The following is a 144,179-nucleotide window of genomic DNA, read 5'->3' on the forward strand; positions in this document are numbered from 1 at the left end:
ATGGTCTTACCTGAACGTATCGCACAGTATGGGCTTAGATACACTGGCTTAGCAGTGATGCGATTTTGTATGCAGAAGAAAATATGCCTCCGCATCTGTTATGCTTCTGTGAGTTGTCTGTAATATAATAATATGGAGGGTGTTATATAGCGGAGTGGCGGCGGAGCTGATCGCAGGCACTTCACCACTAATTGTTTAAGTGCAGTCCCTCCATAAATCATTGCTATTAAGCGCCCTTAGTGTGTTCTTGATAGTTGGAAGCGCTGGGAGAAATCACATGACCTGACGAAGGTCAAGGGTCGGCCATTTAGTGTTGACATTAGTTGGCTTATTATCGTTCCTCTTCAGTAATTAGATAGGGGCCCCTTAACACCTTGTCCTATATCTTCACATAAATGCCATGATGGGCCCACAGTGTTTCCGAGAATTATTGCAATTAGTCAAATGGAGGGGAAATATCTGACGTGGCGATACCAGGCGGGAGGCAGATTCTATGTCATCTGCTTCATGGTGCCTGCCCCTGATATTTCATAATATTGCACCCCATGGGCTTGAGGGAGTAGGGTGTCTCCTTGAGGAGACCACCAAGCTGGCATATGGAGACATATAGGCCATGCAATGCTCCATGGGAAAAAAGTAGCTTTTTTTCAAGGAGTTTGCTGACACATATTATCCCTTTGAGAACAGATAGGTCCAAGATTGTACTAGGTGACTTTCATTGTATTCCTGCAGTAACCACTAGGGGAGCCCACTGCATACAGATCCCTGCAGCTCCCACATCTCAGTAACACATTTGTCTACAGTGAGCTCCCCCTAGTGGCGGATTCCGGTAGTCAGAACTTTTTCTTGTAAGTTCATGTCTATCTATCTATCTATCTATCAGCTTCACTCCCACTGCCTTCTGATGAACCTCTCCCAAATATAGTCACCATTAGAGGTTCCATTACCCAGCTTTTCTAGACTCCAAAATGGTAAATATTAAATTCCTTGTCATGCATTGATGCGTAGTCCAGTCTTCTATCCATTTATATTTGGAGAGATTTCTCTTTCTCTCTTTTATTTTATAATCACAAAGAAGCTGTGATAACAGGCACAGTGTCAATCATCCAACTTTCCCATACTCCAGAATGGCACATTTTCTTCTAGCACCCTGGACAGATCGGCCTTGAAAACCCATGCAGAATATATAACAACAGTAATATGGGGAAACTTGCCTGTCACCCAGCTTTCCCAGGCTTCAGAATGACTAATTTGCCTTAATATACCCTGCTCTATACACATCTGCATACCTAGGCCCTTCAGAACTAAAGGAAAGCCAAGTTATAACCAAGCAGACGCTTTACTAATATGAATAATGCTTATCACCCAGCTTTATTAGACTCCAGAATGGCTTTGTTGTTCGCAGAATTATTGATTTCTGCACATCTAGACCCGATATCGATCAGAACTCGCTGTGAGTTATAATCACGGAGGTGCTGCTACAATAGCATAGTGATTTTCACCCAGCTTTCCCAGGCCCCAGAATAACAAAATTGCTTCTTAAAGGAGAAGTTCGGCAAAAGTATTTTTTAATATGTTATTACATAAGGAAAGTTAGACAAATTCCTAATATACACTTATTATGGGAAATGCACATATACTGCTTTTTTCCTCAATTTAGTAGATCATGCAGAGTTCAATTTCTCTAAAAAAAACGTGACGTCACGAATCAGGGCAGAGCTAGGTGTAATTCCTATGAAGCGTCCAGCAAGGGGCGCAGTATATGGAGAAATTACATTGTAATTTTGGCACAGGTTGCAGTCATCCATAGCAGCTTGTGCACTCACCGGGTAGCAGGAAGAGGGTCCCCGGCACCCGTTCATCCTGCACCGGCTCCCCTAGCCTCCCAAGGACCCCCTGCACCCGTCCATCCCACCAGCCTCTCCCCCCCTGCACCCATTCAGGTGATATAATGGCTGTCACCCAGCTTTCCCAGACTCTGTATAACAAAAAAATCTTTTCTTTAGACAATTTCTGCATAGTCTAATCCAGGGATGGGGAACCTTGGCTCTCTATCTGTTGCAAAACTACAACTCCCATCATGCCTGGACAGCCAAAGCTTTAGCTTTGGCTGTCCAGGCATGATGGGAATTGTAGTTTTGCAACAGCTGAAGAGCCAAGGTTCCCTTCCTTGATCTAATCTGTATATTACTCAAGCAAAGCCGCGTCCTGTCCATCCCGGCGCTATAATAGAAGACATGACAGTTGTCACCCAGCTTTCCAAGAACCTCCTCAAAAAAAAGTGAAGTTCATAAAGACTCAGACAACAAGTCTGTCTCTTGTGTTTCTTTTCTTCCGCCTAATCCCAAGGGTCCCCTTCTCCCTCGGCCCCCGTCGCCTCCGCTCTTACAAAATATTCACACGACGTTGCCTTCAATAAGAGGAAACATTAATGGAACTTGTCCGATCGCCTCCGATCCTGCTCCACGTTTCCCAGACTGACGGCGTCGGCCCCTCCGAACAACTTCCTTTAATGAAATTATGTCTAGTGGAGCATAAAAAAAAAAAATAAAAAAAAAAAGCATCTTTCAGTCCTAACACCAAACATGCGTCAGGTGGAGAGATTTCATTGTGCTTAGAAAAATATTAATAAAAATAAAATGCTGTCTGACGGGAGGGGGAGAGGCGTCGAGGCCTGACATAGCCGATGCCGCCACCGCGCAGCCCCCTTTGCTTCTCTGATTGATACTTTTCAATTATAAAGCCCCTATTTCTTTGACATTTGAAATGCTATTTTGCGGTTGCGATAACTTCAGATGCTCAAGTTCCAACAGTGGCAGTCACCCTGTTTAGCTGTACTAGTAAATTGGTTCCTTGTACTACATAATGGTTGTGACAGCTTTATGCTAAGAAAATGAATTCTCCAATGGGGCATACCTACAGTATGATAAGGCGTCCCGTTCTCAAATTGTATTTCTCTGTATCGGAATTAAATCAGGATTTTATATGTCTCTACTGGCGATGCGCGCGTGCCGGTCCATATAGAGCGCTGACAAATAAGAATAACACAGGATCTCTTTCACTTAAATTGGATTCCAGGCTATTATGTAGCGATTTTTTTTTATTTGCTCAGCCCTATTAAAAAATCCCTTTAAAAAAAAAAAAAAAAAAAAAAGTAAAAGTATTGATATGTTTCCGGAATCAAGATTGATGTTGCGGGAGAAATTTTAATAGCAGCGAAGGGATAGGATCTGATAGTTGAAGCGGAGGGGCAGCGGATAAGGGAAGGTATCAATTGAAAATAACATTATTTAAATCAGGTTTTTAACATATATATAGGGTGACTTTACTTTGTATTTTTTCTATGTTTCCTTAAATAAATATATATATAGTTACAAATTGTAGTTCTCACAATGGCCACTAGAGCACTCACCACATTTTGCCACTTCCTGTTTCTTGCAGCTTTGCTGTATAGTCTGGGAGAGAATCAGCAGAGGGCTTAAAGGGGTATTCCACTCAAACAGAACTTAACAGACCTCCAAGATAAAATACAGATCACAGATCAAACCTCCTAGATCAGGGGTGTCAAACTCCAGCTCTTTAGGTTGCAAAACTACAATTTCCAGCTTTGTCTGTCCAGGCATGGTGGCAATTGTGGTTCAGTAACAGCTGGAGGGCCTGAGTTTTACACCTGTGTCCTAGTTAAATATAGGCCCCCACATTAGACCTCCTAGCAGGGGCATAACTAGACATGGCTGGGCCTAATAGCAAACTTTTGATTGGGGCCCCCCGTTCCCGACTGACCACTAAGCCATCAAGTCTAGTCCTAACTGCAATGGCTCAGCAGGAGTGCTTGCAGTGAAAGGGACATTTGAAGAACATGGGAGGCCCACTTGGACACCTGGTGCTGCAAATGATGACAGCTCAGGGGGCCCAGTGTATTGCAGGAGCAGGCACCAGGGTCCCTTGATGCGGTGGGCCCCATAGCAGGTGCTATGGCTGCTACAGTGGTAGTTACGCCCCTGCCTCCTAGATAATTACAGACCCCAGATCAGACCTCCTTGTTAAATACAGACCCCAGATCAGACCCCCAATATAAAATTCAGACCCCCAATATAAAATACAGACCCCAGATCAGACCCCTAATATAAAATACAGACCCCAGATCAGACCCCCAATATAAAATACAGACCCCAGATCAGACCCCCAATATAAAATACAGACCCCAGATCAGACCCCCAATATAAATGACAGACCCCAGATCAGACCTCCTATATAAATGACAGACCCCAGATCAGACCCCCAATATAAATTACAGACCCCAGATCAGACCTCCTATATAAATTACAGACCCCAGATCAGACCTCCTATATAAATTACAGACCCCAGATCAGACCTTCTAGATAAATAGACCCTAGATCAGACCTTCTAGATAAATACAAACCTCATATCAGACCTCCTAGATGAAATACAAACCCCAGATCAAACCCCCCTGAATAAATACAGACCTCAGACCAGTCTCTGCAGATATTTCCTATAACTTGCAGTCCCCTCCAGTCCCTAGCTCCGTGGCAGATCATGTCCTGACATTGGTCCTACATCAGAATACCGTCGGTGTTAGTGGTCAGGAGTGAGGAGAGGTGAGTACATCTTGAGTCTCTCTTTTTCGCATTCATAAATCACCACATCCCTCTCGCTTGACTGTAAAAACACCCACATAATAGGATACAATAGACCCTGTTAAACCAGGCGACCTCTCAATATAGATATTTATCAAGGCAATTTACTTAGCGCCATCTTAGCACTTCATCAGAAACATTAGAAAGAAAAAAAAAAAGGATCCCCCCCCCGACGACCCTCCCCCATGCACGGACCCTTTACATGTAAGAAAAAAAAAAAAGCTTTGAAAACCCGATTTTGCCACTTTATAATAAAACGGTGTCTCTCTCTCTCTCTGTGTTCTTGAAATGTCATTATCTGTGAAAAATGTTGAATACAGAAGGGCAAGTTAAATCCTGCCACTGAGACTGAAAACAGCTTTAGCCAAACGTATTGGCGGAGGATTAAAAATGCATCAAGCATGTATTTGTCTTCGCAGTGGAAAGCCCTTATTAATAGTTTAAAAAGTGAAAAGCTTAGTCATAGACTATAGGAACGCGAGCATTTTCTAAAGGCGTTTAATGTGTAAAAATTGCAGGACGCCAACGTTCTCATTAAATCTCTTTGGCGGAATAGTTTTCCAGTTATTTTCCCATAAGTGGCCTATAAAAACACTCAGTGATACTAATAAGACTGTAACCCTCAGAGGTGCATCAGTGTAATAAGATTAAGGACCCTATTTTCCGGCGGGGCCTATCCTATGTCTCTTGGAAGCGGCGGGCCCTATAGTATACGCCGCCTCCCTTTGTTTTGAAGGTCAGCTGCTTTTTGGATGCAGGCTGTGTCGGGAACTTAAAACCGAACCCAGTACAAATAATTGACAAAGCGGCAGGAGTGCGCAGTGTTGAGCCGGGAAATGTATGTACACAGCGATATATGCTAATTCCTTCCTATCTCCTCTCACTATCCTAATAGACCAGAGCTTGCAATCACTTAGGATTGCTTTCTATTATGAAAATACAGAAGCAAAATGTAGTTGATTTCTCCTATCAGCGCGGCGGTAATCCCATCCGAGGCCTCGGGATGCACTGGCAAAATTATCCGAGATTAAAAACCGGAGGTTATGATGACTAGGAGGGGAAGAAAAAAAATAAATAAATAAGTCGCACCACCTGGCATCCTTTATTTTATTCTTCTATCAATAGGGAAGGGTTTAGAATACAGTATTAGGAAGCAACTTTTTTTTTTGTTTTTTTGTTAAAGGACTCTCAAGATCTTTTGAAGCTACTTGGAGTAAAGTGCTGCATATCAATTGTCTGGATACGGCGGAGGCAGCCATGTTTAAAGACGGTCCGTCAGCTCCATGTCCTATCTGCACCTCCTTGCATTGTGTTGTTCCTCCTGGAAATAGACGAAATTTTTCCAAAACTGGGTGTTACCATGTCACGACACAGTCTAAGGGCCAGTTCACACTGAGAAATCAGTGCCAAATCAGCGATGAAAGTTCTTGCGGAATTTGCACAGAATTTGCAAGATAAGTGTTCCGCCTGGAATCACCTCTGGCAGAACTTCGCGCAAATTTCCTCATGGAAACGTGGTAGGAGACACAGACAAATAACTCTCTCCTGAATTCATTATTCTTCAAATTCCATGTGGAATCAGCGGCAAATAAATTTGTAAGTGGAAAACCACTGCTCAATTCATTTCAATGGGATTCCACCAGCGGAATCTGTCAGAGAAATTGACATGGGAATTCTGCTGGTGGAAAACGGATCCGCTGGGAAACATTCCGTGTGGAAATTCCGCAGTGTGAACTCCAGAGCGCAAATTCCATTCCATTACGGGATGATCTTCTCTGATACCGGCCATTCCGTGACGTGGCCAGCTGGTGTGAACATGGCCTAGCATTAGAATAGACATTAGATATTGGTGAATCTATGTCAGTAGCGCAGCAGGTGCAGCACAATGTATCAGAGAGATAAATGATTGACAGTGATCCCCACTAGCTCCCCTACACTGCAGCACTCGGGCAGAGACTGCTTCAACAGTGGTGTAGCTACAATAAAGGCAGTATACTTGTGAGGATTGATTGGTGCCAGCAGATTGCTGCAGCCATGGATCTCCAAATGCTGCGGACTATTTTGGCATACAGAAAAGGCAGACCACACTACTGCTACAGGGCCCACGCATCAAGCCCCTGGCCCTTAGTGTAGTAAACGCTCACAGTTAAATACTGTGACTAAGCAAGAAGCCATTGGCTATCCTGCCCTGCCAGTCTCTATTGGGGCCCGAGGCAGCTTTGCACCTCCAGCCACAAGAGGCCCCCCTCCTTATACACATACTCACCTGGCCTGGCGCAGTCTAACAGCGTTCGTTTTTCCAGCTTCCTGGGGCAGTAAAGCTGGAAGAATGATAAAACGCTGGGGGACTATGCCGGACCAGGCGAGTATGTGGGGCGGGGGTTGGAAGGGGCATACAAGATTCATGGGGCCCCATAAGGTTCTTTATGCTATGGGGCCACATGAATCCCCATGGGCACACGTTACCTGCTAATGCTACATTAAAGTCTACCTAGTGATAAAGTTTCTGTAAATTTCTCATCATTTCCGGCCCATATATCTCCTATGATCTGTGCAGTCTGATCCGATGACTCCCGACCATCTCCTCCGCGTACGGGAAAGGTAATAAAATGTAATTTTTGTGCTGACAAATTAAAAACTTTCCTTGTACATTTCACGGAAGGTTTGTTTGTCCGGCGTCACCGCTCTTCTTCTCGGCTCATCTGGATACACAGAGGTTAAAGCGGCTTTTATCTCGGCCTCCCTGTGGCGCGCTCACATTGGGGATCCTGAGGAGTAATCAGCGGAGCTGTTCCGTATAGTCTATTAAAGCGCAGCTGTTCATCAATTACAATGGTAAAACCAATCTTGCAGTGTTGAATGGTCTCGCCTCTTATTGTTGCATTATCAGACTGAACATTTAAATGGTGACGCAATGTCACCGCGTCGTAAAGTCAGAGCCTGATCGCTGCCTCAAAACTTATTCCTATGTGTAAGTAACAGCAGTATTAGGTGCTGTACACGGGGGTCTGTGCTCATATTTTCCCCTATTTGTTATCATTATGGTCAAGGGGTTATTCCAAAATTATAACAGGATAGACAGGACAGGTGATAGGTATCTGACCAATGGTGGTTCAACTGCTGGGACTCCAATAATCACAGGAATGGGGGTCCCTTGTCCAGTGGGTAAACTAAACTTAGTCAACTCAATGATGGACGCCTTGGTACTAGGTGCCCCAACCACATAATACAATTTTATACCAAATAATACTCCAACTCTGTCAGTAGGTTTATGCTGTTCTATCTAAGGGCCCTATTCCACAGGCCGAGCAACGATGTAAACAAGCGCCGATCTCGTTTACTGGGCCTATTCCACGGCCCGATGATCGTTTAGCGAGGGCTGCAGGGACATTGTTACTGATGTCCTTGCAGCCCTTGCAGCATACATCACCTAGCAGGGCTTCTTCTGCGCCGGGTCCCGCTGGCGCAGCTTCGGTGCGGCCTGACTGAGTTGTCAGACCGCGGCAGTCCCGGCCTGTGATTGGCTGAGCGGTCTGACAGCTCAGTCAGGCTGCTCCGGAGTTGATGCTGCGCCGCGGGACCCGGGGAGGAATACGGAGGAGAAGCCCTGCTAGGTAATGTATGCTGCTTTGATCGTCAGTCGCCCGCCGCGCACCGCTATTTCACCGAAGCGATGCGCGGGTGGCGAACGACAATTTTAGGTTTGAACCTAAATGAACGATCAGCCGATGACACGATCATCAGCTGATCGTTCTCTCTATTCTACCGAGCGATAATCGGCCGAATCGGGCCGATTTGGCTGATTATCGCTCCCGTGGAATAGGCCCCTTTGGGTAGCATAAACTAGTGACAGAGAAGCTGAACAGAATGATGTATCACTTACATTGTTCTGTGCAGCTGATCCAGAGATATCGTCCTGAATAACATTGACATTAAGGAGTCCTCTCCATTATGTGCACCTGCTCCGTAGTCCTAGATATTCATGAGCACCAGCACACTCTGGCAGTTGTATATTTATGCTGCCTATAGTTAGTGGCACGGCTTGAAGTCCATTCTCCTGCATATTAGGAGAACGGCTAGGCAGAATGATGTAAGTAATACACCATTCTGTGTATTTCTGTCACTAGTTTCTGCTGCCTTCACATAAACCTAGTGATAGATTCCCTTTAAGAACTTATAATACACGTTGTTAACCTAAAAGTGTATAATATATATCCTATCCGCTCAAGAACCTGTTAATAAAAGGTCTAGAAGTTTTTAGTACACAAGAACTGCATAATACAACCTGTGAACATAAAACCTTACAATAAACACCACAACTGCTCAAGAATCTTATAAGGCAACTTGCCGATTTAGAACCTTGCAATATTCATGTACATTCTCAACTACTCAGGTTCCATAACACAATCCATTGATCTAGAACATGGATGGGGAACTTCGGGCCCTTCATGCCTCGACAGCCACAGCCAGATTTTGGTTTTGAAACAGTTTAAGGGCCCGAAGGTTCCTCATTGGTGATCTAGAACCTTATATTCCTCATACCAACTGCTCAACAACCCTGTAATGCAACTTTTGATCTCATATACATTCTATCTGCACCAAAACCCAACAACATGCTCCACATCTACCAACTGCTCTAGAGCCTCATTATTCATTGTTGCTTTAGAACCTTATAATATTCACCCCATCTGCCCAGGGAACATTAAATACAATATCTCAAAGCTTATAATACACACAGCGGCTGAAAAATGGCATAGGACAAGTCATTGATCTAGAACCTAATGATATAACACCTCAACTGGTTATAAAACAACACATTGATCTAGAACTTTCTAACATGTTCTCAAATCTTCGCTGGTCCCTTTGTCTAAACAGTCTTTTACATATTCATCTTAGTTTGTGGGATGCAAAACTACGACTCCCATCATAGCAATAGCAGAAAGTCTTGGCAACATTGGAGAATGCAAGGGAGCGTGGTTTCAGACTACTGCATGTGGCAATACCCCTCTAACTGCTCAGGAACCTTGTAATCTAGAACCCTATACATTTCCCATCTGCTTTACACCCAACAATATACTGTACATCCACACACCATGCTGGGAGATGTAGTCCTGTATATTACCACACACCATGCTGGGAGATGTAGTCCTGTATATTACCCCACACTCTATGCTGGGAGATGTAGTCCTGTATATTACCACACAGCATGCTGGGAGATGTAGTCCTGTATATTACCACACACACCATGCTGGGAGATGTAGTCCTGTATATTACCCCACACAATGCTGGGAGATGTAGTCCTGTATATTACCACATACACTATGCTGGGAGATGTAGTCCTGTATATTACCACACAGCATGCTGGGAGATGTAGTCCTGTATATTACCACATACACCATGCTGGGAGATGTAGTCCTGTATATTACCACACACCATGCTGGGAGATGTAGTCCTGTATACTACCACACACACCATGCTGGGAGATGTAGTCCTGTATATTACCACACACACCATGCTGGGAGAAGTAGTCCAGTAAATTACCAGACAGCATGCTGGGAGATGTAGTCCTGTACATTACCACACACCATGCTGGGAGATGTAGTCCTGTATATTACCACACACCATGCTGGGAGATGTAGTCCTGTATATTACCACAGACCATGCTGGGAGATGTAGTCCTGTATATTACCCCACACCATGCTGGGAGATGTAGTCCTGTATATTACCACATACACAATGCTGGGAGATGTAGTCCTGTATATTACCACATACACCATGCTAGGAGATGTAGTCCCGTATATTACCACACACCATGCTGGGAGATGTAGTCCTGTATATTACCACACACCATGCTGGGAGTTGTAGTCCTGTATATTACCACACACCATGCTGGGAGATGTAGTCCTGTATATTACCCCCCACCATGCTGGGAGATGTAGTCCTGTATATTACCACACAGCATGCTGGGAGATGTAGTCCTGTATATTACCACATACACCATGCTGGGAGATGTAGTCCTGTATATTACCACACACCATGCTGGGAGATGTAGTCCTGTATACTACCACACACACCATGCTGGGAGATGTAGTCCTGTATATTACCACACACACCATGCTGGGAGATGTAGTCCTGTATATTATCACACACCATGCTGGGAGTTGTAGTCCTGTATATTACCAGTCAGTCAATAATCAGCAGCTAATGGAGTTACAGTGAGTTATAAGACATATATATGTACTATACCATAACAACAATAAAGGGTCAATGTCCACCATTTCATATAGTAACTGATACATTATCTATATATAAAAACGATAAAAACTGGTGAAAGCAGTGTAATATAAGAGACGAGTCCGGTGCCTCATTATAAGACACCAGAAATCCTCTTCCCCCGTCAGGAGCCTCTTCTAAGGTCTCGTTCCAGTGTTTTTCCCTCTGAAGAATAAACCCCATCACATACCATTTATTGCTACAGGGATTTAATATATTTTTGCATCTCATTGAATGTAACGCTCAGATCTATCTATTCCTTTCTCTGGTCACCTGGGTCTCTTCAACACTCGAGGTAAATGATATTACTCATCATTCAATAACATCAGGTAAAAGCAAGGAGCTTAGCACAAGAACCGTGTCAATTATAAGTGATATCTGCAGAAAGTAATAAACTATATCAGCCCGGCCACGGAAATGAAGGCTGAGGAGTCAATCATTGCAAAACATTTTAAATGAAATTTTGGTGCATTCCGCTATTCATTATTGTTCCCTGTCATTAGAATATGGGAGGCCGCTATTACTACAGGGGATATGCATAGTGGTGGCAGCTCATTCCCTATGTCAGGGGGGGCTTACACGCATGTCATACATGGATCTACATCAAATAGGTCAATGGTTGATATATTCATTTCTGCATTATTCAGTGGGAGGGCTGCTCCAAACCTAATAATGGGCCCTTTAAGAACAAGCAGAATCTGTGAAAAGAAGAAATTTTCAGAGAAGGGTGTAGCACGTCACCACCAAAATTGTATTCAGATTCTGTCTATAAGGGTTATAACTCTAGTTTTCTAATACAGACCTCTAAATCTTAACATAACCAGAAAGTGAAGGGATAAATCATGGCTGCTTTCAGCTGCCACTAGGGGGAGCTCACTGCAAACATTGCAGTACAGGGTAAGAAAAGCAAAGAAGGGAAGTGATAAAATTCTGACTTCTTGCAGCTGCCTTTAGGGGGAGCTCACTGTATACATTGCAGCACTGGATTAAAAGTGCAAAGAAGTGAGGTGATAACATTCTGACTGCTTGCAGCTTCCACTAGGGGGAGCTCACTGTATACATTGCAGCTCTGGGTTTGAAGTGCAAAAAAAATGATAAAATTCAGACTGCTTGCAGCTGCCACTAGGGGGAGCTCACTGTATACATTGCAGCACCGGGAGAGAAATGAAATGATACAATTCTGACATCTTTCAGCTGCCACTAGGGGAGCTCACTGTATACATGGCAGCACTGGGTTAGGCCCCATTCACACGTCCGTGTCAGTTTTTACTGTCAGGAAATCCTGATCAGGAGGCCTTAAATGTCATCAGGATAGTATCAAGATTTCCTGACAGTAATCCGTTTTTACCTTCAGGAAACTATCAGGAAAAACCTTCAGGATTTCCTGATCAGAAGAAAAATAGGACACGGTCAGAGATGTATTTCTGCAAACTGGATGGTCACAGCTTGCAGAAGTACAACTCCCATCATGCCCGGCTGACAGGACATGATGGGAGTTGTACTTCTGCAACCTGGATGGCCACAGGCTGAAGAAGTACAACTCCCATCATGGCCTGTCAGCAGGACATGGTGGAAGTTTTAATTCTTGGGGGTGGAGGGGGGATCTCACCTGTCCTGGTCTCCAGATATGTGCTGTGCTTGATCGCAGCGGGATTTGGGTGCCATTGGGGGGGGGGGGGGGTTACGACATGTGCCCCGAGTGCCTGTGGGGGGGAGTGCGGGGGGGGGGGGGGTGCCGCGAGTGTCCGCGGGGCGGGGGGGGGGGCGGGTTAGTGTGTGTGTGGATACGACATCTGCCGCGAGTGCCTGCGGGGGGGGGGGGGGGGGGGGGGGGGGCGGGGGACGGGGATCTGCCGCGAGTGCCTGCGGGTCGGGGAGGTCCAGGGAGTGGAGGAAGAGGTAGCAGGAGGCCGGGGAAGACCTGAGATCAGCGGCGGAAGGTGGACCGGGTGAGTGGAACACCGGACGCATTCCTGATGTGCATCAGGAAAGCGTCCGGGGCACGGGCGCTCCCATAGACTTCTATGGAGGCGTCCGGACGAAAATAGGACTGGTTCTAAAAAATCCGGTCCTATTTTCCGGAACGGACACCCTTCCGGAAAATTCCGGAAGGGTGTCCGTGTCCAATGAAAGTCTATGCATCCGGAAATCCGTCCGGATTTCCTGATAGGTAATCCGGGTGGTTTTTCCGGACGTGTGAAGGGGGCCTTAGAAGGGCATAGAAGTGATTACATTCTGACTGCTTGCAGCTGCCACTAGGGGGAGCTCACTGTTTACATTGCAGCACTAGGTAAGAAGTGCAGAGAAGTGATAAAATTCTGACTGCTTGCAGCTGTCACTAGGGGGAGCTCACTGTGTACATTGCAGCACTGGGAGAGAAGTGAAGTGATAAAATTCTGACAGCTTGCAGCTGCCACTAGGGGGAGCTCACTGTATACATTGCAGCACTGGGATAGAAGTGCAGAGAAGCATTTGTACAGCAATTCTTCACCAGTTCTATGATCTCTGCATGCCTTTATGGAATAGAAACATCCTTGCTTCCTTCAGCTGTAAAACCTTGAAAGTCTGGATAGGCTTCTACTGACATGGAGCATTCCTGATTACGATGCTAGAGTATCATTACCCAACCAACAGTGCTCAAAATTTGTCATGACTACTACTCCCATCATGCACTGACAACCTGGCAGATGTAGTTTTGAAGCAGCTGGAGTTCCCTGATGTTGTGTTCTCTTACCTTTGGTTCTCTAGGTGTTGCAAAATGACAACTCCCATCATGCTCGAACACCTGCAGGCTGTGGGGGCATGATGGGAGTTGTAGTTTAGTAATAACTGGAGAGCCACAGGTCAAGTGATCTACTCTACTGAATGGAGCGATGTTGAGACTGAACTTGCATGTACATAGGAGAATCAGGAGAGACACCTATATAAAGTGCATAGGACGCCTTATAAGGTAATCACCAATAGGTGGCACTGAAGAGACAGCTTTCTTCTTTGTGATCTACAGTTATTTTGCATATTGTTCCCAGGATGCATTGCCTTTTTACTGCATCTCCTCAAGGAGAATGAATATCGTTTATATATATGTGGATATTAAGTTGACTTCACTGAAATGGCCCCAGAAGCCACAGAAACCCAACCCAGAAATAGAAGTAGATAAGTACACACTATACTACACTACCAGAAACTAGCCGGGAGTTTTAATGTGAGAGACTGGGGGCCTTGTCCATCACTGGTGGAGAAACTTGACGTTCCATTGAGGGCAACGTTCTAAAATAGGCCTTTGATAGGTCAGGGCAGTGGGTCGTGACTGGCAATCATATTCTTGCACCAATGAACAACACACAATATACAGTACAATATTCCCGGATAGACATAACATGTACTGGGTTTTCAGCACAGAAATACTTTCTGGCGACATCTTGTGGCCAAAAATGGATAGTGCAGGCCTGAAATAAAATACAGGGAAGCATAGGAACATTTACCAGAAATATCTCAGTGCCGACTGACAATATACAGCTGTCTAGAGCAGTGGCACACCGGTTCCTGTACACTGCAAAGAACCCCAATATAGTAATCTTCTCAGCTGGCAAGGTTATCTAGGGCTCTTCACTCCTGAATATTAACTTGGCCAGAACTCCTGTGTCAGCCATGATACTACTAGAACTATCCAATACTCTGACAAATCCAATAATCCATAGCAGCCCCAAACGTGTATGATTATGGCTTGTTTAATGCGACAGGAAGAGACCGTAGTCTCCGAAGCCCCCCATGCCATATCTCAGTATACGCCTCCCGGGGGGCTTTATATGTAGTTCATTTAGCTTCCAGCAAATTCCATGCGGCTGCAGCGAGATTTTGTGAATAATGCAGATAACCCAGCAGTATTAGCAGATTCCTGTGATTTCTGCTCTGAAGCGTTAATGTGGATGCACACACACAAACACACACACAGGTCATGATTACAAATCAGCTTCCCCCAAGGACCATCATTTAGTCAGTAAAAATTTTAAGTAAGAAAAGTTGAAGAAGGCATGGAGCTCCTGAATATTCATCATATCCAGACTTCTATGTTCTCCCTCTGTTCGGGGACAGAATCCCGGCCCTCGAGCACCTGCAGATGAACTTTCTGCTTTGTATTCTCACAATGAGGGATTGCGCACAGTTTTACAGACAATATAAAGTCAGCCGGCATAGAGGGAAATAACAAACAGACACGTTTATTTCCCACCATAAACAGGGCTGTCCACCTACAGGAGATTGTAATACATTCACTGCCTTTGGGCAAAGAATAATTGTCATCTTTCATCTCTGCTGCCCCCTACTGCCTGTTCCAGGAAAATATTCATCTCTTAAAGGGGTATGGGGACAACTAATTGTTGAGGACGGGCATGCAATGAAACAAGCCCTGTTGTTGCACCATTTCGAAGGCAAAGCACAATGTAGATGGTCGTTCTTCTTCTGACACCTTAGGTAATGCCAAGCCTGCAGGTGCAAAAACACGGCCATCCCACCTTAGCATAAGGCTTTCCTATAGGTAGTAATGGTGTTGCAGAATTTGTACACCACTGGCACATAACCTGATCTGGTCTTTTAGTATCAGCAATCACCACAAACAATTGTATACAAGTCCTCCCTGTCCACCATAGTCTTCGGGTTCAAATCACTGCCTGGTGTTTGGTACAGACCAATGTCATTCAGACAATGAGGCTTAAAGGAGAAGTCTGGTGACATTTTTTATTAAAGTATTGTGTTGTCCCCCAAAAGTTATACAAATCTCCAATATACACTTATTATGGGAAATGCTTATAAAGTGCTTTTTTCCCTGCACTTACCACTGCATCAAGGCTTCACCTCCTGGATAACATAGTGAGGTCACTTCCTGGATAACGTGGTGATGTCACGACCCGACTCCCAGAGCTGTGCGGGCTGTGGCTGCTGGAGAGGATGATGGCAGGGGGACACTGAGGGACACAGGGCACTGGAGGGACACTGAGCACCCCTCTGCCATCATCCTCCCCAGGACTTCTCCTTTAATAAAGTTTTTTTCTACAACAATCTTAGTGGTTACAATCTGCAGAGAGGCACAAAACGCTTAAAGTGAGGGTGTCATCAGAAAATATCCTATTGTTTACATCAAGTTTTCATGTTTAATGGTCACTGTCATTTAATACAACGTCCCTCCATTTGATAGTCTAGGCAATTCCTAACGTAGTTGAAAATCACTTTATTTAACAAAATTCTTGGCCACAGGGTGTCTCACTTCCCTACAATCTGCTGTCCATTGCCTGTTGTTAAGGGAATTCTGTCTCTAGCAACAGAGAGACCAGAACAGAACAAACAGGAAATGGGTCTGTCTGCCTCTTTTAGTCTACGTTGTGCTCCAGAGGGTCCACACTGCACCTAAAAGATAAATCAAGGTTATTTCTGACCATCCATAAATTTCTATACAGCTGCCCTTTGTGTGAATACTTGTTTTCTTACTATGTATACAGTGATGCCCCTTCCTTTTAGCTTGTCATTGTCATCATAGCCATCATTATCAGCAGCAGCAGCAGCAGAAGTATAGTACAGGTCATACAATACAAGGATATCACAGTATTCACCCCATCAACCTACCTTGTTGTCTTCACAGGAGCCTTTATGTGTGTTACTTCACATAGGATCCAAATTTTCAGGCACTTTATACCTGGTGACAACTTCTTTCTTGACCTCGAGAGCATCAACCCATGCATACTTGCCTGCCAATTTCTCACCATTGGCACCACATGAAAATCCATCCCCTTCAGTATCATACACATGAACCTTAAAGTGGATCAATCACATCTCCTGACTCACCTGCAGAAGAAGAAGACACTGCAGTAATGATATCATCATTAGCCCTTGAGCGCTACAGATGTGAATGTCTGGATTCCATCCAAACTCCTGCCCCGATGGTAGGGGAACCATTATACATATTAATGAGGCAACAAGTTGGAGGAATAATATGGATTTCATATCAAATACGCTTCACCTTTTTTCAGCAATGCACACAGCGGCTGAGACATGGACGCGTGAAGAGAAGCTCCACTATTGTTGGGTAGGACTTCTCTTTGACCTGTGCGGCCACTAAAGTCATTGCATGTTCTGGGCTCTGTGTGGTTTTTCTTCTTCTTACTCTTCACGTGCAGCAGGAGACAGTCCCACAGATTCTCTATACCAGTCTATCTCAAACACCAGGGCAGAAATGGGAGAGAATGTGCTTAATGTGCTTCTCCTGTCTATAGTGTTTGTGGGTCTTAACATTGAGACCCCGACGGACTCAAATTTTTGACATGTCTTTATAATGCGTCAAAACTTTTTGAAAAAGATGTTGCGTAATGTGCACATTAAAAAACCCACTCCCTGCACCAGTCTACCAAGACCACCTGCCTTAACCATTGGCACAAGGTGGGCTGGATTCATGCATAGTGCTCAGCGAAGTTGATGAACTGTTCAGGTTTGGCAACAATCTCCAAACCCAAATGCTCAGCATTTGACCCCTGGCATCTGGGAGTCCTGGAAAACATGCTTACGGCCATAGGCCATTTAACATGTCCAGGGCTGACACTAGAACAGGGCTTACCTGGGCAAGTGTCGGCGCCAACAGCGCCTATATGGGCCCAAAGAGGGAGAGGGGTCCAGTGTTCTAATGTTTAGCCTGGTGACGGCAGTGCAGGGTGAATTGGCTGAACGTCAGAAGACACAGGAGACGGAATAGGGCCTACAGAGAGAAATAAAAGTGTGAAGGACCTGATCATATGACCAGAAGGTCCTCAACCTCAGTGTGGAAAGCAGCCCGACAGAGGAAGAGGGAGAAGACTGGGCTGTAAGACGGTCACACAGAGTGTTAGTGGTGTCTCAAGTCATTGTGTATAGTGTATGGATGAGGGGCCCAAGGGCTCACAAAAACCTGGAGTCATCCCCAGACATGTCCATGTTTTGCTAGCAGTCCTAGAGCAGCATCTAACTTCTTCAGATGCCTGGAATCAAATGCCGACCATTCAGGTTTGGAGTAACAATTCGGCAACTCCGCTCAACACTACTCATAGATTAATGTAGGATACATCCAAATCTGACCAAATTACCTTTTACTGACCCTGTTTTGGTCAATTTTACTATAGCAGTCCCAGGTTCCTGTCAAGGGTGGCAAGATTTTCTGCCCATTGTTCTAAGCCTGGATCTAAACACCTTGGTCAATACAATGCAACTTTTTTGTTTCTCATCTTGGGACCCAGTACCTAGGGCACATGCCTCAAGTTATTCCTCTGGACATGGTGCCTGATATCTAGGGGGCAAATAAATGGGGGTCATTTTGCTGCAAAAACTTGAACTTTTTTGCACCCAGAGTTCCAAATGGCAGATTGTGTCCAGTTATAAACTTGTCTATGATGGAGAATTAGGCAAATATGTCATTCCATCTGTATTGGACATCACCCAGCTTTGCCAAACCGACATATAACTAAGCACCAGCTTGAATTCTAATCTGATTTTTTTTCATTTTTGCAGTACCCCATTAATAGTATCAAAGCCCCTGGGTCTGTGCACCCCCTGCGAACCTGTACTAGGCTCCGCCATCTATCCCTTCATTAGTGTATATCCATTTGCAGCCTTTATGTATAAACTGCTTGGGTTCCACCTGACAGCTCCATATCTGGGCCAGTAAGATTAATTTCTCAGCCTCCACTCCTCAGCCTCCGCTCCAGCCACACGGAAGGAGATGCACTTTAATTGTTCAGGGGAAAACTCCCCAAAGAGTCAATGATTAAGATGCCGCCGAGTATTAACGCTTTGCAGGGAAAAATGCAATAAAACAGAAATCCAGGGGATAATTCTGAAATGAAAAAGGAATCTTGGTGTCATTATACAAGCCGGCTACCTCTAAATACCCACTATATATACACCGTGCCCCTCCTCCGCTCCCGCGCATCTATACATGCTGGCAAGAATGTAGCAGAGGGGTCGGAATGAGGCGATCAGGCGGCCTGGCTCGCCCTTATTGTTTGTCTTATATTCCAGGACAATATATATTCCAGCCATGTCTTGTGTGAAGGGTCTCGGTGCGCGCTGACATTGTGAGTGTCAGACCCAGATCACTTTAATCAGAGAGTGGATATGCATGATATCACGGATAAGGGACTTTAATCAAAAAATCCGCTGGTCTGGAAACGTGACGCAGTCTGCCAAACACTTCATCCCCGCTCCTTGTGTCACTGCCAAGATTTTTATTTCATGAATATGCATCGGACATGATATTACATTAAATTGTGACATTGTTGTTTAGTATTAGGGATTTAGAACGAAAGAAGGGGAAAAAAAACACAAAAAAAATAGACTTTGTCAAAGTTTTCATCAATTGAACATTACCGGCACCGCATCAATTTTCACAGCTTAGTTCTCAGACGGGATTGAAGTCGTAAAGCGTAGCGTCCCGATGAAAATGCTAATTGTAATCAGCGGTGGTCTCCTGTATAGAGGGAGCGGGGTCATCGTCCTGCTCGGACAGTTCAGTATATATTACATATCTATCTATCTATCTATCTTTATATCCATCTTTCTTATGCATCTATTATCTATCTGCAGTGTCCCATAATCCTACTTTTGTGCTGTGCATTGTATACAAGTGTAGTTCGACACTATTCTCCTCTTTATTCAGTGTCTAGTGTGGGATGAAGGTTATGTACTGCATTTACTATGGTCTTCTTCTCAGGTGTTCAGTCACTGACAACAAACCCTTAGTCTATAAGTAGGGGTGGAAAGGGCCATGTGCTCAGACAAGTGGAGCTGTATGGACTTCTTTTACGGTTTCAGTGTTTTCCTGACTGCAAAGCTATGCAGTGCTAAACCCACCAGAGGTGCGACTGCTAGGGGAACCTGCTGTGCACATCATCGTCTTCAAGTCAAGTCCTGGGTTCTATAGTGTTTAAGTCTTGTCAGGGGTTGGAGAAGCTGCTTTTCTTGCCGATGTGCCCCCCTGCTTTTGCCGAGTCCTATTGGCCATTGTTGAGGGTCACTCCTACTAGTGAAGCACTAGGGCCAAGTACTGCTGGATGTGCCCCTCAGTGTACATCACAGCAAGACGGACTTTCGACTGGTGTGAGTAATGGTTGTCTCTTGCTCTCTTAGGTCTTATTTTCAAGTCTTGGCAACTGATCCAAGATTGTCAGGACCCTCTCCAGCAGAGTACAGTACTGTATGGACAGTCTCCGTTATAGTAGGTCGCCTTGCTACTCTTCTCTAAAAATAGTCAAGAGACGATCCCAAGTATTTTCAAAACTACAAAACTTTCTACTCCTAGGGCCCTATTCCCCCAGACGATTATCGTTCAGATTATCGTTAAATTGTTCGAATCCAAACGATAATCGTACGTTTGAATAGCAGTTAATGACTAACAACCGAACGAGAAATCGTTGATCGTTTAATAAGACCTGGACCTATTTTTATTGTTGCTCGTTCGCAAATCGTTCGCATTGAATAAGAAGTGGTTCGGTCGTTCGCAGTAGTGACGAAAGCAATAGCGACAACAAGACGACCACAAGAATGATCATAAGTAACGAATATCTTTCCATGTAAATGGGTAAACAATTTCAGGTCTTTTGTGATAGCGTTCGTTTCAAACGTTTATCGTTAACGATTATGCGAACGATAATCGTCCCGTTGAATAGGGCCCTAAGTTTTCTTAAAGGGGAACTAACAGACCTGCCCCCAAGCTATTCTCACCGGTGAACAAAGTGTTATATTTACTGAAGACTTTTACTGTATCCTGGATGTACACCTTAAAGAAATATTCTGTAAAGTTTACAATTCCCAAGTTTCTCCTAAGCTCTCTGTGGTGAACACACTGTGGAAAGAGGTAGTAGGAACATATACAAAGTATGTCACCCCCTAAGGAAAGGCAGAGGGACTGATCCCCAGTAAAGCAAAGATGCTAAGAGGCGAAGCACCTTACACACACCTGTCCACTTGGGTAAATTTTCTGTGGGAGCTTGACCTAGAGATAGAGACCTAGGACATGTACTAAGTGACTTGGCGGTCCCCAATCTAGAGTAGGCAGAAGACGATCAGATATATGAAAATATCTATATGTGAGTTCTTCTTTCAAGTACCCTTCAACACACATCCCAGCAGAGTACTGTTACTAATTAGGCAAGGGCTACTATCCCGCCTCTATACTACCGTGGTGTCCCACAGTTAAGTGCCCTAGGCACCTGTCGTAAAGTTCTCTTTTCAGTTCAGTGGGGATTTTCTTGCACAGCTGAAGTCAACAAAGGGTTACTGTTTTTATTGTACCATGTGGCCTGTGGTGATCTATAGGAGATACTTTTTCCAGGTGCAGGTTAAGTCCTTATGGCTACTTATATGCCAACCAGGAGTGGTGGGAGAAGTAGAAGGAGTAGGTGGTCATCTAACCCTCTACCATATTAGCCAAAAACAGTACTGCAATGATATGCAATGTTTTAGGGTTTTGGCATAGAGTCTAAATAGGGGCCAGGGGTTTCCTGAGATACCTCTTACTACTGGTATTATTCTATTACATTATAATAACTCCTGAAGGTGACCATTCTGCATCTCCTACAGAGAGGACATCACCCCTCTCCTGCAGTCATTCTCTATCCTGGATCACAGACAACTCATTTTCACACTTCAAGTTTTATGAAATTAATGTTTTTTGGCGCCTTGTGTTGTGATAAGCTCCGCAGATTAATTAATGGCACTATATCATCATTGGCTCCGCAGACTGGATCAGAGCTGGCCGGAGGAGACTCTCCCAGAAGCCAGAGGTGGAACAGACAGTCGGGAGCTGTGATTTATAGCCCCCCGGGACCCACTGGCGGATTAACAAAGAGAAGCATCGGGGCCTGATTATTATTATATAGGAAATTGTATAGAGAGATGTATAGGATATAATGGTCTGTACTTTATAACAATCCTCAGAAGAATGGCTGAACTTTCTATTATCTATCTATCTAATATTTATCTCTCTCTATCATCTATCATTATCTATCTATCTCATATCTATCTATTTATCTATCTATCTATCTATCTTCCTATCTATCTATCTCCTATCTATCTATCTATCTATCTATCTATCTATCTCCTATCTATCTATCTCTCTATCTCTCTATCTATCTATCTATCTATCTATCTATCATTATCTATCTCATATCTATCTCTCTATCTATCTATCATTATCTATCTCTTTATCTATCTATCTATCTATCTATCAATTATCTCTCTCTCTCTAATATCTATGTGGTATCTATTCATCTATCATCTATCCATCTATCTATCTATCTATCTATCGATCATCGATCAATCTAATATGTATCTATCATCTCTCACTCTCTCTCATATATATCTTATATTTCTGTCTATAATAATCTCCCTCTCTACATTCTATCATTTATCTGTTATCTATCTATAATTTATCTGTTATCTATCTATCTAATGCTGCATTTACACGGAACGATTATTGTGCGAATTTGCACGATAACAATCGAATTCGAACGATAATCGTACGTGTAAACGCAGCGAACGATCGAAGGACGAGCGAGAAATCGTTCATTTTGATCTTTGAACATGCTCTTAAATCATCGTTCGTAAAAAATTTGACGATCGTTCCGTGTAAACAGCCGTTCACTGATTTTACCGATTTTGCGAGAGGCTTAAGCGATCGCAAAACGAATTTTCTGTACAATATATAGTACCATCTAAACGCTGATCGTTATATAAAATAAATCGTTACTTCAAAATCGTATGATCGGGCGAATTATCGCTCCGTGTAAACGTAGCACAATATGTATCTATCATCTATTTATCTATCACTTATCTATCTATCATCTATCTAACTCTCTCTAATATCTATGTGGTATCTATCTTTTCATCTATCCTCTATCTTCCTATCTCTCTCTCTCATATGTATTTCCTATCATCTATCTATCTATTATCTATCTATCTCCTATCTATCTATCTATCTATCTATCTATCTATCTATCTATCTATCTATCTATCTATCTATCTCCTATCATCTATCTATCTATCTATTATCTATCTATCTCCTATCTATCTATCTATCTATCTATCTATCTATCTATCTATCTATCTATCTATCTCCTATCATCTATCTATTATCTATCTATCTCCTATCTATCTCCTATCTATCTCCTATCTATCTCCTATCTATCTCCTATCTATCTCCTATCTATCTCCTATCTATCTCCTATCTATCTCCTATCTATCTCCTATCTATCTCCTATCTATCTCCTATCTATCTCCTATCTATCTATCTATCTATCTCCTATCTATCTATCTATCTATCTATCTATCTATCTATCTCCTATCTATCTATCTATCTATCTATCTATCTATCTATCTATCTATCTCCTATCTATCTCCTATCTATCTATCTATCTATCTATCTATCTATCTATCTATCTCCTATCTATCTATCTATCTATCTCCTATCTATCTCCTATCTATCTATCTATCTATCTATCTATCTATCTATCTCCTATCTATCTATCTATCTATCTATCTATCTATCTATCTATCTATCTATCTATCTATCTCCTACCTATCTATCTATCTATCTATCTATATATCTATCTATCTATCTATCCATCTATCCATCCATCTATCTTCTCTCTTTCTCTACCATCAATCCCATTTCATATCCTAGATCCTTTCTATTCCGCTCGCTCGCCTGCCGTCCTCTTGATGCAGTGTACAGTATGTATGGGGAAGGTATGTATAATAATGTATACATATTTATTGTTTTTTATTTTACTTGTCCCCGGGGATAGTCTGCGCTACCCACACTAATTGTAGGTTTTTCTGCAAATGCAGCGTGAATCATTTATAAATAAAGAGATTTTAAAGTCCCTAAAAGACTCCCCACCGGGCTCTGTATTCCGGCATAAAATAGCTGTTAAATGGAGTTATTCTGAATTAGCTTTTTACTGGAAAGTGAAGAAAATACAAGGGGGGAAAAATAGAGAGAAAGTTTTTTTTTTTTCTTTTTAGCGTTCAGTAATCTTTTACACAGCCACTCTGTATAAATGACAACCAATTTTCATAATTCAGGTTTTAGCAAAGAAATAACCTGAAGTGGCTAAGGACGGAAGGAGGGGGTTGTTATAAAAGCTTTGCTTTCAGGAACGCCACGTGAGGTGTCAATGCTAAGACCTGTGTTGAGACCGGGAAGTATAATTTCAGCTTTGTAATAAAAACAGAGGCACGAAAGCTCAGTAACAAATTTACACCCACCCTCCCACGCGCGCAGCTTGGCGAGCTATTTTTTCAGCAATTTTACTTTTTCTGATTAGTTTAATGTATAGATAACAAAAATAAAACACGTCGGTCCGGAGAGAAGTGGCGGTGGTGGTGGCGGGAGCAGCGACGACAAAGTGAGTCACCTAGAACGCGTGCGGCCCCCGTAAACAATTAAAGGGGCCCGAGAACAGAAGGGAGAGGAGGATTCCTGAAAATTCGGGCGGTTTGAGTGACAAATTGGCCTGTCAGTCAGCTGCTCCTTCATTGTATCGTAAGCAGTAAATAAAATTATCTGTTCCGTGCATATGTTCCGGGTCTCTCAGCTCTGCCGAGTTATCTTCACAGATAAACGGTTACCTTGATAGACTTGTATCTAATCATCTTCTCGTTGTTGGAAGACAAGTTAAACAGTGTCGGTGCCTGACTCACTCTTCCATCCTACCCCGGAATTCTGGGGTAGCCTGATTTTATAGAGGAGGGGGCTAGCTACAAGGCGTCTTTTTTTTTTTTTTTTTTAGTATGGAGGACTTTACGCTTTGGTGTATTGCAAACTGTAGATAATCCATTGTTTTTTTAAAAGGGATTGTGTAATACTTCTTCCCACCTGTGGCGGCGCTGCAGGGAAATTGAGCACTTGCTGCTAAGATCTTCTATAAATTACAGTATTCAGCTGCATTTCTTATCACATCCTTGTTGAGGGACCCTTCTATTAGACTGTGATCAAAAAGGAGAAACCCTTTAAAGGGACATACTGGGAGGGAGCCTTTTTTAAAATATATATTTACCTGAGAACAGGTTGCTTTAAAATAACAAAGTGTACTTACCTCTCAGGCTCCTGTGGTGCTGTTGGTATTTTACCGATCCATCCCACTCTTTCCGGGTCCTGGGACCGTGGCATTACAGGCCTGCTCAGCCAATCAGCGAGGTGGGACACTGGGGGGCCTGAAATGTCACAATATGAAATGTCCAGGTCCTGGAAGTGGCCAAACAGCGCAACGGATTAGTAAGATACCGGCAACACCACAGAAGCCAGGGAGGTAAGTGCATTTTGCAAATGACCTATGCCCAGGCATATATTAAAAAAGGCTCCTGTTCAAAGCAACCCTTTAGGGGGGAATTAACTATTATGCTTAGCTAGTAGGGGAACAAAAAAAACATACTTCCCTTCCTTGCTCCCTAGCACTTCCATAATTGCGAGGAATTGGCTACTCGGCCAATTCCACTTTTGGGCGGAGTTAATGGAGAATTCTGGTAAGTATGTGTCATGGCCGCTGGTATATAATAGAAACCTATCACCATTCCATAGTGATTTGTGGAGCTTTGACTGCTGTGACCCCCAATGATGATGAGAACAGGATAAGGGGTCCCTATTTGAATGGAGCATTGGTCAAGTGTGGTCACTTTTGTTCCCTTTGATCTCTATGGTTTTTTTTTTTAGAATGTCCAATGCTGTACTCTGGTTTGGAAAACCCCTTAAAAACGCAATGGGGGAGATTTATCAAACATGGTGTAAAGTGAGACTGGCTCAGTTGCCCCTAGCAACCAATCAGATTCCACCTTTCATTCCTCCCAGACTCTTTAGAAAATTAAAGGTGGAATCTGATTGGTTGCTAGGGGCGACTGAGCCAGTTTCACTTTACACCATGTTTGATAAATCTCCGACCAATATTCACTCTACCACCATGGTATACTCTGTAAGGAGCTATATGAGGGAGCTTTAAACCTGTCGTTCCCTATATGTGATCTTGACATGGCGGTAATACTCGTCTCCAGTGATGGTTTTTTTTTTTTCTGACTAATAAGTTCTAGATTCCGTTTCCCCATAGTTCTGCTAGCTATAGAAAAGCAATGTGCACTACACCCTGTTATAATAAAACCAGATACAATTATATAGCATTACCTTTTATATAAATATTTAGTAAGAAATCATCCTTGATCTTCGCCACAACCTTAACCCAACCCCTCTGTCGGTAGTAGATGCATATTTTTGCATATAATAGTCCCTTGTTAAAATGTTTCCCATTGATATTAATGCGTCTATTCTCCCAAGCACAATGTATACCTGAGTGCGTATTTGTTATGTACAAGGATATAGGCAATGAGCCGGAGGTTAAAGGTCAAGTGCTCAGAATCAGCGTGGATTGGCTGTCCTTGATCAGCCTATTGTTATGTACAGCAGCTTAGAAGAAACACATACATATATCTGAATAAACCAAGTACTAGCCAAAATGTCTTAGAAGCTTTTATTCCCCTTCCATGTATAACAAGGCAAGAATAAAGTCAAGATATATAAAAAAATAGTACAAGGAAATAATGGTTATTAAACAATACAGTGTGTAAAGGAAAGTCAGACAGAGAGCTAAGAGCAAGATCTATCTCCAATCATCTACATCTATCTCTCTCTCTCTCCTATCTATCTATCTATCTATCTATCTATCTATCTATCTATCTCTATTGAACTGATTGGACTGAGATCTGGAAAACATGATTCTTTGGATCAGGATGCCTCCTTCCATTGCTCCATGGTTCAGTTCAGCAGTGGATAAGGGCCAGTATGGACGCTCCGACCCAGGGGCGTAGCTAGGATTCACGGGGCCCCCCTCCGTTACGCACAACACAAACCACTGTGTGTGTATATATATATATATATATATATATATATATATATATATATATATATATGCTTTACTGCTGGTGCAATGATAACCCCCGACCTATTTACGTTTTTCTTTCCTACTTGGTTGCCAGCTGGAGAACAGAGGTCAGAGGTTATCAGTGCATTGAAGCAGAGATTTTTTTTTGTGTTGCAGCAAGTAACTAAATATTGGGTCGCTTACACACTGCAGTACATAAGGGGTTAAGCAGAAGGACACACCTCTTACCCTCTCCTCAGGGCCCCCCTCCTGCACAGGCCCCATAGCAACTGCCTACCCTGTCGCCACTGCTCTGACAGGTCTGAGGCTCCATACACAGCATGCCTTTCTATCATAACCAGCAGAAAAGTTTTCAGCAGTTTGCTCTACAGCATTTATTTTGTGAGATCAGACCAGGCGGGTTAACCTTTACCCCCATACACATCAATGAGTATTGGGCTTCCGTGACCTTGTCACCAGTTCTCCTTTCCTGGATAACTTTTGGTCGGTACTAACTACTACATAGCAGGAACACTCAACAATACCGGCCACTCGAGAATCTCTGACACTTTAGTTCTTGGCACATTGGCGTTGTTTGTATGTAGGTTGGCACTGAAGGAAGCCATGTGCTGGGTATTCTGTGGATGCTAGAGTGTGTATTGCATTCTCACCACTAGGTGTCTTACTGTTTTTTTTCTGTTGCAAATCGCAGCTGCAGGTTTACATGTAAGGGTTAATGATCTATGTTTCTAAGCACATGTTGTTTTCCTGTCTGCCACCAGCTGAAAGTCGGCTTGCTAACCTATCCATGTTGAGGTTATCTCACAGAAATTTCTCTTCTATATAAGCACCAGATCATCAGAGGCCAGTCGCCCCAAGATCCTTTCCACCAATAGCAAAGCTCCCTGTAGACTAAATGTAGAGGTGGAGCATGCCTAGACCAGTGTAGTCAGTGTTAGCTGATCCTGTTTTTCAAGTGTTCCTTTGTGCTAGCCATGCTAGGCTATTAAACCTCTGTGAGGCTACCAAGAGACCATCCTAATCCACGCTGAGAGGCTATCCTAAACTAACTTTCTTCTAAAGCCTTCTATTGTTCTTCATGGTCTTCAACCTGTCAGCAGTCTGGAAAGTGCAAGTAAAGCCGACTAAAGGCCTTTTTACACGCAACGATTATCGGCCGTATTCGGAAGATAATTGTCCCATGTAATAGAAGGCAAAGATCAGCCGACATGAACGATGTCTGCTGATCGTTGCTGTTGTTTGTCTTTCAACATGTTGAAAGAAAAATGACTGTGATAGCAGCGATATGCTGCCGTTGCTCCACGGAATAGGAGCGGTGGCAGCAGACTGCCGCTATCCTCTATGGGCTGCCTGGACGATCTAGTGATCACCTGCCGGTGGGGAACAAGGAGCAAACGAGTGCTGACAGCGCTCATTTGCTCCTCTATGTCACCCTGTGTAATAGTCTGCTGGGACTCGCTAGGACTTAAAGAGGAAAACCATTAGCTAGCTCACGCTTAAGTGGGGCTTGTGTTCCTGGATCGTGTCACTCAGTGCCCTTGGCCAGCATTAGGTGGATTATCCATAGTAGTGGATGCTTTTTTTCCCCAAGTTTATCTTCACCAATTTTAAAATGGTTAGAGCCCCATCCTGCTGAGTACAATACTGTATTGGATAGGACCCCCACCTCATGGTAGCCTCCCTAACCTGCAAGTCACAAGTCTACCTTAAAGGGGTTATCCAGTGCTACAGGGCCACTTTCCCCCTACTGTTGTCTCCAGTTTGGGTGGGGTTTTGAAACTCAGTCCCATTAAAGTAAATGGAGCTTAATTGGAAACTGCACCTGAACTGGAGACAAGAGTAGGGGGAAAAGTGGCCATGTTTTCGTAGCGCTGGATAACCCCTTTAACATGTAACCTCCTTAAGAGACTATTTAAAACCTCTAATGCAGCACCTGCTCTTCCAAATTCCACCTAGCTCCCCTGGATCGCCACAATTGTCCCCTAATAATTCACGTTATTCACTTCGCCAGGGACTTTTATGCAGATTGCTGTGCACCTGCTCCACCACCCTCCTTCCCGAATAAAAACAATTGCACCTCCCATCTGAATTTACTTTTCTCCATTTTGAACTGAATTCCTGATGTTTTTACATATCTTTTTCCCCCTTTCAGATAAATATCTTGTAGCCACCATCCGGAGGTTGATCAGTCTTTACACCTCGCCAGTGTTGTGTGATATATGAACTGCAGCTTTAAACATCAACATGCAAAATGGGTAGAGATAAATATTCCAGGTTTATTTCAAGTTTTTTTTTTTGGTATCTGTAAAAATAAAAATAAAAAAAGAATTCCGAAATCGCTACATCTTATTCTCTTTGAAGCCGAAAATATCTAAATTTAAAATAAACCTATTTTTTATTTTTTTTTATTGAAATCAAAGTAGTATCTGCCGTATCTGTTGTGACTGCCGGAAGCACATCTCTCCTCCCCTCCCCTCCTTTTTTTTTTTTTTTTTTTTAAGGTAATCTCTAGAAAGTAGTTTGTACTCGTGTTTTCACAGTGATTAAATATGCAAAGTAATTTTCATGATTATCACCCCGTTCTGAACCAAATCAGATGCGGCCACGCTTCCCTTTTGTGCAAAGCTGGTTATTGCATCAACTTCCTAAGCAAATCCCCTGAATTTGGCAGATCATCGTTTTAAAAGGGGGCTTGTTAAGGTAATGATTAAATTAAACCGCCCCTTTAAGAATATTTAGATCTGGTCTGCCAAGCAAAACAGTCTAATGGTTTTTAAATTAAAGCCTGGGAACACTGGTGCCGTCCCTGTGTGGGTCAAGTAGGTATTAATGAATGCGAAGATTTTTTTTTTTCTTTTTAATTTTATGTCGTCACCTTGACATCTGTAAAAAGACATAGCCAAAAGAATAAGACCCTGTGTTCATCGAAGGAACTGATGTTAATGCTGGTAAAATCTGTAGACATAGGGAGCATAGCTATAGAGGACATAGAAGTAGCAGCTAAACGCAGGTCCCAGTATCCTGAAGATCCCTATACCACATAGGAAGATAAAAGTATTATAACTAACGATGAGCGAACCGGGTTCGGGTTGGAGTAGATCCGAACCCGAACTTTCAGCATTTGATTAGCGGTGGCTGCTGAAGTTGGATAAAGCTCTAAGGGTATGTAGAAAACATGGATATAGTCATTGGTTGTATCCATGTTTTCCACATAGCCTTAGGGCTTTATTCAACTTCAGCAGCCACCGCTAATCATATGCCGAACGATCGGGTCCGATGCTCCAGGTTCGCTCATCTCTAATTATAACTAGTCAGTGGTTGGAGGGGGCTCTTTAGTTATATTGTGTTGGACCCCGGGAAGTTCATCTTATATTCCGTGATGATACTGACTGTGCTTAATCATTGTCTCTCCTAAGAAGGATCTTAAAGTTGTGTCCATAGATAAAGGATGATTCTATCATCCCTTACTGGGCAGTCGTTATGGGCCCCTGGGAGCGATATACTGCATGTGGTGCTAGGGGATAAATAAATGTAAATACTCCTTTCAATCTGTTTTCACCTTTTCTTAAAATTTTTAAATATTTTTGTTAAGAATGTGCAATAGCCTGGTGGGAATTGGGCCTGGTTTTTGCTTTTGTGTGACACACCCGATTGCTTCTCAGCTTCCGGCAATGCAAGAGTTATACTTAGCTCTGCTAGACTTGATTACTGCAGCTGAGCAGGTCTTTTTGATTGATGTTTTCCTCTGCCTGTCTGCAACCTTGAGGATCAGAGCGCCGGTCCAATGTGAATCCGGACCAGGCTCTTGAGCCTCATAAAAGCTATCTATCTATCTATCTATCTATCTTCCACTCTCCTTCCTCCCTCTCCCTCTTCTTTTCCTTTCCTTCCTTCCCTTCATTTCCATTGCTTCTTTTCCTTTCTTCTATTCCTTCCTACTCTTATTTTCTCACCATTTCCTCTTCTGTCTTTCCTTCCTCCCTCCCTTCCCTACCTCCTTCACTTCCTTCATCCCTTCCTCCTTTCCTTCCTTCATCTATCCCTCCCTCCCTCTCACTTTCAACCTTTCCTTCATTCCTTCATTCATTCATTCATTCATTCATCCATCCATCCCTCCCTCCCTCCCTCCCTCCCTCCCTCTTTCAACCCTTCCTTCATTCATCCATCCATCCATCCCTCCCTCCCTTTCACGAATTTTCAGTAGGAACTAACCATAACCTTGTTACTCTACTGGCTTTGAAGTCTGGGTCAATCCAGGTGCAGGGAAAAGCTGGATCCAGTCCTGGGAAACTGGGAGAAGTTGTCCAGGACTGGATCCAGCTGTTTCTGGCACCCGGGGAGGAGCGGCACTAACTTCAAAGCTCGCAAAACAAAAGTGCTTCATTCCTACTGTAAATTTGCTCATCCCTACTTTCTCTTTCTTACGTTCTCTCTTGCTTAGAAAGAAAAACACAGAGAGAAAGATAGAGATAAAGAGAGAGAGATAAAGAGAGAGATAAAGAGAGAGAGAGATAAAGAGAGAGAGAGATAAAGAGAGAGAGAGAGATAGAGAGAGAGAGAGATAAAGAGAGAGAGAGAGATAAAGAGAAAGAGAGATAAAGAGAGAGAGAGAGAGAGAAAGAGAGAGAAAGAGAGAGAGAGAGAAAAAGAAAGAGAACGAGAGAAAGAAATAAAAGAAAGAAAGAGATAGAAAGAAACAGAGAAAGAGAGAGAGAGAAAGAATGAGAGTATGAGAGATAGAAAGAGAGAAACTAAGATAGAGAGAAAGAATGAAAGAAAGAAACCTCTTTCTCTCACTTTCTCTCTCTCTCTTTCTCTCTCTCTTTCTCTCCTTTTTTCCCTCCCTTGTGTGTCTCTTTTCCTCTTTCTATTCCCCCCCTCAGATTTCTCAGTTGCGCCCCCTTCCATAGTTGACAAGGCTTCCGTATATCCATTGTTCTGTATGGAGATAAATCTCTGCTATAGGTACACCTCCTGCTATCCATATACCTGTAGTTTAGGAAGTCAGAGCCGAGAACGGCTGACACTAAGGTGCACTTCATCCTCATCGCCGCCATTAGGGCAACTTTGCCGTAAACCCCTTCAAAACTTTCTAAGTGATCTTGAAGGAAATAACTGCAGCTGCAGAATTATTGTCAAGAGAAATGCACATTGCTTAACACAAAAGGAGCTGAATTATTATTACAAGCGAGGTCCTCCGAAGCCTAAATTACCCGTCCTATTAATACAAGAGCTGACAATGCACTATATGCAAAGTCCACAGCTAATTATAACACTTGTAGTCAGGAAAGTAGAAGTGTCACATTAAACATTTTTCACAAGTCGGGTTCTTTTTGGTCGAATTCCTGATCTAGAATCGTTCAATGCTAAGGAGCCTCAACCCCGCCATTAATCTTCCTCCAAACTCCATTCCCATCTTTTGATGATTTTGTCACAAGTCATTTTCTTAAAGAATTGTTTCCATAAAAATGACTCTCTTGAGCCATAAAACATTATTTTGTAATTGATCATAAGGGGATTAATAGGGCTAAATCTGGCAGAAGCAGGACAAGGACTCTGGCTGGCCACCGCCGGGCCTTGACTACAAGCCAACTGTTCAATTAGCAGAGAAGAGTTACTGATCTCGTCACTAGTCTCATTTATTTTATCTAGAAGAAAAAGACCTTTTTTTTTGCCCATTGAAGATGAATGTTACATTTTTATCATCACAATTCCACAATTTCAAATCAATTTAAACATTTAAAGATTCATTCCTGGTAGATGCAGTCACCGGGCTTCAACTTCATCAATCGTCCTCTATGGAAGCGGTGAAAAGGAGTCGGCTGTGGTTAGGAAAGGTTTGCCGTGGTAGAAGTTTAGTCGTAGAAAAACTTCTGGGGAGATATAATAGAGTATTATTATTGCACATCTTATGTAGCATCGCTTTATCATAGATAGATAGATAGATAGATAAGGGATAGATAGGAAATAGATAGATAGGAGATAGATAGGGGATAGATAGGAAATAAATAGATAGATAGATAGATATGCCGTGGCCTGGGGCTCTGGATGCTGGTGTTGCACCAGATGGTGGGTTCTGGTGTTTTGGGGCAACTTGTCATGGTGGCCAGAAGTGGTAGTACCGACCCCCGGACACCAGACATTGGTAGACCTGGTATGAGGTGCAGGAGCAAGGTCGTAATTGATGACAGAGTCCTGACTTAAACAGTGGTTTAACTTTACTTGGCACACATCAGTGCAATACAAGGTATAATATCAATACTGTTCCCATGTGCTAGTGCAAACACAGTATGAAACTTTAGGTAGACTCTTGTATGCGAGGGTAGTGTAGGAGCCCGAGAGAAGCCCATGTCTAAATATTAACAATACTCTGCTGGAATGTGTGAAGGATAAGACACTTGAACAAAGAATCCTCGTACTCACGTTTAGATATATCTCCTGATATTTGACCTCCTTCTGCCTACACTAGATCCGAGACCGCCAAGTGAGGTATTACGAGTCCCAGGCCTCTGTCTCTGGGTTGAGCTGACTAGTGAAGATTACCCCAACAAGTTAGGCGTAGTGTCAGCAAAGTACTTCGGCTTAACGCATCTTTGCTTTACTGGGGATCAGTCCCTCTTCCTCTCCTTAGGTGGTTACTGTCCTGACTGAAGAAATCCTTGGCGTAGCATAGGCAAGGGTTAGTCCTAGTAGATATGAGATAGATGATAGGTAGAATTAGATCATCAAGGATAGATAGGAAGATGAATCTTTTCATACATAGGTTTGATGATTTCCCCCCCCCCCCCAGGTGCCCTTACACTTTGTCCTCTCTGGGATGCGGCAATCCATTATCATAACCATATTTTAAACAAGAAGAAGAAATTACAGAACCACATTAAACCAGATATAAAAAATCCTCTTTACATGGGATTAAAATATTGAAATATTAATTTAAAAAGCATTAAATGATGAAATATCAACCTGTCCCTGATATATATGATGTCGGCTATACTCACACCGACTCTACCCTCTATAAACTGAAAAAGTTGTGTTTCTTGTATTGTACTGTACATTCTTTTTTTCTTTTCTTTTTTTTTTTTTTTTTTTTATATCTGCGAATTCCACTTTTCTACCTCATGGCCCAGATTGCATTTTATAATCAGAGATGTGATGGAAGAGCAGTCTTTACACTAAAATGCAATCACATTTAATCATATTTAATATGCTTATTTTTCACCTCATCAAACTTTTAACATTTGATTTCCAGCATCTGATTTTCTGGAGATACAGTATCTTGCATTGTAAAATATTACATTTCTTTCAAGTCCACCGCACGGCCGAATATTCTACCTCTATAGATCGGACTTTTTTTTTCTCTTCTGGTTTATCTGTTTAGTCTTTAGATCTTACTGAATTAATGGAAAAAGTTTCAAAAATATCAAAAATTTGGGGGTTTGAATGTTGTTTTGTACTTCATTGACCCCAGAAAGCTATTGGTTGGTAAGGTTTCTGCAATGTGTATCAGTTTGCAGTGTATGATGGTGGAGGCACTGTACTATATAGCAGTATTGCAGTGTATGATGGTAGCACTGTATTATATAGCAGTATTGCAGTGTATGATGGTAGCACTGTATTATATAGCAGTATTGCAGTGTATGGTGGTGGTAGCACTGTATTATATAGCAGTATTGCAGTGTATGATGGTGGAGGCACTGTATTATATAGCAGTATTGCAGTGTATGATGGTGGAGGCACTGTATTATATAGCAGTATTGCAGTGTATGATGGTGGAGGCACTGTATTATATAGCAGTATTGCAGTGTATGATGGTGGAGGCACTGTATTATATAGCAGTATTGCAGTGTATGATGGTGGAGGCACTGTATTATATAGCAGTATTGCAGTGTATGATGGTGGAGGCACTGTATTATATAGCAGTATTGCAGTGTATGATGGTGGTAGCACTGTATTATATAGCAGTATTGCAGTGTATGATGGTGGAGGCACTGTATTATATAGCAGTTTGCAGTGTATGATGGTGGAGGCACTGTATTATATAGCAGTATTGCAGTGTATGATGGTGGAGGCACTGTATTATATAGCAGTATTGCAGTGTATGATGGTGGAGGCACTGTATTATATAGCAGTATTGCAGTGTATGATGGTGGAGGCACTGTATTATATAGCAGTATTGCAGTGTATGATGGTGGAGGCACTGTATTATATAGCAGTATTGCAGTGTATGATGGTGGTAGCACTGTATTATATAGCAGTATTGCAGTGTATGATGGTGGAGGCACTGTATTATATAGCAGTTTGCAGTGTATGATGGTGGAGGCACTGTATTATATAGCAGTTTGCAGTGTATGATGGTGGAGGCACTGTAATATATAGCAGTTTGCAGTGTATGATGGTGGAGGCACTGTACTATATAGCAGTTTGCAGTGTAAGATGGTGGAGGCACTGTATTATATAGCAGTATTGCAGTGTATGATGGTGGAGGCACTGTATTATATAGCAGTATTGCAGTGTATGATGGTGGTAGCACTGTATTATATAGCAGTTTGCAGTGTATGATGGTGGAGGCACTGTATTATATAGCAGTTTGCAGTGTATGATGGTGGTAGCACTGTATTATATAGCAGTATTGCAGTGTATGGTGGTGGAGGCACTGTATTATATAGCAGTATTGCAGTGTATGATGGTGGTAGCACTGTATTATATAGCAGTATTGCAGTGTATGATGGTAGCACTGTATTATATAGCAGTATTGCAGTGTATGATGGTAGCACTGTATTATATAGCAGTTTGCAGTGTATGATGGTGGAGGCACTGTACTATATAGCAGTTTGCAGTGTAAGATGGTGGAGGCACTGTATTATATAGCAGTATTGCAGTGTATGATGGTGGAGGCACTGTAATATATAGCAGTTTGCAGTGTATGATGGTGGAGGCACTGTATTATATAGCAGTACTGCAGTGTATGGTGGTGGTAGCACTGTATTATATAGCAGTATTGCAGTGTATGATGGTAGCACTGTATTATATAGCAGTTTGCAGTGTATGATGGTGGAGGCACTGTATTATATAGCAGTATTGCAGTGTATGGTGGTGGTAGCACTGTATTATATAGCAGTATTGCAGTGTATGGTGGTGGTAGCACTGTATTATATAGCAGTATTGCAGTGTATGATGGTAGCACTGTATTATATAGCAGTATTGCAGTGTATGATGGTGGTAGCACTGTATTATATAGCAGTTTGCAGTGTATGATGGTGGAGGCACTGTATTATATAGCAGTTTGCTGTGTATGATGGTGGTAGCACTGTATTATATAGCAGCATTGCAGTGTATGATGGTGGAGGCACTGTATTATATAGCAGTATTGCAGTGTATGATGGTAGCACTGTATTATATAGCAGTATTGCAGTGTATGATGGTAGCACTGTATTATATAGCAGTATTGCAGTGTATGATGGTAGCACTGTATTATATAGCAGTATTGCAGTGTATGATGGTGGTAGCACTGTATTATATAGCAGTTTGCAGTGTATGATGGTGGAGGCACTGTATTATATAGCAGTTTGCAGTGTAAGATGGTGGAGGCACTGTATTATATAGCAGTATTGCAGTGTATGATGGTGGAGGCACTGTATTATATAGCAGTATTGCAGTGTATGATGGTGGAGGCACTGTATTATATAGCAGTATTGCAGTGTATGATGGTGGAGGCACTGTATTATATAGCAGTTTGCAGTGTATGATGGTGGAGGCACTGTAATATATAGCAGTATTGCAGTGTATGATAGTGGAGGCACTGTATTATATAGCAGTATTGCAGTGTATGATGGTGGAGGCACTGTAATATATAGCAGTTTGCAGTGTATGATGGTGGTAGCACTTTATTATATAGCAGTTTGCAGTGTATGATGGTGGAGGCTCTGTATTATATAGCAGTTTGCAGTGTATGATGGTGGAGGCACTGTAATATATAGCAGTTTGCAGTGTAAGATGGTGGAGGCACTGTATTATATAGCAGTTTGCAGTGTATGATGGTGGAGGCACTGTATTATATGGCAGTTTGCAGTATATTTTAGTGGTAACTAAAAAACTAGAAAATCATGATGCTAATTGGTGAGTGAAGATGGGGGGGGTCTTCAGATTTAGTGCCTAGAGTAGCAGCAGCTGTTCATACGGCCCTGTCGGTACTGCCCCCCACAGAAAGGGGAAATGACTCAAGGATGTGGTGTCTGCTGTGTAGGTGCTCGAACAATAACCACTGAATCCCGTTAGCATAAATAGATCTTTTTCACTGAGGAAATACTTTGTACAATCGCTGATAGCGGACTGTAGACTTGACAAGACAGGATCTGTACTGAGGACCTTTAGAGCAGAATAGTTGTGATTAGTAGAGAGGAGTTTACACTGAGAGCCCAGAACAGTGGAGAGGAGTTTGTGTTTCAAGTTCAGAGTAGTGGAGAGGAGTGTGTGCTGAAAGTCCCAACCCAGGGTAGAAGTGTGCTCTGCCGGAACTTTAGAAGAAGTAGTAGAAGACTTGGAAATAGACTTTTACTTGTGGCTTTGTTTCGACCTTATCTGTCGTGTACCACCTGTTTTCCCACCAGTGTTGGGTGACCCGTTCTATGAGGGTGACACAAGCCCCAGACCTTGTTACCTGAGTTGAGCAAGGTGGCCAATTTACCTGGTTACACCTGCATTGTGAGATAGAGTATTTAGGCTTCTAGCAACTTTGCTCTATCCAGATCAGTTATTTTGCTATAGAATACCGTCCTGCACCTTTAGACTGGTTCTCGGTGTGGGTTAAGGTTTCTCTGACTTTTCCTCCCCCTTGAGTGGTTTAGTACTGCATAGAGTGTAGAAGTGCTGCTTTCAAGAAACTGGTGTCAGTCTCCCATGTGCGTCTGCTCTACACAGGAACCTGACTAAGACCACGACTGACTAGTTCTAGAATGGGGACCTGGCAGAGCCAGGGCCCAGCTGGACTACGGCAGGTATCAACTTGTCTTGTGTCCTCTCTGTACTGTGACCAGACTAAGACTGACTAAAAGTGGGTGTATGCTTCCTCTCCCAATGTGACAAGTTCCTACAGGAGTTGTTATTTCCCCTGTGAGTGGTGGAGAAGAAAACACAGAAAGAAAAGAGCTTAGAGATAGGTAGAGAAGAAGAGAAGGTCCTCATTGGTGTACAGATTACAACAAACAATAACCCTTTGGTTACCTGCAGCTGTGCAAAACATAAGTACAGTTATATACAATAGCGACATCTTGTGTCAAAAATTAGGTACTACTTCACTGCCACAGTTACTTGAAATACAGACTTTTGTGATGATGGTGGAGGCACTGTATTATATAGCAGTTTGCAGTGTATTATGATGGTCACTGTATTATATAGCAGTTTGCAGTATATTGTGGTGATAGCACTGTATTATATAGCAGTTTGCAGTGCATTATGATGGTCACTGTATTATATAGCAGTTTGCAGTATATTGTGGTGATAGCACTGTATTATATAGCAGTTTGCAGTATATTGTGGTGATAGCACTGTATTATAGCAGTTTGCAGTGTATGATGGTGATGTACTGTATTATATAGCAGTTTGCAGTATATTGTGGTGATAGCACTGTATTATATAGCAGTTTGCAGTATATTGTGGTGATAGCACTGTATTATAGCAGTTTGCAGTGTATGATGGTGATGTACTGTATTATATAACAGTTTGCAGTATATTGTGGTGGTAGCACTGTATTATATATCAGTTTGCACTGTATCATGGTGGCGGTGCTGTATCGTTTATCAGATCGGGATTCAGCAATTGCTGGTGAATAGACAACTCGATCATGCATGATTCCTATTGTTCTTTATCAAAATATTATATAGCCTTTGGCTGTATCCATGTTTTCCAGAAATCTCCTAGGGTGGCTTCTTACTTCTCCAGATGCCGGAAGTTTGGGTTCAGAGAGCATTGTCGAACCCAAACACTAGTTGGCACCCTTCCAGGCTATAGGACATGTATGGCTTTAGCATACTATAGGTTTCCCCCTGGGGCCCAGGTACTTCGAGTGACATCTTTGATCTTGGCACCAAACAGGGTCAAACAGTAAAAGTTTAAAAATACCAAATTTTTTTAATAACCACCTTGTATTATTTTTTTTTATCCAGTATGAAAGGTAAGGAAATCAGAATTGCAATTTAGTATCGTGATGAGAATTTTATTAGCCCGCCGCCCATACCGATAACCCAGAATAATGGGCCATAGCTCAGATGCCATTGTCTCCGATAGGGAAGGAGCGCAATACGGGGTGTAATAGGTAACGCAGCCCGAGCCCGTTTCAGTCCGGGGACGGCGCCTCCTGATGAAGTTACAAGTTTATTGAGCCTCTTAAGATGAAATATTTAAACAATTGAAGAGCGTGCGGTTCTGGAGCATTAAGTCGATTCTAGATGTAAATCAAACAGCATCTGAATGGCCTCTGACAAAATCAATTATGTTATGTAAGTTGGAAAGAGATGTAGCGCTATTGTACGGGGATCAGACGCCGCTGATTTCCATGAATATTGAAAATTAATAATGCTTCAACTCTTGCCTTATTAGAAATGTGATACCTTAGTAATGAGAGATGGAACGATGAAGCCGCATCTGTTTTGCTTGCAGATAGCCCGCTCGCTTGTGCTACCCAAACATGTCACCTGCTCCCGAAAAAATTTACCTATATTAGATTATGCAGATAAAATCTATGAAAATGTTTCTAATCTCCTTAGGTTCGGCAGCGTATAAGCATATACTTAGATTTGCATTAGATTTCTGACTTTGAAATCCATTATTATAAGTCACTTGCTGACTTTGATATCCCGTCTTTACATCTTACAGAGAGGTGGAACATTCGGTTATAGATATCGCGCTTTTAGGATAAGGCCATTCAAATCTCTTTTGAAGGTCAATTCGTCTCCTTATGATTTAAAAATAATATTGAGAGAGATAGGAGGCGCGCAGAGTTAAGGCCGATTGAGTTTCTCTTAAGAAAGGAGAAGGAATAACGGGCGAGTCTCGGGGAAGAGCTAATATGCTTGGCGAGTCCAAACTAAATGCCACGTCCTTCAAATGACCCTGACTTTTCTCTATAAAGAACTGAAGAATAGTTTTTAATAGTTTTCTACTCTTTATCTCAGCATTATCTGTATCGCTGCATACAAATGTTATCCGTAGAATATACTCAGGAACACACTGGGAAATACATAGAATGATAGTAGTGGAGCCCCTTGCTGGGCTAGGCTCATGTTGTCATACACCACCATCTGCAGCTGGAAAGAACCGTGCCGTAGATATAGAGATTTAAGGGGGCAGATGATGGCCCGATCAATACTGTAAATGCGTGCCGATCTGCTAGATTGGTGCTCGCTTACTGAGCCTATTACACGGCCCGGTAATCGCTTAGCAAGGGCTGCACAGACATTGTTAGCGATGTCCATGCAGCCTTTGCCCGAACAGTTTACATTACCTGTTCACATTTCCAGTCTCCTCCTCGGTCCCGCACGCTTCAGCTCTCAGCCAATCACTGGCCGGGAACACCGGGAGAATATCAGGAACATGGACTGGTAATGTAAACTTTTGAATCTTCAGCCACGCATCGCTATTACACATAGCAGAACGCGCTCGGCGGCTGGTGATTTTAGGTCCAGGCCTAAAGAAATGATCAGCCGTGTCTTTACTGCACAGAGCAATAATCATCCGAATCAGGCTGATTATCACGTGTAATAGGGTCCTCTAAGGGTTGCAGCTGCAACTGGGCCCATAAATCATAGGGGTTCAGAGGCCCCCACTCCCCTCTTTAAGGTTGACTGCTCCAATATTGTAGGGCCAGTTCACACTGAGTAAATCCCCGCCTGCCTCAGTGTCAAATGGCATCCCTATGGGAGGGCTCATTCTTCTCCGCTCGAAGAGTTGACATGTCAATTTTTTGAGCGGAGAGCTCTCCACCATGGAATTCCGCTAAATTTAATAAATGTGAACTTAACAGTATATGGACATCAATGGAGCAGCACTGACAGGAGCAGAGGTATCACACAGGTTAGAGGTCAGAGGAGTAAAGTAATAAAACATGAGGCTGCACTGACAAGAGAAGAGAAGAACTGAGTGTTAACACCTTCCTCTCAGTTTGGTATCCATCAATGCTGTTCACCAACTAGGGATAAAAATAAATAATTTTAACTTTTTATTATATAATTTAGAAAAGATCATTTAGAAAATTTAAAAAAGATATATAGAAAATGTTTGCCATAAGGTAAATTTTGTGCAGGTTTAAACAGGCTGAATAGAAAAAAAATAGGGGGCAGAATGGGTTAAAATGAAAAAGCAGTACTCACCTCACTGATCCCTCCCCCCGATGCTGTGTCCAGATTATCACTCATCGCCACTTCCTAGTCCCTATTTTGACACAAGGTAATGCTTGTTTAGCCAATAAGTGGCTGAGGTGGGTCTTCAGTGGGGCCAGTGATTGGCTGAGCATGTCTGTGTGTTACAATTGGGATCAGCAGATATAACTCCATTAGATTTTAGGCCTAGCTAGAGCTGGATCTCTCTTCTTATGGGTGTATATGCTGTTGCATTGTTTGTTATTATGGTATATATAACTCTGTGGCTCAGTATAGGGTTAAAGGGCTACTGTTGTCTCAAATAAATTTCCTCCATGTGACAGCCTTTGTGATTCCTAACATACCTGTAAATCACTTTATCTATCAAAGTAATTCTTTACCCCAATAAAAAAAAAGATCTAGTCTTGGCCACTAGGTGTCTCCCTTGCCTGTCATCTGCTGTCCACAGCTTGTTGTCAGTCTCACTTCATCTCTAGCAACAGCTAGACAGAAAAAAATGGGGCGGGGCTTAGCTTCTGCTATGTGCAGAAGAGGGTGGAGAGTGAGCCTGGACTGTGCACCTGCAACTGCCCTGCTCCGCATCATCCAAACTGGTGCACATAGCACCTTGCAAAGCCAGTGCATCAGCAACCCCATCTCCCTCCATAATAGTAAAAAAACAAACCCAGCAAGTTCATTTTAGTGCACTTTCACCAGGATTATGTCATGACATGGGAATATGTGCTTGGCTGGGATTACAAATGTTAATTGGCTCTAGTTTCTATGATATCGCAGAGTTCTCATGTTACTGTTTTGTGAATTGTATAGAATACAGTATAATAGCCGACATTTATTTCTTCTGCAATAATAAGGAAGCAAGTTTACGGTTTATAAACTTTTGAAATATATTTATAGGAAACTTAGTTCTATCTGAAATCAACTACAATTTACAGGCATATCTAAGAATTTTTACAAATTAATCATGTTTATTAAACTCTGGAATTCAATGGCTTCTCGGTGCATTCACACGTCTTTTGTATTTATACATGGGATTGTCTCTGATAACTGTCCAACAGTAATCTGCAAGCATTGATGGGTTCCATGAAGGCTAGGTTCACACTGGGTTTTTGCAATCCGTTTTTTTGCAAAAAACTGATGCATTTGTGTGCATCCTTTTTGATTGGTTTTTCCATTGACTTCCATTATAAAAAAAAAAACGGATCAAAACGGACACAAAAATGTGGCTTACACTACTTTTGTGTCCGTTAAAAAAACGGATCCGTTTTGATCCGGTTCTTTTTTATAATGGAAGTCAATTGAAAAACGGATCAAAACGGATGCACACAAATGCAGTTCAAAACTTGAACTGCAAAAACACAGTGTGAACCTAGCCTTACCCTGATACCTTTTTTTCCATATTGGTCACTCTAAGATGATGCAATATACCAGTTAATGATGCAATACTGATGCAAACTTTTCCCAGTATTGTATAACAGGCTGTGAGAAGTATAGAAAGTATGTCTATATCTTGAAAATTAGAGCCAATTTCAAAACTTGATCATCATTTTCATGTCGGAACCTTTTTGGCCGTTGACCAGTGTTATCCAAGAAAACTAAGGAAAAGGAAATACCGTCAAACAGCCCCTTGAAATTGAGAGTAAAAAACAGTTAAATCACATTCTGATGGGTCAATCTAAAAAAGACATTAAGGTTTTTAAAGTGATAGGTACTCTTTATGCCCTTTGGCTGGAATGTGCTGAGACACCACCATAAAGGCCGAAGTACCACTAGTTCAACAAGTACTGTGAGCCCTATGTGATGGGACGTTATTGATACTCTATCCTAAAGATACTATACTATGGCTTTTCTATGGGATTTTCATGGCTCTAAGATGGTGCATATGCCATGTATATAACATTTTTGTTCTTTATTTTAGCATGGCAGCGGGTCGCGATGAGCAGACACCGAGTGCAGTCGCAGCAGAAGAATCATCATTGTTAGATTCTCTTTAATCCATCTCAAATTCTGCTTGCCTGTCATGTGGTTACAGATGGGGTCCAACACTTTCCTTTCCAGCTGACTATACAGGAGGAGTATATTTCCCCTGCAATACTTCATAGCCAGGAAGTGTCATTTCGAATTTCCACCTTTATTGATCCTGGTCAGCACTTATTGACAGCTGAAAAAGATAATATTTTAATTGGGGATCGGATAGATGTCGCCGAGTATTGAGTGTCAGCTTTGTCTCCCAGTAGACCACGCGAGAGACTCTGCAACCGGAGGACAAAGATTAATGTGTTGTCCTTTTATTGAGGTGACCCACAATAGGAGCGGAGCCGGCTGCTATGACTGAGCAGGGCTCAATGTTACACAGCGTAAAGGTTAACTGAGAAATAATCAATGCTCCTTGTAGAGAAGAGTGACTACAAATAGACCCAAGCTGTGGCTTTAGTGCCTGGTTCTGATGAAATGTAGACTGAACGGAATAGAGTTCACCCAGAACTGGTCATTCATCTCCCTGGAGACTCTTCTGGGCCTCCATGATGTCCGTAAAGAGAAGCTTTTGTAATGCCCCACAACCCAGCTTGTAGATGTATATTCTGTAAGGCAGCACATTCCTATCTTTTATTAAAGGAGAAATCCGGACAAATCGATTTTTTTTTTACAGCTGGGGAGGATGAAAGAAAAAACGTGCCTTTACCTCCTTCACTCCAGTGTTGGTGGTCGCATATTGCCACTCCAGCAGCCTGACCGCTTCCTGGTCTCAGCGGGGTTGTGATGTGTGCAGTCCGCTCAGCTAGTCAGCGGCTGAGGCTGGACTATATAAGGGTGGCCAGTGCAAGCCTATGGGATCTTCTGTGTTCTCCCCAGAGTTTGTTCCAGAGACTGCACCATATGAGAGTTTTGAAGGGTCTGGCTACAGCCCACCGCTACCTAAGCTGTTGTTCCTGTGTTCATAACCATGCACTTCTTAAGAACCAGAGGTAAGACTACTCCTTAGGAAAATTGCCTGTCAGATCAAGTCTTGCGTTCTAGTGACTCAAGTCTTGTCAGGGGTTGGAGAAGCTGCATGTCTTGCCAAAGTGCCCCCCTGCTTTCACAGAGTTCTGTTTAGTTAACACCAAGATCGGCTCCTACCAGTTCTCACGCTGGTGCCAAGTACACCTGAATGTGCTTCTCTAAGTACTCATCACAACAAGGTCAGATCTTTTACCATGAATACTGGTTGTCTCTCTCTACGTCTTCTAAATTAACCTTCTGACTACCTATGTTTAAATTCTTTACAGACACCCCATGCAATGGTTACGGTAAATAGTTCAGGTAGGAGTTTTGGGGGAGCAGTGAAGGGTAGCCCACCCATGAAGACAAAAGTAGTAACAAATGATGGCTGACAGATCTGGGGTGAACACGGCAGGGTAGTGACCCATGAGGACAGAAGCAGTTTTTGGATGATGGCTTTTGGAACTAGAGAAACAGGACTTGACATCTATTAAAACTGAGGCCTCTATGGTAGATATTTAGTTTTGACATTATAATCCCATATAGACAGGAGCAGTTTGAGAAGAAAGCTTCAGATCCTGTGGAAGAACTTGGCTGAATGGCTCCACCCATGAAGACAGACGTAGTTTTCTTATGATCCTAGGAGTACAGGGCAGGAAACTCTGTCAACATCTCTATGGAAAAAAACTTGTAGTTCTGGAGAAAAACAAGACAGAGCTGCTCCACCCATGAAGACAGAAGCAGGTATAGAAGAAAACATCCTATTCAGGGGAGGAACCGGGCAAGGCGGATATACACATCACAGAAGCTGGACCAGTGGTAGTAGGTAATTGAGTGCTATTTGTTGTATGTTTACACCACATTTTACCTGGACAACCCCTTTAAGTGAATTTTGAAATAATAGCCTTGTCAGGGGTCAGAGAAGCTGCATTTCTTGCCGAAGTACCATGCCTGTTTGGTTAGCACCAAGGTCGGCGGTACTGGTGTCAAGTACTCCTGAATGTGCCGTTTCAGGTACTCATCACAGCAAGGTCAGATCTTTTACTGTGAGTACTCATCTCTCTCGCTCTTCTAAAGTAACAACCACCTAACCAAAGTTGTCAGGTTCCTCTCAAAAATTAAGCAAAAGGTTTCTTTCCCTGTAAAGGCCATCACTTGTCAATTCAACTCCATTCTGATAGAAAAAAAAACTGCAATACCAGGTGCAGCCACATGGACAAGAGTGGCAGTGTTTATTGAAAAAACAAAGCCGATACATCTTCTCATCCTATCTAACCCTTACCAAAAACAAATAACGGCAAGTCCTATAGACGGAACTTTTTAACAAAACAATCAAAAGAACTTTTAAAAACTATTTAGACATCGCTTTCGCAGAGGGCCGTGCCCATCTCTAGGTGATCCTTGCTTTAAAAAAAAAAAAAAAAAAAAAAAAAAAAAAGCAGGGATCAGCTAAACGCGGGCCCTTTCTGCTCGCTCGTGTTCCTAACCATTGTCAGCTTTAACCTTAACAAGAGCGGAAGAGAAGGTTCCGGTGTTTTTTCTGCCTTGTTAGGCCTATCATCTTTTTTAATTAATAGTGTTATTTTGAAGCCGTCTGAACTGTGTCATTCCCATTATCAAAAAACCAATGCCATTAATGAATCATTTTCATTTCTGATCCTTGATATCGTTCCAGTTGATCTTCTGTTTCCCAAGCCGACGAGTGATAGCATCATTTTCTGCCTGCGATCAAACTTAATTTGGACTCTGATTATATTATGCTGTTGCGACTGAAGTGTCAATTTTTGTCAGGCAATTAGAAGCTATAACCTGTGAAGTTAAGTTTGATAGGCATTGTACTGTAATTGGATTGTTACAGTAATAGGCTGGAACGTTCCTTTTTTTTTTTTTTTTACCCCTCCCCCTCCCTTCTTTTTTTACGTCTTTGATTGCTAATACTTCGCTTGTGTGAACAAAGGCCTCTTTTTACTATGCAACTTTAGGGCATGTGAGAATATAAAGGGGTCTTGTGGGTTTATTGAGAATTGATCGCTTTTAAAAATTGTAATCTTTAAACTAATTAGGATTTTGATATGTCAACTTTTTTTTTTTTCTTTTTTTAAACTGGTTGTTATGTTAATGTTACATTCTCCGGCGGTGAAGTTTAATCCCGGTGATCTATGGGTGAAAAAAGGAACTGGTAATTTACAGCTACAGAACAATTTAACGTCGACTATATGAGCTAAAGAGGAGTGTGTATATGATGTATACATACGGCTCAGCCATTGATACTTAAAAGGTGCGTATACTGTACTTGATACTTAAAAGTTGTATATACTTAAGTGTATGTACTTAATGTTACTTCAAAGCGTGTAAAAAAAAACAAAAAAACAACTTTTTGATAAAATAATCTCCTACTGTAAAGCTATGTGTACTGTGAGCTGTGCGTTTCCATGGTTACTGACTACAAAACAAACTGTGTGTAGTCAGATCCTGCACCCAAAATGGAAGAGTATAGAGTCTGACTACACAAGGTTGTTTGTAGTCTGTAACCTTAGATACACATACGTCTACACAGAGACTGTATATATATAAAACGACCATGTGTCTCCATGGTTACAGCCTACAAAAAAAGCATTATGTTATATAATCCTGCCATGCAGATGTATGAGAGTAGAACATGAGCTGAGAGTAAACAGGGTTGTTTGTAATCCATAGAGACACATAGATCAGCATTGGAGCTGTATACATAAAACAGCTATGTGTTTCCATGGTTACTGGCTACATAATAACCCCTGTGTACTATGATTCTGCAACCCAGACAGGGTTAAATTAAACAACAGTGCAGAATCAGACTACACAAGATTGTTTGCAGTCTGTCGCCGTAGTTACACATAGGTCTGCATGGGGACTGTATACATAACCTGACCATGTGTCTCTGTGGTTACAGACTACAAGCAAAAACTTGTGTATAACGATCTTGCTACACAGATGGATAAGAGTAGAGGTCCATTTACACAGAAAGATTATCTGACAGATTATCTGCCAAAGATTTGAAGCCAAAGCCAGGAACAGACTATAAACAGAGATCAGGTCATAAAGGAAAGCCTGAGATGTCTTCTCTTTTCTAATCCATTCCTGGCTTTGGCTTCAAATTTTTGGCAGATGATTTGTCAGATAATCTTTCTGTGTAAATGGACCCTAGGACATGATTATAGGATCAGAGACTGTTTGCATTCATAGACACAAACAGATCAGCATGTTAGCTGTATACATAAAACATCTATCTCCATGGTTACAGATTACAAATAAAACCTTTTGGATCATGTCACCCAGAGGGAAACGAGTAAGATAGAAGTTCAGGATCAGACTACACAGGGTTGCTTGTAGTCTGTTACCATAGTTACACATACTTTTTTTTTTAACATGCAAAACACAGCTGCAAAATTATACACATCCCTTCATCTACACCTTGCATGCGGTAATGAATAACAAAGGTGGCCCAGAGGGGGTAGAATTACCTATGTTGTAATTATTGCAGTAATCACTGATTTTTTTATTTTTTATTTTTTTGCAAAAACCACAAAGCGACAATCCTCCAGTATTTTATGTAAATATTTGACTTGTCGAGTGAGTCGCATAATCTCAGTATTTATGTAGTGATTTATGTAGTGAATGAATTTCTGCAGATCTGACATAGTCAGCCAGCCATATGATGTAGCTTAGCATGTACCTATCACTATTGGTCTCATTTTTTGTGCATAAATCAGTTGTTCATGTGAATACAGAAAACTTTATCAGACTTCTCATTAGGGCACAGAGGCTTCTTCCTGACCATGTAAGTTTTCTGTAAATGTTCTGTTAGGTCTAGGGAACTGGATGACAAGAGACAGGTGAAGCCCTAGCGTGGACAGTCCCTAGCCTATGCAAGTGTAACACTGAACATGGACAAGACAAACAAACACAAATAATCGTGGTCAGAGGTCCAGGTCCGCAACTAGCGGTCTGCAAAGAAAAAATACGTAATCCAGAGAGTAGTCACATAGTCAAGCCAGAAAGTCAAAGATACCAGTAAATCAGTCAGAACAATTGCAAGGTCCAGAGGAAACTCAGGGTATGAGGCTCTATCACAGGTAGGGACTAGTAGACAAGGGAGGATATTTATGGGGCCAGGAGTTCCAGCCCCAGGCGTGACTGGGGCTGAGACTCCAGACCCAGAATAAAACCCCAACCTGACTGGCGGTGTCGGCCGCCAGTCAGTGACAGATAATGCTGAACATATGTGCCGCTCGGACAGGGGCGAAGAAGCCTTGGCTGCAGCTATACACTAGGACGCCACACTCTTGGGACACTTTGGAGGAATGGCCGTACCACTGGTTCCATAACTAAATCAATGTAAGTGTACCTGCAATGACTACAGAGGTTGGGAAACTGCCCAATATGCCACCCCACCCCATATTTTTAGGAGAAAGACCAATGTGACGTTTTCTCTTGAAGACTCTTTCAAGCTTTTGGCCATATGGTCTCCAGACCAATTTCTGGCTATCATTGCGCCAAGACAAAACATAACTTTATTGCTAAAGGTATAGACCTCCATTCTAGCCTCCATCTTGCTCTAAACCACGATAGTCTTTGAAAGCAGTAGTGTGAGGTCAATGGACACCTGCAGTAAAGAATGGACCACTATGTACCATTCTTCTAATCTGATAATCCATCCATGTAGAGCTTCACCTCTGCTTTCAATACAGTTTTTTGATGGTCTTCTAACCACTGGGAAATCCAATGCTAACACCTTGGCCTCTCAATTATAGGATTCTGCCCCCCCCCCCCCCTTTATGTAGAGTTTCCACTGGGTCACCAGGAGCTTGGGACCCTCATGGATCCCAGATCATGCTCAATTATTTGAATAAATTTTGGAAATTTCGGACATCTATTGTGTTGGATTAAGTCAGGGATGGGGAACCTTCGGCCCTCCAGCTCTTGCAAAACTACAATTCCCATCAGGCCTGGACAGCCGAAGCTAAAGCATGATGGGAATTGTAATTTTGCAACAGCTGGAGGGCCGAACGTTCCCCATGCTTGATCTAAGTTCACAGAACATTAAATATTGGAATAATTTTTTTCTCCAGTATTATGGAGCAATGATTTACTGACACTACTCTCTTTTTGTCTCCGTTTCATATCCATATGGACAATCTGTGCATCGTAGTCTAATGGGGGTAAAAATATATATATTTATCTATATAAATATACATCTAAACTGATATATAGGCATGTGATTGACAGTCATTTACCGAGACAGATGGTGCCGCTGACGGCTACTGACACATTATGATTTGGACATAGGATATCTTTTTTTGTTGCACAGAGACCCCCTGAGTTCAAACACTTCCCCCCTTCCTCCTCTCCTCGGGGGTATATTTCTGAGGTCTATACAGTTTCCAGCGATTTTTACCTTTATCCTTTTACTAGTTGATGTCTTTTATTCTGGAATATTCCTCGCCGGTGACACGAAGCAGATGGCGACTGCTAATGTTTACGTTTTGACTTGACAAGCTACGTGCACTCTGAACTGCAAGCTCTTTAGACAAGCAAAACATTGCGCTCTATATTCTTTTAATGAGTGTGTGATAATTGCAACTTCTTTTATACTCATCAAGCAAATGGCGGTGGGGAGGGGTAGTGGTTTGATGTATATTCCACAATATAACTAACAAGCTGTCAATGGAGATTCCTCAATATCTCAACTAGCCTGAATGTTGTGGCACCAAACATAATCTCTGTCAAATTTTTCCAGAGTTTTTGTATAATTTACAATCTTACAGGGGCATGGCTATAGGGGGTGCAGAGGTAACTGTGGCACCCATCTATACCCTGGTATTTATAAAAGACCATATGCCCCTGTGGTGTCCCACCACGGGTGTTGCTAGTAGATACACCCTTTGCAAAAGCCTGTACTTCAAGTGTAAGTGATGATGTAGTTGTACTTAAGTTTTGCAACTAGATGTTGCTAGTATGTATATATTGTACCTAGGTGTTGCACAGCTGTAGTACTCAATGCGTTATTATTGTTTGTGACTTGTGCACCAATGAGAGCTCTTTCTTCTTTTCTACCTCTCCATTTTCTCCTTTCTTCTCGTACACTCTCTTCTCACCCACTCACAGCAGGTATTACATACCCTGTAGGAGGTAGTCACATGGGAAGAGTAAGTGTTAGTAGCCAAGTTGGGCACTGGCTTACGCCAGATCCCCTATAGAGGACGAATCCAGTGTAGTCTGAGGTGTGATAGTGAACAGACACACAGGGGAGACCAGGACACTCGTTTCTTGAAAGCAACACTTCCACATATTATGCAGTGTTAAACACACTCAGAGAGGACAAGTCAGGGATCATCCCAGCCCATGCCGTGAACAAGTCTAAAGGTGCAGGACAATATCCTGAAGAAAGAGGAACTGATCCGGATAGAGCAAAGTTGCTACAAGCCTATGTACTCTATCTCGCAGCACGGGTGTAACCAGAAAACTCTGACCACTCTGCTCAACTCGGGTAACAAGGTCTGAGGCTTGTGTAACCCTCTAGGACGGGTCACCTGACACTGGTGGGCAATAGGTAAAGACCAAAGAAATCAAAACATGTGCACAAGTATTCTATCTACTCTCAAGTCTACTTATTCTACTTCTAAAGTTTCGGCAGAGCACATTACTATATTGGGTTGGGATTCTCTCGACATCCTCCTCTCAACTTCTCCACACGCAACCAAGTCAGTACAGCTATTCTACCTCTCAAGCTCTCAGCACAAGTTTTGTCAGTCAAGTCCAGGGTTTATCATCAAGTCAGAAGTCTATTGTATACTACTGTATCAAGTATTCTTGCAGAAAAGAAGAGTTTATTTGTTGTAACAGGACTCTGATTTCTTATCCAAGCACCTACACAGTAACAACTTCTTCCTTGGGTTATCTCCCCTTTCTGTTGGCGGTGGTACCAATTGTCCCCCCCCCCACCTCCGGTTGGGACCCCAACTCTTTGGGCATCAGAGGTGAGCGATGGATCATACTGTAGCAGACCTGGGATATTTCAAAAAATTAATCGATCAGGTGACAGCAACCTAACTTGACTATCTTGGGGATTTTAATTTTACAATAATTTTTGTTGGATGCCCCTATAAAGTGGTGGTCCTCCTTATTGATTGTTACTCCTTACCGCCCAGGGGGTATAGCAAAAGCAGGGTATAGCTCAAACCTATTATGGTAGGTTCACATATGATCACCAAACCGGCATAGTCCCCATCCAGCGTGGTGCAGTCAGATCATAAAACGTTAACACATGCCCACAGAAGTATCATGAAAAGGATTGTGGGTAAGCCTTGGATGGTTCCCTGTTCCCCTGGGTTACAAGGACTGTTAGCTTGGATTAGTCTTCCACTGTCCAAGAATAACTGACTCTTCTTGACAGGATCCCTAATAACTATATTGGCTGCCTCTATGGTATATCCACTAAGGGTTGGATTCCTCCAACTTGCAAAATGGGACAGTGTTGCAGGGGAACTGATGAACTGATGATTTCCACCCCAATGTGAAGGAAAGCATGACTGACTTTCCACCATTTGGTGCAACAATTTTCAAAAAATAACACCAATCCCTTTGCCCCAGAACTAAAGCCTGGTATCAAAACCCTATGGCTAGTTTTATAGGATTCGAAACACTGAACAATATGATTGTCACCCATCTTCTCTAATATGCTTGCTATTTTTCCCCCAGTTCACATAACACTCTTTGAGAATTAATCATGCTGCCATATTATTTCCACCCTTAGGGTATGTTCACACTGCGCAAAAGAAAAGGACTCGAGAAGGACACCTCCGCTCCCCACGCAAAGATTTGACATGTCAATTCTTTGAGTGGAGATTGACGGAAGCAGAGGCACGCGACCCCTTTAATAGAGACACTGCGAGACAGTGAGGCAGGTGGGATTCCGCGGCAGAGAGATCCGTTGCGGAATTCTGCCGCTTTTGCTCAGTGTGAACTGGCCCTTAGGGTATATTTACACTGAGGAATAGGCGAGTATTTAGTAAGTAATGGAAGAGGAAAGTTTTCTGCTTGAAATTCCTTGCCTATTCATCTCTGACAGAATAGTAGCAGAATTCGAGCCTAATTTGAACAGAATGCAAGTGGAATTCAAGCAGAATTCAAGCCCCATTAACTTCTATAGGATTCCTCTAGTGGAATCCGCCCAAAGAATTCACATGTCAATTCTTTAGGCGGAACACGGATCCGCGACAGAATTTTCCTGAAGGAAATTCCACCGTGTGAACGAATGAGCGTTGCAAGCATATTAAACACAATAGAAAAATGTTTTTTACGGGAGAAATTCCGAGCGGATTCCGTATGCATTTGAACGCAGAATGCGCTCGAAATTCCGTGCATATTCCTCGGTGTGAACATACCCTAAAACAATACCTCCATACAGTGCTGAATAATGCCAGGCGATTTTCCCCCCATCCTTGTCCACATCATCCAAAGCCAATGTTATATTTGTGGTGCCTGTCGATGGGGACTTCCTGAAATTTCGCTTACGGCAACGAGTTTCGAGGTTTTCCTCTGGCAACATTGTTATAGATAAAGCGCACATCTTCCGTCTCACTGGTGTCGCTCATGGAATTCATCGAAGAACACAGAGATAGGACGAGGTCTGTTGCAGACATCCACATCTCCAGTTCTCCATACTCTTCAAGGCCAATTAGCCAAAGGAAAAGAGAAACGTGCAGCTGTCCTGTGTTGATAAAACATCAGACATCGCGGTGGTTGTGAGAAGAGGTGAGGTCACCTAACCTCTCCAGACTGCTCATGGCTGATAGAAGCCTCTCCTGGCAGGACGCCATGGAGGAATGAGAAGAACTAATGTAGGCGCCACCTTGGTTTCTTACGAGAGACACCTGGATAGCACCATGTCATCACTGTATGGAAATATCAATGCATAAGAAACCATAATATTTCATGTACCAATACATGAGAGGAAGAAAAACAAAGAATGTATGTGCTGTAGGGGGTTGTGGGTAATTTTTTTTTTTTTTGCACTGATCTCAGTTAATGTGCTATGTGACCATGATCAGGTGATCACATTTCAAGCTGGTATACGGATCGTAAATTTTTTTTCTATTTAAAAATCTCCAGTCTTCAGCTGCTGTATGTCCTGCAGGACGTGGTGTATACTTCCAGTACTCTCTGGTGCCACCTGTGTCCATGTCAGGAACTGTCCACAAAGGAAGTTTTCTATGGGGATTTGCTCCTGCTCTGGACAGTTCCTGACATGAACAGAGGTGGCAGCAGAGAGCACTATATCAGACTGGAAAATAAATAAGACCCAAACACTTAGGAGTCATTCACACACACAGTGATTTACAGACTCTACAGAGCATGACAGCTGTGCGTCAGTGTAAGTGAAGTCCCGTCAAGATTTAAACACTATATTGATACATGATACCGGGAGGTCTGTTATTCCACGACCCAGCATCATGCTTTGTAGGGCTCGTAAATCCGGAAATATGTGAATTACCCCCCTAGTCTACATTCACACCTTCAGTCGTTTTTCAGGAGCGTACGTGATACCTACAATTTACAAAAAAATAAATAAATCCGTAATTCATCAGTATTTCATCCGTAATCCACATTTTTTGCGGATCAGCCAGAAGGGGAAGACTAAGTGGGAATGGTTTACAGTGATCACTCATCCGTATTTTAATGGATTTGCAGACACCAGAGATGTTTCTTGTGGATCCGCAAAAATTACGGACACTTCCATACACTTATACGGACCCTATATTCATCTGTAATTGCAGAATTATCTATATTGTAGTGCTGCTTACACCTCCAGAGTATTTTTATGTTCTTTCCCCCCCCCCCCCCCTTCAGCACATTTCATTGCCATACACAACACCTTCAGGATAAGTAAGGCTATCAACCTGCCAGACAGACAGGCCGGGTATAAATGGATTCACAGGAATAGCTCCTCCCCAAACAATCATAAAGTTACCTCCATTCACATTTAGCGATACTGCTAAGTGGTAACAAAAGCGATCAGGATAGGTCTGTGTCAGCGATCACATGATCCCTGATTGTGTGTGCATCACAATGAGGGATCCCCGCCTCCCTACACAAGGTGAAGGTAATGAGTTATCAGGGGGCGGACCTGGTGAGGAGCATGCTCAGTGAGGCATCAGGGGGCGGACCTGGTGAGGAGCATGCTCAGTGAGTCATCATGGGTGGCATGCTCAATGAGTCATCAGGGGGCGGACCTTGTGAGGAGCATGCTCAGTGTATCATGACCGACACTTAGGCTCCATCTGTGGATGCCGGATGCACTGAGCATGTCAGGACACTCAGCACACAGAAGCCGGAGTCTCATATCATGTATATACCTGGCCATTCATGTCATGACACCTATCCCCACATGGGACTTGGTGCATGGATCCTCTATACTGTGAGACTCTATACTGTAATTTTTTTTATAACTCACTAAGGGGGAGGATCAGGTAAGTATAATAGTTGGTGTGAGATCCCCATCCTGAGAATGTTAACAGTAAATGTATTAAAGGCATACTCAAAAAAAAAAAAAAATCAGGTGTCAGAATATGCCAAAGATTTGGAAATTACTTCCATTAAAAAACTCTCCAGTCTTTCAGCTGCTGTATGTCCTGCAGGAAGTGGTGTATTTTTTCCACTCTGACACAGTGCTCTCTGCTGCCACCTCTGTCCATGTCAGGAACTGTCCAGAGCAGCAGCAAATCCTCATAGAAAACCTCTCCTGCTCTGGGCAGTTCCTGACATGGACAGAGGTGGCAGTAGAGAGCAGACTGGAAAAAAAATACACCACTTCCTGCAGAGCATACAGCAGCTGATAAGTACTGGAAGACTGGAGATTTTTAAATAAAAGTAATTTACAAATCTGTATACCTTTCTGACACCAGTTGATTTATAAACATTTTTTTCCACTGCAATACCCCTTTAATGGAGTCCTCTCCATGTTTGACGCTCTTCTCTATGCTGCCCGGAGTTGTTCGAAGGGACAGCCTCTTTCTGAACTATTATATTTTCTCCAGAGTACCCCTTTAATACAGAACACTATGTAGAAGGAACCCTGAGGTAAAATGCTTCTAGGCTCTGACTTATTATCTCAGCCATCATTTCTCACAGTGATATATCTCAGTATACGGCTCCGTGCTCTGACTAATGTTATATCTCTGAGGCTGCTTCTCTAATATATAATCCTGAATTTTATCTATGGGGCCCAGGAGCTGGACGACACTGCACATAATATGGAGGTGGTACTATAACGCCTGTCATCCAAGTCTCTAATACTAGGTTAGATGGATGAGGGGAGTCTTGGTGCCACTGATCCCCTCACTACACCTGTCCTATGATATGAAAGACAATGAGGGAGATTTATTAAACATGGTGTAAAGTGACACTGGCCCAGTTGCCCCTAGCAACCAATCAGATTCCACCTTTCATTCCTCACAGACTCTTTGGAAAATGAAAGATGGAATCTGATTGGTTGCTAGGGGCAACTGAGCCCGTTTCACTTTACACCATGTTTGATAAATCTCCCCCTTGGTTGGATCTATATATCTGACAGCAGCGATGTCTTGTGCCCCCCCCCATGATGATCTTAGCGCTCTTTTCGATCTTCTCCTCACAGCCATGATATAGGGCTGGGCAGAGCGCTCGTCTATGGAACATTCGTTCTCAATATTATTGTTAGACAGGCGTGAAGTCCCAGAAAAAATTGGGGCAGCAATACGACAGTACAGTTAATAGACGCTGATGCCAAGCTCAGGAAGCGGGCTCTCTGAAGTGCCGCATCAAAGGCTTCCGATTCTGCCTGTAAGCATCTGTGCAAACGGCTGCGGAGAAAGAAAAAAGCTCGATAATCAGGCTGCTAATATATAATGCCGACCCAAGAAGAGGGATCCCGATATGACCGTACCTGGACACCCACAAATAGCACTGGAGGGCGTCTATAGGACATACCGTATACACATGGGGGTGATCTATCAAACATGGTGTAAAGTAAAACTGGCTCAGTTGCCCCTAGCAACCAATCAGATTCCACCTTTCATTTTCCAAAGAGCCTGTGAGGAATAAAAGGTAGAATCTGATTGGTTGCTAGGGGCAACTGAGCCAGTTTCACTTTACACCATGTTTGGTAAATCTCCCTCTATATGTGAATGGCCAACGTGTTTCTGGTGTCTACACACTCTTATTCATGGTGGCCATGAGTAAAAGGGCCTAGATGCCAGAAACCTGTTGGTCCTTCACATTGGGCATGTAGTTTATGTTTTTGAACATGTTCCAATAAAGCATTAAAGTGTTTAATAGCCAATCCACACCCAACCCTGGTTTATTGCTACAAGCTACATGAGAAAGTCAGACACAGGATCCGTCATTGGGAATGGACTTAGGGCCCTATTCCACCGGACGATTATCGTTTGCATAATCGTTAACGATTAACGATCTCAAACGACCACTATTGCAAAAGACCTGAAAACGTTCACTCATTTCCATGGAACGATAATCGTTACTTATGATCGTAATTGCGATCGTTTTTTTTCTTCGCTATTTCTTCGCTATTGCGTTCGTGTCTATTGCGAACGACCGAACGATGTCTTATTCAATGCAAACGATTTGCGACGTTTTGCGAACGAGCAATGATAAAAATAGGTCCACGTCTTAGGGCCCTATTCCACCGGACGATTATCGTTCAGATTATCGTTAAATCGTTCGAATCTAAACGATAATCGTTTGGTTGAAATGCAGTTAACGATTAACGACCGAACGAGAAATCGTTGATCGCTTTATAAAGGACCTATTCCACGGAACGAATATCGTCCGTATTCGGACGATATCGGCCGCTACGAACGATAATCGTCCCGTGGAATAGAGTGCAACGATCAGCCGACATCGTTCATGTTGAACATGCTGAAAAACAAGCGACTGATATAGCAGATCTGCCGCCGTCCCTCCGGAGCATCGGCAGCAGACGCTGCTGTATCCTATGGGCTGCCCGGACGATCAGTGATCATTAATCGTTATGCAAACGATAATCGTCCGGTGGAATAGGGCCCTTATAAAGCGACCAACGATTTCTCGTTTGGTCGTTAATCGTTAACTGCATTTCAACTGAACGATTATTGTTTAGATTCGAACGATTTAATGATAATCTAAACGATAATCGTCCGGTGGAATAGGGCACTTACTCTACAGGTACAAGTAGCAATTTCTGATGACAGAATTAAAGTTCAAGAGGGTCTCCTGACCTGAGAGCGGTTTCAAAGGATGCCTTTTGCCCTGGAGGACTCAGCATGTCCATACATTTCATGCATTTAATTTTAATGTGGATCGTGCAATACTTCATTTCCCCTGTGGGGGCACTGCAGGCAAATTAAACACTTGCTGTTAATAGGATTCTTAACAGAAATGGATTTCCAAAGAGCACATCCTCTGTAAAATAATGGGGATTTTGGCATCATGTTCAATATTTAAAGGGGTGATCCAGCATTAGAAAAACATGGCCCTTTTCTTCCAGAGACAGAACCACTTTCTCTTGTCTCTAGTCTGGGTGCAGGTTTTGCAACTCAGTTCAATTAAAGTGAATGGAGCTTAATTGCAAACCGCGGCTGAACTGGAGACAAGCGTGGTGCTTTCTCTGGAAGAGCATGTCCATGTTTCTCTAAGGCTTTATTCACACGTTGAGTGTTTTTCCTGATCCACATAAAGGTCCGCTCTTCTTACTCCATGATTCATGACATCTGTGAAAAACATGGATCCTATAGACTTCTATTGGCTAATCCGTGCTGTGATCACATCCGAGTTATGATACGTCTTTTTTTTTTTCTGGATCGCTCTGACACGGTGCTCTCTGCTGCCACCTCTGTCCATGTCAGGAACTGTCCAGAGCAGGAAAGGTTTTCTATAGGGATTTGCTGCGGCTCTGGACAGTTCCTGACATGGACAGAGGTTGCAATTAACAGCACTGTGTCAGAATGAAAAGAATACATCATTTCCTGCAGGACATACAGCAGCTAATAAGTACTGGAAGACTGGAGATTTTTAAATAGAAGTAAATTACAAATCGATATAACTGCCTGACACGAGTTGATTTGAAAGAAAAATATTTTCTCTGTGGTACCCCTTTAAATGGCGGCCATCCACTCAATTTAAACAGTGTATGAGTATAGCCTTTCTGTGTTTGAAATCCATTTTTGTTACTAGTCCAAGTATTTAATTTGCCTGCAGTGCCCCCACAGGGGAAATTAAGTATTGCACGATCCACATTAGAATTAAATGCATGAAATGGATGGAAATGCTGGGTTTTGGTTGCAAAATACTGAGCAAAAATATTGTGTGTGAACATGGCCTAACGTTGGATAATCCCTTTAATAAAACAACACAGGCTTCCTATTGTTTGGAACCAAATAGATAAACAGATAAAACTTCTGTATTAGTATTCTCCAACCTGTGACTATCAGGGACTATAAGTGCATGATGGGAGTTGTAGTTTTACAAAAGCTAGAGAGTCACAGGTTGCAGCAATCTGATCTAGATACTGACCAGTATGGGATACCCACCAATCTAATTAGATTTTTTATTTTTCCAGTAATCTGGATTTCCCCTTTAAATCCTCAGTAACGGTTACCTGTCCAGACCAATTCATTTCTCAATTTGTGTTTCATTCTTTTGTTTTACAGCACATAATATTTTATCCTTCCCGGTTACGACGTCCTTTTATTCACTGTTCCATGGTAAAGAATTACTGCCCCTATTTAAATAAATGTCACCAGCGTTGACGTATCGCCCCTGCAGGTGCCCGAAAGGGGCAGATGCTGCAGTGCTCAGCCTCACATTTAACCCCTTAAGGGTTGAATTTTTAAATTTTGCTTCTTGCAATAGAAAAGAAAAATTTGAATTTTTTTAAATTAAATGTACATGTTCCACGTTATTATCGATCCCTTGGTTGGACGTTGCTTTAAAGGGGTACTCTGGTGAAAATCTTTTTCTTTCATACCAACTGGTTTTAGAAAGTTATCTAGATTTGTAACTTACTCCTATTTAAAAATCTCCAGTCTTCCAGTATTTATCAGCTGCTGTATGTCCTGCGGGAAGTGGTGTATTCTTTCCAGTCTGACACAGTGCTCTCTGCTGCCACCTCTGTCCATGTCAAGAACTGTCCTGAGCAGTAGCAAATCCCTATAGAAAACCTCACCTGCACTGGACAGAGATGGCAGCAGAGAGCACTCAGTCAGACTTGAAGGAATACACCACTTCCTGCAGGACATACAGCAGCTGATAAGTACTGGAAGACTGGAAATTTTTAAATTAAAGTAAATTACAAATCTATATAACTTTCTGAAACAAGGTGATTTGAAAGAATATATAATAGAGCCCCATAGCGCTTCATGGTCTTCCTCCAGAGCAGGGATGTCAAAGCCCTCCAGCTTTTGGAAAACTGCAACTCCCATCATGCCCTGGTGGTCTCTGGTGAAGCATAGCTTGGAGAATATCACTTTGCATCAGTGTTCTCCAACCTCTAGGTTTTTAGTGGTTGCATAACTACAACCCCCAGCATGCCTGATAGGAGTTGTGGCCACATACTGGGGGACAGTAATCCCTAGTATGTATATTATTTGGTCACAGAGAAGCCACAGTCCTCCTCTTCTAAACAACCCTCTCAGCTCTGCTACATCTGTGCATTACTGATCGCAGGGCTCCACTAACACTTTAGTTTTTAAAAGGAAACAAGGCGAAATGTGCAAAGTGTCACCCTATGAAATAACAGGCAATTGACTCCATGTTCTTTCCCGCCGCTCCGCGCACATAATAGGAGCGCCATCAGAGTGCGGCGTGCGTTATCAGGTGAAGATCCCGGAGAAGTGTTGAGATTCTCCGCACTTTAGCATATAGTTTTAAAATCACTATTTATGGAAAATTATTCAAAATTTCCCCCTCTAATCCATCTCTAAAACAATTTTCCCTGCTCTTAAAATGTTCTAAAGTAGCACTTACCGCTATCTGGTGTGACACCGGGGACGTGATTTATAATTGGGTAAATGCTCCATTACTTAATAGTCATATTACCATTCCATTTTCTCACGTCAAAAACGTATAATCCCCTTTTACCGGTCTGTATGATATATCTATATAATGTGAGCACTCCCCAGCCCAAACTTCTCCCCTCTCACACGGGGCAGCGACGGCTCTGCTGCAGCCAGATGGGAATTCTATAGATTGCTGGAGCCAAATGCTTTCTTATTTTATGTTGTCCTGATCTCATTGTTTTCATTAATTTTACCTTTTTTACCCCCAATTTTCTCTACCAGGTTGTGAATATGCCGATGTATACTGTATGCACACAAATTAGTTAATTTTTTTCTTCCATATACAATAAGAAAATCCAAATATTGTAAACACAAAGTAGAATTATTCCATTATGTGCAATACAAATCAACACTATTTCCTCCATCCCTCTTTCCTTCTCTATTACTTCCTTTCGACTTCCTTATCACTTCCATCCTCTCTATTACCAACATCTTTCTTTCTTTCTTTCTTTCTTTCTTTCTTTCTTTCTTTCTTTCTTTCTTTCTTTCTTTCTTTCTTTCTTTCTTTCTTTCTTTCTTTCCTCTCTATATCTATCTATCTATCTATCTATCTATCTATCTATCTATCTATCTATCTATCTATCTCCTATCTATCTATCTATCTATCTATCTATCTATCTATCTATCTATCTATCTATCTATCTCCTATCTATCTCTATCTATTTATCTATCTATCTATCTATTTATCTATCTCATATCTATCTATCTCCTATCTATCTATCTATCTCCTATCTATCTATCTATCTATCTATCTATCTATCTATCTATCTATCTATCTCCTATCTATCTCTATCTATTTATCTATATATCTATCTATTTATCTATCTCATATCTATCTATCTCCTATCTATCTATCTATCTCCTATCTATCTATCTCCTATCTATCTATCTATCTATCTATCTATCTATCCATCCATCTATCTATCTCCTATCTATCTATCTATCTATCTATCTATCTAATATCTATCTATCTATCTATCTATCTATCTATCTATCTATCTATCTATCTCCTATCTATCTCTATCTATCTCCTATCTACTATCTATCTATCTATCTATCTATCTATCTCTATCTATCTCCTATCTCCTATCTATCTATCTATCTATCTATCTATCTATCTATCTATCTATCTATCTATCTATCTATCTATCTCCTATCTATCTATCTATCTCCTATCTATCTATCTCCTATCTACTATCTATCTATCTATCTATCTATCTATCTATCTCCTATCTATCTATCTATCTATCTATCTATCTATCTATCTATCTATCTATCTATCTCCTATATCTATCTATCTATCTATCTATCTATCTATCTATCTATCTATCTATCTATCTATCTATCTATCTCCTATCTATCTTCTATCTATCTATCTCCTATCTATCTATCTATCTATCTATCTATCTATCTATCTATCTATCTATCTATCTATCTATCTATCTATCTCCTTCCTTCCATCAGCTAGTCTGTTAATCCAACATGTTTCCAGCCTAGATCTTTCACAGATTAGGCCTGGGTTCACACTACGTATATTTCAGTCAGTATTGTGGTCCTCAGGAGTGGATTGAAAACACAGAAAGGATCTGTTCACACAATGGTGAAACTGAGTGGATGGCCGCCATATAACAGTAAATAACGGCCCTTATTTCAATATAACAGCCGTTGTTTTAAAATAACAGCAAATATTTGCCATTAAATGGCGGCCATCCACTCAATTTCATCAGTGTGTGAACAGATCCTTTCTGTGTTTTTAATCCACTCCTGGTTTTGGTTGCAATGTGAGGACCACAATACTGACTGAAATATACGTAGTGTGAACCCAGGCTATTAAAGACAAAGTAATGCTAGCAGATTTAGTGATCTCTTTTCCCTTCCCTCCCTACTTTTCAATGATACAATTGACATTTTTTACCTATTACACCCATCGCTGTTAGAGCAAAGAAATACCCATCTTTCTTGAAGACTCGGAGCGCCTCCCTATATCTCGTGCACACATGTAAAGTTTTGATGGGTACCGTGTAATTTTTCTTGTTTCCCTTGCAAATGAAACATTTATGAAATCCCCGACAATCATAGATTGTGACGTGTGGACGACCTCATATTCAGTTTCCACATTTCATATAAATAAATTTCAAATATTTATTTCTAAATATTCTTGTTAATCCCCCTCCCCCACAAAAAAGTAGAAATATTTGTAGCCCGTCTCCACAGGATAAAATCCCTTCCTAAATGACTCTCTCTCCATCCCGGCGATAAATCACAGTAGGTGCCGCTAATAAATCATTCAGTAGATATTTATTAATAGCCGGTGAAAGTTTTATTAATACAAATTAAATAATCGCCTCTTCATTCGGTCGACTTTGAATGTAATTACTGCACGAACCGCTGGTGTTTTCAGCTCACGACGTGAATTCTTACTCGCGTACACGGAACGTTTCCTCCCGAGACATGGCCGTGGCCGACCGACTTGATGGACATTCATCATTTGTAATTAAAATGAAGCCACAAATATTTAGCAATTACAAACAACGTAGTAACCAAGCATTGAGCTGTAATTTGCTGGAAAAAAATAGAGCTAATAAGTCAGTGTTCTGAGATAGTAAGGCAGTGCCTGATGCAATAAAGGACACTCTGATATATTACGGAGGTGCACCCCCGTGGTGTTATGGAGGTGATATGGACGGTCACTTGCTAAATGGTGAAGTATGACGCCAGCTCTATGGTGATTGGCCAAGATGAAGCCGGACCCTAGGATGTTGTGTTGTGATGCCAGTGCCGGTTGGGCACACGTATGATGGCACACCTGCTTTTATTTTAAAGGGCTGGATACACCTTGTTCCCCTGTGGTCAGTGACCTGCCAAGCTGTTACAGGGTCACTTGGGCTGTTGTCACGGTGGTCCGGAGTTGAGTAGTGACCCACCCGGACTATCGGTGCTGCCACCCACAGAAAGGGGAAATGTCCCAAGGATTGTGTGTGTACTGTGTCGGTGCAGGATGAGTAATCACAGAGTCTCTTTATCATAAATAGAATCTTGTTTACTCTGAAGATACTTGTGTGCAGCAGAACATACAGCTTTACCTTGACAGGATACTTTACACTTGATAAGACACTTAATAGTTCAGGATCCAGATCTGTGATGCGAGTGTATAGGGTGGTACAGTCGTGCAGGCTGGGTTGCATGTTGAGAGGTACAAAGAAGAATCAGGGGAGCAGAAAGGAGGATGTCGGGAGAGTCTCAACCCAAGTAGAGGTTTGAGGATGAGGTAGAAATAGAAGAATACTTATGAGAGACTACTTGTGCCCGTGCATTGACTCTTGACGGAATGAACCACCTATTACCCTACCAGTGTCGGGGGACCCGTCCTATTGGGTGACACAAGCCCCAGACCTTGTTACTTGGGATGAGCGGAATGCTGAGGGTTCCCTGCTGACAACCGTGCTGCGAGATAGAGTTAATAGGCTTATAGCAACTTTGCTCTATCCAGATGAGTTCCTAGCTTTATGCCTTTGTGGATACTGTCCTGCACTGTGACTCTCCTAGTTCACGGCATGGGTTGAGATGGTCTCTGACTTGTCCTCTCTAGGGAAGAGTTTAACACTGCATAGTGCTGAGTGGAATGTTCCTCTACCCACGTGACTTCCTATCTACAGCCTCTGTAAGGTGCGCTGTGAATGGGTGAAGAGTGCACACAGAAGAAGTAAAAGATGATGGGATAGAAGGAGAAGATACTCTCCTTGGTCCACAGATTCACGTGACATATAAGAAAGCAATAACCCTTTGCATACTTCAGCTGTGTTGGAACTAAGTACATATACTAACAACAGCGACATCTTGTGGCAAAACTTTATCACTACTACATCACCATTTACATACAGAAAAATACAGGCTTTTGCGAAGGGTGTAACTAACAGCAACACCCTTGGTGGGAAACCACACTTTGAAATAATAATAATGATATAGTTCATGAGATAACAAGGTACTGTTAGACAAAGAGGTTGTACATGAGATACTAAGATAGTGCTCTCTGATAATGAGCTAGTGCGTTAAAATAAGGTCAGTACTATGAGAGCTATGAGGTAACAATACCTCCTGCACAACTACGTAGTATATGTGATAATAAGGTGTTACTGAGATAGTAAGCTATTAAGGTATTAGTCCGAGATAATATGGTAGTGCCTGAGATTTAAGGTGGTATTCTTAAATATTAGGGTACTGTATGGGATAATAAGGCAGCGCCTGAGATAGTAAAGGCGTGCATGAGGTAAAAATAAGGTGCTCTGAAATGAGTTAGTGCCTGGGATTCTAAGGAGGTGACTGGGAGTCTAAGGTAGTACTCTTTGATAGTAAGGAACTGTTTGAGATGTTAACATACTGCATAATATTAAGGTACTGCCTTGGATAATAGCCATGTTCTATGATAATATGATAGTGCTATAAGATAATAAGGTAGTAAATGGGATTCTAAGCTGGTACTCTGAGATAGTAAGGTACTGTCTTGGGAAAAAAAACATGCTCTATGATAATACTATAGTGATATAAGATAATAAGGTAGTTCCTAGGATTCCCTAGGTAGTATCCTTAGATAATAAAGCAGTACATTATAAATGAACATAGAACTGTGAGATAATAAGGAAGCGTGTGGCATTCTAGGGTAGTGCTCTTAGTTAATAAAGAAGTGCATGAGATAGTAACATAGTGCTCTTGTAAGAAACCCTGGGACCTGGATAGAAGACAGGGATAGTGAAAACCAGGCCTCGATCCCTACACTGGGTAAGCCAACCACAGAATGTAATGTCCAGGGCTCTGTCATCTAGACCACACACAACACAGATGAGCGGTGAAGGCAACTGTCCATTACCACTCAGTCTTAACCAGGGATAGGGAACCTTTGGCCCTCTAGATGTTGGAAAACTACAATTACCATCATGCCTGGACAGCTTAAGCTTCGCTTTGGCTGTCCAGGCATGATGGGAATTATAGCTTTGCAACAGCTGGAGGGCCGAAGGTTCCCTATCCCTGATCTAAACTATCTGCAGCTCGGGACTAGGCTTGCAGAAGAAACCAGACGGGTGTGGTGGAACCTGTTAAAACACTACACAGCAAGTACTAGAATAGAACAGAGTTCGGACTAGTCCAAAGAGAATATACAATCTAGGCACTCATAACCAAAAGGGCCATCTTGGATGTTTCTTATGGACAGAAGAGCACACTGAGATCTGAAGAGGCAAGAACATGACAGCTCTGAGATACCATGGTAGTAGTTGGGTGTGAGGACAGGGGAGGTAGGGACGAGATACAACAGTGAGCCCTAATGCTGACCCATCCACTGTCCCTACCTACTTGCCTCAAGCGGCCCTAGGTAGCTGTAGACCACCACGAAGGCGGTCCCTGCTCTAGTATAGGTGTTACACAGGACAGGCGAACAGACACAAAAGGGAAAGTCAACAAGCCAAAGTCCAAACCAAACGGGCAACGAAGTACAGAATCAGTAAACAATCGGATAGTCAGAGGTCAGGTGGGAGGTCAGATAACAGGTCGAGCAAGTAGAGGGGGATCGCAGAAATAGACAGGGGGAGCTGAGATCAGGGTGTAAACCTTAATAGCCATGAAAAATGGTTTGGTATCATGCAAGTTCTCGACATGATGCACAATATCATCCTAACTCATCCATCTTTGTGTCAGTCTATACTTTCCTCCTGGCATTTTATTCATGAACCAGGAAGATCAGGATGAGCATACTGCAATTATTATGATTACAATGCAACCACCATCAGTAACCATCAAAATTGTACAAATATTGGGATATATATATATATATATATATATATATATATATATATATATATATAGTTGGAGAGTCATCAGGTTAAAAAGTCTTTAATTAATTGCCACGCTGATCAATTGCACGCTGATCTGTTACCCGGAGCAGTATAGGACCAACTTCAGGTTGGCAGTAGAGACAGCTCATCCTTTCTATTACTGTCTGTCCCCTTTTATTCCGTAAAATTAATGAATTTCCGCCTGTCGGCTTGCGCCATTTATAATAAACGCTTTGGGTTTCTCAGCTTAGGTAGATGGAGTTTATGTTTGCTATAATGAAGGAAGAGCGGCATGCAACACTTATGAATTTATGAGTGATTTACATCTGCCTCTAAAGTTCATAAATGAAATGGTGGAGAAGCAGATGCTTCATTCCTTGACTGTGTCGTGTCTGCACATACTGATGGTGAGGAGGAAGCTAGAATGTCCAATAAATCAGGAAAATCTATTCTCGCACTTGTGATTTCCAGCTTGCGTCTCCAAGCAGTCTTATTGTAAATGGCTTTCTTGAGAAGGCCTTAATGCCTTGTAACGTTGTGGCTGTGGTCTCTTGACTTGGAATGAACAGATTCCCCATAATAAACGCTCGGAGAAAATGTCTCCACGCGGAGGGGACGAGAAGGAAGAGGAACAGATGGGCGCCTTGGATCTGACCAGCTTATCTAGAAATTATTAGGGCACAGTCGTAGGTTCCGGATAGAGGGCACAGCTTGTTGCTATTCCACATTAATTAATGCAAACAAAGGAAGCGCAATCCTTGAGGTGTCTTGTTTCCATGGCAGTAAAGTTATGCGAGATTATAGTTGTAATAATTTCACCAGTAATTTCTGACAGTTCTCCGCGATGGAGCATCTGGCTTTTAGGTCACAGTGCTAGAGAGAGGACAGTGAAATGTTACTAATGTAATTAATGCTGGTCTTCTCCTTCGAGAGTCCTGGCGGTGTCTTCGCAGGTAGCGGAGGAGAAATTAAAGGCACATCCTCGTGTCCTTAGAAGTGATCTTTGGATGCCGTGCATGCGGAAAGTATACTCAGATATAATGTGGGTGACCTTGAGTTTTAGAATATACTTAAAGGGTAACTCCATCTTTTGAGCATCAGTTTGGTTCATGCAGGCAGCCATTTTTATCCCATCATACTAACATTCAATTGACACTGATCTCTCTAGTTTGCCCCATTGACATGAACGTTTACTTTATTTATTTGAATTTGAGAGAGAAGAGGAAGACTCCTTTAAGGCGCTTCATCTCTGAGAAGAAATAGATCAGGCAGCTGAAATCCAATTTGCTTGATCCATTTTTTTGGAACAGTGGCACAGTACATTAGAAGGGACAGAGGCACAGTACATTAGAGGGAGTAGTGGCACAGTACATTAGAGGGGGAAGTGGCACAGTACATTAGAGAGGACAGCAGCACAGTACATTAGGGGGAACAGTGGCACAGTACATTAGAGGGGACAGTGGCACAGTACTTTAGAGAGGACAATGGCACAGTACATTAGAGAGGACAGTGGCACAGTACATTAGAGGGGACAGTGGCACAGTACTTTAGAGAGGACAATGGCACAGTACATTAGAGAGGACAGTGGCACAGTACATTAGAGGGGACAGTGGCACAGTACTTTAGAGAGGACAATGGCACAGTACATTAGAGAGGACAGTGGCACAGTACATTAGAGGGGACAGTGGCACAGTACTTTAGAGAGGACAATGGCACAGTACATTAGAAGGGAGAGTGGCACAGTACAATAGAGGAAACAGTGGCAAAGTACATTAGAGAGGACAGAGGCACAGTACATTAGAGGGACTATGAGTCCAAAATAGAAAGTAAGTAAATCTCTTGAATAAATTCATTTGATTCAGATTTAATAGTCAATTTGATAACTTAAAGACAGGATTCCCTTCTCCTCTAGATATTGAACAGCAAGGCATACACGGTATGCTTTTCTGCTCAGTTAATATTTGCTGGGTCAGCAAAACACACTTGCTAGGCCTGGTGCTCTACAACTATTTCACCAAATGTGAACTGAGAAGTGAGGCAAATACTGTATGCCTTGCTGCTAAATCTACCAGAACAGGGACTCGTGCCTTTAGAGAATCCCATGTGGCTACCTGCTTACAAAGGGAAAAATATGTCTCTCTAAAACCACTTTTTGGATTTGTCAATACCTGACTTATAGGGTAGCCACCTCCAAAAAGTCCTTTAATAATGGACAATATCTTATCTACAAATCTTTTTCTCCCATCCTTCCCATACACAGATCATTCCTGTGTTCTCTATGGAGAAAGCTCTGGCTGTGGCTTATGTCTCCTAGAACAAAGTCATCAGGCCAGGATTTTCCATCATGATTGACCTATATCTCCATTGACATCTGTCAGTGGATGGTTTTGTGTGCCCCATATACCTCATACTGACGGCCGAGTATGAAGTGTATGGGTACCCTAAGACTCTATGACTCTAAGACTAGCTGGTGGCCTCCACAAGAAGAAATATGTCCCTTTTAGAAAGTGGAATATGGGTAGTCAACTTCCAATAACCAAGTCTGGTTGAGATCACTACCCATAAAAAAACAATGTTAGGGAGTCTGAAGCATGAGAAATTTAGTAACTTTAATAGAATTTCCCTTTAACCCAATTAAATTATGTCAAAAATAATTGGGAGCCGTATTGCGTGACTGTAAGATTTTACATTCGTAAATTAACTTGACATAATTAGAAAGCAAGGGGGCACTTACTTTACCAGACACCATTCCATTCTCACAGTCACAGAGAACAAAATTGACAAATTTATCACCCACAGCCTGAAATTTTTTTTGTTTCAAACTCACAGCGTGAGGAGCCGACGTCTTCATTAAAAATTCCATTCATGCTATCCCTAATAGAGGCGATTGTAAAAACAATTGTTTAAAGACAAAAGAAGAGACGGTATCACCACGGCGCCATACAAAATGTAAGTAATTAAGACGCACAAACTATTATACAATTTGCCGGGTGTCTTGTATGAACAATTAACTAATTGTTCACTGTTTTCTTTCTTTGGGTAATGACGACTAGCGAAAAGATGGCCATAGATGTTAAGATTGGACCAGCATGCCAATGACCAGCTACACTTGGGATCCATGGACATAAAGATGGCCTACAATAGGTGTTAAGATTGGACCAGCATGCCAATGACCAGCTACACTTGGGATCCATGGACATAAAGATGACCTAGGTGTTAAGATTGGACCAGCATGCCAATGACCAAATACACTGGGGATCCATAGACATAAAGATCGCCTAGGTGTTAAGATTGGATCAGGATGCCAATGACCAGCTACGTTTGGGATCCATGGACATAAAGATGGCCTACAGTAGATGTTAAGATTGGACCAGCATGCCAATGACCAGCTACACTTGGGATCCATGGACATAAAGATGACCTAGGTGTTAAGATTGGACCAGCATTCCAATGACAAAATACACTGGGGATCCATAGACATAAAGATCGCCTAGGTGTTAAGATTGGACCAGGATGCCAATGACCAGCTACGCTTGGGATCCATGGACACAAAGATGGCCTACAGTAGATGTTAAGATTGGACCAGCATGCCAATGACCAGCTATGCTTGGGATCCTTGAATATAAAGATGATCATAGATGTTAAGATTGGACCAGCATGCCAATGACCAAATACACTGGGGATCCATAGACATAAAGATCGCCTAGGTGTTAAGATTGGACCAGCATGCCAATGACCAGCTACACTTGGGATCCATGGACATAAAGATGACCTAGGTGTTAAGATTGGACCAGCATGCCAATGACCAAATACACTGGGGATCCATAGACATAAAGATCGCCTAGGTGTTAAGATTGGACCAGGATGCCAATGACCAGCTACGCTTGGGATCCATGGACATAAAGATGGCCTACAGTAGATGTTAAGATTGGACCAGCATGCCAATGACCAGCTATGCTTGGGATCCTTGAATATAAAGATGATCATAGATGTTAAGATTGGACCAGCATGCCAATGACCAGGTACGCATGGGATCCATGGACCTAAAGATGGCCATAGATGTTAAGATTGGACCAGCATGCCAATGACCAGCTATGCATTGGATCTATGGACCTAAAAATGGCCATAGATGTTAAGATTGCACCAGCATGCCTATGACCAGCTATGCATTGGATCCTTGGACATAAAGATGCCAATACACCTTCCATAGCTGTTTCTGGACAGTTATCTCAACCAAAGACATAAGCTCCCCTGAGAATTCATGTGCTCAGAATTTGAAGAGGGCAAGAAGGCCACTACCAGACTCCTCTCCCTGAGAGCTTAAGGATAGTGCAGTGGAAATCCAACTTGCCTGATCTGTCAACAGACAGACTTTTCCGTAATGTGTAGGCTCTGTTCATCCTGTAATATCTTGATTGATATCTTGAATGTTGGACCCATCCTTATAGTGTCCTATGAATTCTCTATTTTAGGTTGTTGGGGTTTTCCGGGCAAAATATACTGAGGTCATCAGCCACTGATCTGTGCGGTGCTGATAACACACACAGTGAACTGGACTGGAAGCTCCATTCACTGTGTTGTGGAGGTGGTCAGTAACTGCAGCTCAGCTCCCATTTGGGCTGTAGTAACAAGGTTTGACCACTAAACAGTGAATAGAGCCAATGGTTTCCAGCCCTGTTCACTGCTAAATCCAAAGGTGGGGAAACTGTCACCTGGGTTCAACCTTGCCTATGCCTGGGATCCTTCTAACAAGTCAGGACAATCTACAGTTAAGGATTGATCCTCAGTGGAACAAGGGGTCTAAGCTGAAGTATCCCATTGGTTTCTGCTCGGCCTTCTTAAATAATCTTAAGGGGCTCGCTTTGCCCAGCAGTTCAAGCCTGGGACTTGTTTTACGAAACCTGTCAGTCTCTGGACTTGTTAGGCGGTCTTCTATTCTATTCACTTCTTATAACAATGAGTACAGGGATTTCTTCTTCTTCAACACTAAGGCACTCTTCACACTATCCCGGCAGAGTACTGAACTACCTAGGCAAGGTCCCCAAGACATCCCCTGAACCTATCTCAAGTTAAGTAACACTTCTGCTACTTCTTCCTTCTACTCTCAGTCACTACCTCAAGCACAACCTACACTTGTTCCTGTACCTATACCTACCAAGCCATTCACTTGTATTGCACTGAAGTTCCCAAGTAAAGCTATATTCTGTTGATGTGCTGGACTCATGGCACCGCTACAAGAGGTGAGGCTCAGGCAAGATCAGAAGGGAGCTAGGTGTGAGCCCCTATAGACTTATGTACTTATGCAGCCCCTGTAGACTTGGAGTTGTAGGTTCTAGGCCTGAAATGCTAATCTTGCCCTGGCCATAGCTATAATTAGATAAAACAATCTATATCCCACCTTCTCAAGGCAACAGGATTTAAAAGCTGATCATTCAGGTTTGGTCAAACACAAACTTTCAGTAAGTTGGCTTATCTCTATTAGTTACCTTGATGGCCTTTATTAAACAAGTATCCAGCACCTTCTGCATGGTTTCCCAGGCAGGTTGTGTTCTTGAGTATCATTGAGTAGAGTGGAAACTTTATAGGAAAATCAAGAAATAATCTGAATGTAAAAAAGTTTTGGGTCAGTTCCTGAGTTTGAAATGAAGTTTTAGAGTTGTCTGCTGGCAATGAAGATAATAAACCAGATGGACATCTACCCAATACCTAATTTTCATAATATATTGTTGTGCGTAATACAGCCATCTATGTTATGACACATCAATCCCTGGCTCTACATCCTAATATACAGACCCAGTTAACAAATTATCATTATAAAGCAAAAATGACATCATGACTGATGCAGGTAAACATAGGTGAATTCCCAAATGAAGGTCTTCTGGATGTCAGTCTTCTCAAAAATGATAGATAATGGAGCTCTAGAGATGAGTGAACTTACAGTGGGTTCGTCCAAACCCAAACCTATAGGGGCCTTTATCACTATAGGGCCCAGCACTATATACCCTTAATCACCGAAGCCCAGATGCGGCTCCTGCTCCTATAGGTCTCTCTACTTATCTACCTCTTCTTTGCATTTCAGAAATCTTACAGAGATTTTTTTTCATTTTTTTGTCTTCCCGTTCAACGAGTTTGCGTAGACACCTGGATTCACATTTTGTGCCAAACCATCTACGGTGGGCAGAGTGAACCGAGCTGTAAATGCAATTTAAAGTGTTTGACTAATGAAACAATAGTTTGTCTGAATCTCCTTTTCATGTTCTCCGGCATTCAGACATGAAATATGACTGTTTACAGTTCCCTTGTCAGCCGCTCCGCAATACGCTAAGAATCCTCCTCGTCCCCCGCCGTTCATTGTACAAAATAAATAAATATTGCGCCTTACATGTGCCGAATAGACAATGAGATTTAAGTAGACGTATTGACGCACTTCCACACTTTTAATCTTATTATACCTTTGATTCTCTTTTTATCCTTCTTTTCTCTGATGTGTGTTTGTTAGGGTTAGAAGGATGTGAAGTTGATATAGCTTTGCGAGGAGGAGGAGGAGTAGCGGGAGGGAGGGACGAAGTGATTCCCGTCTGTATGTCAACACAGAATAGGATGCACATTGTATGGGATGTTGCAGAGCTGAGTTTGTCACTTGGTTCAAAGCATCTTAATATTATTATATGTTCTCTAAGGATTATAAGTAAAGGTGGCCATACACCTTCAATAACTGTCGGCCGAATGTTATCTCTTCGGTCCTCCCCATACACATAGATGTTCAGCATGGCCAAATGTTCCAGTATTTTCTATGGGGAAGGGTGAAATGCAGCCAGATTGCTCTGGTGGTAGCTTATTTCTCAGAGAACAAAGGCCAGACTGCCCTGGAGGCGGCTAATCTCTCAGAGAACAAAGTGATTTTCTATCGCGGCTGATCCTATTTGTGTCAGTGTATGGACTCTTTGTCCATACTACAGTATTTAGAGAGCAGCTGCCCAAACACTTGTTCTCTTGACAGCTATCTCTTCCGTATCCCCTATCCACACAATGGTGTGTATAGCTTGGCCAACCAGGCCAATGTTTTCTGAATAGGGAAAAAAGGAGTAAGCTATTGCTAGATACTCCTGGTGGTGGCTTATTAACCCTGAAAATAAAATAACATCTAAGTGTCTAATTCTTCTCTCTCTTGTATCTAAGGTTGGAGGAGAGCTGGGAGGCTCCTATACACAAATATATGGTCCTCAGTTCTATTAAAATTGATGTGTTTGGACTAATTCAAATAGACAATGTCCTTAAAAAAAACTGTTCTGAAATGTGGTAGAGACAAAGCAAACATATTGACCAGTCCGGGTCTGTGTGGTTGCTAGATAGATGTCAGGCCATCGCACTCTGGAGCACGTGGAGCACGTGGAGCACGCGTCCAGCCTGAGGGACATGCCAACGGCATTCCCTGACAACTGACCCGGTCAGGTTGCTAGGGGAGCACCGTAGGCGTCCATAGTTACCACTGCCATGGCTGGGTCTTCGACTCCCCCCCAGCTGGATTAATATGTGCTGACTGGTGGCCGGCACCGTCAGTCCGCTCTATAGTGTGCTGGGAGGCTGGAATCTCAGTCCCCAATCAAGTCCTAGGGCTGGGACTCCAGTCTGCATAAAACTACTCCCTTCATCATCCTCCTTGCTTGCGATAGAGCCTCTTTAGTGTGACTGAGCTATCATTGTTTCCTAAATGCTATTCCCTGGTTTTCCCGATTCTTGGCTTGACTTTTGACTATTCTCTCAACGACTGATTTTGTACTGCAATGATTGATTGTTACCAACCTGGCCTGTTTTCTCTGAGTCTATTGTGATTGTCTTTTCTTGGTTTCTGTATTTTACCAACTCAGGTCAGGGACTGTCATCAAGTTAACTGCTGCCACTAAGGGCAGATAGTGGTAAATACGCAGGGACAGCAGGAAAGGGGGGGGGGGTTCCAGTGCAAGGCCTCTCCTGTCCTGTGTTTCTGAGTCCCGTCTTAACAATAGAGCTGGAGGAGATCTTAACTTATCTTGTATCTTATAATTAGGGATCATATTGGTTCCATGGACGAAGAGAGAAGTGCTTCTCTTCCAGCTCCTTCTAACCATCGGTCAAATTCTGAACGCCCGGACCCCCAAAAATTTAAACTTTTGACATGTCTGCTGGACCTGTCAAACGTCTATTCTGAGTGACAGGTACACTTTATTTTAATGCATATGGTCACTTGGCTGCACTTGTAATCCCATTTGTTTCATACTACAAATTCCTAGAAACTCTTTGTAGCACCATTATGGAGATATTCTCCCATAGAAGTAATGGTTATATGGAAACGTAACATTGTAGTATAGTCCTAAAGTTCTGGACCCCAGTGCACTGGACCCCAGTGCAAAATCTATACCATAAGGTATTATCCAATGAATCTCCTGTGTCATGTATAATATTGGTGTCTTCAGATACAGACCATTAAACTCCCTAGGTACCAGTGTTTTCCCCACAGAACCCTCTATAGTTATGCTCCTGAATACAACTTCCATCTAAATATGCCACAACTTGTTTTGTCGACTTTGCTTGGAATGTGTGTCTTTGTGTGGAATCAGATGGAATAGGATGATCCGCCGGTGGTCCAGCAGTGTCCAAGGACACTGGACCTGACGTAAAGGTAGTAACTAGAAACGTACTGTCCTAGTCTTAATAAAAGTTGTCTTGAATGTACAACTGCTCTCATCATCATTAGCAGTCTACCGATACCCAGCCTGTTGGTGCCTGGATCTGCTGGTCTTTGGACACTACTGGACCTCCGATGTGTCATCCTTCTTCATTTCCTACACTGGACCTCTTGCCACCATAGAAATCTACTGTATTCACTGAGCCTGACAGAGTTAAACCATGTGCACCGTTCGGTGTCTACAGTATGTTTCTTTCTAGTGCGTGTGTGAAATCATAGAATTACAGCGTGGGCCTGAAGGATGGCAATAGTGATGTATCATGGCTCCACCATGAAGTCGCACAGGGCAGAGCTATAACAGGACAGATGGGCCCTGGCACACAAGGGCCCTTGAATGATAATGCTTCATTATTAGTACTGGCCTACTCAAATGGGAAAAAGAGACTTTATAGGCCCAGGTGCAACTATACCCTCTGTACCCCCTATAGCTACACCCCTGGCACAGGACCATAATTTTTCTTAGCCATCAGCCCTAAAGCTCTCCCATTACTTTGTTCTAGAGATATTCATAGGATACTTCAAAGTGTGTGATAGATGCAGGTCCTGTCTTTGTAAAAATGAGCCTCAAGATGGTGGGGAAGAATAGTTGTTGGATCTCTCATGATCACACATGATCAGCCATTATACTGTAAATAGGCGATATGTGTCAATAGTGAGACAACCTCTTTATTGAAAAAATCCAAGTGGCCTCCTCAACAGTTGGCTTGGCTAACCCCAATTTTCCACATGGATCTAGTCCAAGTGGTGGGGACTGCATTAATCATTTATGACAAAGAGTGATATTTCTTCTCTTTGAGAAGACCATCTCTTTATCCAGACCAGATTATATGTGATGGAGATTTAGTCCACCATACCTTATGCCTTTTATTTAAGAAGACCACTCCCATAGAAGACCACTTTGAAGTAGAGATGAGCACAACTCGAGCTTGCTCGGCATTTGAATATCAGTGACTGACGAAGTTGGATGCAGCCCAACAGAGTCTGGATACAGCCATAGACCACAGCACTTCACCTATTTGTATGTTTTTGAGTGTGGGAGGAAACCAGAGTACCCGGAGGAAACCCACGCAAACACGGAGAGAACATACAAACTCTTTGCAGATGTTGCCCTTGGTGGGATTTGAACCAAGGACTCCAGTGCTGCAAGTTAACAGTACTAACCACTGAGCCATCGTGCTGCCCTTCAAAATTGTCAATGTTGGGTACCCCTTTACTACCTCTACATTTCTTGAAACTTCCCCGGGATCTCGCATGTTAACAATTGTATTCTCAGGCCTATAGATAACGACGGTATAGTCTCCCGTTCTGTTGGGGGTAAACACGCTAGATTCCATGCACAATGTTATTTTTGCAGAAATCACTGTCAGCCCTGGAAGTTTTCAAATAAGAACAGATTCCCGTATTTTTCGCAGCGAAGTTCATTTTGACAGACACAGCGTCGCGAGCCGCTCAACAGCATGTCGATTGCTTATCCTCTATTTCATTTCTACCGAAAAAGCAAATACATCTCTTCACCTAAGTAGAAGAACTGAATTTTTCATCAGCAGTTAACAAATGTTCATGCAAAAATAGGCAGGCACTCTGCCAAGTTGTTCCAGATTGTCTAATAGAGCTAATTTTTGTAGACTATTAATTTGTCTTCTTAACTCAATCTGCATTCCAAACACATAAAACTGCATTTTACTCCGACTATAATTGAAACACTATATATGTGGAACGCAAAGGAACAACAGGAATACATGAGAATCCATCTCAACCGGCGCGTCCTCTCCCCAGCTAAGGACTAAAGCAATTGTAAACCCATAGGTAGATGTTTATTGCACTTTAAGGAGACTATTTTTGAAGTGTTACTTTGAATTATCTCCTAGAAGTAGAACATTGTCTGTGCCGAGGAGTTTTTTTTTTTTCCCCCTCCTGTGCTCACATACAGTTCTAAGCCTTTAAGCCAATTATATTGAATTGTCTTGTGAAAAAAAAAAAACACCTCCTCTATAATTTACCTGCAAACCTTGAATCTCTCACAATATTGTCTGTGTTACTACAATTAATAGGGAGAAAGTTGTCGTGTTATTTCGGCTAACTATATACATATATATATATATATATATATATATATATATATATATATTTTTTTTTTTCGCCTTATAATTTACATACTTGAACTTTTTAAATTACAGTTAAATTATAATTAATAATTATAATTTTAATAGTAGATTTAAATAAAATGTAATTTATTAAATAATATATTTAAATGAAAGCAATAATTAATTATTTTTTTTTTATTATAAATACTTCTATTATTATTTTTGTTAGTTGTTGGTGAAAAAAAAAATTACATCTCTTATAACTTCTGTGATGAATGAGTTAAAGTCCTGTACACAATAGCAAAGGGGAAGGGGAACTATGGGAGGGGCATTAGCTTAGCTTGTATAATAATAATAAAAAAAAAAAAATAAAAAAAAAAAAAAAATATATATATATATATATATATATATATATATAGGCATAACATTTATACAAAGAAACTAAACATCCAAAAGTGTAAAAAAAGAAATATTTTATAAAATGTAAAAAAAATTTAAGAATTCATTTTTTACACGTCTTACACAAATTATACTGATGACACATATACCGCTGATGTTTTTTTTTTTTTTTTAAATTAAATGTAAAATATATGAAGTAATATAAAAAATAAAAAAAAGTATCTCAGATTTAGATGAATACCTGCTCTTGCTCTTGCTAGTTCCTTCTGATATTTTGGCTGGGTTACAATAACTATGCAGGAAGCCCTAAAAATACATCTTTTACTTTATCACAAAATATTGTAATCTACAAATTGTGCAGCCGACGCAAGAAAGACGCCGGTTTGCAGAGCAGGATTAAAAAAAAAAAAAAGTAAAAAAAAAAATTGTCTGTAATTATTAACACTGAACATCATTCAAAGAAAACAATAAACAGCAGACATGGTATTGTGATGTAAAAAGGAGAAAAAAAAAATCTAAATACATTTTTTACAGTATTTGCAGTCACCAAAATGTGTGAATGTGACGGCAAGAAGAAACATATTGTAATAAAACATAAATATACATAAATGTCACATAGAAACAATGATGAAATTATAAACAATATTTAACCAAAAAGCCAAAGTTTTAAATTTTAAAACAATCTGTAATAATAATAATAATAATAATAATAATAATAATAATAATATTTTTGCATTTTTATGTAGCACAGTAAAAAAAATGAAAAGCATGTGGTTTATGCATTATGCATTATGCTTTGTGATATCTAGATGTCATTTGTGAATGCCAGGGCTGGTCACTGAGCCCCCTTACGTAACATGCTCTCTCTTACCTCCAGCCCAGGCTGCGGGCGATGTGGGAAGGCCTCTGGACTCAGTAAATAAGGGAAGGAATAACGCCTTATAGGAAAGTTTTAATGAAAAGGTTTGTCTGCAAGGTAAGGCTTTGAAAAATGATTTCTCTACTCATCTGAACACAGGCTTCCTTCTGTCAAGCCAGTCAAAGACATCATTGGCAGATACAACGGAACAAGAGAATCACTGCATCTTGGCTGTCATAGAAAAAGCAGCGATTTTAAATAATAATTGAGAGTGAAGTGGCATAAATTAAACAAAGAAATGATTAGATGAGAAAACAATAGGAAGACAGAAGACATCAGATCCATACAGGGCGTACATATGGCGTCAAATCTTAATTTCAAAGGGAACATTGCTCAAGCATAAAACACTATCTATCTATCATCTATCTCCTATCTATCTATCTATCTATCTATCTATCTATCTATCTATCTATCTCCTATCTCCTATCTATCTATCTATCTATCTCCTATCTATCTATCTATCATCTCTTATCTATCTATCTATCTATCTCTCTATCTCCTATCTATCTCCTATCTATCTATCTATCTATCTATCTATCTATCTATCTATCTATCTATCTCCTATCTATCTATCTATCTATCTATCTCCTATCTATCTATCTATCTATCTATCTATCTATCTATCTATCTCCTATCTATCTATCTATCTATCTATCTATCTATCTATCTATCTATCTCTCTATATCTATCTATCATCTATCTCCTATCTATCTATCTATCTATCTATCTATCTATCTATCTATCTATCTATCTATCTATCTCTCTATATCTATCTATCATCTATCTCCTATCCATCTATCTATCTATCTATCTATCTATCTATCTATCTATCTATCTATCTATCTATTATCTATCTCCTATCTATCTATCTATCTATCTATCTATCTCTCTCTCTCTCTCTCTCTATATATATCTATCTCCTATCTATCTATCTATCTATCTATCTATCTATCTATCTATCTATCTCCTATCTATCTATCTATCTATCTATCTATCTATCCATCCATCCATCCATCCATCTCATATATATCTATAAATTATGTTGTATGTGTGTGCTGCCCTCTTTCCTTCCTTCTATTATCTATTTCTCTGTTTCTTTCTTTTCTTCTATTCCTTCCTTCCCTCATCTTTTCCTCCCTCCTTCCCTCATCTATTCCTCCCTCTTTCTTCCCTTCTTTCCTTCCTTTATTCCTCCCTCCTTCCTTCTTTCCTTCCTTTCTTCCCTCCTTCCTTCCTATTTCCCCCCTTCCTTCTTTCCTTCCTGCCTTTCTTCCCTCTTTCTTTCCTATTTCCCTTCTCCCTCTATTCCTCCCTACTTCCTTCTTATCTTCCTTCCTCCCTCCCTCCCTATTTCCTTCCTCCCTCCCTCCCTCTTACCTTCCTTTCTTCCTCCCTCTATTCCTCCCTACTTCCTTCCTCCTGTCCTTCCTCACCTCCTCCTTTCCATCTGCATGTCTTTCCATCCATCACACAGCATGTAAACATATATTATATAATCACACACTGACTTCCCTTCACTCGCTTCCTCGCAGGGAAATCTTTCCACCTCTGCTGTAGCACAACCTCATGTTTTACTCACGTCTTTACCTATTCATATAAATTACAAAAACAATAAATGCCCCCAGTGAATGCCAAACTCATATAATGCAAGACTAGAGACAGGCAAATGTTAATTGGGAAATAAATTACAGTATTATATTTTTACAGGATGCGCTGCGTACACAAAAACTCCGGGATCAGGACGACAATTCTACATTTTATTAGAGAACAGACAAGTTACTGTTTGACTGCAGACTAAGTACCCATAAATATGAAGAAAAAAAATATTTTTTTCTGATGCAATATTTTCTATTACGTAATGTAATAATCGTAATAATTAAATGGGTAATTATATTGATTATTTAAAAATGTGATTTCATATGATTAGCATTAGTAATAATTATAAAGATGATGATTCTAATTGTAATAATTATAATAATTATTATTATAAATATATATATATATGTATATAGACTGAACCAAATGTTTTCTTCTTAAGTTTTTCTTAATGACTTTAATTCTCTTGCAAAATTTATACTCAGGATATTCCGCACCTTCTACTATACCTAGAAAAATTCTGAGTTTTCTCATGTCACTTTGCATTGGATGTGTCCTATGGCCATCAGATCACAGACCAAGGAAATATATGTCAAAGAGTAAAGGTTAAATAGAAGCCCAGTATTGAGATCTTGTTGCCCCCTTTGTCCAGGACGATCCTTGCCCCTTAATGTTCAACAGAGGTGAATGCCTTGTCTTGGCCTACCCATTGACACTTAGTACTAACTACTAGAGATGAGCGAACCTGGAGCATGCTCGAGTCGATCTGAACCCGAACTTTCGGCATTTGATTAGCGGTGGCTGCTGAAGTTGGATAAAGCCCTAAGGCTATGTGGAAAACATGGATATAGTCATTGGCTGTATCCATGTTTTCCAGACAACCTTAGAGCATTATCCAAGTTCAGCAGCCCCCGCTAATCAAATACCAAACGTTCCGGTTCGGATGGACTCGAACCCTAACCCGATTCGCTCATCTCTACTAACTAGTCTTAGTTTCTTAATATTTATTACCTTTGGTGTACACTTATAACCTAATATTAGTCTGCTCAATGTTGGCACTTTACATGGGCTTGACTTCTTTATTCAAAACTTGTTACATGCGGCCATTGCTAATTGGCGTGCATCTGCATCCTCACCTGTGAGTGCGCCCCAATTAGCAATTGCCGCATGTAACAAGTTTTGAATAAAGAAGTCAAGCGCAAAGGTGAGTGCCCTCTTCTTTCCCCACACTGATATGGATTGAAGTTTGCCTGACGACACTGTCATCACTGAGTGAGTCAATATCCTCCTCCACTCCAAGGCGGGTAAAACAGGCACAGGCCAAGGGGTAATAGTGATAGAAAATATCATAAAATTAATTAAAAGAATTTTGCCAGCGACACAATGCATTTCGGAACTGGTCCAGTCTCTTTATCAAGTGATTAGACACTTGATAAAGAGACCATACCAGTCTCAAAACACGTTGTGTCGCTGGCCGAGGTGGGACTCCGCTATGACCGCTGAATGGCTGAGCTGCCTTGAGACGTCACGCTTCAAGCCACAGCGCAGACCAGGAAGCCGCAGCCAGACGGGAGAACGATCCCGGACCCGGTGCTGGAATTGGGGAGGTAAGTGACCGGTGCCTTCCATATCTACCCCCTCCCTGGCTGTACACTGAAAATGACCTCAGCCTGGAGTACCCCTTTAACACCAATCTCACGGCTGGTTCGCCAATGTAAATCTAATGTACAACTGGGCTAATGGACTCCAGTTAACCTGCCTGGACTTCTTGTTTCATAACAGTTATAGGTTGGAGAGCACTGCTCTATGCAGTCATACAACTATTTCACGATTTATTATAAAAATAATAGGATTATACACAATATGATCGTTTTTTTTAACCTATATAGAGGAAAAACTCTTCCTGCAGCTGCATATAGTTTAATCTCAGAAGCCATCTGTTGCTTTGCCCTCTTTGCTTATCTATGGTCTGTGGTATAAGACACAAACAACAGCAGGCTGACATGGGTGGGCGTAAAATGAGTGGGCGACTCACTGCCATTCACATATCTGGCTTCTAATCCTTCATCGTGTTTCCACTTCCTCAGTCATGATACCCGACTTAGCCGTAACCCTCAAACTTTGATATGGTTGCTGGCTTCCTATCAGCTGTATAGGCTGGACTGGTGACTGAAAAAAAGTTAGAATACTTTTGATGGTCATGTAAACGTTTAAGGTGATTTTTTAAAAGGCTTTATACTAGGGTAAAAAAAAATTGCTTACCTGCCCGATTCCAGATGAATTTTGATGCTCACCAGTTCTCTATTGATCACAGCACAGGAAATGATCGATTAGCCAATCACAGTGGTGACATTTCTCAACCAATTGATCTCCAAAATGTGGAGATCAATTGGAATCTGGTGTCAAAATAGCCTGAACTTGAATCCTATATGAATCCTGAACCCCCCCAAAATCCAAAAAAGTGGGATAGCCCCAAACTGGTGTAAATCTAAGCACTATTTTGTATTTTGTTGCATGTATCTTGGGCTCTGGGGTACATCCTCTGAATTTTTTGAATGATGAGCCTTTTGAGACCCCACTGCAGAACACTAGACTGCCTGGTCATCTTCCTGATGGTTGGCCATGAGCCGCAGTTCACCGTAAGGCCCCATTCACACTACAGAATTGGCGCAGAGATTCCGCGCAAAACTCCTCTGCGTGGACTTGGCGCAGACTCCTGTCTTCTATCAGTTACAATGGGAGAGTGCGCGCGCCTAGGCTCTCCACGTCTTTTCGCTCAAAGAATTGATATGTCAACTCTTTGAGCTGAGAAACGCAGAGAGCAAAGACGCACAGGGTATCCCATTGTAATTGATAGAAGACAGGAGTTGGCGCCAAGTCCGCACGGAGGAGTTTCGCCCGGAATCCTTAAAACCTTAGTACCTTGTACCCTGAAAATTGCCTGCAACCCTCAGCTTTTTGCAGACTTGGTTCTCATGTCTGTCCTGGGCCTGGTTAACATCCCGTACCCCCAACCCAGAGTACATATTCTGAATTTAAGCCTGTACCCTGTTTCCAATATCTGCCCTGACCTCATATATTGAACTGATCCCTTCAGTTTTCCACTTCTAAGAAACATGGCTCCCAGGGTATAATCCTGTACCTGTTACCAAAGCCCAGTAGTGGATTCCAATAGGTCGGTTTTAGCTGAGATCTTGGGAGACCCATGGCCACCCAAACAGACGTATACTTTCAGTAGTGTATTTTCTCCTCACTAGCGCTGCCATAGTTACAGTGTGGTGGGGGTGGCCCAAGCTTGGTCAACAGCCCGGGGCCTACGTTAAAGTTAATCCGGCCCTGCCGGAGCCCATTCATTCAACAAACAATTTTCCACTATCCCTGGGTCTGCTACATCTGACTCTGCTTTGAGTTCTATCGTTCTGTTTCCACTTTTTTTTTCTTTTATTTCTATTGATCACTGAATAGAATGAATGTAATACTAGAGCGGACACATCTATAGGAAGAGTGAGAAAACAGGGAGGCAAATGACTTTTCAGAATGATAGGGACAGCCCACTTGGCGTAATACATTAGCGGTTGTCACCCTGCTTTTGATATTTGTAAGGTTTATTTATTTCCTATGTGGCTTCTCATTGTATTTGCCACTTTATGCAGTTGCTTTTGCTCTCTCTATACTGTAGGAGTCAATAACGGCTCCAATAGGCCTTAGTAGAAAAATATATTTGTTTTATGTACACAAGGCAGCGCAACCTCTATTAAGTTGGTCTATTTTGTCTTGTGAATGGTTCACAGCAGATGGTTACAGATGCTCCTGTAATGGTCTCTACTTGACCATCACTGATGTCCTGCGGTGAGCACTATGTCCGCGCCATTCTCCGATAGCACCACTTAGGAATAGATTCAGAGAAAGCCTGGGCAATTCAGGCCACGGAATGAATGATGTGTTACCATTAACATGTCAGATGTCAGGATATGAAAGCAAATGCTTAGCTCCTCAGTGATAGAAAAATGCTGCCTTGGTGATAGCAAAGCTGTGAGAATCGGCTTATTTATTTATGATATAGTTTGCCTTTTTTGCCGTTTTATTTATTTTATTTTGTATATTTTGAGTTAATATCATCTATAATTAGTTATAGATATTTTTCTCATTAGATATTTTTGTATTTTTTTATGAATTTATTACTATACTTCTTTTTCATCATTATTATTATTATTATTATTTTATGTATTTAATATTTGCTTATTATTTACTTGTATATTAATAATAATAATAATAATAATAATAATAATATACAATAGAATAATATGAGCAAATATTAAATAGATAAATATAATATTAATAATGATGATAAACAATAGTATATGTTATTTTGATATAATTTTTGATGATGTATTTTTACAGTATATTATTATTATTTTTTTTTTACAATGAATATTTTTTTTATATATTTTCAATTTTATAGTTTTGCTTATTTATGACCTTATTTTAATTTTGTTTTCAAATAGATTTAAAAAAAATACATTATTATTCAATTTGTTTCTTGTATAATTATACGTTTATTCTGTATACAACCTTAATTCTGATTTACGTAGTATCACATTATTTACTTATCTAGTTATTTATACTTACACTGTTTCCTCTTTTATAGACTGTAGCGTCCTCTGTTTTCACACTTCTACAGATTAGCCTATTGTAATAATGAGCTTGAAACATTTCCTTTTACTTTTGTGATTTTGTATGAATCCTTTCATGTCCTAGCTGTCTTGGCCCATGTGTATAGCACATACCGACGTTACCCTTTATTACCATACTGTAGATGAGAATATTCTAGGAAGCTGGCCTTGAATAGCTTTGTGGCACCAATCCTTTGTAGATGAAATTATTGTATAGTTCAGTATTTTCCCAGTCATGTAAACCTGGAATCTAAATTAGACGTAACTGGGACACTACCAATAAAGGCAAGGGCAAGCCATAAAGATTGACTATGTGGGTTATGACTGGTGTTGAGCGGACCTGTCAAACTGTTCACTTTCGGCAAATTTCTCTGAATCCGGGCGCTCTGCATTGGATTCCTCGTGGCTGCAGAAGTCGAATGGGAAAGATCCAATTCTGCAGCCGTAGGGAGTCAAATGCCAAGCATTCAGGTTTGGAGAATGTTGCCGAACCAGAACAGTTTGACAGGGTCCGCTCAACATTATTCATGACACATTCATATTGGGTTAAATAGATGTGTCTCAGTTTTCAGCAAATGATTATTTTAGATTTGTTATAATAGAATAGTGTAGTTCAGAGAATTTCGTAGCTAATTTTAGGTAGTTTAGATTAAGACTGTCCTTGGTCCCATAGACGGCTGGTGCCAATTTATATTGGAATTGATGGCCCGCAACGGGAATACTTCTAACCCACCTGGAATCACTTCTAACTTTTGTAGATCAAATCTAGCAGGAACCCATTTTTGTTTCCTAACCAGAGTCAATTGAACCCATTGGAGAATCCTTCGGTGGTCTGGTAGACTTGACTTAACTGAGAACTGGAAAGTAATTTCCAATACTTAAGGTTAGAATCACACCACCTACATGGGATGGAAGAAATTCATTTGAACATTTTCTACAAATGAACCCTAGTATTTAGTCACGTTTCAACTAAAGAAAATAATGCAATAAGGAATTGGGTTGCCGACTTGCCAGGAGTTGTGAAGAGGAAGCTTGTGCTTGAGCTTGCTTACAGCAATTTCACTTCTCGGAGGTTAGCCTTCCAAGACATAGAGGAAGTAGGTGCATATGCCGGTCATTGAAACCACATCTATGTGCAATGATGATCAGAATATGCACCTACCCCCCCTTCACGTCTCAATTACCGGAATTGAGTTTCAGGAAGCAGAGCCAAAAAATACAACCTCATATTGTCCATTAATGGACAACTCTTACAAGGCTTTAACCCTTTAAATTCATTCCAGGTTCCCAATATTTTTGGTCCTGTAAAATCACCTCTCTGCCTCCCAACTGGACAAAAACTTCCAAGCTGTGAAGCCGAGCCTGTGAATTGCATCGGATTCTTTACATAAAGAACACTAATATAAGTCTTTTACACGAGTGCCGGCACTTATGATCGCCAAGCAGGAGTTCGAGATCCTTCAGAAAAGCTTCATAAAAGTCAACAGATTAACAGGAATAAAAAAAAAAAGAGAAGGAAAGAAATTACTTCCAAAATGGTACGACTTTTTTTTTTTTTTTTTTTTTTTTCCATCTAAGCGAGGGCATTTCCAGTGCTAAAACAGAATGTTAATTGAAATCAAACTGTGCCAACAGGAACATTGGAAAGAGACCAGTCAGGATTAGACTAATTAAGATATCCATAAAGAAGAAATAATTAAACAGGTTGAATTGCCTTAAAGAGGAATTCACGAATAAACTGAAACAAAATAAATGATTGAGCCGCTGCCGCAGAGCCTCAGTGGGCCTGATCCCCAGAACTTCTCTCTGAAGGACGACGACGAAGAGAAAGAAGAAGATGAAGACTTTCAAAGGCATCCAAAAGTGTCTGGATTATCCTTGTTGGGTGCAAATTGGAACCAGATTGCAATATATCTGAACATCCCAATGTGTGCAATCCATCATATGGCCTCCCAAATGAGTTCCCCTCTACAAGGTTTACCTTGAACTGTCAACCAATAAAACTAACTACAAGTATCATAGGAATTTCTTATGGCCTATCTAAGATATTGCTGCTGCCTTATGTCCTTCAAAGAGTGGAAAAAGAGGCAGAATTTTTTTATTTCCAAAAACAGGTCAACTTTTGGCCATGGGTTGTGTTTCGTATGGGTTATGTTTTGGATCCCATTCATTTGATGATATAATGCCAGACACGGTACATGGGCAAAGCTTTTAAATTCAAACCTAACCCTTAAAACCATTAGGTTTTTTGAAAATTTATATACCTGACATGCTACTGTAGTCATTTATTAATATTTAGGAAACCATATTACTAAATGGGATTTCCCTTCAGGGTAACGTTTCCAAAGGCTGTGAGACATAATAGTCCTTTTTTACATCAAAGAGAGAGAGTACTGTGGTGTAAATACGTTAATGTCAGGATCCCTGGTGATCTAGGTGATTCCTAATTTTTAGGAATCAAAGCATAAGGTAATGGTGGTTGTGGTCGAAGGCAGTGAAGAGACTGATGTAAGGAGGTTCCTCCCCTATCTAGGCTTTAGCATTCCTTTAATTGTAACTTCTTATCTCTCCATATAATAATCGTTGAGAAAAGTGCAGGGAGGGGATAGAGAGTACTGTGTAGCTGTGACTGTATAAACACACAGGGGGTGATTTATCAAAGGGTGTAAAATGTAGACTGGTGCAATCTTTGATAAATCTGGGCCACAGTTCTTACTATGATCATGTCGATGTGTGATAGAGACAACTATAAAGCCTTAAATGTGCAGCCATATGGTGCTCTCTTGTAGATGAAAGTGGGAAGAAAACTAGAGAACTGAGTAGCTAAATTTTTTTCTTTACGATCATAGACATGATTGCAGGGAAGGGAAAGAGGGGACTGTGCAGCTGTAACTATATGGTCAGACTGTTCTCACTGTGATCATAAAGATGAGAGCAGGGATGGAATAGATAGGACTGTGCAGTTGTAACTGGTCCCACAGTTCTGTATGATAATAGCGATGAGTTCAGGGAGGGGATAGAGAGGACTGTGCATCTGTAACTATATGGTCACACAGTTCTCTCTATGGTCATAGAGATGAGTGTAAGGAGGGGATAGAAAGGACTGTGCAATTTTAACTGTTTGGTCACACAGTGCTTTCAATGATCATAGAGATGAGTGTAGGGAAGGGATAGAGAGGACTGTGCAGCTATAATTGTCTGGACACACAGTTCTCTCTTTGATCATAGATATGAGTACAGGGAGGGGACAGAGAGGACTGTGCAGCTATAATTGTCTGCACACACAGTTCTCTCTATGATCATAGATATGAGTACAGGGAGGGGATAGAGAGGACTGTGCAGCTTTAACTGTATGGCGACACAGTTCTCTCTGTGATCATAGAGATGAGTGTAGGGAGGGGCAGGGCTGTCTTACCCATTGGGCATGGTAGGCGGCTGCCCGGGGGCCCTTGCGTCCTAGGGGGCTCCTTCCTGCTGTCACAGCGGGCAGGGGCCCCCTAGGACGCAAGGGTCCCCGGGCAGCCGCCTACCATGTTCAATGGGTAAGATGGCCCTGCGTGCCCCCCCTTCCCCTTCTCTTGCGACCGCAAGCACTTTCTTGCTTGCGGTCGCAAGAGGAAATCCGGCCCCGGCTGATGCGTCGCTCCCCGGGGGATTCTCCGGGAGCGCACGCATTAGGAACCTCAGTGCACGTCGCTGGGGCTTCCTGTACCGGAAGTCCCGGCCTGGGCGCACACTGAGCTTCCGGATGTGTGCGCTCCCGGAGAATCCCCCGGGGAGCGACGCATCAGCCGGGGGCAGAAGAGGAGAGGAAGCAGGGACAGGGGAGCGCTGGTAGGTGAGTTGGGTGTTTGTTTTTTTTATCTGCTGTGCAGGGGGGAGCCATCTATAAGGGGGGAATACGGGGGAGCCATCTATAAGGGGGGAATACGGGGGAGCCATCTATAGGGGGGGATACAGGGGGGAGCCATCTATAGGGGGGGATACAGGGGGGAGCCATCTATAGGGGGGGATACAGGGGGGAGCCATCTATAGGGGGGATACAGGGGGGAGCCATCTATAGGGGGGGATACAGGGGGGAGCCATCTATAGGGGGGATACAGGGGGGAGCCATCTATAGGGGGGGGATACAGGGGGGGAGCCATCTATACGAGGGGGGGATACAGGGGGGAGCCATCTATATAGGGGGGGGGATACGGGGGGATACAGGGGGGAGCCATCTATATGAGGGGGGGATACGGGGGGATACAGGGGGGAGCCATCTATAGGGGGGGGATACAGGGGGGAGCCATCTATAGGGGGGGATACAGGGGGGAGCCATCTATACGAGGGGGGGGATACAGGGGGGAGCCATCTATAAGGGGGGAATACGGGGGGGAGCCATCTATAAGGGGGGAATACGGGGGAGCCATCTATACGGGGGGGATACAGGGGGGAGCCATCTATAGGGGGGATACAGGGGGGAGCCATCTATGGGGGGAGCCATCTATAGGGGGGATACAGGGGGGAGCCATCTATAAGGGGGTAATACAGGGGGAGCCATCTATAAGGGGGTAATACAGGTGGGAGCCATCTATAAGGGGGTAATACAGGGGGAGCCATCTATAGGGGGGATACAGGGGGGAGCCATCTATAGGGGGAATACAGGGGGGAGCCATCTATAGGGGGGAGCCATCTATAGGGGGGATACAGGAGGGAGCCATCTATAGGGGGGGATACAGGGGGGAGCCATCTATAGGGGGGATACAGGGCGGAGCCATCTATACGAGGGGGGGGATACAGGGGGAGCCATCTATAGGGGGGATACAGGGGGGATACAGGGGGGAGCCATCTATATGAGGGGGGGGGATACAGGGGGGAGCTATCTATAGGGGGGGATACAGGGGGGATATAGGGGGGAACCATCTATAGGGGGGATACGGGGGGAGCCATCTATACAAGGGGGGGATACAGGGGGAGCCATCCATAAGGGGGGAATACGGGGGAGCCATCTATAGGGGGGGATACAGGGGGGAGCCATCTATAGGGGGGGATACAGGGGGGAGCCATCTATAGGGGGGGATACAGGGGGGAGCCATCTATAAGGGGGGATACAGGGGGGAGCCATTTATACGGGGGGGGGGGGGGGATACAGGGGGGAGCCATCTATACAGGGGGGATACAGGGGGGAGCCATCTATAAGGGGGTGATACAGGGGGAGCCATCTATACGGGGGGGATACAGGGGGAGCCATCTATAAGGGGGGGGGATACAGGGGGAGCCATCTATAAGGGGGGGGATACAGGGGGGAGCCATCTATAAGGGGGGGGGGATACAGGGGGAAGCCATCTATAAGGGGGTAATACAGGGGGAGCTATCTATAAGGGGCCAATACAGATGTGCAGTGTGTAGAGAGATGAGGATGGTAACAGAGTGTGATAGTCATGTTGTTGCCCCTCTGTATATATGAGACATGCTGTTTTGCCCTTCTCTATATATAAGCCATGTTGTTTCCCTGTATATTGTATTATACAGTATACATACAGGGAGACAACATGGTTCTCATATATAGTAGTCATGTTGTTGCCCCTCTGTATATATGAGACATGTTGCACTGGTGTGACAATAAACCCTGCAGATTGCTGTTGGAAGTGCTGTCTCCATTGCGTTTTTTGAATACTTTGAAGCCAACCTGGTCTGGTTTGGTGAGGCATGCACGCACGGTTATTTTTTGTTTTTGCGCTGCTGAAAGACTGTGTTGTGAATTAAAGTTTATGTTAACAATAATTTGTATTTTTTATTGTACGTAATTGTACTGGCTAGGGGCGGGTTGCAAAGATGGGGGGTTTTGATGGCGGCGGCCGCGGGGGGTGGGGCCCAATTCGCACCTCTGCCCAGGGGCCCATAATGCTGTTAAGACGGCCCTGGGGAGGGGATAGAGAGGACTGTGCAGTCGATTATGAAGGGAAGAGCCAGCGTGTGGACCCCCACCCCCCCCTTTACATCGACTACATCCTTACAGCTGCAACAATATTTCTAGGACAGAATATGTAATATTGCATCCAATAGTCCACGCCACTATTCATTTTCACTTACATTCTGCATTGACTTTAGAGAAAAAAAATGTATGCCTTCCTAAAAAAAAATAAAAAATTGTACGGAGTCGGCCCATAGACCTGTATGGGTGATGCATTATACTTTCATAGCACAGTGAACTTGAGATGTTATTATACAATCCCCATCTCAAGTATTTAGAGAAAAATACAGCAAAATATGAAAAAAAAAAAAATTACTATTGAATTAGCGGCTTTTACAATTCTAAATTAACCTGTGTAATAAATGCAAATAAAGTAAATGATTAAATCAATAGCTATCGCCCAATAACACCTTAATCAATAGGTGTAATAGAAGCAATTAGCATAGGAAGTGCAGCCGCTTCTCCGTAAATTAAAAGTATATATTTTTGATAAGTAATTAACCATCAGGTTAAATTGTAACACGACGTTCCATACGCAAGATGCACTTCAAGGATGATTATTATGAAGCTGGAAGACAGTTAACCATTGCCGCCACGGCGTAGATTCCGTAAGAAAGAAGTATTAACCACCGCATTGTTCACTCCCACATTCGCTTTAAACAAAACTAGACATTTCTATTCTAAGTAATTACAACCTTTCCTATATAATTGAGCCGCCATGAAGAGATGAGCCATTATAATAAATAATTAGCACATGTCATTCACAATATCGGAGGGATTTCACGCAACATTGAGCAAGAACTACACAAGGACACGTGACCACAATTTCTTGGAATTATGCTTCAAGAAAATTATGAGTTGGCGCCAGGTGGAAGTAGAGCGTTTAACCAATCGGGGCGTAAAGTAGATGAATAGCGGACATGGCTTCAGGTTGTATTGTGTGGTCCATACTGTGGTTACATACAAGGCCCGAGCTGTATAGAGCCTTAATACGGAAATTACCTCCATCCACCTCGGATATCATACAGACCCATCACAAAAAATAATATTTTGGCATACTCCTGATATGTTTACAGGGGTGGCACCATATCGTTTTACATGTGCAGTGTCCCAATACAGATCCAAATTCTGGAAAATATCATGGTTATGGTATGGGGACATGTGTCTCCCTCCTCTTCATCCATCTTCTAACCTCTTTGGTTGAGCATGATGGACATGTGTTTACTATGAGCTAACCTAAAACATGTTCAGGTTAGTCCAAACTCGAGGGTCCAGCATTTGATTACGGGTAGCTGAAAGGCCCTAAGGCTGCCTGGAAAACTTAGATACAGTCGTAGGCCATCAGCTTTGTCCTTGTTTTCGAGGACTCCCTAGGCCTGCATGCAACTTCTACAGCCACCGGTAATTCAATGTTGCACGCTCGTGTTTGGGCTCAAGGTTAATATTGTTTTATTTCATATATTGGGCGAGTGTGGGACCTCCCTAACTCAGCCTTTGTCTTAGCTAGACAGAAGAAATCTGGTTGAGGCCCAGTTGGTTAGGAGGAATAAGAAGCATTCTCCTCTCCCCGATAGATAGGACCGCATGGAGATAACTTATGGTCTTCAGCAAGGAATCTTATCATCCCATTGAATCCCTCCAGTCCTATCTAAAAGGATATCAAAACTGAAAGCAGTTTCAACTAAAACATTGAGGGTAAGGTGTACAAGGACCTCTTTACATTCCAGGAACTTACCTCAGAGCTAGTCTCAGTCTAGCTCCTGGGCATCCTATAGAGGGCGCTGCAGCTTAGGTTTCATGAGTACCTTATTGTTATTTGTTTCAGGCACCGGGAGCCAACCAGTGAAGATTTCTTTGGTGAAGTACTTCAAGACTGATTCCCTTACAATAGACACAAAGCTAGAGAAGTTACTAGTCCCCATAAAAAAGTAACACCCCACATGTGCTATTAAATAACTCTATAGGTTTAAACTGCTGTGGAGAATTTTCCATGCCGCTAGCCAATACCTGGCCACATTATTGAACAACTATCATAGTTGGCACTGAAACATCCTTCCACTAGCACTGCAACCCCCTTGTCCTCGTACCCATCCATCAATGTGAGGGGGATACAGCAATTCTCCATTAAGATTACCTGCAGTTATGGTTGAAGCCACATAAAAAAAATGTGAACATGAGAGGATAGACCACTGCAACAAATTCCCATAGTATAAAAAAACATATATCCTAAAATCCTCTGCACTGCTGAGCTGCACCCATGTACTCACACATTCATCACGTTACTACTGTATCCCTGTAATGACAAAATTCATAGATTAATACCACCCACAAAAGCAGCAAAAACCACTCCTGAAATCATCTGTGCTGCTGGAGGAACCTACTCCGTTAACGATCAGTCTATGATCACGATCAGTCGATCACTTGGAGCCCTGTAGATCACTGCCTACCACAAAGGTAACATAGTCATTGCATGAAATACTCTGTGTTGCTGTAGGACACTACTCCTGCCCCTATCAGTGACCACTCACTTGTGTCCATACCTGTCCACTCCTGTCCTAATCCCATGAGTGGGCAGGTCATTGCACACTCCTCTCCCGCTGTGATCATCATGACTCCCACCATCACAGCAGCCATTACTTTATTTGCAGTTAACGCTTATAATGACTATATAGCTAATTATTTATATTAATAACCAATGCAAACACGGCTCAGAGATGAACAGTCTGACGTTCCTCTCCTTTAAGTGGAGTTCCCCTTTAAGTGTTTTCGTTGCGATTATTGAGTTGTGGTTTAGTGTTTTTCCCCCCAGCTGGAAAGGATAATAGATGCCTGTCCTCCCTTCTCTCCCTGATATATTCTTTTCTTTAGTAGCTTTTCTAACTCACAGGAGGGAACACATATATTTGATTTCTTGCTTTCAAACAAAACATCATCAAAATATGGAGACATCGGAAAGAGTGTCTATTTTTTTCTTTCTTTTATCTGAGCTGATGCTTCACGTTTCACTATGCAACTTTCTTATTCTTATACAGTGCCAAAAAATGAAGAATCACAGATTATGTAGAGGGGGACATGCATATATGGGAACGTGCAGAGGCATAACCCGAGGCTCTTGTGGATCTGTAATGGGCCGTTTACCTACCCTGTACCATGGAGACCACTTATAGCAGGGAAGCCTTTGGGCTGAGCACACCCGCTCCTCGGCATTCCCTATATGTAAATGTCAGTTGGTAAAACCTTACTATGGTCTACAGTGGACATTTTCAATAGAAGGTGTGAACACAAGCTAAGCCCATCTGGTTCATCCCGCACAAGGTATATCAAGCCTCCCCTCTTATAGCTGACTACCCTTAAAGTTTCCCTTAGTGTTCCTATAGATTAATGTACCCTGGGCCCCCACCCAGTATACAGATGCACTAATGTGGGACCCTAGAGCACTAAGTAGATAGCCTAAGTGTAGGTCTCACTATAGTAGATGACCCCGTGTTGGCTCCTCTTTAGTAAATGGCCCTCCTGTGTAATCCCCCTTTAGTAGATGCCCCCCTGAGTAGTCTCCCATTAGTAAATAGTAAATGGCTCCTGTGTAGTCCCCCTTTAGTAGATGGCCCCAATGTAGTCGGCTTTTAGTAAATGGCCCTCCTGTGTAATCCCCCTTTAGTAGATGCCCCCCTGAGTAGTCTCCCATTAGTAAATGGCTCCTGTGTAGTCCCCCTTTAGTAGATGGCCCCAATGTAGTCGGCTTGTAGTAGATGGCGCCCCTGTGTAATCCCCTTTAGTAGATGGCCCCTTGAGTAGTGCCCCTTTAATATATGGCCCCCTGATTAGTCCCCCCTTTAGTAGATGGCCCCCTGATTTAGTAGATGGCTTACTGAGTAGACCCCATTAGTAAATGGCCCCTGTATGTTCCCCTATTAGTAGATTGACCCTAATGTAGTCCCCCTTAGTAGATGGCCCATAATGTAGTCCCCCCTTTACTAGATGAACCTCAAGTTAGTTCCCTTTATAGTACATGGCCCCCTCCTGTGTAGTTTCCCCTTTAGTAGATATTCCTGACCTTCTACTTACACAGGGCTGCCTCCTGAATGTAATATCCCCCTCTACTTTCCCTTCAGGTTGTCATCATCATCCATAATATGATTAGAATGAGGATAATGATGACAAGCTTAATGGCGAGGCTAGAGGAATATTATATTCAGGAGGCAGCCCTGTGTAAATAGTTACCCCTTCTTTGCTTTACAAACCCTTCCTTGCTTTGATCTTGTTGCTGATTTCCTTTAGGTTTACAAAGCTAAAAGGAGGATCAGGTGATTGTGTTGCTGCCAAACAGCTCAGCTCTGATCCCACTCTTTAAAATGGGGAGAGGAATAGCTGTGCACCATGGAGGCACTCAATGACAGATATGAGAGCACTAAGAGTTAATGAAGGGTTAATGTAACACAACCGTGGAGGTGCTTAAAACGTTTTTTTGACACTACAGGTACACTTTAAAGGTGAGCACTTGAATGGAACTTAACTAAACTTTAAGATTCCCATGTTGAGGGATTATTCACTAGGATCAGGGACCCTGCAAGAATCAACTGGTCCACTGTATTGGTTCTGGAACCTTTCCCATAGGCTGACTACCTGGAAAACGGCCGTTCTAAGTGTCCTGCCAATCGGCTAGGGCACTGCATTACCACAGTGTAGCCTGGTATATTCTCCCCCAGTTATGACCTTACTACCTGAAAGGGGGATCAGTATTTTCTGGTGATGACATCCATGATGACCGTGCATAGAACTGTTTCGGGTCCCTGAGAGAAACGTCCTTCTCCTGAGTAACACTTACTTACTTTCATAGTTTTGTCATTTTGCAATTTTAATGAGAAACTTGGTTAAGTACTGTAATTAGGAGATTGTGTAATTAAGAAGAATCAGCTCATTTACAATTCTGCAGCAAGAAAATTACATTTATTTATTTACATTTTAAATTATTTCGATTAACTTTCTATATTTCTATTTATTTAACTCCTTCCACCTTAGAATGTAACCCTTTATGGTGTGTAAAGAAAAAAGTGATTGGAGGATTTGCCTTGTATTGTTCCATCACTATCATGTCACCTATCTATCTATCTATCTATCTCCTATCTCCTATCTATCTATCTATCTATCTATCTATCTATCTATCTATCTCCTATCTATCTATCTATCTATCTATCTATCTATCTCCTATCTATCTCCTATCTATCTATCTATCTATCTATCTATCTATCTATCTATCTATCTATCTCCTATCTATCTATCTATCTATCTATCTATCTATCTATCTATCTATCTATCTCCTATCTATCTCCTATCTATCTATCTATCTATCTATCTATCTATCTATCTATCTATCTATCTATCTCCTATCTATCTATCTATCTATCTATCTATCTATCTATCTATCTAACCACCGGCAGAATAGTGAGTGCAGCTCTGGAGTATAATACAGGATGTCACTCAGGATCAGTACAGAATAAGTAATGTAATGTATGTACACAGTGACCCCACCAGCAGAATAGTGAGTGCAGCTCTGGAGTATAATGCAGGATGTAACTCAGGATCAATAATGTAATATATGTACACAGTGACCCCACCAGCAGAATAGGGAGTGCAGCTCTGGAGTATAATACAGGATGTAACTCAGGATCCGTATAGGATCAGTAATGTAATGTATGAACATAGTGACCCCCCGCCAGCAGAATAGTGAGTGCAGCTCTGGAGTATTATACAGGATATAACTCAGGATCAGTAACGTATGTACACAGTGACCGCACCAGCAGAATAGTGAGTGCAGCTCTGGAGTATAATACAGAATATAACTCAGGATCAGCATTAAGGAACTTCAAAGCAATTCACTCTTTTACACATATTAAATACACAAAAACTATGCTGTGGTGTTCAAAACATATAATTATTATAGACTATTGTTGTTTCTGGAATAAAACAAAGAAAATCCATAGTTTCATCATATCCTAAAAGTTTGTGAAGTTTTTTCTGAAATACTTTTCGGGGGACACAGAGGAGCGAGAACAGAATTGGCTTTTGTAATTCTATTTGAGTGATAGCCAAGAGCCCAGGCTTTCCTGATATTCATTTACCGATATTATTCCATAATTTTTAAGACAAATAATCACTTGCCAGATTAAATGGAGTCGTCGTGTTATTTCACATTTTTCTGTCAGGTTGTTTAAACTACACTGAAGGTCTTAATGCGTTGTGTGACTCGGAATATGTCAAAACACTCATTGGCTGTTCTAAGCAAATTGTTTTGAAAACTCAGTCACAACAAACTCATGTGAATTTCAGAAGTTAAGTGATTAAAGATGGGAGAAGGGCCGGGATAAGACGCGAGGATGACGACGAGGAAGGCTGCATCGCAACGGGCTTAGAAACCCGCCAAGACGAGTCAAAAAACATCCTGTCTTTCGATAGCCACAGAATCCCATCAAAACTGATCAATCAACTGTGAAAGTGTTGAAATGATTGAAGAAATCCAACTTTTCCTGTCAAGAAATTCCCCCTGAATTGAGCAGTAAGAGCCTCATCTACCCGACGCGCTTCAGATTTTCTTGCCACCATATGGTATGTGTTTTTCTTTTACCATCTTTGCTTACATTAAGAATGAGAGAGAACAAGCCAATCTGCACGCTTTTCAGATGTCACTCAAAAAGCCAGTTAAAAGCAAAACATGTTGGGCGAAAGAAAAAAAAGAAAAGACGGGTGATCATGTACGGAGCCATGCTTGATTTGCAATTTCAAGATGTGCTATGGGTCAGAGCATTTTTGGAGAGAAGGAAGAATGATTTCAGACAGGACACAAAAACTACCAAATGGATTAAAAAAAAAAAATTGTTCTGGGGTTTTGGATATTTTTGATTTTTTTTTTTCAACATTTTATTTTGAAAACTAAATAAGTAAATACATTTATAGATTTGGTTTAGATTCACATGTTCGCCATAAGTATTTGTAGCCGTAAGATCTGAAACCCCAAGAGAAATTTACCAGTGGTCCCAGGTTACAGACAGTAAGCTTCTATAAGGATGGGACATTGGTTTTATGATCCCATTACGTCTCAAAGTCATTCACCAAAAAAACCATTTACAATTACATTTCTCGGGAGGGCCGGCAAAGGGTGGCAATAGCTCCTTGGGACATTGTACGTCTAAGTCAGCATGAAAGGAGTGATGTTGTCTATGCACAGTTACACAAGGATGTAGGGTCAGAGGCGTAGCTTATGGCTCCTACAGCTCAGAGGAAATAACGTAGAAACCCCCTACCGACCAGTTACCATGGATAATTCTATGTGGCCAATGGGACGCTCTCATATATGAAAGGTATTATGAGATAATAGTAAAGCCAAAGGGTGTGGATCCACTGTATTACCCAATCAGTTTAACTTAAACTCAAGAGTAGAAGCAATGTATTCTCCAGGTTTTCATCTTTAATCCCAGTTTAGAATGTGGACACTGGTCTTAGCTGATAGATGGTACTCGGTTGCTGCCCGAAGAGTGGTCCTGGTTGGGTTTTTGGCTGGCACACAGGTCAAACAGCCCCAGTTCCAAGTACTAGGAATACAGGCAGAGGTAAGTGCTAGTGTGGGTGGTAAATTGACAAGTAGGTTGTGGAGCTAGAAGGGGCAGGTGGCATAGGTTACGCAGCAGGTTCTGCCAGGTTAGTTGGGGTGGACGGCACAGATTTAGGGTCAGGTTCTGACAGATAAATCGGGGCAGACGGTACAAGTTTAGGGTCAGGTTCAGACAGGGGAGTTGGGTCAGGTTCTGACAAGTTTGTCGGGGCAGGCGGCACAGGTTTAGGGTCAGGTTCTGTCAGGTGAGTCGGGGCAGGCGGAACAAGCTCAGGGTCAGTTTCTGACAGGTAAGTCGGGGCAGGAGGAACAGGCTCAGGGTCAGGTTCTGACAGGTCACTGACAGGTCAATGATCAGGAAAAAGGAAAGCTCCAACTATGGTTGTCATTTTATTTTTATGGTTGTCACTGTCATACAGTAGATCTTCAGTCTACTCAAATTTCAACCCTCTTGTAATACCATACATCCTATGCACATTCACCCACTTTGTAAATTTACCTAATTTCGGTACAGCAACGATATTAAATGGCTGGGCCATTGCACCATCCATTTATTTAATGCTAGTCTAAGCAAAGACAAGACTGGAGTCAAATTTATATAAATGTCCATATTATAGGAGCACCTCAAATTTGCCAGAAACGATAACCAGTCGTATACAGTAGCTCCTAGGTGGGGGAGGGGGTCAAGTAGAAGATTTCCCTCTACGATGTTCATGAGCCCTAACAGGACATATGGACACCAGTTATTTTCCCAAGACAACCCCTTTAATACTCTTTACTAAAACGGCATCCTTGGAGACCACACTTACTTCCCTCATCGCTGCTGAAATTTTGTGAAAATTCAAAGTTTGGAAATTACTTGCAAATTTGTCAGACGTCCTTTAAATTTTTTTTTTCCTGAGGAGGAGGAGTCTACAACAAGGAGTCTAAATGGCTTAGTAACTGTGGGCTGGGTAGTTACTCTATACAGAAACTTTACATTGATAGAGTTTAAAGTTAATAGATACTGGTTGGAAATCAATATTTGTTTTTTGTTTTTTTTCCCCATTGAATTGTTGAATTTTTCTTTCTTTTTTTTGCACTTAGCCTTTGCTTTTTCCATAAAAAAATGAGCCAGGAAACACAAATACAATGCCGGCAGCTCAAACTTTAAGTATTACCAGTATGTGATTTCCTATTACAGTTGACAAGTTAATTACATTTTATTTATAACCCATATAGGTGGCTCTCATTTGAGATCAGGACTTTGCTTGGTAATGTAATAACCACAGGTTGCAAGAGGCTAAACTGAAGCCCATAAAGAAGAATTAGACACTCAGCTAGTAGGGAATCCTTATAAAAGCACTGAGTGGAACAGACAAGTTAAAATGTTGTGGAATAAATATGTAGGCTCGTCGCCGACTCTCTTCTTGCTGATACCGGATTTCAATCCTTCCTTACTCAAAAGAAATTTAAAGTGTCCCCTTGCCTGTTAATAAAGTCATACTAGGGTTGTACAATTATAATATTTTTCCTGGGAAACAAGGCGGACACAATTATTGGTTTTAGCCTTAAATATGCCCAGAGTGTTCTTTGCCCTTCATCAGGATGCCCTGTAAGCATGGCTTATAGCTTTACTTATAACCCATTAGAAGCCTAAAACTGTTCTACATTGCTGCCGATAGTATGAGACAGACCGTTATCTATAGTATTGCATCCCATCTAGGGGTCTCCTTTAAGTACAGATGGGTTACTTGTAGAGGTTCTCTCGTACTTGGAATTTTTTTTAAAATTAAGGTTCTCATCAAGGGAAAAAAAAATCAGCTTATTTGGCGATGAGTTGCTTTTTTGGGATATAGTGGCCCAGTTGTGGATGGGCTGGGGGAAGCATATAAAATTACCCGTGTACCAATCATCAAAAAACAAAAAACTTTTGATGTGTCACAGAGACATATAAAAGTTTTGATCGTTTAGGGTCTGAGTGTTCAGACCACGACCGATCAAGAGTGGGGAGTAGTGTGCCAAACTTAGCACGTCCTCTCTCTTTTCTGTGTCATGTGACTTGGACTTCCAACGCAAGTCTATGGGGATGTCCAGGTCTTATCGACACAGGGCTTGTTCTACCGATTTGACAAAGTGCTTCGGAATACTGTATGTTGGTGGCATAAACAAATACATATATTGTTATAGTAAAAGGAATTTTGGACTACTCTCCTACCATCTTAGCTTGGTTAATATTCCAATTTTTGTCTTACTTCCCATAGTGGAACAGTTTTTTTTCATCATATAAGACAGGTGGTGGCTTGGCTTAGCATTAGTCGTTTGCACAGCTGAGGCCCTGGGTTCAAACCCAACCAAGCACACCATCTCCATGAGGTTTGTATGTTCTCCCCTTGTTGCTTGGGTTTGGCTCTCCAACTTTTTCCTCACATGTACAGAGGTTGCTATAAAATTGGCCTCTACAGGATAAGCAATAACTAGCAGACTGATAAGGGGTCCAACCATTGGTTCTCCCAACCATTACAAAAACTAAGGATCCCATTGATCCCCTGTTTGTCTGAACTGGTATACATAGAGAAACAGAGCTGGAAGTAGACAGCGCCATCCAATGTTTAGTGTCCATAATCAGTTACTGCAGTTCAACTTCTAAAGAACAGAGGGACATGCTTAAAAATCTTCGGCTGTTGGCCATACATCATCTTATGTACTTCTTTAAGGACACCCATGCCCAGGTATGCCTCCTCTGTTTCCTGGTAATGACCGCATGTGAAAGGGAAAACTTTTTTTCTGCCCCACTGAGTACAGGACAGAAAGCTCTATAGGCAGAACCTCTCCGCTATTCTTTATAGCACCAGTTGGAGAAGTTGTGTTTGTTTTCAATTATTCCCTTTAACATTGCTGCTAAGAGAATACTGTGGTTCTTACAAAAAAAATCCCTAGAACTGCTAATGGTAAATTGTCAGTACATATAAAAAGAAGGTTCTATGGCCCATTGACTTCATTTAGATTGAAATGCTAAGCAGGGCTAAGTAGAAGCATCAGTAGGGAATTAGGGGGGAACACTCAGCAGTTTTATGTTCGTTTTCCCATTTACTGCTTACCCCTTACAGGGTTAGAGAACAAAAAAAAAAAAAAGGAAAAACTTAAAAAAACAATAACAACAACTGAATAGTTTTCCTTTGTGTTCCGAGTGAATATGAAGGTTATTCACTTGTGTTAATCGTAGAGTAAGAATTACTATGATTTATTTTTTTTTAAATTTGTTTGTTAATCGAAATCGAAGTCGTCTATTTGGTTTTGATTCAAAGAATTCCATTTCGTTTTTAGTAGTAATGTTAACAAAAATAAATTAATGCAAATAATAATAATAATAATAATTATATGTACATTCTGGAGACATGTAGGGAAACCATGTTTTGCTTGTTTTGGACAGTCCTTTTTGGTTCCTCAAAAATAAAGAATCCTCTATGATAAAAAAGTTATATGTAGCCCTAAGGGAAATTGAAAAAACAAATCTACTTACCACCCCCTGAGCACGACGGAGCTCCTGGACCCAGCCGGCTGTCATCTTCTCCTCAGTTCCAGGTACGTCACAACCCAGCATCCACATCACAGACTGGTGGGATTTAGTTTGCTCAGTCAATAATTGACTGCAGCAGTATCCCGCCCCAGTCACTGACTGACTGAGTGGGGCATCTGTCAGCCGGGTCATGACATAGCTGGCTGGGAGCTCAGAAGACAGTCACGGCTCAGCTTGGGCACCAGGACAGGTGAATATAACCCCCCCCCACCACACACACACACACACACACTGCCTGTATTTTTTTTGTTCCTCGCCACCCACCAATGTAAACTGGGTTGGTTCCCCCTTTGTGGCGTGTTACCCATTGAGGATTCTCTAATAGGGTATTTAAAAATAGATGTTGTAAAGCAGCTCACCTATTTAAAAAGGTTGTCCAGGCAAAAAAAAAATGCAGTAGGTGCTGTAAACACGATGACTAAAAAGCGACACTCACCTGTGCTGCTCCAGTGCAACTGCCGCACTACTGCTCCCCATCGCCCATAGGTCTCACCTATCTGCTGCTTCCTATAACATCATGATGCCACAGGAAATGCCTTCATCAGTGACTGTAGCATTGTCCCGATTAGAATAGGCCAGTACCCCCTGTTACCCAGCATTTTTTTTTTATTTGCCCCCGGACAACCCCATTAATGACACTAGATAACCAGCAAAAGTACCTTTTCTGCTACTGCCTAACAACCTCATACTTCTAACTACCAGTAATGGAAATTACTATGCCACCGGCCCATTCCCATGATAGTGTACATTTTACCCTTTCCTGTTTGCTAATGCTGCAACACCAGTGTAGACCAGGGTGGTTGCAGACCTACAATTCCCATCATGCCTGGACTGCCAAAGCTAAAGATTTGGCTGTCCAGAAAACTTCAGGCACGCTTGGGTTCGCCTATGACCTATGGCTGTATCCATGTTTTCCATGATTCCCTAGAAATTCATCCAACTTCAGCAGCCACCATTTAAGGCGAACCCAAGCGTGCTCAAAGTTCCCTCAACTCTACTGACCAGGCACAATGGAAATTGTAGTTTTGCTACAGCTAGAGGTTCGTGAGCTTGACACCCTTGGTGTAGACTGTGAGCTTGACACCCTTGGTGTAGACTGTGAGCTTGACACCCTTGGTGTATACTCTCCCTACACTTACTTATAGCGTGAACATAGCCTAAATTTTCTTCCATTTTAGCACCGCTGCCGATTGTTCATAAATGCGGGTGGAAACTGCTGAGGCAAGTCATGAAAACAATGTATATGATGTCATCTTAGAACATTGAAGGGGCAGCGGAGGTCAATTCGGAGGTGAGCAGATTTGTTTTTCTGACAAAGACTGTACTAAATTTTTAAATCTACTGTAAATCCTCCTTAGCTACTCTTTGGAATGAGCCAAAAGTGTTAAAATTTCCCTTCCCGATAATGTAGATGCAACTGATTATAATCATGGTAACCCTAATCCTGAACCGGACTGGTCATTATTGAGCCGCCGCTGTCTTCTGCCACGTTCATTATTTCCTAACGAACATTTGAAAAAAAAAAAAAAGAAAACATAAAAATCCCTCGCCGTCTCCTCAGCCCATAGTCCACGTGACGCGCTATTCATAAACCTATTAATCGCCGTATTCCTCATTTCTTTATCCTTTGACAGCGTACATGCTGTTTGATCCTGGATTTTGATAATGTTAGTAAAGCAACACTTTCGTTGCTTATATTAAAGTTTTTTTTTTTTCCTCCAGTCTGTGTTTCATGCATTACATTATACAAAATATTCATCATCCTTTTTTTTTCTTTTTTTGTTTGTACTTAGGGAAAAAAGAAGATTAATAAGCAAAGCTGTATAATGAAATATCCGAAGAGCTGATAACCCCTCAGAACAAAAAAGTCGAATGAAAATAGCAATTTCTGTAGTCAAACTGAACATCAAAGCTTGCAACTTTTTCAAAGTTTCGAACATTAAACAATTAAGATGAAAAAACAATTAGGACTCGGAACGCGTCGGCATTGTAGAGGCTGGACACTCAGTGTGTCATGTGGCTTTTAAAACAAGTCAAATAAATGATGATGCCATTAAAACTGAACTAATTAAAGAAAGCTTCTTTTAAGAACTCATTAACTGCAACCTCATTTGCATAATGATGCATATTAATTAAGTTTTAATGAATCTGAATTTGCACCAAGCCTATTCATGTTGGCTTTGAAACAAATTGAACAAATTAGTTAAAAGCTTTCTGGCTTCTAGTTTTCCAACCAAACAGGATAAGAATACATTGTGCATCTCTACAAAAAAATTTATTTTTTCTCCTCTTTTAATTTAATTTCAAAGGTGTGTAAACCCATCTATTAATTATTCTTAAACACAATATTTTTTTTTCTCCTGCCGTCTCTGTAAGCCTTATTATCCCTTTGGGTTAAGAAATTGTATTACAAAGTGGTAGATTTTAAGTAAATAATTAAGGACGATTTAGAAGCAATAGAATCAGTGTTTTTCTTGGGGCTAGTCTTTTACTTACTTTTACTTTTTTTCTTTTTTATTATGTCCACTGTCAACAAAAAAATGGCTGGTTTACTATTATTATACGCTTATTAAAGGGGTTGTCCATATTGCGCAATCTCTTTTTGATCACAGAATATCCGCCAGTTGTCAATGTCTCGCCGCAATTGTTTAGCTTTAGATAAAAACAAACATCAAAAATCTCCAACCCTCAAGCCTGAAATAGTGAGGTTATTCCACCTCCGAGCACAGCTGTCTCTTTTTTCTTGCCTCTTTGACGAGGACAATGAAGACAGTGTAAAAACTTGCAACTTGCTGCCATGTCTCTACCAGGCCCAGCCTTGTTGGATTCCATTTAAATGTTTCCTTTCCATGTAGTACCGTCATGGGGCAATTGAAACATTACACTGTCCCCACTGAGGCCGAATGGCCGCCCATGTAAAGCAAGGACGTGCTAGGTCCTCCAGACTAGGAGATGTTTTTTTGCTGAGATCTCATTTATAGACAAGGATCCTGAACAGATGACCACCATAACTCAGAGTTCCTTAAGGCCTCATAGACAACCCCTTTAATTTTTAAGTTGGTCATGCCCAACAAGAGCTGTTTTTGTCAGGAAACACCACAGCCCGGCAGCCAGACTGAAATGTAGTATTTAGAGATGAACTTGAGCATGCTCATTCGGCATTTGAATACTGGTGGCTGAAGAAGTGGGCAGTTCTAGAGAGTCCGGGAAAACATGGATACAGCCATAGAGCTGTAGCTGTATCCATATTTCCCTGGACTCCCCAGGGCTGCGTCCAACTTCTTCATCCACCTAAGGTCAAATGCCAAACGTTTAGGGTTTCGAAAACACGAACATAGTGTAGTTTCACTCATCTCTATATGAGACACAACACAGAGAATTATCATGTCCTGTTTCAATGTACTGTTTGAAAAATATTTAGAAAAACATAATAATTTTTTGAGTTGCTATATATATTTTTTTTTCAGTAAATTATATGGGTTCTAGAGTATTGAGTTCATATGGGGCAAGGGGGCTTTGGACATTTGTTAGATTTGAAGGTCATTCAAGGACTGCTGAAATGAACATCTTAGTGGTGAACAGGTTAACAGAAGATGAGCTGTCCGGAGACGCACAGGATTTTCTACATGTTCTCTAATTTAATTGTGATCTGTAAAGCAGAATCAGTTCCTCTCTCTTAGAGCCAAATATCCTGCTGACTTTATCTATTGCCTGGCTACACTGTTTGCTTACTTTCAAGCCATCTGAAATAATTACCTCCAGCTCAAATCCCTCCGTTTTTCCAGTCCATTCAGTAGAACGGGTCAGGCCATAAAAACCTTTCAGCAGAACCACCCCTTACCATGGTAATCAAGGTCCCTGATCCCGTTGTAATCACTTAAAGGGAAAGATACTTTTTCAGTATATTTTTCAAGTTTTAACTTTGTTATTTTTTTTCTGTTTTACTGTAGGCACAGTTACAAAACCCAGTAGCCAATCAGGTCAAGATTATGTTAGCAACAGGTGTTGAGTGTGCTGGGGTCTTGAGGGAGAATGGTAGTCCTCTATCTTCCCAGGGACACCCAGATACAGTGCCTAGTCTTTTGGGGTGCCCTTGGTGTTACTTCGGTGCAGGTCAAGTCAGGGCACCAGGAAAAGGAAGAACAAGGAAAGGGAGAAGGACAATGCAAAAGGCTTAGAGATAAGCGAACATCGAGCATGCATGGGCTCGTGCAAGCATGAGGCATTTGATTAAGAAGGCTGAAGAAGTTGGAGGCAACCCTATGACCTATGGCTGTATCCATGTTTTCCAGGTAACCTTAGAGCTGCATCCAACTTCTTCAGCTACTGGTAACCATCTGCCGAGATCTCTGGGTTTGGACAGACTTGAACATGCTTAAGGTTCACTCAACTCTAAACCTTAGTTCTTTAGCAAGGTACAGTTCCAACTTGAACAAGACAACCACAAATGGTAAAGGTGATAGTTAACCTATAAAGTGTATGGTCCTTGTGGTAGAGGTGATCCAAACCCTATCGGAGGGTCCTTGAAAATTGTTATCCTCCCAGGTTAGTGTGATACTGGTCTTCTCCTCGAAGGCCACAAGAGAAAGCTATCTGCTGACTGGTAAAGGTTTAAGATGCTGGAAGTGTGCCGATGCCAGGATTGGTAGAAGCAGGTTGTCTTCATGAGTGTATAAAATGTTAGCATCTCCGAGACGTGTTTCTACCCATTGTGTTTGCACATACACGCATATATATTTATGATATGTATGTAAAATAAGCCTTTCTATTAGAAGATTGTTTCCCGTCCCGTTCTCCGTGATTTGGCTCACCAACAGCGAAACACAGATGTTGGTAGAAATTTGAAATGTGCTGAAATATTTCACTCATCTGTAAAAACACGCAGCGTAATAGATCTAGAGATGTGGGGGCAGTCACATTCAATTCTCACTGCAAATGAAACACCACTAAACTGCTTCCGGAACACCTGTTTATGGACCAGCATTTTATATGGATTCACCGAAACTGAATACTGAGAAACGAAACTAAGTTACTTTGGTGCATCCTAAATTTTTCAACAAATAAAAAATTATTAAACCAACTCACTTAAGTTATATGAAATGACATTGCTGATTATTAAAGGGAACCTGTTACCCACTATCTCTATGACATTTCAAAAGTTTTTTGTTTTTTTTTTAAATCACAGTGACAGTCACAGTCACAGTTTTTATTGCTATCTATCCAGCAGTGCCACTAGTGGTAGGCGGTCGGTGGTGACAGATTCACTTTAAGGAACAGTTCTTCAAGGTTTGTTCATCACGATCTCTGCATTATGAATTCAATCGGATAACAGTATGACTTTTCGAGGTTATGGGGGGTATCATCAGGGATGTCATAATATATAACTATAAGCTTAAATAAACAGTATTCCTAAATCCAATGCTGAGAAAGTGCCAAGCATGCACACGGACATTTTAAGGTTACTGTCCCTTTAAATGTAATTATTACTGAGATGATTCCAATACTTCTTGTGCTTCTTTTTTTTTTTGTTTACTATTTTACTTGCACATATTGTAATGGTGAGATTTACTAGAGAAGGGGGCGGTGGGTGGTGGTGGTGGAGGGAACCTTAGCATTGCACCCTTTATAATACACAAATAATCCCAGGACCTCGTTCCCTTATTATTCAAATGCACCGTCTCACCGGAGGTGTTTGTCTCACCGCAATGATTGATGATAGTAGTGGTCAGATACGGACAGGGAAAATTTTAATGACTTTTCTTCCCTGCTGCTGTTGTAATGAAACACCAGTATATGTTTTTGAGCTTGTTTGCGAGGCTTATTTTTTACTGGCACGGGGGAAAGTCAAAGGTTTGCCAACGCGCTTTGTCTGAACGTGTGGCTGCGGGTCCCGGGAAGTGAAGGTTTCTTTACAGCTTCGAATTTTGTCCTTTCTTCTGTAAGAATGCAAAGTCAATATGTGATGCATCGTCTTCTGTCTGTGGATTTTTTTTTTTTTTTGCTTTTTTCCCCCGAAAGACTTTGATAGTACGGCAAAGATTCATGGAACATTCCTGCGGTCTAATAGATCAGGTGTATGGAGAATACACAGTGCAGGCTGCAGAGGGAAGCAGACGTATGCATTATCATACTGCATGTTATTTATATATGTACGATCTGTAATACATAGCTATAACCAATAGGAAAAAAGGTCATTTATAAGGGGACCTTGCAAGAAGTGTTCAGTTTTCCTATAGCGCCGCGACTGGTAAAGTGAAGCATTACAGTGTGACCATTGAAATTAATGGGCAGTCTTTGTAATGTACAGATGTCTCTGGTCCTCCAAGGTAACAAAGGGTACCTGTCATTAAAAAAAGAAAAAAAAATTAACAATGGCAGCGTCAATCTGCATAGTGTAAATAGTGATATGTTTTTTTTTTCACTACTGAAAAACATCACCAAAAATTCATTAATTTTTTTTTTTAAGTATAAAAGCTCAATTTAAATAATAGTTTATTTTATAATGACACATAAGACAGAGACAACACTATCTTATCTAAAAGGGTGCATGAAAACGAATTCTATTAAATATTAGCTAATTGAGATTACGAACTTTTTGCAAAATTTACGAACTTTTTGCAAAATTTGTGACAAGTTTAGAAAGATCGTGGACGCACATCTAAAATATACACTACTGTTCAAAAAATTGGGGTCACATTGAAATGTCCTTATTTTTGAAGGAAAATACGCTGTACTTTTCAATGAAGATAACTTTAAACTAGTCCTCACTTTAAACAAATACACTAAATTACTAATGTGGTAAGTGACTATTCTAGCTGCAAATGTTTGGTTTTTGGCTCAGAAGGCTAATTGATGATTAGAAAACCCTTGTGCAATCATGTTCACAGATCTGAAAATAGTCTAGCTCGTTACAGAAGCTACAAAACTGACCTTCCTTTGAGCAGATTGTGTTTCTGGAGCATCACATTTGTGGGGTCAATTAAATGCTCAAAATGGCCAGAAAAAGAGAACTTTCATCTGAAACTCGACAGTCTATTATTGTTCTTAGAAATGAAGGCTATTCCATGCGAGAAATTTTTAAGAAATTGAAGATTTCCTACAACGGTGTGTACTACTCCCTTCAGAGGACAGCAAAAACATGCTCTAACCAGAGTAGAAAAAGAAGTGGGAGGCCGCGTTGCACAACTAAGCAAGAAGATAAGCACATTAGAGTCTCTAGTTTGAGAAACAGGCGCCTCACAGGTCCCCAACTGGCATCTTCATTAAATAGTACCCGCAAAACACCAGTGTCACCATCTACAGTGAAGAGGCGGCTGCGGGATTTTGGGCTTCAGGGCAGAGTGGCAAAGAAAAAGCCATATCTGAGACTGGCCAATAAAAGAAAAAGATTAAGATGGGCAAAAGAACACAGACATTGGACAGAGGAAGACTGGAAAAAAGTGTTGTGGACGGATGAATCCAAGTTTGAGATGTTTGGATCACAAAGAAGAACGTTTGTGAGACGCAGAAGAAATGAAAAGATGCTGGAAGAATGCCTGACGCCATCTGTTATACATGGTGGAGGTCATGTGATGGTCTGGGGTTGGTGCTGGTGAGGTGGGAGATTTGTACAGGGTAAAAGGGATTGTGAATAAGGAAGGCTATCACTCTGCACCGCCATGCCATACCCAGTGGGCAGCGCTTGGTTGGTGCCAATTTCATCCTACAACAGGACAGTGACCCTAAACACACCTCCAAATTGTGCAAGAACTATTTACAGCAGAAGCAGCAGCTGGTATTCTATCGGTAATGGAGTGGCCAGCGCAGTCACCAGATCACCACCCCATTGAGCTGTTGTGGGAGCAGCTTGACCGTATGGTACGCCAGAAGTGCCTGTCCAACCAATCCAACTTGTGGGAGCTGCTTCTAGAAGAGTGGGGGGCAATTTCTCCAGCTTACCTCAACAGATTAATAGCTAGAATGCCAAAGGTGTGCAATGCTGGAATTGCTGCAAAAGGAGGATTCTTTGACAAAAGCAAAGTGTGATGTAAGAACAATGTTATTTCAAATACAAATCATTATTTCTAACCTTGTCAATGTCTTGACTCTATTTTCTATTCATTTCACAACGTATGGTGGTGAAAAAGTGTGACTTTTCATGGAAAACACACTTTTGAACGGTAGAGTATATATTTTTTCTTCTCATCTGTTTGTTCCCCCCGTGTGCCCCTGTGTCCCCTGCTGGGTCTCTGATGTCTTCAGTAGCCTATTAGCCCTTTCAGCCAATCACTAACCAAGATGGGTGAGACTCTTAATAATGACAGCCCGCTCAGCCAATCACTGGCCACTGCACTGTCCCATCTCAGTCAATGGTTAGCTAAAGAGGATTTTGGCGGCAGCAAAGGTCGGCGAAAAAAAAAACATTTTGGTAGCACAGACAGGTAAGTAAGGATTAGCAAATTTTTCCAAATACACTTAAACTCTTAATAACTAAAAATAAAAAAATATAAATGCAGTATACAGAAGTATAAGTAGAAATGTAAATGTGAGTTTTTTTTAATTAGAAGCAACAGAATAATAAGGTCCCCTATTCCTTAGATCTTTAGGGAATCTGGAAACAAAAGTTCAGTTTCCTTACAATGCCACCACTGGGCAAATGAAGTATTGGGTTCACACTGAGATTTGGGTTCACAATGCATTTTTTGCTGTCCATTTAACATATCCGTTTAATGAAAAAAAAACTGATAAAAATCAGATGCATCCAGTTGGATAAGTTTTTCCATAGACTTTCATTATAAAAAAAAAAAAAGGATCAGAACAAAACACATCGCTCTTTTTGCTACGCTCCCCTGGTGGCCTCCTATGGGTCTCTGGTGCTCCCCACCAGCTTGTTTTGTGTATATTTACTTATTACAGAATGTTTTCATTTCAATATTGCTGTTGGAAAAAAAAACAGCAACACTGGAACCAAAACAAATATATAAATATACACAAAATAAGCTGGCAGGGTAAAAAGCAATAGATGAGATCCCTGTGTATGGCAATTGCTTTCTACCTCAACTTCTTTTGTGTATATTATTGATCATTATTTATCATATTTATTTATCAATGCATGTTTTTGTTCCTATGTTGCAGTATTTTTTTTAGCTTCAACAGCAACATTGGAACCAAAACATGCTGGGATGAGTAAATATGCCCAAAACAAGCTGGCAAGGTTGAAAGCAATGGTCATACACGGAGATTGCTTCTATACGAAGCTAGCATACAGAAAACTAACTGTATGCAACTGTTTAATGCCCTGAAATATTATAAATGATATTATTTTAGGGGATTAAGTAAAAAAATAGGCTCGTCCCCGAACTTTGCTTCAAAGTTTGGCAAACCTACCGAACCAAACTTTTAAAGTCTGCTTATCTTTAGTGTGGAAAAGCAGCCATGTTTATTTAAAAAAAAAATCCTTAAGGTGAAGGAAAATTTTATAGGCAACGTAGTTGAACATTTGATGAGCTATTTAAAGATGTTTTTTCTTCTATCTCATCTTTTTTTTTTAATTTTTTTTTTAATTTTTTTTTTATAAAAAGGGCAAAAACTAATTTAAAAATAAATAAATAAATAAATAACGAAAAATAAATAAAAGTTTTGTTTGTGCTGATAATAAACCCCAAATCACAGCATAAACATTATTGATTTCCTTTTAAACCGTTCTGCCTTCATCAAGAGTGAGGAGATTTATGTAATTACCTCTCTGCATTTTCTTTGCAACAAATGTATTTTTATCCAAGTCAGCAGATACAAAAGATGGAACCGTCTTATTGTCGAGATTAAAAGATCGTTTTTCCTTTAGTAAACTGTTTTTCTTATGATGGATTCTTTCAAGAGCTTGACAATTAGGAAGTTCGAGTGAAATGAAAATGCGTTCTCCTATACTTACGTTTTTGTTTGCTTTTTTTTTTTTTTTTTTTCTCTTTTTCCTTTTTTGCCCTTTCATCCTGGACCACATCCTCTTTCCCATCTCGAGACTTTGATGCCCAATATGGCAGGTAATATTCCAGCTCTCATTAATATTCATTTCCTGCATAGAAACGGGCCATGGCTGCTCTGACTTTAATCAGCCAATTAGACAGTCAGTAAATTATCTCCTAATGAGTTTTTTTTTTTACTTGAATTTTATTAAATTTTTCTCTCAGCTAATTCTGTAAAACTTTCAATTTGAAACGGCAGAACTTTAGAGGTAGATATTTTTTCGAACGACTTATATTAAAATTATTAAACTAAATATATTTTATTCTTTTTTTTTTATCAGTTTTCAATGTTGTGATCGTGTCTGAGATCATAGTCCTTGGGTTTCTGATAAGACAGGAGCACATCAGTTCAGAATGAATCAAACTTGTTCTGAAATTGAAATTCTTCTGAACCTGAAACGTGTGGGATTCATTTTGAGCTAACGGCTCAGATGTCTTTGGCTCCCTAATTTATCAGTTTAGCACAGCATGTAAAATACAAACAGGAGCAGGGACTCCTGTCAAAGGCAAAGGCCCCTGCTCCTATACAATGAGCAGCCTGGAGTTAAGAAGCAATGCTATATGCATCACCATTTATATTGACTACATACTCTTGGTCATTATGTATAGCCCCTTAATTTACAGTATTGTAAAAAGGCAGTAGGAGTCCCTGCTCCTGTACTGGCACTTCAGTAGTTCAGCTGGTATACCAGAGAACTGCAGAGAAAATCCCAAAAAGTTTGGGAGTGTCACGACTCAAATCACATAGAGATACAGGAGAGACACGGACAGTGGACGCTTAGCTCAGCCCCACCCACTGTCCCTGCCTACTTGCTGCTATTTGCCTTAAGCGGTAGCGGACAACTGGATGGCGGTCCCTGGCCTGGATACATGAAACAAAAGACAAGACGAACACAATAAGAATAGTCAGCAATCTGGGTCAATACAGTCAAGCAGCAAAAGTACAAAATCAGGATCCGAAAGGAGTCGTCAAAAACAGGCAATATGGTCAGGGGCAGGCAGCAAGCAAGGGAGATCAAAGATAGTAAGCAGGAATAAGGAGATATCAGAGATACCAGGTATCAGGAGATAACAGAACCCACAAGCAGGCAAAGAATAACTCAATAACCGGCAAGGTACAGGCAGAAACAGAGACCTTAAATAGTAGACCAGGAACCTGGTCCAGAAGGTGATGAGAGGGACCAGCTGTCAATCACTGAGGCAAGACCAGGTTAACCATCACATGACCAGAGAAAACAAAACAGAACAGAGACGGGTGGGGCAGGGTAAACAATTAGCAGAAAAGAACGAGTAAGGGCCCTATTCCATGGGTCGATTATCATTCAGATTATTGTTAAATCGTTCAAACAAACGATTATCGCTTAGATTTGAATAGCAGTTAACTATTAACATTTAATAAGACCTGGACCTATTTTTATCGTTGCTCGTTCACAAATGGTTTGCATTGAATAAGACGTCATTCAGTCGTTCGCAGTAGTGACGAACGCAATAGCGACGACAAGACGACCGCAAGAACGATGATAAGTAATGATCATCATTCCATGTAAACGATTTCAGGTCTTTCGCATTAGCGGTCGTTTGGATCGTTTATCGTTAACAAATGCGAACCATAATCGTCCCGTAGAATAGGGCCCTAAGACACAGTTCAGACACAGCTCAGAATGTCAACATAGAATATACACAATTCATGGCCAAAAGTGCAGTCTCGGTCGTAACTGTGCCAGGGTCCTAAAAGGAAAATTGTTGCTCTCAGTTTAGTATTCACACCGGGAAACTGGGGCCAGTAGAAAATGTTTCCATGTCAAAGCAAGTGGCAAAAAATAGCAATAAAATAGTATATGTGCAGTCATGTTAGTTTCTATTTAAATGACTACTAATGTACTCTATTAGCCCCAGCAGTAGACACATCAACAGTGTCAGGGCTTAGGTCAAGTATGGGATCTTTACCAGCAATCACTGACACTTAGCACTTGGGCATGCTTATCATGCACACCTGTTTAGTGCTAGAGGTTGGAGAATGCTGAGAAGGTACACAGAGTCTGAAGCTCCAGATAAGACTCAAGGTCAAGCTGTGCCCCCCAATTCATATACACTTTTTATCTTTGTTAGGTGTTTTGACATTTGCCCCTTTCGCTCCATCTGACGTTGTGCTTGGAGCGGCGTTACTGCATGTTGGACAGGACAGTTGGCAACCATCTGATGCCTGACAAGTATCTTCTATTTATTCAAATCAATGGTACCCATGCACAATACTTTCTGGCATTGAACGATTGCTTCGTTGTGCAGCGCCTCTCTGCATCTCATTATATACGTTACATATTAAAATTTGATTATTCTTCCTCCTCTATATAGTCAGGATCATTACCCTTGAGATTAAAACTCCACTGTTATTCCTCCTGGAAACATACAATTAAATGACACTTTTAAAGTAATAAGCAATCGTTCAATTGCCTAGTCAATCGGCGATCTGCTGGTACACACTGCCATAGACCGACCGTAAGAGCAGGTGAGTCACAGTATGCCAGGACAACGGATTGGCTTCCCGTAATATGATTGTGAGGAGCCGTTCCAATCGTCAAACCACCAGTGATGTGTGGCTTTCCTTTTTTTTATTTTTTTTATAGCTTTTACAGCAACATCTTAACCGTTAAAATAGCTGACAAAGTAGATTAATCTGTGCTGACTATTAGTGGTGAGTCCGCTCCTACACAGTTGACGTCACCAGGATGAGCATACTGTATTGTCTACTGCTTATTGGTATTATAATTGCTACTATATTTTATTATAGCGTTCCGTAATTCAAAAATGTTTTCTGTATTTAAAGGGGTTATCAGGCTGTTCAAAACAATAGCTACTGTACATGGTTGCAAGTATGTACAAAGAAGTACAAAGAAGTACTTATCTCCAGGACCCCCCCAACATGAGTCCACTTAAGGAGAAGAGGCAGGATGACAGCCTGCTCAGCCAATTATTGGCCACAGTGGGACTTCCAAGACTGTCTTGTAAGTGAAGGCTTGATAGTCTAGGAGAGATCCCGAAGATCTGGAAAGGGGACCAGGGTAGCTCACAGAGGTAAGTATAGCTTCTTTATTGTTTTTCACATACTTGCAACCATATAGCTTTTGTCTTTGTATCCAGATAAATATGTATAAAGAAGCTATACTTACCTCTCCATGCTCCCCTGGCTTCCTCCAACGAGTCTCCGGTAGCCCTCGACATGAGTCCATTTAAGGAGAGGAGGCAAGATGACAGCCTGCTTAGAGAGTTACTGGCTACAGTGGGACTTCAAAGACTGTCCTGTAGGTGGAGGCTTGATAGCTCGGAGGGATCCCGAAGACCCATAGAAGGGCACAAGGGGAGCTCAGAGAAGTAAGTATAGCTTCTTTATTGTTTCTCACATACTTGCAACCATTTAACTTTTGTCTTCAAAGCCAAATAACCTAATTATTATTATTATTATTATTATAGCTTCTTTATTGTTTTCATACTTGCAATCATATAACTTTTGTCTTCAAAGCCAAATAACCCCTTTAATAATTATTATTATTACTATATATCACCTAATTCTCATTACTATTTTATCTCTATCTACACCATCTCGATGAATACTTTTACATCCATTCTTCGCTTTCTCATCCGACCCAACCTCAGAACGTCCCCCTCCTCCGATCACTATACAGCAGAAAGCCCTAATGTTCCCATCGGCGACGCATCTCATCTTCCCTCTCGAAACATTTCCTAAAGACTAGAGAAAGTTTGCAAAAAAAAAAAAAAAAAAAGTCATCGATATAATGGAATCGTAGCAGGCTGAACTCGAAGGCTCCACTTCTTCGGGGAGGAGAGTTGACAGAAAGTGTCTTCCTCGGGGAAGGTCAAAAGTCATTGGTATTAAACTAGACAAGCTGGTATTGTAGTGTTAATGAAAATGCAAAGCAGATGTTTAGTAATTAGGGGAGATGTGAATGACAAGACATGAGAGGTACAGTACATGAGCTGGCTGGCACAAAGCAGCTGTTGTAACCAATTCCGCTGTCAGAAATATACACAAGTCAGGCTATCCCTTGTGAGTTTGTCATAGCTGTGACAATTAGAAAAAAATTGCAGTTGATTAAAATCAGTTATCTATCACACAAAGCAATTTTTGTAATATTCAGTTACAAATGGCATAGGTTAGATGCTACAACAATGACTGGGAGAACATTACCACCGCAACAAAGACAGATATTAAAATTGCTATTTAGTATTTATTCCGAGCACGTCGGTGATGTATGTGTCGAACTTTAGCAAGACTTTTAATTGAAAATGCAATTACCTCTCGCATTCATTCTCTAACCAGTCTCTATGAATAGAAACAAGATTGTTTTCAACACCTTTGCTTGTGTAATATCTAAATTTACATCTGTCGGAAGAGCAGAGCTCAGCTCCATGTCCGCAGTGGCTTAGGAGGTGCGTCTCTCTAACATGGTAACGCATGGAGAGCGCGCTTGGTAGACAAAACTTTACAGGGATGGCTGGGATGATGGGAGGTTGGATTGAGAAAGAAATTAGATTATGCTTGAAAATGTTTCTATTGGGATCTGTAATGAGCTATCAATAGGGAACTATAGGGATCTGTAGGAGAAGCGATGACTAAAGTGGCCATACGCCTTCAATAACTGACAGCCGAACAACTGTACAACTGCCAGTTAACTCTCCTGTCTTCCTCATATACAGGAATTGAGCATCCCGATGTTCTTCTTGGGGAGGGTTAAGCTGCTCCCACCACGGCTTATCTCTATCTGAACAAAAGGGTCAAGCGGTGATTTTTCATCATGCCCGACCCCTATAACCATCAACATCATCTGTCGGTGGTTGTTTGGGAGAGGCCAAAACATATTAGACTGATGGTCGAACCCATCGCGAGCGGCAGGTATGACCGGCTAAGGTCTGATGTGTGTAGGGACCTTAAAGGGGTATTTCGTCCATGAAAAAAAACAAGAATCTTTCTTATTCCCCCCTCTTTGTGTAATATATATGTATTAGTTGTACTGCGCCTTTGCCTTGTGTTTGGTGCCGTCTCACCCGCTCTACATGTCTAAAATGCTCCAATTGTAGTTCTCTCTGTTCCACTTCTGTTTCCTCTCCCCCTCCCCTTAGAGATGGAGGACATGTGATCTCTGTCTCTGTGGGGCGAGTTAGCTAATATAACCCGTTCACTAATCCAGCCCACAGATGACGTATTTTCCAGGGCAGTGCCATTTTAAAATTCTACCTGCATTTAAAAAAGTTAGGAAAGGATGATTGGATCAACATAGAAACACAGGAAAGGAGTCAAAATGATGGTGGGGAAGTGGTGAGTGAGCCCAGAAGGGGTTTGGAGATTTATTTTAAAATCACCAGAGACTTAAAATGGTATTCCAGTGATTTCTTAAAAGTCACAATGGAGAATGGTCATTTGTAGTCAGTAGAGTATATGCAATACGGTTCAGGGAAGAAAAAGAGTGTTGCACCTCACACTTATGGCTGATACTAGTACCTCTCGGCTGCATAAAAAACATCAGAATTCTGTATGTGAATTGATCAAGCCGCACTGCCCCATGTACCGCATGCAGGTATCTGATACACATGGGTCCCTACACTAAGTCCACACTGTGCCAGTCAGCGACCACCACCCCCGCAGGCGTGCACAGTCAGGGAACGGGGGCCATGGGACGGCCCTGCGACCCCCCATGCCACAGGACCAGACCCAAAAATGCCACACCAAAACCCAGCCAGCACCACCGGCGGAGGAAGCTGCCCCCAAACAGCACAAGTCTGGATATGGTATTGCACTCACCATAGCTATCAAAGATAGAATGGGACAGACAGGAGGGATTAAAACCATGAGCACTCAGGTGTCTCCTGCTAATTGCGGTCATGTGGGTCTCACCAGAAGGAGTGCAAAACACGGAGAAAAGAGAGAAACAAAATACGGTTCAGGGAAGAAAAAGAGTGCTGCACCTCACACCTATGGCTGATACTAATACCTCTCGGCTGCATAAAAAACATCAGAATTCTGTATGTGAATTGATCAATCCACACTGCCCCATGTACCGCGTGCAGGTATCTGATACACATGGTTCCCTACAATAAGTCCACACTGTGCCAGTCAGCGACCACCACCCCCGCAGGCGTGCACAGTCAGGGAACGGGGGCCATGGGACGGCCCTGCGACCCCCCATGCCACAGGACCAGACCCAAAAATGCCACACCAAAACCCAGCCAGCACCACCGGCGGAGGAAGCTGCCCCCAAACAGCACAAGTCTGGATAAGGTATTGCACTCACCATAGCTATCAAAGATAGAATGGGACAGACAGGAGGGATTAAAACCATGAGCACTCAGGTGTCTCCTGCTAATGCATCTCCATATCTCCATATTCATCCATTTCAAAATGGTTACAGAGCTGGAGTCACAACTTGGGCCACGTGCCTTTGAGGGAGTCTCTAGTATTACGCAGCCTGTATCTTAGCGTCATGTGAATAAAACCACTATTTCAGCAGATTAGTGAGTGCTGGGAACCCTTCTATTGCTTGCACTGTCTATCGACACGCACCACTGTGAGATTTTGCATTGGGTCCCATAAAGACATATGGGCGAATAATAATAAAATATTTTGCTTATGTTCTCTTGGAAGTCAGCTTATAGTGAAATTAATGGTTGATGACGTCATCCACCCAGTGTGCAATGGCCATTACCTTCCAAGAAGAAATGGTGGATACTAATGGATGACTGAAACACTCAATCAAACCAATCCATTTCAACGTCAATGCTGCTACTATTTATTAAACCAAACTTTCATTTTGGGGGTGAACATACAAGGATAGACTGAACTATACAAGATTGTCTTCTGCAGGACTGGTAGCTCCATTGAGTAGGACAAATAACAGGAAATGTGGTTCCTAATGTATATATGACTATATGGCTCTTGGGCGATCATGCCTCCAGTCCCCCCAGGATGATATCCAGATCTCTATTGGTTGGTAAAAGTTGGTCTCCATTTACCCATGTATAAGTTATAATCTGTATGTGAATGACCACCCTTGAGGCAATCGATATATCATTTAGTTATATCCAAATCTGGTTGTTCCATAAAAGTTTCCATAAAACCTAAATTGTAAGGAAAGTATTGCATATAATAAATAGATAGCTATAAGTCGTGATATTAGCCAGTGCTAAAATGTAACTGAGCTTATGGAGGTGATCAAGCATGATACGAGTCCATTAAAAGGCACATCTGGCCTAGGGGCCACCAGCCAGCTGGACATCAGTGTTTTATATAGTGAGGTATAATTAATTCTATATAAAAGGTCACTTTTAATGAGCCACTGCTGGGCTTCACACTAGGATTAACCTAAAAAATGTACTCCCGATGAGCATTGCTGAATAATTTGTTATTGATCTTCTTCGTTTTATTCTTGGCACAGTGGGTTTATATTTTGAAAATTTGAAGAAAAAAAAAATTAAGAAGTTGCCCATGGCAACTAAGTTTTTATGCTTTTAGCGCAAGTTTTTGTGCTTTTAGGTAAAATAATATAGATAGAAACAAGAAAGCTGTAATCTGATTGGATGACGTAGTATTGATTTTATTGTCTATTATTAGATATACTGTATATACTGTAAATATTTCCTCAAGCTTTATGAGCGCTAAATTTAAACTTTTCTAAGCGTTGGTGAGTTTTTTCCCCCCAGGTTGGACGTCTTCAAAAAAGATGAAGACTAAAGGCCCTATTCCACCAACAGATCTGACGACAGGTTATCTGCCAAAGATTTGAAGCCAAACCCAGGAGTGGATTTGAAAAGAGGAGAAATCCAGTCTTTCCTTTAGGACCTGTTCTCTGATTATAGTCTGTTCCTGGGTTTGGCTTCAAATCTTTGGCAGATAATCTGTCGTCAGATCTGTTGGTGGAATAGGACCTTAAGAGTTGAAATCATTCATTTGTATGAATCTAATGGAAGAAAAAAAATGACAATGAATTCAAGTAAATTCTAAGTTTTATGGGTCCTCAAGATTGAGAACTGAGATCCCACCCTTAAAGAGTTGAATTCATGTATGTCCTGGCCTAAGCAGGTCTTCTTCCAAGCTTTAAATGGTACCTACCATTGCCGGATCCGGGGCATAGCATATGCTGCAGGAAGTTCAGGTATACATGGGGACCACGATGTCGAGTCAGTAATGTGGGCAACTCCAATTGGATCTAATTGTACTTCTTGATTCTGAGAACTGATGTGCAATTTGTCGAAGAGATGATTTCAAGTATATCCTAGTTTGGGTGGATCTTCCACCATGCTTTAAATCTCCTCTCGTGAAGGAAAGAAGATGCAGTTTGTCAGAGAGCTGAATTCAAGCATTTCCTAGCTTTGGTGGGTCTTCTCTTTAGAATTTTAGATAATTATTGAAGAGAAAAATACAATGTGCTGAAGGGCTGAGTTCAAACCTCTTCTAGCCTCAAATGGGGTTATTCCATTAAAAAACTTGGTCTAAATGCATTGTGTAAAATATTTCAAATGTAAATTTAGGAAATTGTTCTGTTTAAGAGATATAGGCTTACTAATCCTCCATGGGACTAAAAAAAATAAATAAAAAAAATAAATAAATAAAAAAAAATATATATATATATATATTCCTATATCCCATAGGGGGTAAAACAGAACAGTCATATAAGTTTCTTTACTAAATACAGCGGTTTTGTCCTTCTTTACATTTATGTGTTACACATCTGATTTTTATCATCTTTGCTTCATAGTACAACACCCTAAAAGGGGATGTCCAGCAAAAATTGGTTTCAGAAAGTTATTTAGATTAGTAATTTCCTTCTATTTGAAATCTCCAGTCTTTCTATATTTATTAGCTGCTGTATGTCCTGCAGGAAATGTTGTTTTTTCAGTCTGACACAGTGCTCTCTGCTGCCACCCCTGTCCATGTCAGGAACTGTCCAGAGCAGTAGCAAATAGAAAACCTCTCCTGTTCTGGACAGTTCCTGACATGAACAGAGATGGCAGCAGAGAGCACTGTATCAGACTGGAAAGAATACACCACTTCCTGCAGGACATACAGCAGGTGATAAGTACTGGAAGACTGGAGATTCTTAAATAGAAGTAAATTTACAAATTGATATAACTGAAAGCAGTTGATTCGAAAGAAAAAGATTTTCGCTGGACAACCCCTTTAATAAGTCTTCCTCCAGGCTTGGGTAGAGATGAGTGCAACTAGAGCACAGCTATAATGTGTATCTGTTTTCCCAGACTCCCTAGGACTACATCCATTTTCTTCAGCCACCAATATTCGAGTATTGAATGATCGGACTTGAGCATACTCGAGTTGCGCTAAATTCTAATCTTGGGCATTTATTGAGCACCGTAAAAAAATATGCCGAGAACTTTCTTGTTGAATCTTTTAGCTTATGGAAAGAATTGCCTGGTGTTCCCACAAACCGTATTATAGTAGGTAAAGCACTTTCATTCATGCCCAGAGATCCTATGGCATGAAGAAGGTTCGGGGTGGAACGAGACATCACATTGCCATATGTCATATAGGATTTACGGTCTCACACTTTTCATTCCTGTATACTCTGGAACAAAGACTTTATTTCACTAATTGCATTATAAATAAAATTCATCTTCACTTGCTCTACTTAAAGGAGTATTCCGTGAAAATTTCAATTTTAGGAGATCGCAGGGGGTCCGACCCCTGAACCTCCAGTGATCTCTGTATCAGACCCCGCCAGCTCTGTTATAAATAGAGTCCTGGGACCCGCAGCTCTATTCATTCCTATGGAGCGTCAGAGATAGCCAAGTCCGGCGTACCGGGCTTTTTGCGACGCTTCATAGGAATGAGTAGAGTGGCGGGTCATGTGCCGACCCAGAACTCTATGCATAACAGAGCCGGCGGGGACCAATACGGAGATAACCGGGGGGTTCAGAGTAGAGATGAGTGAACCAGCTGGATTTCTGGTTTGTATGAATCAGAAAACTGGGATACAGCCATTGGCATTGGCTGTATCCCAGTTTTATAGGCGTTCCTTACAATGTATCCACCCGCTGCACGGAGCGAGCAGACAGCGGGAGTCAGCCACCGAGATTTCTGATTCATACGAACCAGAAATCCGGCTGGTTCGCTCATCTCTAGTTCAGAGGTCGGACCCCACACAATCTCCTACTTTTCCCTATTCTGTGGATAGGGGAAGAGTAAATTTTTTCCTGGAATACCCTTTTAAGTGTGCCGTGGTTTACCTACAATACTATGATTGGTGGTTGAAGAACCATTTGCTACAGAACGGTGAGAGGTGTGCGGTGTAGAATACCAATTCCGGTGTTCCCACAAAAACTGGGTCCGATATGGCTGCCACTCCTTTAGGTTGACCACACAATTCCATTCTTGATGGGTTGATGCACACTATGGTCAAAACCCGTCTTTCGTGTTAAGTGGGGTAAATTATTTCAAGTGTGAAGAACGTCAAAAGAACCTAAAATTCCAAAAGGACGCCGCCCCATCAAACTGGTGGAAGAAGTTACTTATCATCATAAAAAGTCAAAAAATTCTGCCGCATTGTAAATCTTACCGAGATGCCATAACATACGCAGAACAACGAAGGCCTTATCAGCGAATGGTATTCTCCGTCGTGTTCGAATAAATCTGCGGGTGAATGAATTAGATCAGCTTGATTTATTTTAGTCCATCGTGAGATGCAAACAAGAATTATTATATTTCAAATAGAAGATGTAAAATAAAGAATAAAGAGCGGAGCTTCAAGTAGCTTCTATTGCCTCTTTGTGATGCGGCATTGTTATTCGAATGCCACGCGAATTAAACTCTGATCTTTTAAAATGCATGCAAATTCTTGCAGAATATATATGAAAAAGTCAGTGTCGTAGAGGTGCTTTCAGTCTCTTGATAAATGGGAATCCAGCGGTACTTTATTGAGTCTCTGATTTTTAATAATCTGAATCCTGCAAGATTTAATTCTGCATAATTCTGGCTGAAATCAGCTTCTGATTGAGTTGTAATGGCTGTGTTATTGTAAATATCCCTGCATACTAATGTTATGCCGGAATTCAATAATATTTAGATGAAATTCTTGGCCTCGAGCAGAATGAAAGTTACCGTTTTCGGAAAAGTCGAAAAGTTTTATGGCGAGGATATATTGATTTCCTTGTGTTCTTTTAGCATAAAATATAATAAAAACCTATTTGAATGTATGGAGAAGTGGAGCTCATATGGGAAGCAGTCGACTTTTTACCATAATTGGATATTCATAGCTCTCCCAGTGAAGTCATGGATAAACACATTGATAAACATACATGAACTCGACATACATCTAAAATTTGCAATATTCTTTCGAGTGAGAAATTGGTGTCTGTGTGACAGCCATGATGGCAGATATTAAGGGTTTGTTCAGATAAATTGCCTGCCTCATTCAAAATAATTGTTGACCGTTTATGGCGCCTCTGATAGAGTCAAGCCGTAACTACTCAGGCGGGTGTATAGAGGTTATAAAGCATGCAGTTATTATGGGGCCCTCTAGAGAGCGGGGACCCAGAGGGGTTTGCTTCCATCTACTTTGCAGGTGGGAAATAAAAACCTTAGTAGGTCTCCCCTCTCCAGATAAATGGAGTGTTTGCACACAAAGGAGTTGGGAATCTGCTGAAAACATTATGGCCAGGGCATAGATAGAATAGTGAAAAATGGCGGGTGGTGGGTATCAATGTATTCCCATCAATTGTTCATCACTTTTTGTACCAAACTGGGAAAGTTGGCTTTATTTACCTGGAGGTGGGTGATTTACAATTTTTGAACAGATTTATTAAAGGAGTATTCTGCTCAGAATGAACTTTTATTATGTTGTTTCTCTGGCTCCCTTGGTGTCCTCCTACATCATCTTAGGCTTCAGCTTAAACAATCCTGTCTCCACTTCTGAGATAAACTCGTCTGGCAGTGGCAACACGCAAAGCCAATCTCTGGTTACGGTGCCATCCTATCTCAGTTAGTGATTGGCTGAGTGGACCGTCACTGCTAGATTAGTCCACCTCAGAAGTGGAGGCGGGATCGTTCGGCCAGGAACCAAAGATGATGTAGGAGGACTCCAGGGGAGGTGCGGAAAGGTAAGAAAAGGCTGTTTGTTATGTTCTCCCCAAGGGCAGCAACATATTAAAAGTTAACTCTGAGTGGAATATGAATCTAAAACAGTGACAATGACTATAAAACAGTCAAAAATGTGCCCAACTCATCCTCTTTTTTTTAAAAAATTGACCAATTGTACAATACTCCTTAACTTTTTTTTTTTTTCTAAATAGGGTAATAAAATACAAGTCAATACTTCTGTCCTGGGTGATAGAATCTGGGACCCTCCCCAACCCGTTAGACAAACTCTTTACATTTTGGCCACTGTTTCCATATACTGATATGTTGATATGTTACAAGGTTACTGAAGGTCTCAAGGATAATACTTGTGTCTTGTGACCTGAGAGAGGTCTCTGTTGTCTGCTGCGGAGTCGCGTCTGATCTTCTTCCACTTCTGACCCATGAGATCGGACCCATGCAGTAGCTGAATGAACAGTGCTGTGGTCGTTGATGAAGTGAGCTGGGAGAGACCCTTGTCGGGAAGTACTGTTCATTCAGCTACTGCAGATGGACGGTCTCTCCCAGCACATGTTATCCATGGCCTCTGGATATCCTTAGGCCGCTCTGCCTGCACCTGCAGACATGCTATGCACAGGGACAGGTGGCCCACTGACTGACAATCTGGGCAGCCCACCGGGCATTTGCCCCGTGTGCCAGATTGTCAGTCTGGGCTTGACCCGGGGAGCCAGGGAATAGCTGGATCCAATCCTGCAAAACTGGGAGAAGATTCCCAGGATTGGATCCATCTTTTCCGGACAAGGAGTGGCAGGGAGTGGAGCAGTGCTGAAGGGCTGGTAGCAAATAAAACCAATCGATTTGCTTATGTTTAGTCACAATAGAGCTTCATTTCTCGTTGGTGCCATCACATAACTCTGTCCATTCCTGGCCTTGTGCTGACCAATACTTGCTTCACCCCACTTTTTTTTTTAATGTTTTCGAGCTTCATCTGAATACATTGAAGGGGGTGCTGCAATTTTTTACAGGTATAGTATATCCCTAGGATATGCTAACACTTTCTGATTGGTGGGGATTCTATGGCTAAAGATTAAAGTAGCCACAGTGTAATCTTTTTCATATGTAAGTGAAAGTCACATTAACAGCAAAAACATTAAAGTGGAACTCCAGCAACCCCCCCCCCCCCCAAATTAACTGGCACCAGAAAGTTCTATAGATTAGTAAAGTACTTCTATTTAAAAATATCAAGCTGCTGTGTGGCCTACAGGAAGTGGTAGTGTGAGTTGATTTGATTTTTTTTTTTTCTCCAGAGTACCCCTTTAATGTGACATGTTCAATCTTAGGATAGGTGTTCGTTCTAGCCTGAGATTGAAGTGGCCATAGTAATATGCCATCATTTTCCGTTCTAGGAATAACCCTTTAATGGTTGATTTTATTCTATTTTATTTTTTTTTAAAAACCTCCTCTCCTTTGGTCCCTTGCCCTTTAAGTGTTAACGTTGGGTTAGCTCCTTATTGTTTTGTGAGTGGTACTGATGCCATGCTCATTGAGGAGCCAGATTGCCTCGCATCGCTTTCCTTCACATTGTGGATCTCGGCAGCCAACAAAGCTGATTACCTAAAAAAGAATGTCTACAAAACACATCTACAGAGCTGACAAGTCTAAGTACATAAGACAAGTAATAAAGAATACCGGTAAAAATTTCAGCCAAAAAAACATCTCCTCACAAAAGGAATGTTTCAGGTTGCATCTAAATGTACGGACCAAAGTGTCTAAAACGCCATCTGCTTCTACATTGGATTTTAATGTCACAAGAAAGGCTGTCCCTTGGATACATCATGCATTGTACGCTGTTAAATTCCACCCATATGTTTCTAAAAGGAAATGGATTTCTTCGGTGACTCTTCCTGTTCTGTCTTGACATTTTCTTCTATTCCTCCTCACACTTTCTATAAGTTTGTGGATATTTCAGTTTTTTTTTTTTAAATAGAATATGTTAAAGTTTCAATATTTTTACAATTCTTTAATATGAAGCAAATATACCATCAGGTATTTCATTTTAATTTCTTTTATATGAATAAACCGGCGACGGGCTGCCGATGCCCCGGTGCTTTTTTTGAACCGTAGCCCAGTTCCCACGCACGGTGTCCATCTATTCCTGGGCACAGGCCCAGCCGGAAGCACTGGAAGTGGACCCCTTGCCCCCAGTGTGACGAAACCCACTCCCCTCTGTGACGCCACTCCATTACAATCAATGGAGCTGCGTCACAGAAGGGAGGGGTTTTGTCACATTGGGGGTCGGTTGGCCTGCCTCCAGTGCTTCACCCCGATCCGGTGCCTGGAAATAGTCCAAAAAAAGGACCTTGGCATCGACATCCCCGCACCAGCCTATTCATTTGAACTTAAAGAGACCCTTCAGCTGGAAAACAAGGTTGTAAATAAGCTTCATAGGGTTTCTCATCGTGTCTCCAGGCATATACTTCGATAGTCTTCTCCATTAGCAAGATACAGTATAAGCCTTTTTGTTAATATGTAAATGAGTTCCAAATTTGACTGATGGCCACTAAATAGGACATTGTTTGGCCCTACCTGAGCTTTTGCCATCATGGAGAACACCCCCTGGACACTTGAGCACCCTATTTGGCAAGTGGATTATTTACACCCCTATTTTTCCTATGGACATTTTACCAGTGGTGGGGTTGTTGTGGACAGAATAACAGGGTAGGCAGGGAAGGGAGGAGTAAGAGGGTCTGGGAAAGGGTGGAGCAATATTGGGTAAAGGAAGGGAGTAGCAAATGGGGGTAGGAAAAGGGAGACACAACTGAAGGTAGAGAAAGGGAGGAGCAACTGGGGTAGAGAAAGGGAGGAGCAACTGGGGTAGAGAAAGGGACGAATAACTGGGCCAGAGAAAGAGAGGAGCAACTGGGGATAGAGAAAGGGAGGCGCAACTGGGGATAGAGAATGGTAGGAATAACTGGGGATAGAGAAAGGGACGAATAACTGGGCCAGAGAAAGAGAGGAGCAACTGGGGATAGAGAATGGTAGGAATAACTGGGGATAGAGAAAGGGAGGAATAAATGGGGCAGAGAAAGGGAGGAGCAACTGGGGATAGAGAAAGGGAGGAGCAACTGGGGATAGAGAAAGGGAGGAGCAACTGGGGATAGAGAAAGGGAGGAGCAACTGGGGGTAGAGAAAAGGAGGAGCAACTGGGGGTAGAGAAAGGGAGGAGCAACTGGGGAAAGAAAAAGGGAGGAGCAACTGGGGTTAGAGAAAGGGAGGAGCAACTGGAGGTAGAGAAAGGGAGGAGCAACTGGGGATAGAGAAAGGGAGGAGCAACTAAAGTAGAGAAAGAGAGGAGCATCTGGGGATAGAGAAAGGGAGGAATAACTCGGATAGGAAAAGGGAGAAATAACTGAGGCACAGAGGGGAGGATCCTTACTACTTGCAGCATAATATTTTGTAATGGTAATTGATGCATCATTGTGTAATGTGAAAGGTTGCCCAGATGCACAGGGTGGGGGGACAGTAGTATCTCCATTCAGACCACTGTCTGGCAAGTCCAGTTTCAGGGTATTCCTCAAAAAGAAACAGCACGCTCGTCGCTGATCACTGACTTTCAACATGTCAAAAGGTAACCCACCATCGGCCGTACGTTATACTCTGTATAATAAGAGATGTACCGCCAACGGCTGACTAAAGGAAAGGGCTACATGAACATTGCAAGTGATGTTTGTGCAGCAAGCTCTGGCCGCACAATTATCAAGCTGTTTAATAGGCTCTGGAAGCAAGCGCCAGTCTAGCAGATCGGTGCTTGCTTACATGGTTGCTCCGACAATTACCCACAGTGTCAAGTGTTACATGCACCATACCTTTGCTTGCTCCAAATTTGTATAGCCTTGAGGTCACAGATAGGTAGGAGATAGTCAAAATGATAAATAGATAGATAGATAGATAGATACATAGATAGATAGGAGATAGATAGATAGATAGATAGATAGATAGATAGGTAGGAGATAGATAGATAGATAGATAGATAGATAGGAGATAGATAGATAGATACATAGATAGATAGGAGATAGATAGATAGATAGATAGATAGATAGATAGGAGATAGATAGATAGATAGATAGATAGATAGATAGATAGGAGATAGATAGGAGATAGATAGATAGATAGATAGGAGATAGATAGGAGATAGATAGATAGATAGATAGATAGATAGATAGATAATAGATAGATAGATAGATAGATAGATAGATAGATAGATAGATAATAGATAGATAGATAGGAGATATATAGATAGATAGATAGATAGATAGATAGATAGATAGATGATAGATAGATAGATAGATAGATAGATAGATAGATAGATAGGAGATAGATAGATAGGAGATAGATAGAACATAGATAGATAGATAGATAGATAGATAGATAGATAGATAGATAGGAGATAGATAGATAGATAGATAGAAAGGAGATAGATAGATAGATAGATAGATAGATAGATAGATAGATAGAAAGGAGATGGATAGATAGATAGATAGATAGATCCTGACTTGTTTCCGCTGTACAGTATGTGTAAATGTTATCAGACAGTGGGGAACTCTCTCTCTCACCTTGCACCATACAGAGTGTAGATTGCATTCTGTTAATATCTGACCCTGGGCTCCTTCTTTAAATCACAGCTTATGAGAGTCCTTGCTGAGACGTGTTCATCCATGACGCAGTGAATACAGCACAGCATCGTACCTCTATTAGCCTCAGGCATGCCTTCCAGATAGGTAACATTCGTTACCATATGAAAACACTGCTCACTTTCTTTCCATATTACAGCATACACGCATTTGGACCAGCGATTTAATACTTTCCCTATAGCCGGCTTGAAATGTGTAATGTATCAGATTTAGGGGGATGAGGGTTTACACTGCAGGGATCATTGTTTTTGTGGCTCCCATAGGAAATCAATGAATCAGCGGCGCGCATGCCTGACTTACTGTTTTATTCTAATAGGAGACCAGTGGTCGAAAACCCCCACAATCAATGGACGATCTGTGGACAGGATAACTTTGTCAGGTAGGAAAACCCCTTTAAAGCTTCCACGCAGTCTTTCCAACTTTACATGGAGACAATTACATAGCAATTGATTTAGTTTTTAATCTCCCATGTTTTAGTTGTTCTTTCAGTTGTTTTATGAGAGCGGCGAAACTGAGAAAGCGAGAAAAAATACTTTGTATGTGAAGCGCAGGCAAACAACCATCCTTAGATTCCCATTAGTCTTGATTTGTGACTGTTCTACATAAATCATGTTAATATTAAAAAACAAAACAAAAAAAAAAAAACAGCAGCACTTCTCTGTATTTTGAGCATTAAAATAAATAAATAAATCCATGGATAATAATCCGCCGCAGGAATATTTTACTGGAATAAATATAATAAAGTGATATCACTCATTACTGAGGATATTACTCTGTTCTTTAGATCTACTACATCCAGACACACAAACCCTTTCTGTATTAACCACAGACACTGGTGGGAAGATAATATCAGCCTAAGGGTAGATTACACCCTGTGCAGAATTTGCTTTCGGTGGTCCCTATATAGTGGTAAGGTCCCTATATGGTATAGGCCCATTTGTGCAGTACCAATATAGTATAGACCTCTCTGTGCAGTCCCCATATAGTATCAGGATTCCTGCTCTGTGCCATCCCCATATAGTATCAGGTGACTATATATTACCCCCCCTTGCAGTCCTCAAATAGCGTCAGCCTCCCCCCCCCCCCCCCCACCATGCATCCCCCTATGATATTGGCCCTTTCACCCACATATGGAATTAGCCCAGTTGCCCAACTCCCAAATAGTATCAGTCCCCCCACTGCTCCTCTCCATATCATATCAGTTCCTTGTATGCAGCCCCTGTATAGTGTCAGCCACCCCCCAAGACCCATGCCGTATCATCCCCCCCTTGCAGCCTCGTGTAGTATCAATATCCCCTCTACAGATCCTCATGCCGCCCCCATATAGTTGTCTTGTAATAATAAAAAACCAAAACACTTATACTCATCTAGCTACCTCTAGTGTCTTGGCGTATTTCCTGCTTTTTGCCTCTCTGCTTTCATCAGTCAGAGCAGCCTCCTGTGCTCCAAGGCATAATGCTGCCTGAGGTCATTTGTGACAAATGATTGACATAACGAGCCAATGGTTAATTGTGCTGTCGATCAGGATGCCTTAATTAACTATAAGCATGTGCTTAGACATGCTTATAGTTAAAATGATCAGCACGTTGGGTTCAGTCTGTCTATAGTAACAGCAACACTAAGGAGGGACACAGGAAATGGGGTGGGGCTTAACTGGTGTAATGTGCAAGAGAGAGCCTGGGCTGTGTGAAGGAAATTTTGATGCAATATTTTCCACCACCAATCTGGTTTCCTCGTTAAGAATTGACATGTAAATGGGGCTTGAATTCTGCTTCAACTCAAGACGAAAGGAAAATTTTGCTCAGGAAACTTTTCTCTGCAATTCCCCACCTATTCGGGTATGTGCACACTGAGGAATAGGCGAAGAATTGAAGAGGAAAGTTTTCTGTTTGAAATTCGAGCGGAATGCAAGCAGAATTCAAGCCCCATATCAATTCTTAGGGTACGTTCACACTACGGAATCCGGGTGGATACGCATCTCCACCCATGTCATAGACTCCATTTGTCCCTCCACCCAAAGAATTGGGGAGCGAGTGGGGGTGAGCAACGGATTCCATGGCGGGTTATCCACCCGGATTCTGTAGTGTGAATGAACCCTTTAGGTGGAAAGCGGATCAACGGCAGAAAATTCTGCTAGGAACTTTTGCAGTGTGAACAACAAAGTGGAAATCCCATTGAACCCAATGGGATTTTATATTTTACGGGAGGAATTTCAAGAGGAAATTAAGAATGGATACTGCTTCAAATTCCTTGCCTATTCCTCAGAGTCCACATACCCTTAGTGATCAGCCAATGAATGAGCCAAAGATATATGGATAATAATTGTCGCTATGATTATAAGTGTAGATTCCCGTTTTCTCCCTTGAGTTACTAAAGACGGTGATAAATTCATATTACAACTGTTGAGTAAAAAAACATTAGAGGACGGCTGCAGGGGTCATCCTCTTCTGTCTCGGTCGCCATCTGACTCGGGTCTCAGACTAATAGTGTAAATGTGGACAGACTTTTCCCACCGATGCTCTTTAGCATATCAAATAGCGTGTGAAGTTTTTGCAATCTTTTTAAAACTCGCAAAGTAACTTTAGCAGTGATGCTGACAGATTTACATTTATGTACATATATAAACACCCACAGTGAGACATTTTCACCTTTTAATTTAGTGTCATCCTTCTGATTAGCATTTGACTTAGCGGCTTAGACAGAAGGCTTTCCGGAATATGGCTGAACTTTTTAACCATCTTTATAGCACTTTTTGGTGAAGTGCTAGCTAGAAATACAACCCCACATGCTTTGTGCTTTCTCCATTTTTTTCTCTAAAGGTCACCTTTTTGAGGAGGATTATGGGTAGATACTGGTTATAAAAGGTCAGGATTATGGTTAACATATCTGAGACATGTTGTGTCATAGGTCCTACAACTTGGAAGATTGTCAACCTATTCACTGACTGCCAGAATCAAGGATATTAAAGGGGTTCCTTGAGTAAAAAATAAAAATCCTGTTTGCTTAAAGGGGAACTACCAGCAGGTTAGAGGAATCTAACCTGCTGATATCTCCCTATTACACAGGAGACGCTGAGGAGGAATGTATGTCTCTTACCTTCAATCTTGGGGCCGTTCTGGTTCAGTTAGTTGGGTGCGCCACGGTCAAGTCAGACCACTAAGAGCACTTGGACACCAGTTAGGAGCACTGCCCGCCCCCATAGCGATGATCCAGCCCCAGACGGCTTGTCTCTTTTTAATGATAATGAATGGAGCAGGCCGGATCGACGCTAGGAGAGTGAGCATTGCTCCTAATGGGTTCCCCAGTGTTCCTAATGGTCTCACCGGACCGCGGAGCACACAACTAACAGCACTGGAATGGTGCCAAGGAGGAGGGTAAGAGACATACCTTCCTCCTTATCGTCTCCTGTGCAGTAGGGACATATCTGCAGGTTAGATTAGTCTTTAAAAAAAACCCAATACTGCCGATCTCAATTTTCATGTATCAACTCAAGACAGGAAATGCCCATTCAACCAATCATAGGCCACAATGGTCCGGGATCGGTGAGTAACCTTTACTTTATTCATTAAAAAAAAATTCTGCCATACAACCCCTTAAAGAGTACTTGTCATGTGACATGTCAAATGCTATTGACTACAGTGGGACTGGGACAATGTGAGCTGAGTCATTTTCTCACTATCAGAATTATAGGATGTGGAGTTTGAAGGATATAGGATGAAATATGAGACAGGGATTCGAAGAACACTGAAAGGGAATCTATGTTATGCATCATCCCCAGTCTCTTCACACACATAAGTGTATAGACATTTATTTTCTGTAGTTTACTTTTCTGTGTAGACTGGACCAATGTCAGCAGAGTCATTCTGTTATGATCAAGAATATATGATAAAGGGTTTAAAGGTTATAGAATTGAGTATGAGACAGGGAGTCAAAGATCACTACAAGGGAATTTGTGTTATGCGTCGTCACTCGGTCTCTTCACATACATACCTTTCTCTATAGCTCAGTTTTACCTTTGCTGTGCAGACTGGAACAATGTCACCAGTGTCATTTCTTTATCATCAGGATTATAGAATATAGAGAACACTAAAAGGGAGTCTGTGTCATGTGTTGTCCCTCAGTCCATTCACACACATACATGGATGAACATTTTTCTTTTCCTGTAGCTCACTTTTCGTCTTTGCTGTGTAGACTGGGACACGGTGAGCGGAGCCATTTCAATATAAGCAGGATTCAATATAATTTTTTTCTACATAAGGCAGAATAGGACTACACACCACAAAACACTTAGCATACATTCCCTGGTCTTTAGTCATATACAGGTATTAAGTGTGTCTCCAATATGGTCGCCACTGGATTTTTGAAAAAATACCAAACTGGGAGTAAAAAATAACAAGCTGGAACATTTTATATAAAGCACGCATAATAAAAGTCGCTAATGTGATAAATTATGGGTAAAATTTATAGGGTTAAAAATTACTGAGCTGCTGGGAAAAAAAAATTCCTTAGAATAAAGATGTAAAGTATTGAGAGCTGAAACAGCCATTAATATTCAATAGTGAGGACCCTTGTGTTAGGTCATAAAAGAGGGAACCCCACAGGAAGCATTTTTTTGTATAGACAAATTGGCAGGTTTTTTTTCGGATGGCGGGGGGGAAAAAAAAGAAAACATGATTTTTATACTTGCAATCGTGATTTAATTTGTAGCGGTTTGTTAAAGACATGTTGTACATTAACCCAGTAGTTTTATATCCATTAAATCAAATCGCTTTTAAAGTAGATTCCACCACATTTGGAGATCGAAATCTGTTCTAATAATAGGAATTATTTAAATGGAACGAATGCATTTGGACATTAGGAAAAAAAAATGCTATTAGTAGGGGGAGCAATTCAATGTCTCTCACACCATGAAATTGTTCCAGCTACCTGCTCTATACATTCAATCTCTCAATTCTACCTCTATTCTGATGAAAAAAAAAAAAAATAAATAATATAAATGGCATTTGTTTTAGCTGAATGAAATTCTTTCCGGACACTTATAATTCCGACATGAGTGACACGTCGCTTCCAATTTGTGCGTGAGATTGCAACTAATCTACAGTAACACGAGCGTTCACAAGGACGGCGTAGCATATCCTGCAAAAATAATAACTTAATCACCTGAAATATTTCAATTACTGGGGCAAATCTCAGGTTACACAAACAGTTTTATTGGGGGGACAAGTTGCGGAGTGGAATGTAGAAAGCTAGAATAATTCAAGAGAAGGATGGGAATGGTTGTTATATTGTATCTATGGTCAACATTTTTTTTTATACCTTTCTTTTCCACTGACTGTTGGATCATTATGGGCCACCATAGGGGATAAAAGTAAATGAGCAGCTCGCCGAGCCTCCAATATCCCTTGGCTCTTCTTCTGGCGATAGAATGCTAGAAGTCCCCTTCCAGTCTATTGACCTCCAAGCTATGGCTCTCCAATTGCTCCAAAGTTAGAACTCTCAGCATGTCTGGACAGCCAAAGGCAGCTTGTTCGCCCTCCATTCATTCACAACTCTTCTTCTGGCCATGGAGCAACCTGGTGGGCATTGGTGAGTGACAGTACCATTAGTGCTCAATAGAGATTAGCCAAGTTGCTGAAAGTTTGGGTTCACACGAACCCAAATGATCAGCATTTGAATTTCGCTGCCTGGAGAAGGACTGTCTGGAAACCATGTGAACCTGAACTTTTATTCATCTTTATTCATCAATTCTATTCATTTAGGCCATTAGTCTCCCACCTGTGGCTGTCCTGTTTTTGCAAAACTTCAACTTTCAGCATGCTTGGGTAGTCCATGGCTTTTCAACTAGCCTCCATTCTTCCATGACTCCTCTTCTGACCATAGAAAAAGAAGGTGGGCCATACTGAGTAAAATTACCAGCTGTTCCCTTCTATTCTAGTCACTTTGACTGGTGGTTTCCAACCTTTGGTTCTACCACTATGCTGACATCCTCTTCCATTTGACAGTCCCTCGGTATCTGGTGCTCATAATTTTCTGGTGACAACTCAACACAAAGAAATGGTCATTCTTTTGATCACTGGCCACAGTGGTGACTTACACTCACCGGCCACTTTATTAGGTACACCATGCTAGTAACGGGTTGGACCCCCTTTTGCCTTCAGAACTGCCTCAATTCTTCGTGGCATAGATACAACAAGGTGCTGGAAGCTTCCTCAGAGATTTTGGTCCATATTGACATGATGGCATCACACAGTTGCCGCAGATTTGTCGGCTGCACATCCATGATGCCAATCTCCCGTTCCACCACATCCCAAAGATGCTCTATTGGATTGAGATCTGGTGACTGTGGAGGCCATTTGAGTACAGTGAACTCATTGTCATGTTCAAGAAACCAGTCTGAGATGATTCTAGCTTTATGACATGGCGCATTATCCTGCTGAAAGTAGCCATCAGATGTTGGGTACATTGTGGTCATAAAGGGATGGACATGGTCAGCAACAATACTCAGGTAGGCTGTGGCGTTGCAACGATGCTCAATTGGTACCAAGGGGCCCAAAGAGTGCCAAGAAAATATTCCCCACACCATGACACCACCACCACCAGCCTGAACTGTTGAAAGCATGGATCCATCCTGCCTTGTATCATGTTGTTGACACCAAATTCTGACCCTACCATCCGAATGTCGCAGCAGAAATCGAGACTCATCAGACCAGGCAACGTTTTTCCAATCTTCTACTGTCCAATTTCGATGAGCTTGTGCAAATTGTAGCCTCAGTTTCCTGTTCTTAGCTGAAAGGAGTGGCACCCGGTGTGGTCTTCTGCTGCTGTAGCCCATCTGCCTCAAAGTTCGACGTACTGTGTGTTCAGAGATGCTCTTCTGCCTACCTTGGTGGTAACGGTTGGCTATTTGAGTCACTGTTGCCTTTCTATCAGCTCTATCATTTCCGCCCACAGAACTGCCGCTCACTGGATGTTTTTTCTTTTTTGGACCATTCCCTGTAAACCCTAGAGATGGTTGTGCGTGAAAATCCCAGTAGATCAGCAGTTTCTGAAATACTCAGACCAGCCCTCCTGGCACCAACAACCATGTCACGTTCAAAGGCACTCAAATCACCTTTCTTCCCCATACTGATGCTCGGTTTGAACTGCAGGAGATTGTCTTGACCATGTCTACATGCCTAAATGCACTGAGTTGCCGCCATGTGATTGGCTGATTAGAAATTAAGTGGTAACGTGCAGTTGGACAGGTGTACTTAATAAAGTGGCCGGTGAGTGTATATCAGCTTGGGTTTGACTAAATAGATACTTCTATGTGTCAAGATTTTAAGTTTTCTATCCTGCCTTTACTTGTCCCAAAGCACAGTGTTCATAGTAGCTGCTATATTCATTATCTGTCTACTCCTCTTCCTGTAGCACTGCTCTGCACAAAGCGGCATAGTATAAGCACACCCCACACCCCACCCCACCCCTGTGGCTTGAACTCAAAGACAAGATCCAGCCAAGCATTTTGAAAAAGCAGAGAGGGATGCATTGTTTCAAGGAAAAGGAAGAAGCTGGAGACAATACTACACAAGAAAATTAAAGGGCTACACAACTTCCTTTCTGTGCAATTCAAAGAAAACACTATAGTAAATTAGATATCTGGAATGATAGTTTGATTAAAATACAATTGTCTGATTCTGGACTACCCCTATGGGGTATGTTCACGTTGCAGAATAAGCTCAGTGACTTTAAGCGAATTCCACCCCATGGCCTCTACTTAAAGTTCCGCCCACCCCATAGGCTTAAAGGAGATGTCCGGTGAAAATTCTTATTAAAGTATTGTATTGCCCACCAAAAGTTATACAAATCACCAATATACACTTATTACGGGAAATGCTTGTAAAGTGCTTTTTTCCCTGCACTTACTACTGCATCAAGGCTTTACTTCCTGAATAAAATGGTGATGTCACTTCCTGGATAAAATGGTGATGTCACGACCTGACTCCCAGAGCTGTGCGGGCTGTGGCTGCTGGATGATGGTAGGGGGACACTGAGGGACACTGAACATCCCCCTGCCATCATCCTCTCCAGCAGCCACAGCCCGCACAGCTCTGGGAGTCAGGTCGTGACATCACCATGTTATCCAGGAAGTGACATCACCATTTTATCCAGGAAGTGAAGCCTTGATGCAGTAGTAAGTGCAGGGAAAAAAGCATGCGGTAATCCTAGAAGATATCTTCTCTCTACCTTTAGCACTGTGTATTTTAAGACCAGAAAGAGTAAAACTCTCAACATAATTAAAATTTGTGAGCCAGACTTGTAGTATTGTTTAATTAAACATTTAGGATATGTTTATACTATACTTAAGCTATTCTTATAAATTATCTCCTGCAGAGCCCTAGCACGGATAATATTTGGAAGCATTAGCAGTTTACATCAGGGAGTTCCTTTCTTCTTAGCTTAAAATGTTTAATTAAGCAGGTTCACATTTAAAGAGACTTGGGGCAGAATTCATCAGACTTTTCCTACAGTTTAACAGGCAAGATAATCAATTAGGACTGTTACAAACTTGGAGAAGGTTTACAGCAGCCATACTTGTCTATCTTACCTGTAAATCTCCGGACTGAGAAAAATATTTTGGATTAACCTTGTCGGTACCGTAATGTTTTGTAATTAAATACATAAAAAAATCTATTTTCGTTTTGAAAAAATTCCAAAAACAACACAGCAAAATTATATGGCTCTTTTTGCCTTTGCAATACTTTGCCGTTTCCCTTGTGCCCAATGGACCCTATTGACTTGCAATGAGGTCAGCCAAAGTCCAAAGCACTGCCAAAGTGAAGTATAGACAGAAGCATAAAACAGCAATGTTTCGTCTTTTCTGACGCTATGCAAGACAAAACACATGACTACCTCGGTCGAAGTTCCATCATGGTGACCAATGATTTGACTGCAAGAATATTGATGCATGCAAAGTAGTGGAATTGCCACTAAAATATCTGCAAGGAGTCCCTGCGATGGTGTAAACATACCCTAGATTGTAGGGTGTACATTGTTCTAAATTTGGCAAAAGCCAAACTTTTTATGCCAAAAAACAAACAAACAAAAAACAACAATCACTGAGTTTCGAGAGATCAGTAAAAAAAAAATCCAAGGAAGTACTCTCTCAAGAGTCTCCATTGATACACTGCCCCCTATAAATTGAAATATACAAAAAGGGGTCCATGGAGCCTCAGTTGCGAGTCTCAGGACACGGGAATAGCTAGATATCCTTCCAGGGGAGGAAAACCTGTTGCGAAGGGCGAAAATCACCAAAACATCCTGATACGTAGCCCCTTAAGTCCCACTCGGTTTTGAGTATTGGAATATAAATAGGGAAATACCAGGATGGCCCCTTTTGCGTCAAAGTCTAACTCTGTAAATTTAAGACACGGGCAAGTTGGGATTTCCAAAAACAAGGAGACCAATCCAGCTCACATAGCTACATAGAAACTCATAGGACTCATGTAGGACCCTTTATATAGAGTGGGAAAGTTTTTATTTATTGATTTCACTAATATCTATTACTCAGGTGTGGAGTTCTATTCTTCAGCATGCAACATGGGTTGGGTCCCTCGAATAGAGAGATGAGCAGATGCATGATGGAACGAAAACCTGGCATAATAAAATCCTAATTACCAGTTCAACTGATACTTTCTCTGCGCTCTGGGTTATCTCAATATAAAATTTTCCACTTTTATGTTATTGGTTGAAAGTCGCAACCCACCAATTATGAGGACCAAGGTATTCCGTTACGTAAGTGGTTGAATTCTTGCCCACCGCTCCACTGACTCACTATGGGACAATCGTCACCTGGTACACTCAGCTACCTCTGTAATTTCTATAGTGAGTGGAAGGAATTGAGGCTGAGCATGCACTTCTCCATTCTATTCACTTACGGGACAAAAGTTCCAATGATCGTTGTGAATCTCAGGAGTCAGATCCTTACCAATCAAATATTTATTCTGTATATAGAGAATGCATTTTATTCTTGGGATAATTCATTTAACTCATTTGTGATCACATGAAGAATCTCATGATACCAAGAAAACATGGTGGAAAACAGATGTTTGGAATTTAATAAAAATAAAATCTAAATAAATAAATATGAATAAAAAAAAAAAAAAATATATAAATAAATACGAATAAAAAAATAAACATAAATTTTTAAAAATATACAGTATATTAAAAGGATTCAAGCTGTGCTGGCCATCACAGTGGATGTGGCACATAACAATGTTTAACTAATCCAATAGCTGCTTCTACTTTCGCGATCTAAGGGCGAAAAGTTTCCAAGCTCTTGACCAAGGTGATCGAAAAAGAGTTTCTCAGCAAACGTTATTAGTTCCTCAAGACCAGATGTAATGGAGGCTAAATATATTGGCTAGCCGACAACATGGCTGAAGTGCAGGGATCAATTAGGGTTGGAGATCGGGAGGTAGACAGGTAAAAGCCAGTATGAGTGGCCGGAAAATTACATGTTTCTGCTTCGACTGCATTCCGGTAATTTGAACGGAGTTTCTGCATTCTTGCATCTCTCTCTGTAAGATGACTTCCATGCATTACGCTCTCTGGCATTGAGTTTGAGCACCACTAGAAAAGGAAATTATCCATCTGAAAGCTTCAACCTTTTGTGTAAGCAGGCGGCACGTAACGACGTCTCGGCTTTGCTACATTATTGTCGGGAAAATCTCATAATATTATATACCCCGAGCCGTTGGTCATGAAGTCACTTATTATTAAAACATAATGTAAGGCTCATCTAGTGTGATTATTTTAATTCAGTGCTTGTTTGATATATAAAGCTGCCTGCACTCTGCCACGGCCTCCTCCCCCCCACCCCCCCAACCCCCACCTCCTTCCTTCTACATTACATTTATTTATATCCGGATGATAAAAATTTGATTTATTTTACAACAGATCAGTAATTGTGCTCTACAAATAAGTCCGTAATGATAATCAACAGCATTCTCGACATAATTTAATTTGTCTTTTCCCAGGAGGCCGTTAAATGCATTGATGATAATAGTAACACTATGGACATGTCTGCAGTTAATCACGCACTGCCTATGTAGACAGCCCCAATATTGTATTGACAGAAATTAAATTAACCATCAGCTCGGGCAATCAGTGGCGGCACAGCTATTAAAGTCATAAAAACAAGGAACCTCGACCGTAGCCAATTAGATTTTGACGTCTAAATGAAAATGGACAAATGCTTTTATATTTATATATTTTTTTTTTCCCCACGAAGAAGACGTCACGAACATGTTTTACTCCCCGGCCCTCAATTAATTAACCGGTAAGCGTGTCATGGCGTATTTTATGTAGCATTAGATATTAACAGGACGACCCCATAGACGTCGTCAACTTCTCCCAGATTAACTCCGTGACATGTTGTAAGTGGAGATGGGATGCATTCTATACAATTCGTGTAGTGTAATTTGCCATTAAGCTCCTTGTAATGAAGTGTAAATGAGAATTACTATGTTACTCTATGTATTAACGGCCTCACACTATTCTTAGTCATGTGCTGCTTTTGCTTTGTTTTTGTTTTTTAATACATTTTTGCTACTTACAAATTATTACAATTTTTTTTTTGTTAATAATATGATAGGTTCATTTTGTTCCATATAAAAAATTCTAATTAAATAGAAAATGTATGCTTTCAAGAAAATGGAATTCTAGGTGTTTTTGACAATTTTAAAGTATTCTATTTTCACTTTTTGAGTGGTCAGGTTGGTATCTTCTGGAATCCAAAAATTTTGAGGGTTTGTCCGGAAATTTTTGAAGTGAAAAAAAAAAAAAGATTTTTTTTTTTTTTTATATTATAATCACTTTGTTAGCTTGGCAATCTGCTTATTAGTCGGCTGCCTTTGAAATCCATGCCGATCTGCCCCAGGTGCCTGGAAAAGGTGGATCCAGTCATGGAGCAGCACAAAGCGGAATAGACTTCGAAGGGATTTGCTTCAATTATACTGTAAATTTGCTTATATTTCATTTCTATTTTGATGGTCACCAGGTCCTTGATGATCAACCTGTCTTAATATTTTTAAATTTTTTTCTCAGCCAATCATTGGAGCATTGGAGACCCGTCTTATGGTGCGTTTACACAGGCAGATTTATCTGACAGATTTTGGAAGCCCAAACCAGGAATGGATTTCAAAAGAGGAGAAATCTCAGTCTTTCCTCTATGACCTGTTCCCTGTTTATGGTCTGTGCCTGGCTTTGGCTTCAAAAGTCTGTCAGATAAATCTGCCTGTTTAAACACACTATAAGTTAGTAATTGGCCGGGCAACCCTGTAAAAACACCCTGCGGACAGAGGTGGCGCTGTTTTGCATGAGAGTAGCTGTATTTTGTCCAGCCCTGGTTAATTCCTTTAGGGTGTGTTCACACCTACAGGATCTGCAGCAGATTTGATGCTATGTTCAGTTATTTAAATGAAATCTGCTGCAGAAAATCAGCTGCAGATCCTGTAGGTGTGAACACAACATTAAGGCTCTGAGAGGGATACAAGGAGTCCATTGAAAGACTGTTCAATCACAGATGTCATAAATAGGGCTATGTTCACAGTGGCAAAGCTTTGCGAGATAGATAATATGACTTATACTTTAAAATCTCAATCTAAGAATGGGTCTGAAGCTACATATAATATAATACCAAATACAAGACCAAAACCCTAAGACCCGAAATCCTAGTGTGAAAAAAGCCCCTTTATAGAAGACCCACTTTTATTAATGTGATCTATAAAATAAGATTGATGAGTAAGAGAATTGTGAGTAATATCACCAGGGATGTATAATCATCTGACTCTTTATTATATTGGAGTGCTGTCCCTATAACATGTGATACTGTTATACTGTCCCACACAGAGTCTGCAGGACCCGCTGAGCTATTTAGATATTTATGAATGTGTTATTTTTGCCCCTTTAACATGTTTCATTGCCATACATAAATAAACACACACATATATATATATATATATATATATATATATATATATACAGTATGTGTATATATATATATATATATATAACATCTTCAGGATAAGGAAGGCTATCAACCTGTCAGCCAGACAGGCCGGGTATAAATAGATCTACCTGAATAGCTCCTCCCCGAACAGTCATGGATGTCTTACCATTGACATGTTGTGATACTGCTAAGTGGTAACAAAAGCGATCTGGATAGGTCAGTGTGAACAGTCACATGATCCCTCCCTGTGAACGCATCACAGAAATCCCCCACCTCCTACACAGGGTGAAGGTAATGAGTCATAAGGGGGTGGACCTGGTGAGAAGCATGCTCAGTGAGTCATCAGGGGCGGACCTGGTGAGGAGCATGCTCAGTGAGTCATCAGGGGGCGGACCTGGTGAGGAGCATGCTCAGTGAGTCATCAGGGGCAGACCTGGTGAGGAGCATGCTCAGTGAGTCATCAGGGGGCGGACCTGGTGAGGAGCATGCTCAGTGAGTCATCGGGGGCAGACCTGGTGAGGAGCATGCTCAGTGAGTCATCAGGGGACAGAACTGGTGAGGAGCATGCTCAGTGAGTCATCAGGGGGTGAAGAGCATGCTCAGTGAGTCATCAGGGGGCGGACCTGGTAAGGAGCATGCTCAGTGAGTCATCAGAGAACTGACCTGGTGAGGAGCATGCTCAGTGTATCATGACCAGCACCTACACTCCATCTGTGGATGCTTGATACACTGAGCATGTCAGTGTCCAAATGTATAATTATATATAATATAACTGCACTGAGCATGTCAGGACACTTAGTGCATGAATTGTGGGTTTTGGTCTTGTTTTTTAAGATAATATCAGAGCCAGACAGACCCCATTCACTATTACTGGTTCCATCATGATTTCCATTGTTTTGACGTAGAAAATAAGCTGAATAGACTGCACTATTCTAAGGGCCCTATTCCACCGGACGATTATCGTTTGCATAATCGTTAACGATTAACGATCTCAAACGACCGCTATTGCGAAAGGCCTGAAAACGTTTACTCATTTCCATGGAACGATAATCGTTACTTATGATCGTAATTGCGATCGTTTTTTCTTCGCTATTTATTCGCTATTGCGTTTGTATCTATTGCGAACGACCGAATGACGTTTTATTCAATGCGAACGATTTGCGAACGCTTTGTGAACGAGCAACGATAAAAATAGGTCCAGGTCTTATAAAGCGATCAACGATTTCTCGTTCGGTCGTTAATCGTTAACTGCATTTCAACCGAACGATTATCGTTTAGATTCGAACGATTTAATGATAATCTGAACGATAATCGTCCGGTGGAATAGGGCCCTAACTGAGCCAACCAACACAGCCTGTGACGACAGTGTGACCAAAGCCTAAGGATGCTCTTACATAGCCAATGTGCCGATCAGTGAGCAGATTTGAGCAATCCTCGTATTAACTGCAATACCGCATTTTCCCAATAGGGGAAATTCATGACTATTCTGGCCATTTGTTTCAGAAACTTCTCCACTTGCCATCAGCTGAATAGTATGGGGTGTTTTACCTTATGGATTAAATATTGTTGAAGAAAAGTACCTGGGTGCCCCTACTGGTGACGTACGGAAGTTCAAAGTTATAGTGCAGCCATAGATCCAAGATGCTCACTCGCCCCATTGGTTTTTGGAAAATTTTGAGTTTTCCTTTTCTCTTCTGGAATATTTATTCTGACTACACAGGTAACAAATTGCTAAAAAAAAAGGGAAATTAAAAAGATTCCTTTGAACTTCCAATTATTTCCAGTTATTTAAATTACTGTCATTGTAACTTACATAGAACACCCCCGTTCCTTATCTCTAAGCACAATACATGTTCGTTTAATCTTTCCGTCCTAATCTGTCAGAAAATACCTCCATCCTTTTACTCATTTTCATTCTGTCCAATTTCTTTACCTTTCTCTTTTATTTTTTGCCAATTTTAAACTTTCTTCTTCCCTGTAAAAAAAAAAAAAAAAATAAAAAATAATTATTGTATTTATTTTTAGCAGGCATAAAATTTCCATGAGCCGCTTGTGCTTACATGGACATCCAATACTGTCACAGTGAATTAGTGGTTCTGAGCGAGCTGTCACTTAGATATAAAAATATAGCGACACCAAGCATCCTGCATTTCCTCCAAACATCCTGAAATCTACTTTTACATTCTGCCTTTTTTAAACCTTATATCACATTACCTGTCATCATTATCATGGATACATTATTTCTTGACAACACGGGTTACATAGCTGAAGACAAAAAGTTGAAGGAGTGAATCATTATCAAGACCACCAGTTACAGGCCTGCAGGCAATGAGAAAATCACTTGAAGGAGTCATTTTTAGGTAGGTCTGCAACTCAAAATTTCATATTCAAATTTTTATGATCAGGTGCAAACTTTTCGTTGACCAAGTGTCAGGTCCAGGGGAGTAGAGAGTCTAATACAAGCCAAAGCTGTGCCCATAGGTTTCATCCGAAGCTGATATCTGCTGGGGTTTATCATTTTTGGCTTAAAGGATGACTCCGGCGGGACCCCCCCCCCCCAAAAAAAAAAAAAACACAGACACACACAGACACCATACTCACCATCCCTCCGGTTACGATCGCCACTCCATTTGACCGCCGTCAGCCTCACCGTCACCTGCGCCGTCCAGCGATGTCTCTCACTTCCGGGTCCATGGGAGAGAAA

Source organism: Dendropsophus ebraccatus, chromosome 13 (assembly GCF_027789765.1).
Source record: "Dendropsophus ebraccatus isolate aDenEbr1 chromosome 13, aDenEbr1.pat, whole genome shotgun sequence".
NCBI lineage: Eukaryota > Metazoa > Chordata > Amphibia > Anura > Hylidae > Dendropsophus > Dendropsophus ebraccatus.